General features: G+C 38.8%; 7 protein-coding genes, 3 long non-coding RNA genes and 4 pseudogenes across 22 annotated transcripts; 7 read left to right on the forward strand and 7 right to left on the reverse strand.

Moving 5' to 3' along the window:
• The first annotated feature begins 20,866 nt into the window (after window positions 1–20,866).
• On the forward strand, window positions 20,867–22,948 carry LOC147514950 (AAA-ATPase At3g50940-like). The gene is made up of 3 exons (XM_086585625.1): window positions 20,867–20,992; window positions 21,152–22,205; window positions 22,312–22,948. Exons 2-3 carry the CDS (start codon window positions 21,225–21,227, stop codon window positions 22,819–22,821), a joined length of 1,491 nt encoding a protein of 496 aa, XP_086441751.1. The 5' UTR covers window positions 20,867–20,992; window positions 21,152–21,224; the 3' UTR covers window positions 22,822–22,948.
• Window positions 22,949–32,916: 9,968 nt separating this feature from the next.
• On the reverse strand, window positions 32,917–48,345 carry LOC147514951 (DExH-box ATP-dependent RNA helicase DExH5, mitochondrial-like). Of its 5 annotated transcripts, none has more exons than XR_015209750.1 (4): window positions 47,302–48,336; window positions 41,143–41,202; window positions 40,645–40,797; window positions 32,917–33,349 (listed from the first exon to the last, which is right to left on the reverse strand). XR_015209750.1 is itself a non-coding variant. In XM_086585630.1 (4 exons), exons 1-4 carry the CDS (start codon window positions 47,835–47,837, stop codon window positions 33,272–33,274), a joined length of 342 nt encoding a protein of 113 aa, XP_086441756.1. In that variant the 5' UTR covers window positions 47,838–48,336; the 3' UTR covers window positions 32,917–33,271. The 5 variants fall into 5 exon arrangements, 2 of the variants coding, with proteins under 2 accessions (XP_086441756.1, XP_086441758.1); XM_086585630.1 differs by having other exon boundaries at window positions 47,787–48,336; XM_086585632.1 differs by lacking the exon at window positions 32,917–33,349 and adding an exon at window positions 36,235–36,328 and having other exon boundaries at window positions 47,787–48,345.
• On the forward strand, window positions 37,246–38,378 carry LOC147514952 (uncharacterized). Of its 2 annotated transcripts, none has more exons than XR_015213313.1 (3): window positions 37,246–37,348; window positions 37,441–37,603; window positions 38,297–38,378. It is a non-coding gene; the product is annotated as an uncharacterized LOC147514952 (long non-coding RNA). The 2 variants fall into 2 exon arrangements; XR_015213312.1 differs by having other exon boundaries at window positions 37,441–37,569.
• Window positions 47,992–66,357, forward strand: LOC147514953 (uncharacterized). Its single transcript, XM_086592752.1, has 2 exons — window positions 47,992–48,122; window positions 65,753–66,357. The coding sequence occupies exons 1-2, from the start codon at window positions 48,098–48,100 to the stop codon at window positions 66,355–66,357; spliced, it is 630 nt and encodes a 209-aa protein (XP_086448878.1). The 5' UTR covers window positions 47,992–48,097.
• LOC147514954 (importin subunit beta-1 pseudogene) lies at window positions 60,907–63,906 on the reverse strand (annotated as a pseudogene).
• Window positions 66,358–74,632: 8,275 nt separating the features above from the next.
• On the reverse strand, window positions 74,633–75,193 carry LOC147514955 (uncharacterized). Its single transcript, XM_086592753.1, has one exon. It carries the CDS (start codon window positions 75,191–75,193, stop codon window positions 74,633–74,635), a length of 561 nt encoding a protein of 186 aa, XP_086448879.1.
• Window positions 75,194–75,557: 364 nt separating this feature from the next.
• Window positions 75,558–76,348, reverse strand: LOC147514956 (14 kDa proline-rich protein DC2.15 pseudogene; annotated as a pseudogene). The gene has a single exon (XR_015209751.1). The product of XR_015209751.1 is annotated as a 14 kDa proline-rich protein DC2.15 pseudogene (transcript).
• A 7,855-nt stretch (window positions 76,349–84,203) lies between these two features.
• LOC147514957 (uncharacterized) lies at window positions 84,204–85,515 on the forward strand. The gene is made up of 3 exons (XR_015213314.1): window positions 84,204–84,455; window positions 84,581–84,618; window positions 84,717–85,515. It is a non-coding gene; the product is annotated as an uncharacterized LOC147514957 (long non-coding RNA).
• Window positions 85,516–85,647: 132 nt separating this feature from the next.
• LOC147514958 (serine carboxypeptidase-like 45) lies at window positions 85,648–87,406 on the forward strand (annotated as a pseudogene).
• Window positions 87,407–88,614: 1,208 nt separating this feature from the next.
• LOC147514959 (uncharacterized) lies at window positions 88,615–89,428 on the forward strand. Of its 2 annotated transcripts, none has more exons than XR_015213316.1 (3): window positions 88,615–88,681; window positions 88,767–88,933; window positions 89,025–89,428. It is a non-coding gene; the product is annotated as an uncharacterized LOC147514959 (long non-coding RNA). The 2 variants fall into 2 exon arrangements; XR_015213315.1 differs by having other exon boundaries at window positions 88,621–88,933; window positions 89,025–89,071; window positions 89,145–89,428.
• Window positions 89,429–99,518: 10,090 nt separating this feature from the next.
• LOC147514960 (uncharacterized) lies at window positions 99,519–100,073 on the reverse strand. Its single transcript, XM_086592754.1, has one exon. The coding sequence runs from the start codon at window positions 100,071–100,073 to the stop codon at window positions 99,519–99,521; it is 555 nt and encodes a 184-aa protein (XP_086448880.1).
• Window positions 100,074–104,381: 4,308 nt separating this feature from the next.
• LOC147514961 (AAA-ATPase At3g50940 pseudogene) lies at window positions 104,382–106,954 on the forward strand (annotated as a pseudogene). Its single transcript, XR_015212961.1, has 3 exons — window positions 104,382–105,663; window positions 106,044–106,072; window positions 106,162–106,954. The product of XR_015212961.1 is annotated as an AAA-ATPase At3g50940 pseudogene (transcript).
• LOC147514962 (bifunctional dihydrofolate reductase-thymidylate synthase-like) lies at window positions 105,794–111,815 on the reverse strand. 5 transcript variants are annotated; one of them, XM_086585665.1, is made up of 12 exons: window positions 111,424–111,815; window positions 111,327–111,342; window positions 110,834–111,241; window positions 110,350–110,749; window positions 110,157–110,201; window positions 109,821–109,886; window positions 108,915–108,976; window positions 108,745–108,819; window positions 108,490–108,655; window positions 108,287–108,410; window positions 107,399–107,505; window positions 105,794–107,259 (listed from the first exon to the last, which is right to left on the reverse strand). In XM_086585665.1, the coding sequence occupies exons 1-12, from the start codon at window positions 111,449–111,451 to the stop codon at window positions 107,149–107,151; spliced, it is 1,608 nt and encodes a 535-aa protein (XP_086441791.1). In that variant the 5' UTR covers window positions 111,452–111,815; the 3' UTR covers window positions 105,794–107,148. The 5 variants fall into 5 exon arrangements, with proteins under 5 accessions (XP_086441791.1, XP_086441786.1, XP_086441782.1 ...); XM_086585660.1 differs by having other exon boundaries at window positions 110,834–111,257; window positions 111,424–111,814; XM_086585656.1 differs by lacking the exon at window positions 111,327–111,342 and having other exon boundaries at window positions 110,834–111,326; window positions 111,424–111,813.
• Window positions 111,816–121,901: 10,086 nt separating this feature from the next.
• On the reverse strand, window positions 121,902–123,570 carry LOC147514963 (uncharacterized). Its single transcript, XM_086592756.1, has 5 exons — window positions 123,478–123,570; window positions 122,845–122,996; window positions 122,586–122,726; window positions 122,229–122,475; window positions 121,902–122,132 (listed from the first exon to the last, which is right to left on the reverse strand). The coding sequence occupies exons 1-5, from the start codon at window positions 123,568–123,570 to the stop codon at window positions 121,902–121,904; spliced, it is 864 nt and encodes a 287-aa protein (XP_086448882.1).
• Window positions 123,571–144,179: the final 20,609 nt, after the last annotated feature.

Raw genomic sequence — 144,179 nt, forward strand, 5'->3', positions numbered from 1 at the left:
AGCCATTTGCTCGAGCGCCATATCTAGTTAAAACCAACATAGAAAATATAAGATTTTAAGAAAATAAAACCAAAAAAAAAACACATGGAACTAAACTAAATATCAAATATTAAACTTACAATTCAAAATTTTTGGTTTGAATCACAATCTAAGAAACCCTAACATAACAAAAACCATAATGAAGTTGTACAGTTTAATTACAAAAAGAATATGAAAATAAGTTAGAAAGAAATGAAATTTACCCAATAAAAACAACTATGAGAATGATGAAATTGAAGTTCATTAGTTTTGAGATGAGTTGATTAATGATTAGCTTTGAGACAGTGTTAGTGGTGTTTGAGTTATAAGGTTTTTGAGAGCCGCCTCTAAGTTTTGGTGATTTGGAATGTGTTTTTAACTTTTGAAATCATGTGGCTATATTTTAGAGTTTTACCTTGTGGGTTAATATGTTTATGGGTCTGGGTATTTTTCTAGATCATATATGATATATAGAAAAGAAAATTATTTAATAAAATAACGAGTAGCTCGCTCGCTCGCGAGCTACTCTACTCGAACTCGAAACAAGCCTAAAACTAAGCTCATATTTGACTCATATGTTTTCATGAGCGAGCACGAGCCAAGCACCAAGTCTCATGACCGGTCCTAATCGATGATGCAATACCATGATATTTAGGAAATATCAACTTATCCCGACAATATCATGATATTTGGTGATATATCGAGGATATTTACAATTTTACACTTAAGAAATATTTCTTACATATCATTGCTATTTACATATCGATTGCTGAAAAATCGATATATATCATTAGGATATTTTGTACTATGGTTTCATCTACACCTAACGTCCTAACCAACCTGCTACTTTTAATTCCACACCCAACCCAGCCATGGATTGCTATCGTCCTGCCTTTTAAAAAGGTAGGACCATCCTACTCAATAAAAGACAAATAAAATTGACTAGTTACTTGGTAAATGAATTTAACTCAAATTGATTTTTGAGTCTCCAACAGTCCAACCACATCTTCAGTCAAGCACCGCCGCCAACCATCCAACACCACCACCATTGAAAACCACCGCCACCTACTACCGCCACCTCTCTCCTTTCTCATCTTCATTCTTTCTTTCACTTCTTTGTTCATTTTTTCAAACTCTTCTTCATTTGGTTTATCTTTTCCTATTTTCTTCTCTCTCTACCCCACCCACCACCACTACCAATGCTACTCACATGTTTATTTGTTCTGGAAATTTAAAAGTGAAGTTTTTTTTGTCCATGATTTAGATCTCAAATTGGTGGATCTTTGTTGATGTTGTTCTCAAAGAGATTTCAATCTCAAATTAGTTATATTGTATGGTGGAGGTGGGGAATTGGGGATTCATCTTTTGTTAAAAGACATAATATTAAAAAAATAATATAAATTATATGATTGACCGAATTCCGGTGGCTGAGCAGTGGGCTGTTGGATTTTCGATGTTTGTTTGGATAGGGAATAAAAGTGAGTCAACTCACTATTTTATGTTTTTTCAATAAGAGAAAGTCTTTTTTTTTTTTTTAGAGAGAGATAGGATGGCTGAAGCTTGTTGATGATTCTAGAAGTAATTCCAAGTTGGTGCACTTCCATATATGGACTGATTATATGTTTCCCTTATTGTAAAGATGTTTTCCTAGATTAGAGATACACTCTTCTGGCATAGAGAGATTCGGTCCTAAACTTTAGGATCTCAACTATGTGAATCGGCTATTTATGCCCATGATCTTGCAGAGAAATATAAGTGAGTGTTATATTGTTTTTTTTGTCATGGTATCAAAACCTCCAGTATTCACCATTAAAGAACAAACCTTCTGTATTGTTTGAACCACCATTGAAAAACTCAACCACCATCAAAGAACCCATATGGCTCCCGACAAATCTGAATCCTCTACTCTCGAATCATCCACCCCAATAATCCATATCCAATCCGAAAACTCTGGCTTCCATGCCGGTGTTGTCCTCACTAAAGGTAACTATGATGTATGGTCCCAAATTAATATTGGAGATGCAAATCTCAAGGCGTGAGAAGCTCGAATATATTATGGGCAAAACTGACCCACCGAAGGAAACCGACGCTACCTATGCAAAGTGGTTTGCTAAAAATCAAAAGGTCAAGGGCTGGTTGCTAACCTCCATGTCACTAGCAATAATGAAGCGTTATCTGTGACTGCGTACCGGACGAGAGATCTAGAATGCTCTTGCCAAAGCATTCTATGATGGATCGGATGAGACACAACATTTCGCACTAAATCAGCGTGCCTTCTCTACCAAACAAGTTGGTCGCCCTCTATCAACCTATTACGGTGAGCTTCTCGAAATTTTCCAAGAATTAGATTATCGTGATAAAGTTATCATGAAGGATCCCGATGATATGATGTTCTCACATATAAGAAATTGGTCGCATAGTTGCAAGTGCACATCTTTCTAAGGGGCCTGGATGCAGAGTTCGAACATATCAGAGGTGAAGTTCTTCGGAAAAACCTAAAGTTGGGTCTCGACGACACATATGCCTATGTTCATCGGGATGTTGTATGTCGAGCTACTTTGAATATTGAACTAGACAATCCTGAGTCTTCCGCTTTGATAGTTCCCCGCACCAAGCCCCAGTCTCGACAATATGTTCCAAATATTGATTCTGACCAAGCACGATCACAGAAGGGTAGCTATGAGATAGCTGCTGCCAAACTTGAACGTCTGTGCACTCACTACGGTGAGATAGGACATACAAAGGCACAGTGTTATGACTTGATTGGCTATCCATATTGGTGGGATACAGCGAAGGCACTACGCAAGCGCAATTCAAAGCTAGACCACGAAGCCTCTGTTGACATGGCCAAACCTCCTACTGATGTTGCAGAAGCTTCCTCTTTGATTGCTACTTCAGGTAACATTGGTAAGGTTCTCCATACTTCTGCATCTGATAGTAGTAGTAATACATGGATAATTGATTCCGGTGCTACGGATCACATGACCTTTGATAGTCAGCATGTTCAATCTATGAAGCAGTCCATAGAACATACAGTCTCTACCGCTAATGGCACTCCCTCACCTGTGATTGGAGAATGTTCAATTACTCTTTCACATAATTTGAATCTTGATTCTGTCTTAATTGTACCTTCCCTCAACCATAACTTATTATATGTTGCTTAAATAACCTGTGTGTTGCATTGTGTTATGATTTTCTGGCCTAACCTTTGTGTTTTTAAGGATGTTTCGACCAAATATGATCAAAACACTAAGTGTTGATGAAAAAGACGAAGAACGTAGAAAAGTAATTAGAAAAATGATGGTGATCGGGGGAATGATGAGACTGTACCTTGCGGTTGCCTACGTATCCAAATTATCAGTGGGATCAAGTCTCAAGAACGTAGTTCTGAATGAAAAATAGATTTGTATTTATATAGGTAGAGTAGAGAATCCTTGTAGTTCAAGTATTCTTGTAGCTTGAGTCATTGTGATAGAATATAACTCTCAACTGATAATTATCTCTTTGATAAGAAATGAATCTGGACATAAATCAATGTACATTAGTGGCAAGCCATGTGGCTAAGGTTCAGCCTTAGACACATGAGTTAATGGGCTTGTACATTGATCCATGGTATTGCAAATTGGGCTTTAGCCCTGTCGATTAAATGAATAAAATAGAGACTCATACCAATGGACGTTCGCCACGTAGGTGGGGGTCGAAACACCGCCCCCTCTTTGTCAGGCGAACAAAGTTCACATGGCAAAGAAGAGAAAATAAATCACGGAAAACGTGAAATAATAAAAGAGGAAACGGAGTGTATAACAAAATGTCGTGTGAACGTAAAACGATAAGAAAATATACAATCGGAAAAAATTCGAAATTAGCGGAAATGAAAAAATCAAATTAACGATATCACGGGACGAATGATGTAGTTAAATAAAAACGGCCGAAAACGATAGATAGAATAATAAAGATGCACATAAATACAATTGCAAAAGAAATTGATTGGCGAAAATGTAATCGACGCTGTCCACGGATAACGCCAAATTTGAATGCGATGAAGCATGCCAACGGAATAGCGATACTCGGATTATACCGTTGAAAATTAAATGTAGGAAAAATCCGCGAATTATCCGACGGAACGGACATAAATTGGCGAATTACTGTGAACGAAATAAGAGGAATTCGATATGTCCGAAATAACGAAAAGATGTCACGTGAAAAGACTACAGAAACTAGGACTTCTAAATTAAATCCGGATTGGATAAGGCTTATCATCAAGTCTTGCACATGAAGTCGGTTTGGCTAAACAGAATTACATACGGACGTAAACACTGACCAGCGTATATATTAAAAGATGAACACAGAGAAATACGTACTTAGCAGAAATCTTAGAGAAGAAAACACCACCGTGTTCTCCAAAGTATTAAACCATTGTGACAGGAAAAACCGTACGGTGTCGTCGCTCGTTTTGAAGACGAAAAAAGAAATGCATTGGTGGCATCTGAATGGCCTTTCAAGTTTATATAGGTTTAGTGGCGTGAGCACATGACCTGATGACATGATTCTCTAGCTTGAATTGTTGGTTGGACCTTGGTTGGGCCATTAAGCATTTGAATTGAAAAAAAATATATATATATAAATAGAAGGTGAGGGACGTGAGCAGCATGAAGTCGTTGTTATGCACATGCCTTACCGATTGAATTCCGAAATTGTAGGGGAAAGCTCACCGATTTAGAAACTCCCATTCATTGCAAACACCAAAGTGAATCTTATCAGTGATGTTTTACTCGAAATCTTATCAAGACTACCTCACGCTTATCAGCGAGTCTCCCATCTTAAGTCAGTTTGGATGGAAGACTTATACACCGACAGAAAGACCGGACCAGCGCAAGGAAAGTATAAATAAAAGATAACGGAGAGACTCATCCAAACCCGCAGGTTCGACGAAGAAAAGCTGCGGTCTTATATCTGATACTCAACCTCGTCTTCTGTCGCCTCTACATCCAGGTAACCCCTCGCCTCATCGTCTTCTTCTCCGTCTTTTGTTTCGACTAGCAGGTACGTCGCGCGGTATGCTGCTGTTGGTTTTTTTTTTTTTTTTTGTACGCATGGCCTGTTGAACTATGCTCCGGCTACTTGACTTCGCCCTTGAAGCAGATACCGACTTCTTACTTGCTGGCTAGCTCTTCGCTTCAGTAGAAACCGAATCGGTAAGGGCAGGAGTAGGTGCTTAGGCTCTTCAAGACCCCTATGTAAGGCAGTCACCAGGGGTTAAACTTCCTTGGACTAGGGATGGTGAAGGAAAGACTGAGCGTATTCGTAGAAAAGCTCTCGACCTTCAGCTGCTTCACCAGAAACCAATTCGTTTCTTACTGGCTTGATAGCACTTCGACCGGGCTTTGGGGGGTAGGCTACAGCTGCAACAGGATCTAAAGTGACGCTCGATACGTTCCGCTAACTTTAGCTCATCTTGTCTTGTCTTGCTTATGCTTTCAGTTTATGCTTGCAGTTTCGGTCGACTCCTTGTGGGAGCCCTTAAGGGAGGTTAGCAAGCTAGTGATTTCATAAGCAAGGGCTGCTAACGGCGAGCGAAAGTCGGCAACAGAGTTCCCTCCTCCGCTTGCTTGCCTTCGGTATTGCTAACGCTAGCTTGAGTTATCAGTGTAATCCTTGGTTTGTTGAGAGCGTGCCGTTTAGGCTTATGTGGAAGCTCTGGAAGTGAAAACAGACGAAGTGGAAGAAGAAGCGCTGGCGGTTTCAAAAAGGAAACTTTAAACACGATATGGTGCATCTCTAGTAAAGGGGGGCATCATAACCGCACTTAACACCCTTGTCCAGTGCATGCGGAAAAATGAAATAACCCACAAGATACGGTGCAACACCAGCAAAGGAGGGGCACCGTACCTGTGTTACATTAATCTGGCCCAGTGAACCCGGTTTTTGAGCTTTCTGACCCGATTTTTGACCTATCTGACTCGGTTTTTTGTTTGTTTTTTTGCAGATAGGACTAGTGTACTACACGGGCGAAAAATACTCGAGAAGAAAACTCGATAACGATCGCAGACTTGGTGAGGTGGAAAGAAGGTGACAGATACAGCGACTATCTAGAACCGCGTCGATGGTCGCTTAAGGAAATACAGAAAATACTAGGAGTCGAGAAATTTGAGATGGATGAAGTGTACGAATTTGAAACGAAAGTCGAAGAAGATGAAGTAGTAATGACTTACACACAATTAAATTGCGGGAGTGTAATTTAAGCAAAAAAATTGAGCAATTATTTAGTTATTTTGAGCTGCCGAAGAAGACGGAGAAAAGTTCGGAGAATATGACAAAGCGGTGTCGGAAACAGATATGTTAGTATTTTATTTTTTCCAGTTAGCTTCAAATTTTGGTTAAGTCTGAAAGACTAACGAAAAAATTTGTATTTAAACCGTGAGGTTGAAACGGCGAATTACTTAACAAAAGATATTGACGAAAAGTTTCGAACGGAAAGATCACAATGCCGTAGAAAAAATAATAATAAAGAAGCTGAATAAAGTTTTCACTTAGAAAGTTAACGTAATGCGAATTTTTGCCGCACGGAGAAACAATAGTTGTACGAGCCTCGGAAAGTTTCGCTCAGAAAGTTCGGCTTAATGCCTTAGAAAAAATAATGAAGTTGTCAAAAAAGTTCAGTCGGTAAATTTCTCGTAGAAAGATCAGCAGAATGCCTTCAAAAAAGTAATGAGGCTGACGGAAATTTTCACTCGGAAAATTTTTCGGAGAAAGATCGGCACAATGCCATAGAAAAAAATGATCAAGGAAAAATAGTTAACCGAAAGCTAAAGCCGGCGAATGCAATATATTTCGATAGTGGAAAATAGTTAACCGAAAGCGGAAAATAAAAGAACTGGATTGTAAAGGAAAGAATGATAGAGAATGTCGGGGTGACTATTCGAAAACCAATGGCTAAAGAAAAAGTGTCGTTCACCGTGGATGAACTCAAAAAATACTTTAAGCGGTGCCAATGATTATTGACAACATGAAACAGGTATGTTAGTATTTTTTTATAAGTTGTCGTAAAATTTTGGTTAAGTCTGAAAGACTGACGAAAAAATTTGTATTGTTGTCGCAGGTTGAAATGGCGGAATTACGAGCAAAATATAGTTACAAAGAGTCGACGGAGAAAAGTTTCGCGCAGAAAGATGTCAAGTAATGTCGTAAAAGAAATTAAATAATGAAGTTGTCGGAAAGTTTAACTCGGAAAGTTGTACTCAGAAAGTTCGGCACAAGGCCTTAGAAAAAATAAGGAAGATGAAGAAAGGTTTTGCTTAGGGTGATCGCGCCGCAATGCCGTAGAAGAAATAAAGAAGTCGGAGAAAAATTTTCGCTCAGAAAAATTGATGAAAAATGTGTCTCAGAAATATCGGCCCAATGCCTTAGAAGCCGACGGAAAGTTTCGTTGAGAAAGAGCGGCGCAATGCCTTAGAAAAAATAATAAATGCGGAAGATAATTAACCGAAAGTGCTAAGCGAAGCGAATGCAGATTTCGAAGAAGAAAATGAAGATTTAATTGAGCGACCGTAAGATAATTGACAGAGACAAGTGATTAGGTAATTGTGTGAATGTAATACCATAGAGCTAAAACTTCTTTTGATGAAAAATAAATAAAAATAAAGTATGTGTTTGCTATTGAATGTTGTTGTTGTGATAGATAACATACCTGTGGAAAACTGACAATGTGGTTGATTTATATAGTTGAAATGAAATAGAACGAGATGCCCCCATCGTGAAAAAAAACGCCCCCAATGCATACTTAACATTGCAAAATTAGGCTAAGCGAGCATAAAAGCGTTCAAATTTAGGCGGACAAAGCTAAACGTGGTAACCTCGTCAGATTTTGTCGGAACAATAGTAACGAACTAAGCAAGCGTAAAAGCGTTCAAACTTAGACTGGCGAAGTTAAAAGTAGTAACTTCGTCAGATTTTGTCGTAGCGATAGTAATGAGTAAGCGAGCGTAAAAGCGTTCAACTTAGACTGACGAAATTAAACGTGGGAATTTCGTCAGATTTTATCGTAGCGATAGTAACGACTAAGTGAGCGTAAAAGCGTTCAACTTAGACTGACGAAATTAAACGTGGTAATTTCATCAGATTTTGTCGTAGCGATAATAACGACTAAGCGAGCGTAAAAGCGTTCAACTTAGACTGACGAAATTAAACGTGGTAATTTCATCAGATTTTGTCGTAGCGATAATAACGACTAAGCGAGCGTAAAAGCGTTCAACTTAGACTGACGAAATTAAACGTGGCAATTTCGTCAGATGTTATCGTAGCGATAGTAACGACTAAGCGAGCGTAAAAGCGTTCAAACTTAGACTGACAAAGCTAAACGCGGTAACTTCGTCATATTTTGTCGTAGTAATAGTAATGAACTAAGCGAGCGTAAAAGCGTTCAACTTAGATTGACGAAATTTAAACATGGTAATTTCGCCATATTTTGTCGTAGTGATAGTAATGAACTAAGCGAGCGTAAAAGCGTTCAACTTAGACTGACGAAATTAAACGTGGTAATTTCGTCAGATTTTGTCGGAGCGATAGTAACGACTAAAGCGGCGTAAAGCCGTTCAACTTAGGACCGATCGAAATTAAACGTGGTAATTTCGTCCGATTTTGTTGTAGCGATAACGACTAAGCCGTAAAAAAAAAGCGTTCAACTTAGACCCATCGAAATTAAACGTGGTAATTTCGTCCGATTTTGTTGTAGCGATAGTAACGACTAAAAGGAAATGTAAAAGCGTTCAACTTAGGCCCGGCGAAATTAAACGCGGGTAATTTCGTCAGATTTTGTCGGAGCGATAGTAACGACTAAGCGAGTGTAAAAGCGTTCAACTTAGACTGACGAAATTAAATGTGGGAATTTCGTCAGATTTTATCGTAACGATAGTAACGACTAAGCGAGCGTAAAAGCGTTCAAACTTAGACTGATGAAGCTAAACGTGGTAACTTCGTCAGATTTTGTCGTAGCGATAATAATGTTGCGGTGGAAACAAAATGATACCATTAGAACTGAAGTGAAAGAAAGACTTTATTGAGCACCAAATCTTGAAAAGTGCAAAAATAATAACGGAAAAGAAACTATTGAACTAGAAACAGACGAACAAATTTTTTGTCCGGTTTTTCGTTCAACTTGTTTATTTTGTCCGCTCCCTTAGTAAAATAATTTGTTGCGACGAGCCAGAAACGAACACTGTCAGGGGCTGTCGGAAATAAACCAACAATGTCAAGGCCCCATTTCGCAAATGACCAAGGTTTATGGATTGGATGACGCTTCGTCACGGGAAGTTGACCCATATCATATATCATGTGTTTGACAAGGCACATACTTCTCGGACAAACGCTTAACATCCTTTGGCATGTATGGCCACCAATACCATTGGGTCATTGCTATGTGAGCGAGACTTCGCCCCCGGGAGTGGTGTTCACATAGTCCTGAATGAATTTCTTCGAGGCCTAGTAAATTGTTAGCTTACGCAAACAACGGGATAGGATTGAGACTTGTCTTTCTTGTGATAGAGTTTCTAGTCATCAGGAATTCCTGAGCATCGTCAGCTGCATGATCGTCGTCGGTAGATACCGAGACATTATCAGTGCTAAGCTCGTTGGAATCATCTTACAGCATAAGTGTTTAATCCAGTGTTGTCATAACAGTGACGACTTGATTTTCCACGGATAAATATGCGATAGAATCAGGATGCCTTATATCATAACGCGGATACTGTACAGTAATGATAGATGTAAAATTTCATGCAATTTGTTGAACGAAGTCTAAATAAACGTCCATTATATCATTGCGAGCCGCATATTATCATTCAAATTGGCTAACGACTAGCTTAAAATAATTAATCGTAACTTAGTCGCCCCCAGCTGAAGAGTTGTGCGTATACCACAAATGACAGTTTCGGACTCGGCCATATTATTTGACGCGTCAAATCCCCAATGTAGAGACCTCTCAATTATGTCTTCATTCAGCTTCAAGATGACACAAACAAAACCGGTGGCAGACTTATTATGCGAACTATCGGTGTAAATCTAGCAAGTAGCTGATATATCCGATAAATATTTCAAGTCATCGCCCCCGGGAGGTAATGACAATTAGAGATCGACGTTTTCCTCATCGAGTAATGCTGTCGACATAGGAATATCATCAATAAGAAAATCAGTCATTAGCGAAACCAAAGTCTGTCTCTGTTTAATTGTATGAGTGTCAGAGACAATGTTGTAAACGCTAAGGTAACTTTTTCATTCTGCGACTCGATCCGTGAGCGTTCTTGAAAAAAACTCTTGCTAATGGATATTTGACAAGTATAAACTTTGACTATTCCTTCTTTGAAATAAGCTTAAGATGTCTGACAACATGAAACAAGGCCAGTGTAATATTTTCAATACAAGAATGCCTCGAGACATATGAGGGACATTATCCGCGGAATGTGATGAAAGAATCGCCGAGGCAATAACCGTCTTTGAATAATTTGGCGCATCGGTGGAACGATAGTCGGGTCGTATGCAATCGGATGTTGAAAAGGAATAGGAGGGAGTAGTTCGATACCGCCAGGTTGACATGGAACCGCACATTCGCGATGATCGTCAGTAAGTGCATCGAGAACTTAGGCTCGTCGGAACGAGTATTCGTCATAACTTTTGTAGAACGTGATCGTCGGTTTTGCATAAGAACCCCAGACGGCGCCAATTATGTTTCGACCAAATATGATCAAAACACTAAGTGTTGATGAAAAAGACGAAGAACGTAGAAAAGTAATTAGAAAAATGATGGTGATCGGGGGAATGATGAGATCAGACCTTGCGGTTGCCTACGTACCCAAATTATCAGTGGGATCAAGTCTCAAGAACGTAGTTCTGAATGAAAAATAGATTTGTATTTATATAGGTAGAGTAGAGAATCCTTGTAGTTCAAGTATTCTTGTAGCTTGAGTCATTGTGATAGAATATAACTCTCAACTGATAATTATCTCTTTGATAAGAAATGAATCTGGACATAAATCAATGTACATTAGTGGCAAGCCATGTGGCTAAGGTTCAGCCTTAGACACATGAGTTAATGGGCCTGTACATTGATCCATGGTATTGCAAATTGGGCTTTAGCCCTGTCGATTAAATGAATAAAATAGAGACTCATACCAATGGACGTTCGCCACGTAGGTGGGGGTCGAAACAAAGGACATCCGAACTCGGAAGACAATTGGTTGTGGTACTAGAAGGGGGAAGTTGTACTACCTTGATCTGAAACCCACTAGCTCACATCAGTTGGCTCAAGCTCTCTCAGCAGATCAGACTAACAAGTCCTCCGAAATTTGGTTGTGGTATTGGTGCATGGGGAACGCTTCTTTTGGATACTTAAAAAAAAAAATCCCAAAGTTGTTTTCTCAGTCAAATACTTCATATTTCAAATGCGACATTTGTGAACTTGCAAAAAGTCACCATGTATCATTCCCATTAAGTATGAATAAAAGTCCCATACCTTTTATGTTGATTCACTCTGATATATGGGGGCCGACCAAAACCCCTTCCTTGAATGGTTTTCATTGGTTTGTTTCCTTTATTGATGATCACACTCGTATGACTTGGATTTTCTTGATGTAATCAAAGAATGAAGTTAGCTCATTGTTTCAGAAATTTCATAGGATGATCGCCACTCAATACCAATCTCACATACAGGTTCTTCGCACTGATAATGGTGGAGAATTTGTTAATCAAGACCTGAAGTAGTATCTACAGATACATGGTATCTCTCACCAGACAACTTGCCCTTATTCCCCACAACAAAATGGGGTTGTCGAACGTAAGAATCGACACTTACTTGAAGTTGTCCAAGCTTCTTTGTTTGGAGCTCACATGCCCACCAATTAATGGGGTGAATCACTTAGTGTCGCGGCTTACCTCATTAACCATGTACCCTCCAACTCTCTACAATTTCAGACTCCCTTTGATGTCCTTCATTCGGCTGTAAGTGCTCCTACTGTCCCGAATTTATCACCTAAATTTTTTGGGTGTGTAGCCTTTGTGCATCTTCCTAAACCCTTGCGAGACAAGCTGGAACCATGAGCTCTACGATGTGTCTTTGTTGGTTATGCCTCATTTCAGAAAGGCTACCGCTGCTATCATCCCCCGCCACAAAAAATGTATGTCACTCTTGACGTCGTCTTTCATGAAAACGACATGTACTATACTATTCCCGAGTCTTCAATTCCAGGCGGAATAGAAATGAATTACCGACTCTAAATCCTTCTTTGGACAGTTTGGATATTATAAGTGGTGATTGTTTGGATAAAAGTGGTGAGTGTCCAGAGGAGGCAACTAGGCTGAATGAGTAATTTTTAGATGGAGGAAATAGTTAGAATCAGATGGAAGTGACTCCACCAACTTCTCCACTTCACAAAATAACATCTAACTAATTGTTCTCTGAGGTCGATTCCTTTCCCAAATCCCAGGTACATTTTGAATCTCAATCGATCTCTTCCAAAAGTGCTACCTAATCGAGCCACTAGAGGTATACCTAGAGTTAACTATGAACCTGCCCTTAGTTCCAATCCTAAGTATCCCATGAGCAACTATGTATCCCACCATAAACTGTCAAACGAAAGTGAGTCATTTGTGAACCAATTATCTACTGTATCTATTCATACTAACATGCATGAAGCTTTGAGAAATCCTAGGTGGAAGGAAGCAATGAATGCAGAAATGAAGTCATTTCAAAAGAACTCAACTTGGGAAGTTGTTGAGCTGCCTGAAGGAAAGAAACCTGTTGGATGTAGGTGGGTCTTCATAGTTAAATACAAGACAGATGGAACCATTAAACGATTCAAAGCCAGACTAGTCATCAAGGGGTACACTCAAACTTATGGAATTTATTACATGGAGACATTCGCACCATTAGCAAAGATCAAGATTGTTCCTATTCTTATATCCCTGGCGGTGAATCTCGACTGGCCATTGCACCAGTTTGATGTGAAGAATGACCTTCAAGAAAAAGTATACATGAAGTTGCCCCCCCGAATGTAATATGCAGTCAGAAGACGGAAAACATGTTTGTATATTAAAAAAGGCTCTATACGGTCTGAAGCAAGCTCCTAGAGCGTGGTTTGGAAGGTTCATGAAGTCAATGAACACTTTTGGATACAAGCAGAGTAACTCAGATCATACTCTCTTCTTGAAGCATAATAAAAGAACGATTACATGTCTTATTGTGTAGGTTGATGATATGACAGTAACATGAAATGATCCAGAAGAAAGGAACGTATTGCATAATCACCTACCACAAGAATTTGAGATGAAAGATATGTTGGGGTTTATACCAATACCAATCGATTCCCCCACTACCCAGATAACTTGTATTTGAACTCAATTCAACTCCAAACAACAATCTCAATATCAACTACAACCTAGCTAACATGCCCAACTCGCTAAACAACTATTACAACAAATAATAATGTAAAGCAGTAAAAGCAAACTACAACACAAAGATATACCGTGGTTTGGCCAATGGTGCTTACTTCTACAAGAGTTAGTCCTTATATAAAGTGAGAAAGAAGATTACAATCTCTCCTTTCAGTCTCTCACCTTACTAGATCACTATTATCTTTTTACAGGGTTGTATCTCTGTAAAGGTTATCTCTGAATCTTGATAGCTTTCAAGATTGGGTTTTCTTTGACTTTTGTGCTGCCTCTCGTGTGTTTTGTTTTGCCAAAAACCAAAACATATAATGTAAAACTCACGGTTCCGCAAAAATAGAATCCTGCCAAAATAGGCATGGGCGCAGGGCGCGCTCTTGCCTTGGACGATGTCCAGGCACTTGAGCGCATAGCGTGCTTCATATTGGTTTCTGGAGGGCGTGGGGCGCACTTCAGAATGGCTAGTGGAGGGCACGGGGTGCACTCTCTCTTCTCCACACAAGCTGAACTGATTTCTCTCCTTCTCCTCATGTGAGGGATAATTCCAACAATCTCCCCCTCCCAAACAGTGAGGGGGGATACCTCCATGCAATTTCCAAATCAACAGGAGGAGTCTGCTACCATTCCGGTAGTAGCACAACAAACATTAAACTTACCTTTCGGTAAGATTTTGCTCATCATATCCGACCCGTTCTTGTCGGTATGGATTTTCTCGATACACAAATGCTTGTCTTCGAGTATTTCTCTAATCTAATGATAACGCACGTGTATGTGCTTGGATCTAGAATGAAAACTCAGATTCTTGCTCAAATGGATGGCGCTCTGACTGTCACATAGAACTACAAACTGTTTCTGCTTTAGCCCTAGTTCGTCGAAGAACCTCTTCATCTATATCATCTCTTTGCAACACTCAGTGGCTGCAATATACTCGGCTTCTGTAGTGGAGAGGGAAACACACTTTTACAACTTTGATTGCCAAGAAATTGCTCCCCCTGCAAAAGTAATTAGATAACCGGAGGTGGACTTCATCGAGTCAACATCACCTGCCATGTCTGCATCAGTGTAGCCTTTAAGTAAGGGCTTACTTCCACCAAAGCACAAACATGATTTGGAAGTGCCCTTGAGATATCTTAATATCCACTTAACACCTTCCTAATGCTCCTTACCCGGATTTGACAGAAATTGACTTACAACACCAACGGCGAAAGCAATATCGAGTCTTGTACACACCATTGCATACATCAAACTGCCCACTGTGGATGCATAAGGAATCTTTTCCATCTGACTCTACTCATGCTCACCCTTTGGACACATCTCTTTGGTCATGCGGAACTGGACACCAAGCGGACAACTGACTGCTTCGCTTGATCCATGTTGAATCTCTTCAACACTTTCTCAATGTAACTTTTTTGAGAAAGCCACAACTTCCCACTCTTTCTGTCTTGAGTGATCCGCATCCCAAGTATCTGCTTTGCTTGACCCAAATCCTTCATCTCAAAGGACTTACTCAAGTTTTTCTTCAGCTCAGATATCTTGTTGATGTTTGGGCCAACTATCAACATATCATCCACATACAGCAAGAGCACTATGAAATCCCCATCTGGAAATCTCTGAACAAACACACAATGATCGGAAGCAGACTTCTTGTATCCTTGCTTTGCCATAAAGGAATCAAACTTTATGTACCACTATCTCAGTGCTTGCTTCAACCCATACAAGCTCTTTATCAGCTTGCATACTAGGTGCTCCTTGCATTTGCCCTCAAACCCCTCTGGCTGGTCCATGTAGACATCTTCTTCAAAGTCTTTATGAAGAAAAGCTGTCTTAACACCTAGCTACTTAACCTCTAGGGTCATACTTGCGGTCATACCCAATACCACCCAGATAGAAGTCATCTTCACTACAGGAGAGAAAATCTTATCAAAATCAATCCCTTTTCTTTGACCGAATCCCTTCACAACAAGGCGAGCTTTGTGCCTTGGGTGAGGATTGTTCTCCTCATGCTTGACTTTGTATATCTACTTATTCTTGAGAATTTTTCGTCCTTGCGGTTTCTTAACTAACTCATAAGTATGATTCTTATGCAAAGAATCCATGTCATCATGCATGGCCTTCAACCACTTTTCTTTGTCTGTACTTTCAAGTGCCTTTTGATAGTACATAGGTTTTCCACCATCCGATAGTAGAACATACGTATGTGGTGGATACCTAGTTGAAGCTAGTCTCTCTCTGTTTGACCTCCTTGCCCCATCTACTGGTGCAACAGGATGATGCACTCCTGCTTGCTCTGGTGGTGGTTCATGCACTTCATCTGCATCTTCTATACCAATAGGTTCTATCCCATCATGAGCAATAGGATTCTCATCATGAGCTTCAAACTTATGGTTCTCTGCATTCTCAATGCCTTCTACACGTTCCACAGTAGGAACCTCTGGTTCTGAATCAACAAGATCGTTGATGAAAGCCTATAGCTTCTCACCCTCCTCAGAGTCTGCTATGGTTTGGTCTTCCAGGAACACAACATCTCGACTTCGGATTACCTTCTTGTTAATCGGATCATAGAGTTTGTAACCAAACTTTTCATCTCCATAACCCAGAAAAATGCACTGCTTGGCTTTGTCATCAAGCTTGGATCTCTCATCCTTCGGAATATGCATAAATGCCCTGCACCCAAATACCCTCAAGTATCCATAATCAACATCTTTGCCTGACCATACTCTCTCTGGATAATCACTATTCAGAGGCTTTGACGGCGATAGATTGATCACATGCATGACTATATGCATTGCTTCTACCCAGTAGGTTCTAGGTAGCTTAGAGTGAGATAGCATGCATCTCATCCTCTCTACAATGGTACGGTTCATTCTCTATGCTATTCCATTCTGTTGCAGTGTCTTGGGAACGGTCTGCTCATGACGAATCCCATGACTCTGACAATACTCTTCAAATGGCCTAATGTACTCACCCCCATTATTTGAGCGAATACACTTCAATAACTTCCCAGTCTCTCTTTCCACCATGTTGTGGAATTTCTCAAACACGCCAAGTACTTCATCCTTGGTCTTCAGACTATTGGCCCATATCTTTCTTGACGCATCATCAATGAAGGTCACAAAGTATGAAGCTCCCCCATGGGACTTCACTTTTATAGGACCACATAAGTCTGTGTGCACTAGTTCAAGGACATTATCCTTTCTGTGAGACGAGAATCTTCGGAAAGACACCCTGTGTTGCTTTCCTACCAAACAATGAGTACATGTATTTAAATGTGTACCTTTGATGTCTGGCAAAGCCTTTTGCTTAACAAGAACTTCTATCCCTTTTATGCCCATATGACACAGTCTCTTGTGCCACAGTTCGGAGGAACCTTCTTCTTCTGCCGCATTCACTTCTGCTTTACATAAACTAGCCTGTGTTTTGTAAAGAGAGCAAGTTTTCTTCTCTCTGGCTGCTACAATGGAACCTCTGCTCAGTTTTCATACCCCGTTACCAAACGAGTTTACAAAGCCATCATCATCTAATTTCCCAGCTGAAATTAGGCTTAGCCGAATGTCAGGGACATGTCTTACATCCTTGAGTGTCAAGGTGTAGCCGACATTAGTTTCTACATGAACATCTCCAATGCTTATAATCTTCAAGATGCCACTGTTACCCATCTTCACTTCACCATATTCACTATAGCTGTAGGTAGTGAAAAATTTCATGTGCGGTGTGATGTGATAGGATGTTCCTACATCTATCACCCACTCTGTATCCTGACATGAGGTACTAAGACAGCACTCACCACAATCTGACACAATTCCCACTAGGTCTTCGACTAGTGCGGTAGTATCTCTGCTTGTGTTTCTGTTCCTCTGCACCATGTCTTCATGTACACAGTTATTTTTCTCATCCCTCTTCAGTGTTTTGCACTCATATCTGAAGTGGCCCTTGGTGGCACAATAGTAACATTGCCTCTCTGCCTTAAAAGTTCTAGCTTCACCCCTAGATTTACTTCTGTCATCACCTTTAGAACGAGATGGTTTTTTGTATCTACCTCTCCCCCATTTCTCTGTGACAAGTATCTCTGAGCGAGAGGAGCTGCCTTTTGAACTCTTTCTAGTCTCCTATTTTAACAAAGACCCGGTAGCCATCTCTATGGTAACGATTCCATCCTTGGCTGCTCCGTGTAGAGAGACTGCTAATGTCTCCCAACTTTCGGGTAGAGAGCCTAATAGAAACAAAGTCTCAACTTCGTCTCACAAATTAATCTTTATTAAATGCATCTGATTGATGGTATTCTGTAATTCATTAAGATGCTCAGACATTGAAGAACCTTCTTGGTACTTCATGTCGGCAAACTTCTTAACGACCAGCACTTTGTTTCCGCCCGACTTCCTCTCATAAAGGTCTTCGAGTTTCTTCCACAAGCCAAAAGTTGTAGTCTCTTGGGATACATGGTGAAAGACACTGTCGTCAATCCACTGTCGAATGTACCCAATTGCTTTTCTGTCAAGCTTGCTCCACTCAGCCGCAGCAACCACTTCCGGTTTTTCTCCTCCATTCTCAATGGGTTATGCCAAGTCCATATAATAAAGCAAGTCTTCCATCTTGGCTTTCCAAATGGTGTAGTTATTCCTATTCAGACTCGTCATGCGAGTGTTCATGGAATGGTCCATTTCTACAAGTTATTTAAACTCAAATCTTCTCTCAGGAATTTTGTCAAACACCTTCCGACCAAGATTTGCATAACACCCTAGGCTAATCTAACCTGGCTCTGATACCACTTGTTGGGGTTTATACCAATACCAATCGATTCCCCCACTATACAGATAACTTATATTTGAACTCAATTCAACTCCAGACAACAATCTCAATATCAACTACAACCTAGCTAACATGCCCAACTCGCTAAACAACTATTAACAACAAATAATAATATAAAGCAGTAAAAGCAAACCACAACACAAAGATATACCGTGGTTCGGCCAATGGTGCCTACTTCCACAAGAGCTAGTCCTTATATAAAGTGGGAAGGAAGATTACAATCTTTCCTTTCAGTCTCTCACCTTACTAGATCACTCTTATCTCTTTACAGGGTTGTATCTCTGTAAAGGTTATCTCTCAATCTTGATAGCTTTCAAGATTGGGTTTTCTTTGATTTTTGTGTTGCTTCTCGTGTGTTTTGTTTTGCCAAAAACCAAAACAAATAATGCAAAACTCGTAGTTCTGCAAAAATAGAATCCTGCCAAAATAGGCATGGGCACGGGGCGCGCTCGGAATTATACTATCGAGGGCACGGGGTGCGCTCTTGCCTTGGACGATGTCTAGGCGCTTGAGTGCATGGTGCGCTTCATATTGGCTTGTGGAGGGCGCGGGGGCGCGCTCTTGCCTTAGACGATGTCCAAGCACTTTAGCACGGGGTGCGCTCTATCTTCTCCACACAAGCTGAACTGATTTCTCTCCTTCTCCTCATGTGAGGGATAACTCCAACAGGATCTTGGTCTATTAAAATATTTCCTTGGTATTGAAGTGTCAAGATCAAAGGAAGGTATTTTTTTTATCTCAACAAAAATATGCCTTAGACCTACTAAGTGAGACTGGTATGACAACATGTAGTCCAATTAGCACGCCTATGGAAGAAAATTTGAAGCTAGGCATATATCCGGATCAAGTTCCAACAAACAAGGTGCAATATCAGAGATTAGTTGGGAGATTGATGTATCTTGCACATACTCGGCCTGACTTGGCATATGCACTAAGTGTTGTAAGCTAATTCCTGCACTCTCCAAGCGAAGAACATATGACTGCAGTTACCCCTATTTTGCGCTATTTGAAATCATCTCCAGGAAAAGGGATTATGTTTAGAAAAGGCAATAATCTAGATGTCAAAAGATACACTGATGCAGATTGGGTTGGATCATTCACAGATAGGCGATCTACAGCAGGATACTTTACTTTTATAGGTGGAAATTTGGTCACTTGGCGAAGTAAGAAGCAAGTTGTAGTTGCTATATCTAGTGCTGAATTTGAGTTCAGGGGAATGGCTAAGGCAATATGCGAACTATTGTGGATCCAGAATTTATTGGATGACCTTAATATTAAGCACAACAGTCCAATGAAGCTATATTGTGATAACAAGGCAGCTTGTGATATTGCCCACAACCCAATTCAACATGATCGAACTAAACATGTAGAAGTTGATATACATTTCATCAAGGAGAAACTAGAAGCAAGGATTATTGAAACACCTCATGTTCCATCTCAAGAACAACTTGCTAGCCTACTCACCAAGGCCGTGTCAAGTCGAGCATTTAATGACGCTCTAAACAAGTTGTGAATGAGCGACATCTATGTACCAATTTGAGGGGGAGTGTTGACGATTCTAGAAGTAATTTCAAGTTGGTGTACTTTCATATATAGACTGATTATATGTTTCCCTTATTGTAAAGATGTTTTCCTAAATTAGAGATACGCTCTTATGGCATAGAGAGATTCGGTCCTAAACTTTAGGATCTCAACTATGTGAATCTGCTATTTATGCCCATGATCTTGCAGAGAAATATGAGTGAGTGTTATACTGTTTTTTTTTTCGTCAAAGCTATTATGGCTGAAGCAAGAGCATTACATTTCGGGTTGAAGATCTTAACTTATCTACAGTTGAATGATATTCGTGTTATAGTTGAGACTGATTTGAAATTCATTCATCATTGCATTAAGTAATCATTTGGAGATATTCCTTGGGAGGTGGCTTGTGTTATTTAAGACTGTTCACAATTGATAAATAACCTGGAATGGATTGATATGAAATGGAATTATTGTGAATCGAACTTTGTGGTGGATGCTTTTGCTTCTTTTGCCTCGGATTGTGCTGAAGATGCTTCTTAGTTATATAGTCCGGTTGGTTTGAAAGTTAATGTATCAAGAGAATTTATGTACTATTTAGATGCTTCTTTTTTATTTTGGTGGATGCCTATTTAATCGAACCACCAACGTTTGTATGTAATCTACTTTTGTATGATCTTACCGCTTGTACAGAACGATTATGCGATTACTAAAAAAAAAAAAAGATTGGATGGTCCTACCCTTTAAAGGGCAGGACGCTAGCAATCCTCCAACCCAGCCATAGTACTTTTGTGTTTCGGAAGATACGTATGCATCGGATTCCTCAATTTCTGATAATATGGGGACAATTAGAAATGTTTTACCGCCGAAAAAAATTAGTGTGGTTGACTATTAGGTCGTGGGATCAAGTCGTGGTAAAACACCAAAATTGTTTTTAGAAATGTCGAGAATATACAAAAAAACAATTCAGACACAGAAAAATTCGGTAATTATTGCCCAAAATTAGATGCTTGTTAACCAAGTAAAATACTTGTTAAGCAAGTAACTCACTCGTGTATAAATATTATTTATGAGTTTGCCTCTACAGAAACAAATCTTGCAGGAGAAGCTCATACCCCATTATATTTTCTCTACAAAATTCTTTACATCTTATCTGTCACTCTTGCAGGAGGCAATTTGACAAGAGCAGCAAAGGTCTCTCTTTCTCTAGTCTCCAGTAAGTAACCTCATCCTCTTTCATTTGGGTTTTTTTTTCAATTTTTCAACGTTCAGTGGTTGTTATTTTCTTCTTTTATAAAAAATAAAAATGTTTGTTCTTTTATAAACCCATTTATCTAGTTCCTGATTTGTTCTTGTTGGCGGTTTCTTTGGTCAGGTTTATTGATTTTTCTGGTCATTGGCACCAATTACACAGCCGAAGACCAAAAAACATCAAAGCAACTAGAAACATGTTTTCTACAACAAAGATGCCCTCAACATCATCACTATTTTCTGCCTACACCTCTGTTGCAACTTTCTTTATGCTCATTCGAGCCATAGCAACCGAAGCAAAGAGCATTTTGACCCAATTCATTCCAGAAGAACTCCAAAGAAAAATTCTCTCAATATTTGAACGTTTTTATAAAAAACCTCCTTCTGTTCTCACCCTTGTCATCAATGAATACAATGCCCACATGGGGAACGAATTGTACGAAGCTTCAGAAGTCTACTTGAGCACCAAAGCCGCGAGTCCCTCACTCGATAGGCTCATTGTTAGCAAACAACAAAGAGATAAGAAGGTAACTGTAACAGTTGAGAAAGACCAGGACATTGTTGATGTGTTTGAACACATTCAATTGACATGGAAACTGGTCAGCTTGGAGAAGGAATCAGGACATAGGGAAGTCAAGTTCTTTGAGCTTTGCTTCGACAAACAGTACAAGCAGATAGTGATGGACTCTTACTTGCCTTATGTGCTAAAGAGATTCAAATCAATCAAAGAAGATAACAGGGTATTGAAGCTCCATTCACTTGGATTTTACGGTGATGGCGATGGAGATGTTTGGGGGTCAATCAAGCTCGATCATCCATCCACTTTCGATACACTGGCAATGGATTCAAAGATGAAGAAGGAACTTCTAGAAGATTTAGATAGATTTGTGAAGAGGAGGGAATTTTATAGAAGAGTAGGGAAGCCTTGGAAGCGTGGATATCTACTATATGGCCCTCCTGGTACGGGTAAATCCAGCTTAATTGCAGCTATGGCCAATTATCTCAACTTCAATGTATATGATATGGAGCTTTCCAGTATCTACAGCAATTCAGAACTTCGGAGGTTGTTGATTGCTACTGCAAACAGATCGATACTTGTGATTGAGGACATTGATTGCAGTGTTGAGTTGCAAGACAGGACAACTTCAGAAGAAACCAGATATGAAGGAAACAATCAGGTGAGTTAATAAGGACTCTCTCACCCTAGTACTACACAGATTATACATCTCCAAAGTACATTATAGTTTGCTTAATTGTAAATGTCTTTTTTCCCTTAATTCGCAGAACTCGCAGCTGACCCTTTCTGGGTTACTCAACTTCATTGATGGCCTGTGGTCCAGTTGTGGAGACGAACGGATCATAATTTTCACTACCAATCACAAGGACAGGCTTGATCCCGCATTGCTACGGCCTGGTCGTATGGACATGCACATCCATATGTCCTACTGCACACCTTCTGGATTCAAGCTCCTTGCCTCCAACTACCTACAGATCAAGAACGACCCGCTCTTTGAAGAGATTGAACTCCTAATAAATTATGTAAATGTGACCCCTGCAGAAGTTGCTGAAGAATTGATGAAGAGTGATGACACCAAAGCTTCACTCAAAGGGCTAATTAACTTCCTTGAAAGAAAGAAAGCTGAATGTGACAAATCCAATGATAATAATGTGGAAGATCGTGGGAGGGCAGAAAGTCTAAAAGCTGAAAGTGAGCATGAGAACGAAGTAGAAAAGAATAGTACATGCGCAAAGGAGAGTGAAATTACCCTTAGTGCGGATTGTGAGAATGATTAGAGAAAAAAGGATGTGAAAGCTTGTATCAGTTTCTCACATACTTGAGTAGTAAAATCATGATATAGCATCTAAAACAATCATAACTCTCTTCTTCAAATATACAAGAAACATATCAGCTTTTATTCAACGCAATGCATCATAGAGTTCTTACCTCACCACTACTGGGTTATCAGCTTATCATACTCAAGCATTTTATATGAGCGTGCCTTAGAACTTGCCACTCGGAAAGAAAACAATGCATCACTCGGTTATTCCCAAATCGTATGTAAGATTTCTTGCGACTTTTTAATTTTGTGCACCAAAAGTACCAAGAAGGTGAGGGGTCAGGTCAGGCAGAGGCAGGAGAGGTTCGAGTAAAAAATCATGTTTTCTTTCCGAGTGATCCCTAAATGTTGAAAAATCACTCGATTATTCCCAAAAGTACCAAGAAAACAATGCATCACTCGGTTATTCCTAATTTTCGAGGTGTTGCATTTTCGTCATTCATTCAACACCTCCCTTATTTTGCTTTTTACTCATTTGGTAACTAAAAGATGATGTGGATGGAAACAACTCCACACGCTACGCGTGAGCCAACACACGTTGGGACAATACAGACGAGGCAATCATCAAGTTCTTCACAACATGGGTAACCGAGGATCCAAGCCGTGTGGAAAGATTCTTGGAAGGTGATGGAGATCGAGGGTCTAGATGTAAGTATGTAACAGGATCCAAGGGGGTGAAAATGTGCCTTTTGCATATGTCGAGCAATGATGACCCTTGAAAGTTTGCATGCTTACTTCTTGTTTTCTTTTTCCGATAGCTTTGCATGTTTCCTTGTTGCTAGCAAAGAGGATACAAGCTTTCGAGTGGGTGCCCATAAAGGATGTACCACCGGAGTACCAGACCCTACTGAGACTTTCGCTTTTAAGAGCTGTTATACTAAAGAGGCTTTTTTCCAGTACGCTTTCCTGCCTAGTTTGCGTGCGGAGTTTGGTGGATGATCTTGATTTCCATATTTCTATCTGTAGATTGTTCACCTCACTTTCATTTCTTTTTTTCTTTCTTTATATGCTTCTTAAAGCTTCTCAACCACGGTTCAAGACAAAGTTGATCGTGACACTGAATAACTTTTTTTATTGGGTTAACTAGAATTTACCCCCAAATTAGAGTCTTCCTCCCAAATATACACAAAAAATACACTGAGGAGTGTCCTAATTGGCTCATCTAGTCGGGGTAGTTAACCCTTTTTTATTTTGTCAAACGAGTTATTGACTTTGACATACTGCTTTTAATAGGTCAATGTCAAATCCAACCCCCATATTTTTGCTATATTAAACTAAATTGATTTTCAATTTTCATAATGCAAGAAAAAAATTAAAATATTGCACAATCTTAATTACTGCAAGCCAGGGGGCAGGGTCCGCTTGGCACCCTCACTTTCCACCCCAAAAAAAATACTATTTGTCCACATGTTATTTCGTCATAACCAAAACCTAAAACTCAAGGAGGCAAATAGAAAAGAAAAAAAACGAAAAAGGGAACCAAACCCAGCCCAAAAACAGTAACCCAGACTCCACAACTGCTGAAACGAAAATGGAGGCATCAACACAAATCATCAAGCATACCCAGTTCTCATATGCCATCAGATAACAGGAAACTTGAGCCTATAACATTTCATCTGGAATCAATGGTAACTAGTTGAAGCACCCATCTTGTTCAGAATACTGTTATAGCAGTACCATCCTTTCTATACAAACACACATCTTGTTTGAACGGCTGAAAGTGGGTTTGCAATTTCTGTGGTTTTTAGCTATTTGATTTTTCTTAATGAATTATGTGTGTGGGTTTTAGAGGACGAGGGGATGGAAGACAAAGTTCATCTTGGGTTTTCTTTATTAAAAGCCTTCGTGGGGTTTGTTGTGTTTCAATTAGAAAATAAAAAAAATAAAAACAAAACAAAAAAACGGAAGTTAACTAGCTGTTAACTCGGGACACGTGGTACAAAGTTTTATACAGTTACTGAGTTCCCAGCCCAGTAACCGGTTACTGCATAGCTGGACTCCCCAAAAATAATAATAAAAAATAGACTCCCCAAAAATTAACCTCACACACTCTCTCTTTTCTTAAAAAAAAAAGTAAATAAATAAAAACCAAAAACCACTCACTATTGACCTCGGTCTCTCACTCTCTTTTATACTTGAGAACGCCACTGTAAGTTTTAAGTAAATTTTCTAAACTATTTTTTTTTTGTAGGTTTAAACTTGATGGCTTTATTTTTTCATTGAAATTCAAAGTAAGAGATTTCATTAATTAATTGCTTCTTAGATACTGTTTAAACAACTATGTTAAAGTATTTGATCAAAGGAAAATCGTTGCCAACTCAACCACCGCTAAACATAGAAGATGTTGGTAATGCTGAAATAGAATCCTCCTCAAAGCGAAGTCACCAAAAAACTGAGAATGGTGGTTGAAATATTAGTTAAAAGAAAAAAACTAATGAATTTTTTTATTAGGTTTGAAATATTAGTTTAAAAAAATGATTTTTTTATTATTATTATGTCTTGGCTGTCTGGATGGCTCACCTTCACTTAATATCCTGGCTCCGCCACTGACTGCAAGAGTACAACAAATTTAACTTTTGTAAGTGATGAGGTGAAGCACATTTTACACAGTTTGAAAACATAGATGCCATCTGATCCAAAATGACAATCAAGATACAACTTGTGTGATGTGAGGGATTCTAAACCTTAGGCTTTTAGCCAACAAAAAGAGGTGGGAAAGGAAGTTTACAGGGCTACATTGAAATTAGATTGCACAGGAAAAGGCACGCTTTAATTCCCCATGTACACATAGATAATCCAAATGTCTAGATGTAACTGAGGGTTAATATAAACTAAAGTGTGAAAACTCAGTCAGGAAGAGTTGGTAATTATGGCTGAAGTAGATGGAGCAATTTGAAAGAGAAGCTTCCTTCGACTTGCTTTACAAAAATTAATATAGAGTCCTGGATTAGGCAGCCTCCAACCCAAACCTAAACAGCGAAGTCCAAAGCAAGCCTAATACACCCCCACCTAAATCACGCATGACTGAGAACAACCTTTTCAACCGATATCATCTCTCTCGCACACTCACCAAAAAAACCAAAAATCAAAAACCAAAAAAACAAACCAAAAACAAAACTTGATTTTGTGCATTCTAACCGCCAAACCGCCATTGTTAACACTCATGCATTATAGACATTGAGTTTGGGCGACATTGTGGAGTTGAGTTTGAGAGTTGGAGTTGGAGTTTGGAGATTTTGACTTTGTTGATTCAATTGGGTTGTTGTGGAAGGCAAACAAGGATAGTTTCGTTGGTGCAAACAAGGATTTCTTCAATTTCAAATATCAATTTTTGTGAGTGCATTTTGTTTAATTTTTTTTAATTCAACTCTAGTTTCTCAATTTGTGGTTTCTATTGTTGAATAATAAGTATGGTTGTTATTGTTGAATAATTTGTGGTTTCTATTGTTGATTATTATACAATGCAAGTTGTTTGGACTCTAAAACGAAGTATTGTTTGAAAAATATTGAAACGACCTAGTGAGGTCGTTTTGAAGATGCCCCAAACGACTCAGGGAGGTCGTTTTGGAAATAGCCCAAACGACCCAGTGAGGTCGTTTGAATGTTTCTATTATTATTATTATTATTTTAATATTCTTGAATATTCTTTGTATAAGTTAATACAAAATTTAGAGTTAGAAATAGAGTTGAGTGTTTGTAGTGTTTGAGTGTTAGTGTTTTTCAATTATCCGTATTAGAGTGTTTGTATTTTGTGGCACTTGTAATGTCGAAAGAATTGTAATTTAGCTCGAAAGGTAGAAAGAAAACATTGTAATTTAGATGGAAATGTAGAAAGAATTGTATCCTAGCCTATATACTTTCACCGTTTTACGGGCAATGTACCTTGTCGAATAAGCTGAAATGGTGAATATATGGAAAACTTAATTTGAGTAGTAATGCAATGTCTGGTTTAATACCAGAGTTTGTTGGTTAGTTTTAGAATCTTCGGTTACTTGATTTGTCGAGAAATGAGTTTTATGGAATTATACCTGGTGCATTGTTGAAGTATTATTTTAAGACTAGGTTCATTTGTATTGAACATAACAATTTATCTAGTTCGATTGCATTATCTACTGGAAATTGTTTGAATTTAATGGTATTTGATTTTTCTTTTAATAATCATAGTGGTATACCAATTATGGCATTTGTTTCGTTGTGAAGTAATTCTTGTTGGAATTTTTGGAAGTTTGGAAGTTTTGGAACTGTAATAGTAATGTTAAAAATCAGAATATGATTTAGATTTTATTTAGATTTGATTAAACTTATTATAGTTACTAATACTTGTTTTATTTTTCTTTGTAGCAATGGGTCATCGATCAAAGAATGTAAAGAATGTAGCGAAAACTACATTCAAGGGTGTGCAGAAGTTGTTTGGCGGCGGTTCCTCGAGTGGTGACGCGCCTGAAAGAAAGAGAAGAATGGGAGAGGGCATCATGGCATCAGTGTATAGAGGGGACCACAAAGAAAAAGAGGTTCCTGAGGTTCTTGAAATTCCTAAAATTCCAAGTGAAGATAGTGTAGATAGTGATAACAATGTAGGTTTAGATGTAAATATGGATCATGGAAAGAGTATAGTGGAAGAGGAGGGTGAGGAGGGGGAAGAGGAGAGTGGTGAGGAGGGGGAAGAGGAGAGTGGTGAGGAGGGTGAGGAGGGGGAAGAGGAGAGTAATAAGGAGGGTGATGAAGAGGATGACAATGGGGATGAGGAGGAAGAGGAGGAGCAAGATGATGATGTGGAAGAAAATATGGTAGAAGTCGTACCACCAGTGGAAGAATCACCTATAATATTGGATTTTGTGAGAAAATCCAATGATGATTTGGAGTTCAAAAGAGGTTAGTATAGGGGTGGCCCATATGAGTCACAGCTGTTATATGACTATGTGGTATCTGTCGCTCGCAATGTTTGGGAGAAGAGGGTAATATTTTGATTTTCTTTAGTACTTTGATTTTCTTTTACAAAATCTTTTGTTTCTACTCATTAAATCTAATGCGTGTTTGGTTGCTTCAGGAGGATCGTGGAGCGTTGAAGTGTGTTTCGCACTTAGCGAAGTTGTGCCAATGAAATTTCATGAACGAATTTAGAAAGTCTCCGAGATTTGAGCACGAGCTGAGAAGAACAGGGTTGTATGATCTCGTATTAAGTTATCACGAGCATATGGATCCACCATTGGTCTCTGCGTTTGTGGAGAGGTGACATCCGGAGACCAACACCTTTCATATGCCATTTGGGGAGATGATTGTGACTTTGGACGATGTTGTGCAAATCTGTGGAGTCACAGTTAGAGGAAGAGCGGTGCAAGGGGATAGTAAGTTGAACTTACAACAATCAGTAAATCTCCTACATCGTGCTCTGGGTCTCCCCATTTCTTTGATTAAGGCGGAGATGGAATCTAGCAAGTTCATTTCAAAAGTAAGGCTAGAATTCCTCCGAAAGCATTTTGCTAACAAGGTTCATGATAAACCTATATATAACGCTGTTGAGAAGGTGGTGGAGAAGGCCTCGAGTTTGCAGGAAGTCCAACAGGCTGTCAGAGCTTTTATCCTGTTTTTCTTTGGATGTGCCATTTTTACTGACAAGTCTGGGACTGGAGTGCCTCTATGTTATCTAAGGCCATTATTGAAATTCAGTGAGATAGGAGAGTATGCATGGGGTGCAGCAATTTTGGCGTTTTTGTATAGAGGTCTTGGGGCTGCCACATGTGCGAAGGTGAAGGGGTTACAGGCTATATAACTCTTCTACACGTAAAACTTTAGTATTTTAGAGATTATTTTTAATGTTAATTTTATTACTCTATCAATATATTAACTATTTGTGTATATATATATCTAGGCGTAGATCTATGAGTACTTCCTGGTATTCAGACCAATCCCAAACATGGACTATAGCTTGTCTGAGTCGTGTGCTCATAGACACAATAGTCGCTCTGCACTATGATGATACAAAGCATGCATTGCAGTATTATCGAGCGACACTTGATGATATGAATTATTTCAATGTAAGTATTTAAGTTTAAGTATTTAAGTTTGTTTATATATATATATAGTAATTGATCATTGGAGTTGTTAATGACACATTTGATTTTATTTTAGGTTGATTAGCATCCCTACAATAATGTCAGAGCTACAAGCCTGATCGATGACACTGCATTTAATTTTTTAAGGGATTGATTTGTTTTTTCAACATTGTCGAGCTTTACGCTGTCGCAAGGGTTGTGCGTCAGTTCGGTCACGTGCAGCTTATACCCGTAGCTCCTCCAACACCAAATTGGACGACAAGAACTGTAGCAGGACGCGAGCATGAGGTGAGATGGACCAATATTGGGCCAACTTACTGGGAGTCATACATGGCAGAATCACGTGATCCAACCATGCAATTGATGAGCTATCTCGTCTTATCCATGGGAGTGTCATCCAAACTACATGATTTGGTATACGAGGAATTCTCACATTCGATTGGTAAACCCTGAGCGTCCTCCTATTCATTTCTCCCTAGAGACACTTTCCAACTGTACACCGATTGTGAGTATTGTGATTTTAAATTGAGTTTCTCTAATTGTGATTTTTTGCATTCGATTGGTAACTTATCTTGATTTCTCTTTTTTCGACAGAACGACGTCATCGATGAAACTAGTCACATGCTAGAGAGAGGTCTGCAATTAGCTGGGAATAATATTCCAGAGAAAGCAAAGTCCTCCTTCGAACAAGCGTACAACTTGACTAGGTACAAGTACAGTGGTAGGTGTTATAGTTCATGATTTGTTTCAGTTTAGGGTTTGTAACTTTGGAAGGAATGGATAGATTAATGAATGAATTTTGATTGGAATGAATGAATTTTGATTTTGGAATGAATGGATGTTAAGTGGAATTTGTTGTTATTTGAGTTTACAAATAATGAATTTTGGAATGAATGGAGCCTTCTACTTTTAGGTGATCATGATTCGAGAACAATAAGCCTTTACCTGGTGTAAATTTCAAATATCTCAATATACACTCTACAGCATCCATGTGAGGTTTAGATGGGTCATGCATGAATTGACTCGCGACACTAACTACATACGCAATATTTGGCCTAGCATGAGATAAATAGATTAGTTTTCGTACAAGCCTCTGGTATCTCCGTTTATCGGTTGGAGTTGCATTCAAACATAGAAACAACTTGTGGTTCTGCTCAATGGGAGTATCAACTGGCTTACATCCGAGCATTCCTATTTTGGATAATAAATCAAGAATATATTTGCGCTGGGATAAGAAAATACCATGTTTTGATCGGGCTACCTCAATCCTAAGGAAATATTTAAGGTCTCCGAGTTGTTTCATTTCAAACTCAGAAGCCAAATACAGTTGTAAACTAGAAATCTCCTCATGATCATCGCCTGTCACCACCATATCATCAACATAGATAATCAAAGCAGTGATTTTACCTTTTCTGTGTTTTAAAAACAAAGTGTGATCTGAGTTGCTTTGTTTGTAGCCGAACTTTTTCATAGACTTGGTGAACCTGCCAACCAAGCTTTTGGGGACTATTTCAACCCATACAATGTCTTCTTTAGTTTACAAACCATTGTTGTATCCAAGTATTCTGGTATACCTGGGGGAGGATCCATATATACTTATTCAATAAGATCTTCATGCAAGAAAACATTTTTCACATCAAACTGAAGAAGAGGTCAATATTTATTAGCTGCTAGTGACAAAAGTACTCTCACAGTATTGAGTTTGGCAACCGGTGCAAAAGTTTCTTGATAATCTACACCATAAGATTATGTATACCCTTTTGCAACCAGTCGAGCTTTGTATCTCTCAATAGTCTCATCTGCTTTGAACTTGACTGTAAATACCCATCTGCACCCACGGTCTTCTTTCCCTTCAATAAGATTACAAGTTCCCAAGTGACATTCTTTTTCAGTGCTGCCATTTCTTCTGCCATAGCTTTGGTTTATCTAGAATCTGCTAAAGCTTCCTGCATTTTACTAGGAATAAAGACTGATGATAACTAGAATACATAAGATGCATATGACTTGGACAACTTGTGAGATGACACATGGTTGCTTATGGGATATTTCACTTTAGCTTTAGGATTAGGTTCATATTTAATTAGTGGTTGGCCACGGTTAGATCGAGGTGGAAGATGATATTGAACTAGTTTAGAATCAAAACTAGGTATATTAACAACATCATGAATATTATAATCAACAACATTATGAATATTGGAATCATCAATAATAGAGTTAGGCAATACCTCTAATGGGTCCTCTGGAGAAGGTTGGATCAGTGGATCCGTTGTAGGAGGTAATGTGCTATCATGGGCTTGATCTTCACATCCTTCACCTAAGCACTCAGTGGAGGTTGCATCGACTTCTTCTATTGAGTTTTTATCATTCGGTGATCGTAGTCTCGATAAATCAAAGACCATTATATCATCATGATGATTTTGCATTTCATTTCTATTCTCCCCCTGAAGTGAAGAGTCAATGATCTTTGTTGTATAAAAAAGTTCGTATTCATGGAAAATGACATCCATGGAAACATACAATTTTTTAGAAGATGGATGATAACACTTATAACCTTTCTGAGTTGAGCCATACCCAACAAATACACACTTCAATGCACGTGGGTCAAGTTTGGTGAGTTGTTGTGTATGTAAGTGAACACACACCACACACCCGAAGATATGAGGTGCTAAATGAATAATGGGAGGAAGCGTACAGTGGTTAAAAAGCACATCTAAGGGTCTCTGAAATTTTACAACACTATAAGGTGTACAATTAATCAAGTAAACAGCAAAGTTCAAAGCTTCACCCCATAAGTGAGATGGGACATGACCACCAATTAATAGAGACCGAGTAACCTCCAAAAGGTGTCTGTTTTTTTGTTGTGCAACCCCATTCTGTTGGGGTGAATAAAAGCAAGAGGTTTGATGTAGAATACCAACCAAATGCATAAATCCAGTCAATTCTTTCTTGAATGCCAAACTGTGTGAGCACCATCTTATGGAAAAAGGGAAAAACTGTACATACATCATTTTTATGCCTCAAAAAGTATACCCAGGTCATCCGGGTGTAATCATCGACAAATGTAATGAACCATTCATTCTGTTATGTGTAGGACGTGGGGCAGGATCCCAAACATCTGAATGAACTAAAGAAAAAGGAGCATCAGCTTTATTATCACTCGAATAGAAAACAGTACGATGCCTTTTCACCATTACACAAGTTTCACAAGCGAAATCAGAAAAACTACAACCATTCAATAATGATGGAAATAATCTCCTAAGATAACCAAATGAGGGATGTCCTAGTCGTCTATCCCATAGCCAAATATCTCTTTTATTATTCTTAACCTTGTCGTCGTCACTCATAACATGAACTAGTACTCCTCGATTGGACCGTTGAAAACCATCCTCCAGATAGAACAATCCTCCACTCTGTTACTGCCAATCCTCTCCATGGTATGGATGTTCTGAAAAATATAGTAAGTTGGAAAAAACAAGGCAACACAATTATTAGACTTGGTTAACTGGCTAACAGAGAGAAGCGCTACGCCAGAAATGCATGAAAACGATGATTTATTTCGTCCTAAATCGAGATTTGCAATGGGAGATAGTGTCCCAGACTCTGTCGTGAATAGCACTGTCATTAATATTTATGATGAGAAACAACATGGTAAGTTGAATTAGAATTGCGATGGACATGAGACAATTTATGTCGTCGTTAAATTTAGGACACAAAAAACCATCGTAAAGTTCTTTTACCCCAAAACAGCCTATTTTCAAAACTAGAACTCAACCAACCATCGTACTTTTGTGACCTAACTTTAGGACGTTTATTTCCATCGCATTTTGTTTTTGGGAAGTCAATTAACGACAATATTCTCCATCGTATTAGTTTAAAATATATTTTTTTTGGTAGAATCTATTTTTTCCTAGACACTCACCCTTGCTAATTGTTACCTGATTTGACGTTTCTCAAATCATAAAATCAACTACACAAAAGCTACATACTAAGGCAACACATTTAAAAAATTAATACATAATCCATTGATAATAATTTCCAAAATTTACAATGTTCTCAAGTTTTTGATTGCCAACAACTAAGTTTTCAAAGCATACAAGGCAAAATAAGAACATAATGAAAAACAATTTAAAATTTAAAATTCCTATCTTCATCACCTCTGCGCATATGAATCGCACAACCTTTCATGATGGTAAACAACCTTGAGAGTTTTCTAGAGATGGAACCAGCATAGACAAACAACACGGCAGGAGCATTATTAGTCCAACACCACTCCACACAAAGAAATGTAGCTAACTGCTTACTGCCTAAGCAAAGACATTGTCACTGAAGTAAGCAATGCTTCGCAACACTAAGCTAATACGAGTCTTTCGGCCTTATTAGCACTTGCAACATAGAGAGTAAGCTTTCAACCTTAAATATGAAAAAGAACTCCTGCCAAAAAGAATAAAAATTTATCCTTCAACACATGACAAGGCAAAAACTCTCTGCAAATGGAGTTATATACTAGTATCAAGTGCATGCAATCCAAAAATCATTATAAAACATGTAGTTTCAAGCCTCCATCATGCACCATACCACATAATCAGTAGACCACATTTCTACATTAGCAAGAAACATAGAGTATACCTATATATACCTCTAGCTAGTTAAATTTAAAGAATCGCTAGCCAGGCTACTTACTTGGAAATATAGTCTAAAATGGTGGAGTCCCATAAGGAATTCATAACAAAGAAAAACAAGGAAAATGTTCTCTACCATTTTTGGCGATAGATAATCCAGAGTTCCACACATGGTTTGTCTTTAGTGTGTTGAGTGGACTGACAATCCAGCAAAACACACTGACAACACTAATTTGACCATTGCTTGTTACAAGAACAAATACACAAGTATCTAATTATAGTACTTTAAAAGAAAGAGCTACGCATGTACCTTCTTTTATAATCAGGATTGCACATAGTAAACCAATATTAAATTAAGGAAAAAAGATGAAAACAATTGAGTTAAATATCATTAGATAGACATACCATACCATATGATGCTAAAAGGTTTACAAGCTTATTGAAGTACTAGCCATGCAGCCCGACCTGTGCCCGGGCCTGTTATTCTTAAACCACTACACCATAACAGCTTTTTTGTGACACTGGGTTTTTCTCGTTTGTGACGCCAAATTGGCGTCAGTATTTTTGTGACGGCATTTTGGCGTCACTAAACTGCTAAAGCCGTCACCAATAATTAGAGAATTATTTCAATTAAATGTTGTGAAATTTTACTAAATAAAGTGACGGCAAAAGAGCGTGAAGAAAGAAAATTACAATTAAGGGACCGTGTTTTCTCGGAAAAATTACGACCCAAACGCTACTCTCTCGCCCCAGTGCCTATCATCTATCTTATCTTCTTCACCACTCTCTCTCAACTTCCCACCACTACCTCTGAAAAAGATATATAAACCTAGAAATGGTGGTTGGTCGGTCACCGTGAAACGATTGAAGTATTTAGATCTAAAGCTTCGAAATTTCTTTACTGTCAAACCATTAAATGATTGAAGTATCCGAAGGCAAAGACGCTGAAGAAGGAGCTTGAAGATGTGATTGATTTAATGGAGAAAGGTACTGACGCCATGAAAGTTTGTGATTAATTTGAAATCAAGTTAGGGTATTCAAATTTCTAATTTACTTAGTTCATTATTCTAGTGTAATCTAGTTTGAATTCATTAACGTGTGGTGTGAAAAAATTGTAAATTTACTGTCGTGATTGATTGAATTCGGTCAATTTATGTTTACTTTCGTGTTATTGGATGGAGGATTTTTTTCATTTTGTGGGGAAAAGTTTGAACAAGTTTTGCAGTTGATTTACTTTTTTCTTATTTGCTTATAAAAATTGTTTCTTTTTTGTATGGTTGGGTATTCTGAGTGGTGTTTGTTTAGTTCTAAATGGATTTCGTTTTGGATTTTTTGGAGCATTTCAAAATAATCATTCTACGTTATTTTGGTTGCATTTCCGTTGGCTATCAAGAACAAGAAAGATGGGGAGTGGTCGTTAATTAAGTTGGAAGAAGAGTTTAGACTATGTAGAAGAGGACCAAGTGATGGACATAGTAGTGCCAGCATCACTGTTATCAATTCCTCTACCTCAAACACCAAAAGAACCTATGGAGTTCTTATCAAGATCATAGAGTATCTCTGTTGAAGAAATCTCAAAAGCTCTTGCTCGCAAATAGAAACCGTTTTTTGTGGACATGCCCCTCTTTGGAAATGAAGAGATGGTTGATGCACCACAATATGTAAGATCGATTTTTCCTTTGTCTAACTGTTTGTCTTATTGATCAGTGTCATTAATATCATGTATGACTTCTCCATTTTTTGTTATTTTCATTATATTAGATAAGAGAACCACAGCATTGCCGAATCATTTACTAGCAATGTATAACTAGTCTGTATTGCACTGACACTTTTAATTGTTCGAATTTATTATAACTTAGTCACCACTTCAAGTTTAGTGAAGATACCAGTTTTGGTTTCAAATAGTTGAGGGCTATGTCTGCTATGTTTCAATACTCTACGCTGCGGCGTTAACATTCGCCCAATACACAAATGCAATATGTATTAATTAAGAGCTAGTTATCCCAAAATCATCATGAAGTAGTTTGACAAAGTTTATGCAATGTTTCACTTCTATCGCTTTTGTAATTTCTATACTAGTCTTCTTGTAGTTGCTAATTCGAACTGGACTTATTATTTATTTATTTTTTCTTAAAAAATATCTTGAAGAAATCTGTCCAGTGTGCTCACATAATGTGAGATAACACGGTGCAATCACTCTGCTGCAGTTATGCAAACCGGTTAATATGGTTAACACCAGGAGAGCTAGTTCTGTTGGAAAATGGTTTCATAACAAAGAGTTTAGGAACAACAACAACAACAACAAAGTTAAAAAGAAAGAGAGAGCACGCGTTGATAATGCTTGAGTACATCTTTGCCTTTAAGCGCCGGGCCGGAGTTCTTCGCGGTGTTGGGTGATGTGGCTGCAATGAGAACTCCAATAACTCAAAATGGGAGCAGCTGTGGCATCAGCTACGGAGCTCTTAGCATCACATTGTCTTGAAATTGCAGAATCAGCCGGTCTGCGATCATGATCGGGTGGCTTCGCTTGTAAGGTCGGCTGTTGGTGTTAGAACCCTGGGATCTTATGACTCTATCTACTGCTGCAATTGGGTAACTCCGCTTAATTGCTTAGTCTTGCTTAGTCTCTTGTGGACTTTTCTGAACAATTATGGCATGTAAAACTTCTCATTTTATTGAAGAAAAGCACTGCCTTTGTGAATGCTTCACAGCTTCAGTAATGGATAATTAACTGGTAGTACAATTTTCTATTGCTAAAGCTTTACGAGGAGTTGCTGCGCTGAAAGCAAGACTGCCAAAAGAAGCAAGGAACAATGCAACCATTATTCCCTATGATAACTAGGAGTAATAACACTTAAAAGTCAAGCCCATTCTGTAGAGCTTTGGAATAATAGCTAGGAGCCTATTATTATTAATTTAAATACTCTTGGTAAATTTATTTTCATACAACGTCTAAATAAAGTTGGTTTTTGAGTAATTAAAGTTTTTTTTTCTTTAATATTATTTGTTGTTGTTTTTTTTTTATTATTTATTTACTTTGTTTGTTGTATTCCCTGGGTGATGGTTTCAACTTTACCGTTTTTTATTTGGGAATCGATTTTTTAGAAAGTCAAGAAAAATAGCTAGACGTAAGGGACAGGAATATATTTTCTGAATGAGATGGAAAAGCATAATTTTAAACTTGAATGTTGTAGTTAGCTATTCCATGATACAAACATTAATGCTAAAAACAAAAAAAATTGGTTACTTTGTGTTTGGGCCCGAGCAATGAACTGGATAAGGAATAGCAATAACTAGATTATTTTGTTTGGTTGGCTTAAAAGATTATGGGTTTCACTAATCACTACAAATTCTAGTTTTGGAGCTATTTCATCTCGGTATGAAAAAAAAAGTAACTGCTTCTGTTTTGGAATTATAAATTCTCATAGCCCATATGGAAACTCAATATACTATTGCATTGACATTGCTTCATGCATACATATTACGGATTTGCTGTTTTAACACGGTTTTGTGATATTTATTTCGTCAATCTATTATTATTTACAAAACCTCTTATTTACGTTGCAAGTGTAGAAATTCAGCAAACATTGCAGAAGTTATGATAAATGTGTGGATGGGTTTGATCACCACCATTGTCGGGTAATTTAATCAATGTGGATACGTGATAAATGTATATTATCTGAATAATTGATTGATCAGAATATATAAGTGATTAACTCTCCAAATTATTTGCATGCAGTGGCTTAACAATTGTGTTGGGAGAAAAAATTATGTGACCTTTATATCACTTATGGCTACAAGTCTCATTTGGGTATGCATCAAAGCTATGTCATCTTTCTGCGTGTTTAACTGAGGCCTTGCTTGACTTTTTATAATTGATGGCCCTCATGTTTTGCGTTTCAGCTTGTGATTGAAGCTGGTGTTGGTATTGCTGTTCTTGTGAATTGCTTCGTGCATAAGCATGATATGAATAGGCAAATAAAGGATAGGCTTGGAGATGGTTTCTCTCGTGCACCATTTGCAACTCTCGTGGTATATCTCCTATGTCAAACACCTTGAATTTAAGGTACCCTTTGTATAAACAAGAATAAAAACTATTTGATCGCCTATGGTATACACACGCCGCATGGGCCCTTCCCACGGAAAGAAAGGGGGGGGTGTTTGATAGTATAAAATGTAACTATTTAAGTATTTAGGATAGCTTAGCTACTGCAATCTATGGAATAAGAGGACCTGAATGGAGAAGGAAAACCACTATTTTTAACTGACTTAACCACAAACCTTGAAGCCTTGCAATAGCGTATTTGAGTTTCAATTTACTATACATATTTTGCAAAACTAGATCTTCTCCTGTAGCTATTAACCACATTGACACATATATAGGCCGCACATGGGAGATCCAAGTCAATTTACCAAAAGACAACTTCTTCATCGTCACGAGGCTTCGCTACTGCATTCTTATAGTCTCTCAAAAGTTCTTTCGAAGACGTAAACTAAATATTAAGATCTTGTTGGATTGTGTTTTATTTTCCAAGTTGGAATATGGGTTCAGTACAAGACTATAGATTGTTATTATCCTAGCCTGTCTATTCATATCCTTTTTACTCCATTTACATATGTATGAACCTGGAAGTTTACAACTTAGTGTTGTGTGTTCAAATTGATACGATCATGCTCATCCTTAAACATATAGTTTTTCAGTAGGGCGAGATCCAAACTTGATAGTTTAACCATTTAATTTACATTATGCCTTATGCAGGCTGTTTTTTCCGCGGTTTCGTTGTTGGCTTGTCTACCGTTGGGCAAACTTTTCTTTTTTCACATGATACTGATAAGAAAGGTTTGGGGCGTAGAACACCTGTGAATGGAAATTTATTGATGCAATGATAAGCCTACTTGGAGTCTAACTTTGTGGTTTGTTTTTTCCCTTGCTCTTCACCCACGGGTATAACAACCTCGAAAGTATGTTGTGGCAATGAGGGCCATGAGTGAGGCACACGGTGGAGCATCCGTAGATGAAATGCCAACTCTTCAAGATTCTCTCCCGTGGTCCGCTACAACCGGCTTAAGTGGAGGGAGGAAGTTCACTGGTCTGCAGTACAAGGGTGCACGGTGTACACCTACACCTTCAAGGGTTTTGTGGATTATCGGTATAATCCTCAAAATACACTATATATTTTCCTAAGAACCATTATGTTCAAAGATAGAAAATGTGACCACGTAATACAAGTGTCGGTGCATTAAGACTGAGTGGATTGCTGCTGCTAGTGGTGTCGTTGCTGGGTGCCTGCGTGCTGCTGCTAATGGTGTCGGTGCTGGGTGCCTGTGTTGCTGCTGGTGTCGTTCTTTGCCCTGCTTGCTGCCATCGGGTGTTGATCTTTGCCCGGGTGCCTGCTGCCGCCGCTCTTTGGTGTCTACTTGCTTCATAGACCTGCTAGTGCCTGCTGCTGCTGGTGTCGCTGCTAGTGCCCTTGGTGTTTAGTTCTTTTGTGAAGGGCTAAGTATCAAAAGCCGTTGGTACTTAAGTCAGGATGGCCTTACTGTTTCTGGCAACTGTTTCCGCAGAGTACGCGATGTGAATCCGAAACAGGCAAAGCATGTGGCATTGGTTTGTCTCGCCTTGAAGAATGGAGGTGGTCCATATTGCAACAACTTGGGCACTTTCTAATAAGACTTTCTTTCTAGGTAGCTAGTTGTAAACACAATGTAATATAGTGTAGTACTTTCGCTTGGGAAATATAAGTATTTAGTCTTGCAAGTGATTTCATAATTTGAAAGGGATGGAAATAATACTATATATTCTTGAATGGGATTAACGGTATAATTTTGTATTCTATAGAATGGATGGTGTTTTAAATGAGTTCTTTTATAGGGTGCAAGACTTTAAGGTGGATGTATAGCAACCAATTATTATTTTATTTTTTTCTAAAATATATTTTGTGACGCCAAAACGATGTCACAAAATTTGTGACGCCTAACACTTTGTGACGCCATTTGGACGTCACAAATATTTGTGACGCCATTTTGGCGTCACTAATTTGTGACGTCAAAATGTCGTCACTATATTTTGTGACGCTATTTTGGCGTCACAAATTAGTGACGCCAAAATGGCGTCACAAATATTTGTGACGCCAAAATAGCGTCACAAAAATAATTGACGCCAAATTGTGACACCATATTTGTGACGCCAAAATGGTGTCACTAAAATTATTTGTGACGCCATTTTGGCGTCACAAAACAGTTGTTTTGGTGTAGTGAACCCATCATGTCTGGGCCTATATTTAAGGGAAGCACTTGGAAGTTTAACATATCCATATCCAATAAGTAATACATATCATGATCCATTAACTAATCCATATCCATATCTATTAACTAATACATATCCATATCTATTAACTAATACATATCCATATCCATATCCAATAACTAATACATATCAATTAACTCTTATGCGTACATTTGAAATAATGAAATAATGTGTAGCTTTGTTTTTTGTTTTAGCATAACACATGAAAGGACAATTTTAATTTATATTAAATTAGAGAGCAGGCCAAATTCAGGGTTAGTTTGGTAAGAAGGTAAGTAATTATTTTTTAAATAGGGACTATTTTAAAAACTTTGCTGATGTGGCTCACTATGAGCATCTTGGGAGAAACGGATATTAATATAGGTAGGAAAAGGCCTTATGTCATCCGGCCCGACACTAGCAACTTTGGATCAGCTCAAGATAATCATGTGAATGGTTCTGGAACATACATACTACAAACACTAAACAAATGAATAACAAGATTGCTTAAAACATTATTGGTTAGATAATTGTGAAGCTAATGATAGATGGTTGGTTGTTGAATGAATCTAACAACAATCCAGTTGGTTTAACACATAAACCACAACCTGTTAAAGCAAGTCGAGCATTAAGACTAAAATGCGTCTTAGAACCATAAAGTACTTCAAAATAAAAATATAGATATCCACCCAACATTTTCTGGTGCCCATCCTATATAATTGTAAGGATTTCAGAAAAGAAATGATAAAAGAAGAACGAAGACAAACATGCACGATATATCACAGGACAGCAATAAAGAGTTCTTCTAGAAGTTAACTCACATTGTCTCCTCTGGAAAGTTTTCCTCCAAATAGTAGCAGCATAGAATCAGATATTGCAGTTGAATCCCGCAGGAAGACTGAGTTTACTTTCACCTTCTCATCAAATACTAGCCAGGGATATGGAATGTTCGACTCACGACCATTAACTGAGTTCTACTAAATACAAGAAGGCGTTCAAAATTAAGAACTTGAGAAAAAAAAGAACCCACTTTTGTGCAATTAAGTACCTTAGGCAAGAGAAGATGAGGAATATCTAAGAAATGCAGCAATGCACTTGAGATAAGCATGCAGAAATAAATAAATAAATAAACAATTGCAGCTCGACATAAAAAATAGACATACATAGGATTTCTTTCCATCGATTCTTAATCGTACTTATTTCTGAGTAACCACCAAAAAAAGAATGTCCCAAGTATCAAAGCACACAATGTGCCTTGGATAAACACGCAGGAAAAGAAAAACAGTACAGCTGGAAGAAAATATGGAAAATAAACGTACTGAATAGAGAAGCACACGCCCATCCTCCATTATCTTCAATGATACTGAAGTTTCCTTGTTCTGTAAAACATACCACATCAGAATTTTATTGCAGCAAATTTTCAATGAGTGTATAGAAAAAAAATATGCATTGGATGAGGAAATAGAAAATTAATTTAGATGCAGCAAATTCCGTTTTCTTTTCTTTTTTTTAACAAGGCATGCAAGAAACTGAGAGATATAATTCACCAAGTTTGTTGTTTATCTATGAATTGAACTAGTAAATTGACGTACTGACTTATTTTATTACTTTTTGAATGGTCTATTTGTTGGGGATTATACCAATACCAATCGGTTCCCCCACTACACAGATAACTTGTATGAACACACTTCAACTCCAGATAAATCTCAAATATCAACTACAACCTATACTAACATGCCCAACTCGCTAAACAACTATTAACAACAGATAATAATGTAAAGCAGTAAAAGCAAATAAAACCACAACACAAAGATTTACCGTGGTTCGGCCAATGATGCCTACTTCCACAAGAGCCAGTTCTTAATAAAATGGGAAGGAAGATTACAATCTCTCCTTACAGTCTCTCACCTTACTAGATCACTCTTATCTCTTTACAGGGTTGTCTCTCTGTAAAGGTTCTCTTTGTTTTAGTCTGGATTCCAATCCTTCTGACTTGTTTGGTTCTGTTAGGTTAGGTTTTCCAAAACCTTGATTTTTGGTTTTATCTCCAAAAACCAAATTCGCGGATACTGTAGCAAGCCCACGAAAAAAAGACTGGCCTTGCGCTGCTCACTCTGAAGCGCCGAGTCGCTACCAAGACTGGAAGCCGAGCGCTGGCGGCTTCTTTGCTTTGAGCGGTCGCCTTGTTATTGAACTCGAAGCGAAAGTCGCTTTCTATCGAGGCGCTGGGCGCCGCCTTTCGATGCCGAATTGTCCCGTTTCCTGTCGACTCGGTTTCTCTCCTCATGTGAGGGATAACTCCAACAATCTCCCCCCGAGCGGTGGGGGGCTACCTCCATGCAATTGCCAAATCAACAGGAGGAGTGTGCTGCCATTCCGGCAATAGCACAACAAACATCAAACTTACCTTTCGGTAAGACTTTGGTCATCATATCCGACCCGTTCTTGTCGGTATGGATCTTCTCGATACACAAATGCTTGTCTTCGAGTACTTCTCTAATCCAATGATAACGCACGTGTATGTGCTTGGATCTAGAATGAAAACTTCGGATTCTTGCTCAAGTGGATGGCGCCTCGACCGTCACATAAACTACAAACCTGTTTTACGCTTTAGCCCTAGTTCGTCGAAGAACCTCTTCATCCATAGCAACTCTTTGCAACACTCAGTGGCTGCAATATACTCGGCTTCTGTAGTGGAGAGGGCAACACACTTTTGCAACTTAGATTGCCAAGAAACTGCTCCCCCTGCAAAAGTAACCAGATAACCGGAGGTGGACTTCATCGAGTCAACATCACCGCCATGTCTCGCATCGATGTAGCCTTCAAGTAAAGGCTTACTTCCACCAAAGCACAAACATGATTTGGAAGTGCCTTTGAGATATCTCAATATCCACTTAACACCTTCCCAATGCTTTTACCCGGTTTGGATGAAATCGCTTTTACCACCCCAACGGCGAAAAGCAATGTCCGGTCTAGTACACACCATGGCATACATCAAATCGCCCAATCATCGGATGCATAAGGAATCTTTTCCATCCGACTCTGCTCATGCTCACCCTTAGGACACATCTCTTTGGTCATGCGGGCCGCCACCAAGCGGACAACCGACCGGGTTTCGCTTGATCCATGTTGAATCTCTTCAACACCTTCTCAATGTAGCTTTCTTGAAAAGCCACAACTTTCCACTCTTTCATCACGGTGATCCGCGATCCCAAGTATCTGCTTTGCTTGACCCAAATCCTTCATCTCAAAGGACTTACTTAAGTCTTTCTTCAGCTTGGATATCTTGTTGATGTTTGGGCCAACTATCAACATATCATCCACATACACAGGCAATAGCCTGAAATGAAATCTCCATCCGAAATCTCTCAACAAACGCGACAATGATCTAAGCGGACTTCTTGTATCCTTGCTTCACCATAAAGGAGTCAAACTTTATGTACCCGCAATCTCGGTGCTTGCTTCAACCCATACAAGCTCTTTGTCGGCTTGCATACTAGGTGCTCCTTGCCTTTGACCTCAAACCCTCCGGGTCCATGTAGACATCTTCTTCAAGGTCTCCATGAAGAAAAGCTATCTTAACATCTAGCTGCTCAACCTCTAGGTTCATACTTGCGGCCATACCCAATACCACCCGGATAGAAGTCATCTTCACTACAGGAGAGAAAATCTCATCAAAGTCAATTCCTTTCCTTTGACCGAATCCCTTCACAACAAGGCGAGCTTTGTGCCTTGGGTGAGGATTGTTCTCCTCATGCTTGACTTTGTATATCCACTTATTCTTGAGAACTTTTCTCCCTGTGGGTTTCTCAACTAACTCATAAGTGTGATTCTTATGCAAAGAATCAATCTCGTCATGCATGGCCTTCAACCACTTTTCTTTGTCTGTACCTTCAAGTGCCTCTTGATAGTACATAGGTTCTCCACCATCCGATAGTAGCACGTACGTATGTGGTGGATACCTGGTTGAAGCTAGTCTCTCTCTGTCAGACCTCCTTGCCCCATCTGCTGGTGCGCCTCGGGAGGATGCACTTCGCTTGCTCGGTGGTGGTTCATGCATCTCATCTGCATCTTCTATACCAATAGGTTCTATCCCATCATGAGCAATAGGATTCTCATCATGAGCTTCAAACTCATGGTTCTCTGCATTCTCAATGCCTTCTGGCCCGTTCCACGGTAGGAACTCTGGTTCTCAATCAACAAGATCATTGGTGAAAGCTTGTAGCTTCTCACCTCCTCAAAGTCTGCTATGGTTTGGTCTTCTAAGAACACAACATCTCGACTTCGATTACTTTCTTGTTAATCGGATCATAGAGTTTGTAACCAAACTTTTCATCTCCATAACCCGAAAAAATGCACCGCTTGGCTTTGTCATCAAGCTTGGATCTCTCATCCTTCCGGAATATGCACAAATGCCCCGCACCCAAATACCCTCAAGTATCCATAATCAACATCTCTGCTGACCATACTCTCTGCGGATAATCACTATTCGAGGCTTTCTTTGGTGACGGGTTGATCACATGCACCAGACAGACGCATTGCTTCTACCCAAAGAGCTTCTAGGTAGCTTAGAGTGAGATAGCATGCATCTTATCCTCTCTACAATGGTGCGGTTCATTCTCTCTGCTATTCCATTCTCATTTGCGGTGTCTTGGGAACGGTGCGCTCATGACGAATCCCATGACTCGGCAATACTCTTCAAATGGCCCAATGTACTCACCCCCATTATCCGAGCGAATACATACACTTCAACAACTTCCCAAATCTCTTTCCACCATCTTTGTGGAATTTCTCAAACACGCCAAGTACTTCATCCTTGGTCTTCGACTATAGGCCCATATCTTTCTTGACGATCATCAATGAATGTCAGAAGTCACGAAACTCCCCGGTGGGACTTCACTCTCATAGGACCACATAAGTGCGTATGCACTAGTTCAAGGCGGTGTCCTTTCGTGAGACGGGAATCTTTGGAAAGACACCGTGTTGCTTTCCTACCAAACAATGAGTACACGTTTTAAATGTGTACCTTTAATGTCCGGCATGGCCTTTTGCTTAGCAAGAACTTCCATCCCTTTTATGCCCATGTGACCGCGGTCTCTTGTGCCATAGTTCGGATGAAGCTTCTTCTTACGCGCGTTAAACTTCGCTTTACACAAAACTAGCCCTGTTTTGTAAAGAGAGCAAGTTTTCTTTCCTCCGGCTCGCTACAATGGAACCTCTCGGTTAGTTTCCATACCCGTTACCAAACGAGTTTACAAAGCCATCATCATCTAATTTCCCGGCCCGAAATTAGGCTTAGCCGTATGTCGGGGACATGTCTTACATCCTTGAGTGTCAAGGTGTAGCCGACATTTGTTTCTACATGAACATCTCCAATGCCTATAATCTTGAGACTCCATCATTACCCATCCTTACTTCACCATATTCACCACGGTAGGTAGTGAAGAATCCCCTCTTGTCGCGGTGTGACGTGATAGGATGCTCTCAGTATCTATCACCCACTCGTATCGACATGAGGTACTAAGACAAAGACACACCACACCGACCTGAATTCCACTGGGTCGCCGACTAGTGCGGTAGTATCTCTGCTTTGTGTTTCCGTTCCTCGCACCATGTCTTCATGTACCGCGGTTATTCTTCTCATCCCTCTTCGTTCTTTCTCGCACTCATATCCGAAGTGGCCTTTGGTGGCACAATAGTAACATTGCCTCTCTGCCTTAGGAGTTCTAGCTTCACCCCTAGATTTATTACGTCATCACCTCTAGAGCGAGATGGTTTTCTCTTCACCTCTCCCCGTTTCTCGTGAAAAGATCTCGAGTGAGAAGAGAGTGCTTCTTTGCACTCCTTCTAGTCTCCTCATTCAACAAAGATGTGGTAGCCATCTCCATGGTAACAATTCCATCCTTGGTCGCTCCATGTAGAAATTGCTAATGTCTCCCAACTTTCGGGTAGAGCCTAATAGAAACAAAGCCTCAACTTCGTCTCCCAAATTGATCTTCATCAAATGCATCGATTGATGATATTACGTACTTCATTAAGATGCTTTCGGACATTGAAGAACCTTCTTGGTACTTCGTTAATGCGCAAACTTCTTAACGACTAGCACTTTGTTTCCACCGACTTCCTCTCATAAAGGTCTTCGAAGTTTCTTCCATAGGTCAAGGTCGTAGTCTCTTGGGCCACATGGTGAAAGACAATCGCCGTCTATCCATTGTCGAATGTACCCAATAGCTTTTACGTCAAGCTTTTTCCATTCAAATCATCGGTCTTTTTCGGTTTTACTCCCTCATTCTCAATGGGAAGTGCCAAGTCCTTGCAGTATAGCAAGTCTTCCATCTTGGCTTTCCAGATGGTGTAGTTCTTCCTATTCAGACTCATCATACGAGTGTTCACGGAATGGTCCATCTCTACAAGTTATTTAACCTCAAATCTTCTCTTAGGAATTTCGTCAAACACCTTCCGACCAAGATTCGGATAACACCCTAGGCTATTCTAACCAAGGCTCTGATACCACTTGTTGGGGATTATACCAATACCAATCGGTTCCCCACTACACAGATAACTTGTATGAACACACTTCAACTCCGGACAAATCTCAAATATCAACTACAACCTATACTAACATGCCCAACTTGAACTCGCTAAACAACTATTAACAAATGATAATAATGTAAAAGCAAGTAAAAAGCAAATAAAACCACAACACAAAGATTTACCGTGGTTCGCCATGATGCCTACTTCTTCCACAGAGCGGTTCTTAATAAAATGGGAAGGAAGATTACAATCTCTCCTTACAGTCTCTCACCTTACTAGATCACTCTTATCTCTTTCTGAGGGTTGTCTCTCAGTAAAGGTTCTCTTTGTTTTAGTCCGGATTCCAATCCTTCCGACTTGTTTGGTTCTCATTAGGTTAGGTTTTCCAAAACCTTGATTTTTGGTTTTATCTCCAAAACCAAATTCGCGGATACTTTGTAGCAAGCCCACGAAAAATAGACTGGCGCTGGCGCTTCACTCTGGCCTTAGTCGCTGAAGACTGGAAGCGAAGGCGGCGCTTTCACTTTGAGCTGGTCAGCCTATGTTCTTGAACTCGAAGCGAAGTCGCTATCGAGCGGGCGCTATCTGCCTTTGTCGCGATGCCGAATTGTCCCGTTTCTGTCCAGCTCCAGTTTCTCTCCTCATGTGAGGGATAACTCCAACACTATTATGAGTCTCTTCAAATGAACCCAACATTTCTTAGCGCGTGTTTGAATCAGGGAGTTCAACTTTCAGAAAGTGTCTCCATATACTTTTTGTATACTCCCAAAATATATGAGACTTTCAAGTTGATAGGACTGGTTTCGTACTCCAACTCCCTAATCTTGAGCAGTTCCGGCTCATCAGTAGAAATATGATAAGTTTCAAATCCTAAGAGTAGGGAGTAGAGGTAGAGTTAGGATGTAACTTGAACTTGAGCAAGTTAAAAAGAGCTAAAAATGTACCTAAAAATCCCAACTCCAGAAGTTGGTTTCAAACACAATCCTTAACTACAATGCTTAGAAAAGTCAAAGATCATGAACAAGACATTTGCACATGGAACTTCAGTTTTAAGAGAAATAAACCACCCATCATTCATTACTTCCACTCTTCCAGTTTGGAGCACAAGTCAAAATGCTATTGCTGGAATATAACAGGTACTTCTCCATCAAATGAAATCCAAATTCCTAATTCCATATAGTAGTCTAATGATGTGCAAGAATAAGAACCCAAGTCAGTTGAATACATTTCTTTGATGTTACACTCACTAAAAATTTGTGGAAGATGAAACCACAGAAAATTATTAAAAAAGTACCCATCATGTAACTTAAGAAAACGTAATAAAGCATCTAAAAGCTCATTAAAGTAAATGCATTGCCATTTGCCACAGTTAGTAAACAGTATCGACACACAGCAGACAAGAACAAACAGACAAAAAGTAAAAACTTACAGGGAGAGACCCACCACAACTGAGCATATTCCTAGAAAAAGACCAGCACATATAACAGCACGGATGAGAGACCCATCATTGCTCCACAAATTGCAGATGTGAAGATCGTCGTCTACCACGCCAGTATCCTTGAGGATACAAATGAATTCTTTCCTAAGGGAATCAATAGCTTTTAAAGTTAGAGAGGATAGGAAGTTCTTCCAACAATAATCAGGTCCAGAATACTCTCTTTCAGCATTTTTCCAACCTTTATAGGCACGAATTAGTGCAAGGTGATCATTGTAGTCCCTTGCAGCGAACCGGGCCTTCGCATGTTCAGCAAGCTAAAGAGAAAAGGTAACAACTTGTTTATTGTACCATTAACATAAGGAATCTTTATTGCTCAAGCATAAAATTTTAGTGGATTGCTTTTTAAGAGAGCACCATTGCATAACTCAAATTTAAAGCAAACAACCATCCCAAAGACACAATCATTACAAACTCACCATCAATATTTCTTTTTGTAGCAATCGAAAACCCAACTCAAACTATCCTATTATAGAAGATAATGTAATATAATAGACCACAAGTCAGCACAATAGACCACAAAAAAGAAAGACAAACAAAACTAAGTTATCCTATTTGTCATAATTTCGAACTCTACAAACCCAAGTTTCTAAGTTTTAGAAACATATCAAGCCCAAATCAATTTTAGCAGAGAAAACATGAGAATCAACTCACCTGAATCAAGTCTGGTCGAAATCAAGGCATGGCAATCAAGGCAAGGCAAGTCTAAGTTATCCTATTTGGTATACAGGTGTTCATGCCTATAGCAAGGCAATCAAGTCTTTATAAGATATTATGAATTATCAAATCTAAGGTAGACAACAACTTCAACAATGATTATTATGAGGCCTATCAAGATAAAAAATGTAGCATCGATTAAAAAGAACAAAAATTGGTACTCTATAGTCTATATTGAAACTTAAAGTACCAATGCAAATGTATCGTCGGATAAAATGAGAACTGCAATTCCAGAATTTGAACATAAGACCAGAATAGACATTAAGGCACAGTTAAACAAGCCTCATGAAAGATAACTAAATACATATGGTATTGCTTACATAATGGTCGTAGAAGCGGGAACGATGCCTCTGACTACTGCCATAAGCAAACAAATACACAAAATATATTAACTACATGAACACGATGAGAAAATGAGTATATATTTAACCATCAAAACACTACTGTGTGTGCATATTTTAGCAAATAGATATGTAACACGTGGTAGCATCTTCGTAAGGCTCGGATATGGTCTTGGTGTGGGTAGAAAGTACCATAACACACTTCAAGTCTAAATCCTCTTACTTCCTAGGTTCGGAAGTGAGACAAGAAGAAGAGGTTCGTGGACTTTGGAACTAGATAGAGTTGTAGGTTCGTATAACCAACTCCTAACTATGAACTCTAAATCCGGAACTCAACTAATAGGTTCGGAGCAGGTTCGTGGGCTTTGGAACTAGTTGGAGTTGTAGGTTAGATAACCAACTCCTAACTATGAACTCCAAATCGAGCTCAACTACTAGGCTCGAGCTCTAACTACGACTCCGAACCTAAACATGTTTTTATGTTGTTTAAGTCAATAAAGGAGACCTATTTGACTTGGGAAACATGGGGCTTCTAGAAGAGTCAAGATGAGACTTAACAAGATCACGGTCTCCTAGTTAAACACTAATTGGGAAACCTCATCTATTCATCAAGGTGATACTTAACAAGAGACAGTTTCCTAGTTAAACACTAATTGGGAAATCTCATCTATTCTTATAAATAGAATAGTTGAACTACGCTTTGAGTTTGATTCCTATACACGGATAATCGTGGCGACTATTAAAAGAACGTGGTTCAACTCATCATCTTCTAAATCTCTTCTTCTTATTGATTCAATACTTCTAGTTGTTCTTTGATCATCAACAAAATATTTGTGTTTCTTGATTAGGAAAAATCATCACACAATTGGCCCCGTGGGAAACTATCTGAAATTGATTTGATTTCTTGGTCGAAATTTTTTCAGTTCTAAGTTCTCCTACCCACCGATTTTTTTTTTGGGTTGGTTGTTCTTTAAAAAATATATATATATTTTCTTCACTTTGATTCAAAATCATGGTTACTACAAGAGCCAATGTGAATCAAAGTAACGAGGGGAATAACGAGATCAATAACCCACATGTTACTTCTCAAAGACAATCTGAACGTAGAGGAGATCGTCGTTTTGGACAGGGTCGTGAAGAAAATGAGCCTAACAACGATACTCCCCAATCTGCCATAACCAACCAAGCCATCATGGATGCTGTGATGGCCGAACGTGGTCGACAGGAGGCTCGTTTGCGTTTCTTACAAGACTACTACCGCACGCAGGAGGGTCGTTCACCTCCAAGAGTGTTGCCTACTGATGGAAACGCGAGGGGGCAGTTCCGTCCACCGAGTCTCGACCCTGGTGGGTATCATAGCGACCAACCAGATTCGGATTATAATCCAGAATTGGATCCCACCCAACACTCGAGCTCACACGGAACTGACTTCTCTTCGTATTCAAGTTCTCAAGGTACGAGGGATGGACGTCCGAATGTGTTTGCCCAGAATCCACAACTATTAAGGTCAACCTCGGCACAAAGAAGACTTTCAGTTTCAAGGGAACCTTCATTGCCTCGGAATCCCTCAGTTCCCCGATCCAGTTTTGCAAACTCCTCCACTCGATCTCGAGAACCGGAACCACGTTATCATCAAGATGAGAACTATGAGAGTCTAGGTCTGAGGTACAACAATGAGAGAACTCAAATTCATGAACCGACTACTCTTGCACAACTCAAGGTGCAAATACTAGAGGAACTACGAGATTCGAAACCAACCAAGATGGATGAGTCAGTTGTTCGGTCAGCAATCGAGGGTGACATTGGAACCCCTTTTTCACGACATGTTATGAGTGGATACATCCCCCATGATTATAAACCACCGAAGTTCTCTAAATTTAATGGCAAAGGAGATCCAGTCTCTCATGTGCTCGGTTATCGTCAAGTAATGGTGGGTCTTTCTCACGAAAAGATCATTATTTGTCTTGTATTTTGCTTCAAGTTTGACGGACTTCGACACTCATCGGTACACGGCTACCCAGGGGCAGCATTCACGAGTTTAAGGTGCTATCCATCAATTTCATTGCAAAATTCAGTTGCAACCGACCTTACATTAAAACCGCTGATGCACTGTTTGATATGAAAATCCGAAAGGACGAGCGTATCAGGGATTTCACCAAAAGATTTAACGAGGTTCAATTGCATGTTGACAACGTTGATGAGACCCTCGCCATTGTGGCCTTTAGAAAAGGATTAGATCCCGCTTCTGGTCTATACACGTCTTTGAAGAAAAAGAAGCCTACAAACATGACAGAGTTGCAGGCTCGGATTGATAAGTATGCGGAACTAGAAGAAGACCTATTGGACAGGGACTCTTCTCATAAAAGAGTGATAACCAGTGTCACCTCCGCTCCTGTTGGTAGGAGTTCTGATAGTCATTATGATGATAGGAAGTCCGAGGAACCACAGTCGGACCACAAGTCAGTCGACAGGAATTCCTATCCAGATAAGTCCAAGAGGCAAAAGGTTAGTGACACGTCAGGAAGTGAGCAACTACCCCCGCTGGATAGGGACTTTACCACTTTAACTCATCTTTACGAGGACATCTTCGATGCCATCAAGAACAAGAACATGTTAAAGAACCCTCCAAAGATGAAACCCGGTGCTATTGGAGCTAGGAATACAAACGTATACTGTAAGTTCCATAAATAGGCCGGTCATGGAACTAAGAATTGTAGGTCTCTTAAACATGGAATTCAGGATCTCGTAGACCGAGGGTTACTAAATGAATATAAGGGTACTCCGATTCAGAATACTACCGCAATTCCTGACACCAATGTACACAATGTAGAGACAGGAACGGATAAGGTAGTGATTCACACGATCGCTGGGGGCAATTCTAAACGCCCATTTGAAGAGTTGAGTAGAGGGCAAAGGTACCAGGAAAGACAGGCGAAGCATTTGCGAAGCATTAACAATGTCACTTCCAAACCGACCAAGGAATCTAACTCCGCGGTTGTTTTCACTGATGACGACGCAAAAGGGGTTTTCTTTCCACACTCGGATGCGTTGGTTCTGTCCTTAAAAGTTGCTGGGTGTGATATGCATAGGATCCTCATCGACCACAGGAGTTCTCAAGCAGATATACTTTACTATCATGCTTTCAAACAAATGCCGATTCTAGAAACGGAACTTCATCCCGTGAAATCTTCTTTGTATGGATTTAATGGTGACATGGCCGATGCAGTAGGAGAGATTGAATTGACAGTCAAAGCTGCTGACGTCGCTCTAAATGTCAACTTCACGATTGTCAGGGGAGTTACGCAATATAATGCTATTCTTGGTAGGAGTTGGCTTCATCGCTTGAAAGCGGTTCCAAGTACTTACCACCAAACCTTGAAGTTCCCTCACCAAGGCAATATCGTGGTGATCAAAGGAGATCAACAAGCTTCCAAGCGATGCTATGCAGCTCTTCTAAAAATGGTTCAGGAACTGCTCCAATAACACTGGGGGCAGGTTCGGTACCTGCCAAATAGCAATTACAGAACGAGTCTCCCTCTCAAGACATAGTGTTGGCACCTTTGGATATAATTCCATTAGATTCTATAGGGCGAGATGAGAGGAGGACTCCCCCAACATTAGAACCAGTTGACGAAGTCGACATAGGAGATGGTTCCAAACCTCGACGAGTCTCAATTGGCACCATGTTAGACCCGAAGACTAGAGAATAGTTGATAAATTTCTTACAAGAATTCTGAGATGTATTTGCTTGGAGTTATGAGGATATGTCTGGAATTGATCCCTCCGTCGCCTGCCATAAGCTCAATTTGGATCCGAACGTCGTGCCAGTTAAGCAGAAACTTAGAAAGATGGGTCTCGAACGTACTGAGGCTATCGACAAAGAGGTGGATAAATTGCTTAAGGCTAAGTACATACGAAAGATCACATACCCTACTTGGATCTCTAATGTTGTAGCTGTTAAGAAAAAGAATGGGAACTGGCGAACGTGTGTCGATTATAATGGATGTGAACAAGCACCGTGTAAAAGGATTGTTTTCCTCTTTCTCGTATTGACACATTGGTCGATGCCACCTGCGGGACATGAGATCTTCTCTTTTACGTGGACGGCTTTTTCGGTTACAACCGGATACTCATGTACCCTCCCTCGATCAAGAGCATACTACTTTCATCACGGCATAGGGAACATATTGTTATCGGGTTATGCCTTTTGGTTTAAAAAATGCAGGGGCAACGTACCAACGCTTGGTCACAACGATGTTCAAAGATCATATCGGTGATTTTGTCGAAGTCTATGTTGACGACCTCCTGATCAAAAGTAAACAGAAGTCTGATCATCTTATACACCTTCGTGCGTCTTTCCAGATCCTGAGGAAGTATCGGATGAAACTTAACCCAGCTAAATGTACCTTCGGTGTTACCTTCGGGAAATTCTTAGGACATCTGGTTACTAAACGTGGAATTGAAGCTAACCCAGACCAAATCAAAGCTATTCTTGATATGCCTTCTCCAAGGTCTCCGAAAGAGGTACAGCGGTTGGCTGGGCGTCTTGCCGCACTTAACAGGTTCATTAGTAGAAGTTCGGATAAGTGTCAGGTTCTGTACAAGTTACTAAGGAAGAATATACGCTTTGATTGGACCGACGAATGTGAGATGGCTTTTAGGGACTTAAAAAATTATTTGTCCTCCCCTCCCGTGCTCACTACCCCGAAGCAAGGAGACGTTTTAGGGTTATACTTAGCCTCTTCCGAGCATGGCATCAGCGCTGTATTAGTACGAATTGATGAGAGGAATATCGAAAAGCCTGTCTACTTTGTTAGTAGAGCCCTCCTGGATGCCGAAACACGATATCCGAAGATTGAGAGAATAGCTCTAGCTCTAATCTTTGCTTTTTGAAGCTACGACCATACTTCCAAGCACACACCATCGAGTCATCATCCGAGTATCCTTTGAAGTCGGTCTTGGCAAGACCAGATAGGGCGGATGTCTCTTGAAATGGTCCATTCAATTAAGGGGAATTTGACATTATTTATGTCCGAGAATTTTACGAGAAGGGGGCAAGCTTTGGCTGAGTTCTTGATCGATTTTCCTCTAGATACCTCAAACCGACAGCGGTAGCAGATTCGAAAAGTCACCTCCTCGCTTTTATGGAGTTAGATCTAACCTAACTCACTTCCTCATAGTCGTTCGACCTTGGAGTCATATCCCAGTTGGAAGTTGTTAAGTAGATGGATCTTCCAATGACCAAGGAGCGGTATTGGTGCGGTACTCTTGACTCCAGATAACACTAAGTTAGAAAAATCAGTGCATTTGGGGTTCAAGGCATCTAACAACGAAACTGAGTACGAAGCTATGCTAGCGGGCTTGTCTATGACATTAAACTTAGGAGTACGACATCTCCACAAGATTCAATGACTCTCAATTAGTTGTTACCTGTGAATGAGGGTGGTTATGAAGCTCGAGACCCTCGTATGGCTCAATACTTGGAGTTGGTTAGATCTCTTACTTCTCATTTTGAAGATCTAAATTTCATTAATTTGCCTAGACTGGACAACAGGCATGCCGATTCACTTGCCTACTTAGCTTCTTTGCTTGGGGATATTAAAGCTCGTTCCATTCCCGTCGAATATCAGTCAGCACCTAGTATTGAAAAAGAATTAGTTTGTCTTGTGGCTCCAATTTTGCAAGCTCCAGTGAGGACCTGGATGGATCCGTATCGTTCTTATCTTTTAGATGGCACTCTTCCGTAGAAGAGACAGAAACCTGAAAGTTGTTAGCCAAAATGGGACGTTATTTACTTGTTGGTGAGAACTTGTATAAGAAGTCTTACTTAGGACCTCACCTGCGATGTGTTATCATGCCGAGGCTCATACTTTACTTGATGATACACTTTCGGCTTAATGTGGAAAATCATCTTTGGGGCAGATCTTTGGTACTCAAGATACTCCGGCAGGGGTACTTTTGGCCTTATATGCTTAAAGATGCGGACGCTTATGTCCGGAAGTGTGATGCTTGCCAAAGACATGCTAACTACATCCATGTTCCAGCCGAAGAACTCCATCCTCTGGCATCTCCGTGGCTATTCGCTCAATGGGGAATGGACATTGTTGGTCCTCTACCTATAGCTCCTGGTAACATGAAGTTCCTTTTAGTTGCAACAGATTATTTTACTAAATGGATAGAGGCAGTCCCTTTAGCGAATATCAGGGAGGTTGATGTCACGAAGTTCATCTGGAACAATATCATTTGCAGGTTCGGATTACCTAAAGTCATTCTTTCTGATAATGGGACACAATTTCGGGGCACCAAAACACACGCTTTTTGCCGAGATTGGGGCATTGTGCAACTTTTCTCTTCTCCTGGATATCCTCAAGGTAACGGTCAGGCAGAAGCCTCTAACAGCGTTATTTTAGATAATTTAAAACGGAAACTCATGGAGAGAAGCAGATTGTGGGTTAAGGAGTTGCCTAAAGTACTTTGGGCCTACCGAACAACTCCTCGACGTTCGACTGGAGAATCACCTTAATTTCACTCTCACTTATGGTACCGAAGCTGTCCTTCCTACTGAGATGAGGGTCACTACCCAGAATTCAGATTTAGTACTCACCCTCGACAATGAGGAAATTCTTTGTCGGGAATTAGACTTGTTGGATGAAAAAAGAGAATCTGCTGCAGCCCTTCACGATCGGCATCTTATCGGCACCGGTGAAAAAGGTCTTTGATAAAAGAGTCACGACCTCGATCTTTCAAGGAAGGGGATTTGGTCCTCCGTATGGACCCCGTGCCTAAGAAATTAGGAGCTAATTGGGAAGGTCCGTATGTCGTTGATAGGATAGTTGGCAATGGTAGTTACTATCTTAAATCCATGGATGGTGAAGTTTTTGTTAAACCTTGGAATACTGCAAACTTGCGCAAGTATTTTCAATAGTAGTTATCTTTCTCTTTGTTAGAGTGTTACCCATGGAACACTGCGAATTTCCGCAAGTATTTTTAATAAAAGTTATCTTTCTCTTTTCAGAGTGTTGTTTCTTTTAATTTATTATTTTTATGTTGGGATACTTTTTGGATGTTGGGTGCGAGATCCCATATGTTGGCCACACTTGTATCAGAACCTTAAGAAAGCTTTCTTTGGATAATGAGTGAAAGATCTCATATGTTATTCCATGTGTGTGCTTAAGAAAGTTTACACTTAGCTTGGATTTTATCTAGCTAAAGCGCCAATTCTAATGCCTTATGCTTATAAGTGTCGCTTTTATGCATTAGATATCGATCATTTAAGGACTCTACAGAAATAATCTGAGGGGCACACCCTACGTTCCTACAAAGTCTTATTTCTTAACAAAACTAAAGGTATTTACAGGAATTGACACAGGGACAAACCCTATTTTCCTACAAAACCTTGTTTTTCTAAGATGCGGAATATGAATTTGTATAAAATATAATTCAACACTTTTGTCATTTTCCCTCAATGGTCGAATGTGCAACCATCGTATGACAGAAAAGTAGGGCATCTGTGTATACATATTTATGCAAATAAGGAGAAAAGAACACCACTTCCTAGCTAGCCTGGAACTTCAGGTTTGGAACTTGTCCAAGTTCCAAACTCCACTTCCTAGCTAATTAGGAACTCCACGTTTGAAACTCTACTTCCTAACTAGTCTGGAACTCCACGTTTGGAACTTGTCCAAGTTCGGAATTTCATTTCCTAGCTAGTCAGGAACTCCACGTTTGATAGCACGCATACTTAATTATTTTGAATCAAATTTAGCAAAGTTTCACTCAAAATAAATACTCAAGTATAGCTAATCAAAAGTCAATTACTAATAGATAAGTAAATTGCAACTTAATAGCATTTTAAGGATTTACTTATCGGACGAGAATCGAGGTTTCTTCAGGGCTACAGGAAGTTATCGATCAATTCCTCGCCTCATGCACATCTCAAGATCATGGTCTTCTTCAAACCTACTTCCAAACCTTCCCCTCGAACCTTGTTGATACTTTTGTGAGGCCAAATCATCCTCTAGCTTCTCTTGAAGTTTGTCAACATCAATCTCAAGATCGGGATACTGAGGCGTCATCATCATGAGGGAGGGTTCCGGATGCCCAAGCTTGATCGAAGTTTCTCACCATATCGCTTTGTCGTACTCTGGTTCAAGAATGTCAAGCACGCGACAAGCGGTGGAGATACCATTCTTGTATGCTTCATAACTGACCACATCAACTAGCTCGGTGTAGAATTCGTTCACCTCCTTTACGCTCCTTTCAAGAACTTCGAGAATCAGAACTGGGGCAAGCAAGGAATTGGAAGGAGATGCAAGTTGATCTCTCAGTAGCTCAAGCTCTGCGTTAGCTTTGCTTAGTGATTCTCCCAATTTCCTATTTATCAACTGAGAGCCTATCAACTCTAGTTCTGTCAACGCGGCACTTTTGTTAACTTCGGATAGCTCGGATTTTAAAGGGTCCAGTTCTTTTTGTAAAGCCGTGGCTTTATCCTCATAATACATCTTCTGATTCTTCAACGTTGCAAACTCGCCATTCAAACGGTTTCGATCAGCTTGCCATGCCTCACGACAGCCGTCATAGTGGGAAGCTCGTTCGGCTAAGTTGTTTTTTACTTTAAGAACTTCTTGATGCTCAAGTTTGGTGAATTCAAGGTCTCTTTCAAGATTCTTGTTCTTCTCTCTAGTCTTTCTAAGATCTCTCTGAACGGCTCTGACCTACTCAATCTCATCGGCTAGGCTTTCATTCTTCCTCTTGCTTATATCATAATCACCTTCTAATCTTTTAATCTTTTGGTTGGATATGAGGAGTTGCTTCGTCAAGTCATCTTTCTCTCTTGTGAATTTATCCACTTCATCCTGATTCTTACGCAATAGAGCATAAGTCGTGGATGCATCCATGCTAACTGCAGAGTGCGGAAAAATTACAATTTATGTATCGAGAGCTAGTGTATATAAACAAAAAGACAACCGAAACGATGTCGAAATTGAAGTACAAAATGGTTACCTTCAACATATGTCGACACATTAGTTCGGGCTGCCGTTCGCCAAATACTCTTTTATGTTTTGCTTTCTATTTGGGAAGCCTCATAGATTCAACCAATCCCAAAGCAACTCCGGGTCCTTAAAAGCGTATCTTGGTCAATAATCAAGGGATTCTCTCGGTAATCCAAGCACTCGAACTGGAACAAATGGGTTTGGAGTAAGTTTAGAGTTCAAAGATGTCGATTTAGTCTTTTTCCTTAAAAGCGAATGTCCTCATCTTGGGAAATGGAGAAGGAGATTTCCTTTTATTCGACTCAATGGATGGAACACGGTTATTGTCGGATACAATCTTGGTAGAGTAGGTTTGTTCCACATTTTCGAGGTTCGTTATCAATTCGGATCGGATTGCATGAAGTCCACATTTTCAATATCGACCAAAGGGAACTTCGACATTACTATCTACCCCATAGTGTCACCACCCACTTCAACATTTGACTTATTTGTATCATAAACGAAAAGTTGAAGGTTCGTGTTTCCACCGTACTCTTTATTCCCGAGGATTGAACGCGACTCTAGACTTTCGGTTCTAATGGGATTTTCATCTTCATCGAGAATGATAGCGTTGGAAGCTTGCCCAATTCCTCGTTCGATGCGTTTTTTTTTATAGCCTTACTCACGCCCATGAAACGACAACCTCGGGAGGAGGTTTATTTGATTTGCTCGGAGCTCCCTTTTTTATGATAGAATTTGACTTGGAAATAAGACCAAGGACCTTCTTTGCCATAAAGGCCTCCCTTGGGTACGAAGTTGTAGCAGTTTCGGGGTTCCCACCCATATACCCAACTCCGGGCTCCAAAGCTTGCAACTCCATTGGTGACATAGTCAGATACTCTGAGATTAATAATGGGTCTGGAACTATGGACGCAGGGCGTTTCTCGGAGTTTGGGAGTGCAATAAGGGCTATCACAAAGATCTCGTTCCACGGAGTTAGAGACGGAGTCCCACGCTCACTCTCTCCTTTGACAAAGAAAAGCGGACCCGGATCCTCTTTCGATTATTATCAAAGGTGACATCACCCCATTCACCACCAGCTTACACGATAGCATATTTACGCGGTAGTCATCGTTGTTTTACCTTCAGATAATATGACGCGTTCAACTCCTGGTTTAGCGAGAAAAGAGTGCGATCTCCATTATTTAGGATCATCGGTTTATAGAAGTATGATATCACTCCATGAAGTCACCAATATATTGTGCTTTCGTCCCAATATGTGCATGTATGTGACATTGCGAACAAACCAAAGCATTACTCGTTGATGATCGAGACTTGGAAGTACTCAAGGGCATCCGCCATAAAAAGCGAAGGCAAGGGGAGTTGGAGTCCGACTTTTCGATAGTCCAAGGAATATCAAGGGATTTTCATCGGTTCCAAGGTCGGCAGTCCATGGATATTCAATTTTGATTTCTTTTGGAATTGCAAATGTGTTACGGATCTTTTCCAAATCCGAAATATCACCGAATGGGATAATATTCCAGTCAAAAGTGGGGATTTTAGTTTTCGGCGCGGTCGAAAGAGAAACATCGGTAATTGCTTTATAACCTGGAACTGCTATAGCAATTGAACCTGAAACGGCATTGCCCAGTACTGAATCCGAAACGGCATTGCTATTTAAAGGACCCGAAGCTGATGGGTGAGACATTGAAAGTAAGACTTTAGACAGAAAAACGTGGTTGTTGACACCTTGACACCCAAAGCTTCAAGTTCTTCTACACAAACCTTAGCACACTTTGAACTCAATCTCTCAATCAATCAAAGAAAGTATAGGTTCAACACCTTGTGTCCGGCGATCCGCTAATGGAGAAATTATCACGAAAAAAGTCTAACTATAAATTTGAGGTGGTAATGGAGGCTCACAGGAGGTTTATATAGTGTTTAGAACTCTAAAAGGGGTTATACAAATAGAAAGAGAAAAGGAGTTCAGCAGGGAAACGAATTCAAGGAAGGCTTCAACAAGTATAAAGATTCTCTTTATTCTCTCTTCCGGATGACTCAATTCCGGATAAGTAGTGGGTTTCACATCTCCTGATGACTCAATTCCGGATGACTCAATTCCGGATAAGTAGTGGGCTTCACATCTCCTGATGACTCAATTCCGGATGAGTAGTTTGCAACAAGCTATTAGAATACTGATGACTCAATTCTGGATGAGTAGTTTGCAACAAGCTATTAGAGTACTGATGATGGGGCGTTTGAGACTACTACGGTTGAGACTACGAATCTGGCGGATTTGTTGGATTGGGCAGATAAGGATATGTTGGATGCTAAGTATTAGGAGATTAGTATGTATAAGACTGCTTTAGAAGGGAGGAAAGGGGAGTTGGCGGATGGAGAGACGGATAGAGATGATGATTTGAAAATTCAGATTGGGAATAAACTGAGGAGGGATGCGTTCTTGGCGTTTAGAGCTCTTTGTAAGTCTATGAAGAAGCCTCCGAAAAGAGGCGTTGGTGATCCTACGTTGATGCGTGGGAAGATTGTTGGAGCTTTTGAAGATTTTATTAGAGAATCTTTGGAGCTATCTTTAGGACTAGTGACAGTTTTTTGGGTCTTTGTTAAAGCGGTACTTATGTCTATCCTTGTTGAAGAACGATTTCTACCCCTTATGATCGTTTTTCAGCTTTAAATGTTCCATATTTATTAGCTTGGTATCAAGATTTAGAGCTGGATTGAAGGCAGAAATTGGTGTATTCTTTCCTATGATAGTTCTCGAGTCTTAGAAAATGTTGCTCTACCAAATTTTCAGCGAAGATGATAGTACTCAAGTTTTTGGAAAAGCTTTGTGTTGATTCACGATCTTGGTGGATATTTTCATAAATTATGATTGTGATGTCAATTCATCTAACATATTTGAGAGGATGGTCAACGGACTCTGAAAACTGCTCAAGGTGTTCTGGCTGGAGTTGCTACTAGCTTGTTCTTTGCTACTGCCTATGTTCTTGCATATTCGTGATATTGTTAAACACGGATGAGTAGTTTGCAACAAGATCTTCGAGTTTCATGAACTAACGACGGATGCATGTACTTGAACGCGTTGCGGGTGCATATGGCATCGAATCGTGTCTTTGGAGAATTCTTGAAACCCCGGAAGATCCCCGAGGATACGTCACCAAAGCATGAAAAGATCGGAGGCTTTACGGTCGATGCAATCGGTTGTTGGACAAGTCCTTAAGAAGTTGTGTCATGATACCATCACAAGAAGGTAAAATTTTATCCTCCGTGGCCCTCGCATATATCGCCAACAACACCAACCGTGATGGCACAAACCCGATACTCTTCAAAATTCTGAAGGCCCATCTCAAGATATTTATAAAACTTCGGGCATGTATTTTGCAAAAGCCGGGCCCGCAGTGTAAGCAAGAGCTCCAATGGCAAGCATGGCTTCTTCATGCACCGTGGCACTTCGCAATCAAAGACCCTAAGGAATAGGGTCATCATCCGGGTCACGTCTTCGCATAAATAGATATTTTGTTGCATCGGATGCTCTTAATTTCTGTATGAACACCTGCAAACAGACCCCTACGAGAGAAGACCTTGCAACTCTGCTGTCTCTCTCTTCTCATTAGATGCCGATTTCGCGCCTCGAACGTTTTGTGAAGCTCCATCATTATGAGAGGAACAAGTTGCAAAACCATGGGAGCAGATCTCATCGATGCTTGACCCTCACAACTTCATTTAATGCCTCATAAGCAGCCGGGTTCGAGGCGTGACTCTCCGGCATCTTCTCGTGGGACACATCGAGAAGTGCTTGGACAATGTCCCGGAAAAAGGAGTCAAGGGGAGGACAACGAGCCTGAATCCTCATAACCTTGGGCAAGAAAATAAAGAGCACCGCAGGCTTTCTCAAAGAACATTTGGAGCATCTTTCATACTCGGACAAGAATCGTGACAATTTGTCGACAGCGGTTTTGCGGGGTAACTATGGCACTTTCCATCGTTGGGCCATGAAGGAATTCAAATATCCTTCCAAGTGTCCAGGCAGTAGTGTCCTTCTCATGGTTATTAAGATCTTTCATCAAAGCGCTAAGCATGAAACTTAGAGCGACATTCATAATAGAAGTGAGCTTGTCAGGAGATGGTCCCTCCATGATCGAACCAAATGCATATGTAGTTGCTTCCCTTTGCCTCCAATCTGCTTTTGTTATGTTCTCCTCAATAAATGGCATGACAAGTGGGACAATATCGTCTCCCACAGTCCGTGCAACCAAACCCAAGCAAGTTCCTCCAGCCATTGCAAGGTTCCAAGCCCCTTCATCCCCGATCCCGAGCCATTGCAAATCAGCAAAGATCTAAGACAGAAATCGAGTAGGATCTTTATGAATGAGTTCGCTCATGACAGTTGCTGCAAGTGAGAATACCCTACCACCATAATCTTTTGCTCTTTTGAAGATAATACAAAGGCAATGAGTGTGGTTTTTGTTTTGACACTTTGACTTTTGTTGTCAATTCGGATTTGTGAGCTGCGATTTGATTTCCACCTCCAAAACCAAGTGAAGAAAGAACATAAACAAGTTACGGTTCGGTTATGGGCTTATGGGATGTGAGCCCAAGTTCAAGGGTCCATGTCCGGACCTACAAAAAAAAAAAAAAGTTACACTTACGGGTTATATAATATGAACGCGTGCGAACCTAAATGAGTTTCTGCTCAACAATTAACGCTTTATGAGGCTCGGTTCCAGTTGCACTTGCAGGAGTTCAAGTCCGGTCATCACAAGGCATTGTATGTCCGGATTTCACCAGGTTCCTAATGTTCAAGTCCGGATCATCACAAGGCATGGTAGGACCGGTTTTCACCAGGTTCGGCCTAATATACAAGGTTCGGGGCATGGTCATGGCAGGTCCGAATTTACAGTTCCTTGCACTAAAGTAATGCGAAATTTTGCCGATATATTCCACAAAGAAAATTGAGGCATAAGATGTCGCGTACATTTTTACCCGGCCTTTTTCCTTAAGGGTTTGATTCACAACCCATGAATAAAAAAGGGGGGCATCTGTGTGTGCATATTTTAGCAAATAGATATGTAACACATGGTAGCATCTTCGTAAGGCTCGGATATGGTCTTGGTGTGGGTAGAAAGTACCATAACACACTTCAAGTCCAAATCCTCTTACTTCCTAGGTTCGGAAGTGAGACAAGAAGAAGAGGTTCGTGGACTTTGGAACTAGTTAGAGTTGTAGGTTCGTATAACCAACTCCTAACTATGAACTCTAAATCCGGAACTCAACTAATAGGTTCGGAGCAGGTTCGTGGGCTTCGGAACTAGTTGGAGTTGTAGGTTCGTATAACCAACTCCTAACTATGAACTCCAAATCCGGAGCTCAACTACTAGGCTCGGAGCTCTAACTACGACTCCGAACCTAAACATATTTTTCTGTTGTTTAAGTCAATAAAGGAGACCTATTTGACTTGGGAAACATGGGGCTTCTAGAAGAGTCAAGATGAGACTTAACAAGATACGGTTTCCTAGTTAAACACTAATTGGGAAACCTCATCTATTCATCAAGGTGATACTTAACAAGAGACAGTTTCCTAGTTAAACACTAATTGGGAAATCTCATCTATTCTTATAAATAGAATAGTTGAACTACGCTTTGAGTTTGATTCCTATACACAGGATACGTAGGCAGCCATTAAAGAACGTGGTTCAACTCATCATCTTCTAAATCTCTTCTTCTTATTGATTCAATACTTCTAGTTGTTCTTTGATCATCAACAAAATATTTGTGTTTCTTGATTAGGAAAAATCATCACACAACTACCAACCTGCGATGACCAAAGCTCCCCTTAGAGGGCATACATGAACTGAAAAACTCAACATCATTGTCATCAACTCTATACTCCGCAATATCTACAAATGTCATAGAACCCTCATCAGAATTTGAAGGATCATGATGAAGTATGAACAAGATGGAATCAATTGAGCAGTTGGGCTGCGAAAAGATCATGTGTGACACCATCCCTGCGAGTATCACATTTTTACAGTTTATCACTTACCCACTACAAGTTCACACATAAATCAAACATCCAAATGTCTTAAAGCTTTACAACATCTGCCCTACCTTCCTTTGTTTCAATATCAAGGATTAACATCTAATCAAACCAGTGGTTTCCCAATAAAATAACTAGCTTACAATAGGTGATGTTGAAATCCCTAATTTTAAAAACCTAGAAAATTGAAAACCCCCACTTCAATTAAACCAAAAAACGAAATTGAATTAACATAAAAAGGCATGTGTAGATGTTGGTTATTTTGGCACTACGACCTGATTGATTTGTTGGATAGGGAATGGCTGCCCACTCTTCTTGGGATAAGAGTTGCCTACGTATCAAGTTTCTCGGGGTCAACTTGAATCAAGCCTTACGTAATTCATCTCTCTATTTATAGATGTGTGCTTGAACCGTTATGGATTGCAGATCCACCTTGTGTGCTATCTTGATAATTCGTCATTAGTGTGCTGTTACAAGGTTAATATTTCCTTGATTGTGGCGTTGATTGAGCTCCAAGATTGTACTAGTTGATATCATTCCACGAATGGCTATAACTGCTGCTGGTGACGACCTGGGTGCTGGGTCGTTAGTACGATCTGATATTGTGGGACGAGCTGAAGTAAGATGTCCTGCCATACAGACACATGCTCTATAGTATAGAACGGAGGGTACGTACACAGCCCCCTTTATTTTTTTATTCGTTCTGTGGACATCTATTGCTTGGAAGAAGAAACGGTTTAAAAAGTAAAGTTTTGAAAGCACATGTCTGACAGCTGTTCTGTTTTGAAAGGTTTTGGGGAATGTGCGGGAACAGTTTGGGCTGGATTTGTGGGCCCAAAGTTACGGTGATTTATGGGCGTGTAATGATTTAGGTTTTGGGAACACGAAACGTTTTGATTGTCTCGAGGTGTTTGGGCAATTGAGGGGTTTTTAACTTGTAAAAGCTTTTTGTTTGTTCACTTTTCAACCAAAGGGAAAAAAAAGGAAATATCCAAAGCGAAAGGAAAGGAAAGAAAACAAAGAAAAAACTTCTCATCCCTTGCCATCAGGTTCGTGTTTTCAACTTAAAAATTTGAGCTTTCCTTCTTTCTTTGATTGTGTAATGTCTATGACTAGTGATAGTTTGAGTGGTGAGCTTGAAGTTGGTAAATTTAGAGAGAGAACGGTAAGTGACAAAGAAGTTGAGGAGAGGGTTCGTAGTGGTGATGAGGCTTCATCGTTGGAGACGGTGGATGTGAGGAAGCCTAAGTCGGAGGATTGCTATGCAGCTTTGAGGGAGGAGTTTGGCTTGGTGGAGTCTGACCTGGTCATGTACGACCTAAGGGGAGAGAGGAATTTGTTTCATAGCGACTACATTCCTTGGGGTGGAGGAGTAGTTATTTTCTATAGGCAGTTGAAGGCTGGGATGAGGTTGCCTTTTTCCTGTCTTACTGTAGAGGTGTTGAACTTTTTGGGGAAAGCCCCTTGTCAATTTGTGACGAACAGCTGGAGGATTCTCCATATGTTGGACTTGTTTAATGACAACGGCTATAACATTTGCTTATCGGATGTGATGGAGCACTTTGTTGTGAGGAGGTCGGGTGCTATGAATTTCAGTTTTCATGTTTATAAGGGGAAGTCTCCTGTTATCGTGGGGGTGAGTAAGGAGGACTGGAGTTGTAGGCCGTTGTTGACTGCGGGTAGATATTGTCCTCCTGGTTTGGAGATTGAAAATCGGGCTATAAAGTTGCCTGGTAGGTCGTTGGTTTTAGGTCGTAATGTGTGTATGATATATCATAATTTGGACGTTCTGATTTATTTCGTTTGTTTTTGCAGAGATCACTATTTGTTTTCGTACTAAGGCCGGTGTTATTGAAAGGTTCGCTTGTTTGAGTTTAGAGGATAAACATGCTTTGTTGGGGGAGGTTGCACATTTTTTAAGAGGCGCGGAGAAGGTCAACCGTAAGAGGCTGGAGCAAAAGGCGAGGGCTTGCAAAGCTGCGGTTGTTATCTCTGATTCTAGTTTGGAATTTGCCATGGTGAGGGAGAATCAAAAGAAGGCACCTGTTTCTAGAATGAAAAGGAGTGAAGGTGCTGGTGACAGCCATTCTGGTAGAGCTAGGACGTCTGCTAGGGTCGCTGAACACCATTCTGGCGCAGTGAGGACGGCTGGAGGGGTGATGCCTTCCAGACGTCCTGAGTTGGGTGAAGCAAATCGTTTGTTATCCCAACGTTCTGAGTTGGGTGATGCAAATAGTTTGGCATCCCAACGTTCCGAGCTGGGGGATGGACGGCGCTCTGCGTCCAACCGCTTCTCCTCTGGTGATGCAAATCATTCTGCATCCAACTGCTTCTCCTCTGGAGATGTGGGTGTGGGAAGTGTTGGTGGTACTGCAGGTGGCAGTGTTGGTAGGGAGGGTGATGCTCCCACTTTGTTCTGAAAGCCTAATCTGAAAAGGCGTTCTGAAGTGGTTGAGTCGAAGGGGGCTAAAAAGGCCCGAACTGAGTCTGAAAACCAACCTGGTGCTGTTGAAGGTCGTTCGTCTTCAGGTCGAGTTCATCTGAAAAGGATGAACCTGATTGATTCGGCTGCTGAGGATGGGGTGGCTGAGGCCCGTGGAAAGAAGAAAGTTGATGAGGTTGAGCCTGTTGCTGAGCAGGGCAAGGGGTCAGGAAGTACGGACCCAAGTAAAAATAGTGACAGTGCTGTCCTTGATAAGATGGTTATGTATGAGGACCCTTATAGTGGGCTGAAGAAGTTTGTTGAAAATGGTGACTGTAGCTTCAAGTCCAAGTTGGTTGGTGGGGAGTTGTTGGAGAGTATTGTGTTTGACGGGGATAGGCGCAAACTGGATAATAAGGGTCTGGAAATGAATTTGGTGGAGATGGAACGGTCGTTGTGCTATGTGAGTATTCTTCCGTTCTGAGTTTGCTTCTTTTGGGCCTTGTTGATTTTGATCCACTCTAATATCTATATTTGTTATCTTGTTTCTTAGGTTATGGCAATGTATAGGAAGCTAAAGGATATGGCGTTTATCTCTGATCATTACAAAAAGGAGCTGGATGTCAGCAAGCAAACTTGTAGCAGGCTGGTGGATGAACAACAAGTGGACAGAACTGAGGTTGCAGGGCTGAGGGATCAAGTGCAACAGTTGGGTGGTAAAGTGGCTCTATTGCAACCCGCTCTGGACTCTGCAAAGCTGGAGGTTCAGCAATGGGTCGCTGAGTGCAAAAGGTTGCGTTCCGTTGCTGAATGAGCTGAGATTGCATATAACGGCTTGGTAGAAGTATGATCGCCTTAAGATGTCTGTTGAAAGTGGGATACATAAACCCTAAACCCATATATATATATATATATATATATATATATATATATATATATATTGAGGTCGTTTTCCCGGGATAACCTGGGGGCCTCGGTATCTAACCGATTTTGTATTGAAGTAGAAATATTTAAACTACTTACTTGTTGAAGTTGGTTTGAAGTATGCATGTGATTGCCTTTGTTGCTACTGATTTGTTGTTTGACGACCTGTGCTGCATAATACTAGTCCTAATGAACTGCTTGACTTTTCTAGGTTGTCTTTTATATCAGGTGGTAGAGCGTTTGAGTACGACCTGATGTATTTGCGTAGTTAGCACCTAGGTTTCGTCTTGTCCCCAGGTGTACGCCCTGATTTGTTCCTTTTGGGGGAACTTCTGATTGATATAATTAGCCTTTAAGTGGCCATTATATTTGAGTCTGTCTTAAACCTTTTGTGAGGTTGTAAGTTGACTTGGGGTCCTTTTGGAGGTCCCCTAGATTGAATTTTTTCTGATAATTGGCCTTTGAGTAGCAATTACAGTTGAACCATACTTAATCCTGGAGTTAGTATTAAGTTGGTTTAGGGTCATTTTGGGGGACCTTGGTTTGAATTGATTGAAAATTAACCACTACGTGGCTGTTGTTATTGAGTCATTTTGGACTCCGTCTTTGACATCCGACCTGACACTGTGATGTCTTAAGTCGGGCTGTGTAGTGTGAAATGCAAGGTGCTCATGTAATGCAAAAATGATAGTTGCATTCAAAGTATTAATGAAATTTCATTCATATTGACTTATGTAGTTGGAGAAAAACTTATTGATAAAAGTGCTTAAGGAGAGCTGTATTCCAAGGTCGGGGAAGCCTATCACCGAGCTGGGTTTTGATCCAGTATGCGTCATTTCTAATGACTTTGTCAACAATGTAAGGGCCTTCCCATGTTGGGTCGAGCTTGGCTAGTGCTAAAGTCTTTTTGAGGACTAGGTCGCCAACTTGGAAAGATCTTGGGACAACCTTCTTGTTGTAAGATCGTTGGATTGTTTGGTGATACCGAGCTAGGGATATTGCAGCTAAAATTCTCTTCTTTCTTCGAGGAGATCAACTTCTTTTGCCAAAATGCTGTAATTGTCTCCTGACTCGACTATGTCAGAACGTGTGGTTGTGAGTGTGAATTCTAATGGTATTACCGCTTCCGTTCCAAAGCAAAGTGTTAAAGGAGACTCATTTGTTCTGGCTCTGCCTGTTGTTCTGTATGCCCATAGAATGCTCTCGAGCTGCTCTGGTCATTGGCTTTTCTTGCTCTCCAACTTCTTTTGGAGGTTTTCTTTGATTGCCTTGTTGGTGGCCTCCGTTTGTCTATTGATTTGTGCATATATAGGTGTAGAAAATGCTTGAGTGATGCGCCATTTTTGTAGAAAAACCTTGACTTGTGTGCCGGCAAATTGGGTTCCGTTGTCCATGACAAGGGTGTTTGATAGACCAAATCTAGTGATGATATTGGTCCAGATGAAGTTGATTACATTGACTTCCTTGACTTGGACTAGTGGGATTGCTTCAACCCACTTGGTGAAGTAATCTGTGGCTGCTAGGATGTATCTGAGTCCTGATTTCTTTTGTGGGATGAATGGTCCCATGATGTCTAGCCTCCACATGTGGAAAAGCCATGGGCTGGCTATGTTGATCAATTCCTTTGCTGAACTTAGATGATTGTGGCCAAAAGTTTGACATTGGAGGCATTTAAGAACGTACATTTTTGCCTCAATATGCATGCCTGGCCAATAATACCCTTGGGCTATTGCTTTATGTGCCAGTGATCTTGCTCCTGCGTGGTTGCTACATTCACCTTTGTGGATCTCGTCGAAAATGAGTTGTCCCTCCCTTGGAGTTATGCACCTTAGGAGGGGTCCTCCTGCTGATTTGCGGAATAGTCTTCCGTTGATCACTGTGTATCTTGGGGCTCGGAATCGTATTGCATGAGCATTTTTTGTTTCTGATGGGATCTCACCATTTAAGATGAACTTGAGGAATGGGCCCATCCAAGATTGATTGATCTCTTCTTCGGATGAGGGCTGGAAATCTGTGAGGCTGTTGATACTTTCTTTCTGGTAAGCAGGTCGTTCCAAAATGTCAATGTAGACTGTGGTCGGACATGCCTCTTGTGTTTTGGAGGCTAGGAAAGCCAAGCTGTCTGCATGTTTGTTGTCCTCTCAAGGAATATGTTCTAAGGAGAATGTTTTGAATGAGCTGATTATGTCATAGATGACTTGAGCATACTTTGCCAAGTTTGCTCCGTTCGTGACATATTCCTTGGTGATCTGCTTAACGATTAGCTGGGAGTCGCTATAAGCTTTAAGCTTTGAGACTTGTAGTTGTTGTGCCATGCGGAGGCCTGTGATCAATGCTTCGTATTCTGCTTCGTTGTTGGACGTTGCGAAATCGATTTTGATTGATTTCTGTAGCTGGGCTCCCTCTGGTGAAGTTAATACAACCCCCAGTCCACTACCACTATTATTGCATGCGCCATCTATGTGGAGGTGTCATGTGTTTGGGGTGGCTTGTTAATAGAGTGAAGTGATTGGCTCAGGTTCCCAGTTGATGCCTTCGATGGGGAAATCTGCCAAAAAATCAGCAATGACTGCCTTTTCGAGGCGACGCTTAAGGGAACGAACTTCGATGTGATGTTCTCTCGAGTTCTTCACCCCATTTGGCCATCGCGGGCGCTTTTTGTTGTTAGAACTCAATATCTCGTTTGATGGGTACATCAGTGATGACCTTGATGCTGTGAGATTGGAAGTAAGGTCGGAACTTCTGAGCTGAGTAGAGTAAAGAAAGCATTGTTTTCTCCAACGGAGAGTAGTGCTTTTCTGCATCTGCCAATGTCTTGCTAGTGAAGTAGACTGGCTTTTTGACTCCATCATGCTCGCAAAAGGTACAACCCTAGTGTTTTTCCTTCTTCTGGTTTGGGCAGGACGGGTGGAATTGATAAATAAGCTTTCAGGTCGGTGAAGGCTTTGTGGCACTCATCTGTCCAAGTGAATGTTGCTCCCTTTTTGAGTATTTACAGGAATGGTCTGCATTTGTCAAATGCTCTTGAGATGAACCTGTTGAGGGTTGAAACCATGCCAAATAACTTGTGGATTTGTTGCTTTGTCATTGGTTATGGCATTTCAAGGAGAGCTCGTATCTGTTCTGGGTTTGCCTCAATGTGTATTTGTGAAACGAGGTAACCTAAGAATTTCCATGAGGCTACTCTAAATACGCATTTGGCTGGGTTGAGCTTTATCTTGTTTTGTCAAAGTCGTTCAAAGGCTTTTTGTAGGTGGGAGATGTGGTCGCCTGCCTTTTCGCTTTTGACCACCATGTCGTCTATGTAGACCTTCATAGTGTCTCCTAGCAAGTCTTTGACCATTTTGGTGAACAATCTTTGGTAGGTCGCTCCTGCGTTTTTCAAGCCGAATGGTAGGACGTTGTAGCAGAACGTACCTTGATCGGTTATGAAAGACGTCTTTTCCTGGTCTTCTTCTGCAAGTGGTATTTGGTTGTATCCACTGTATGCGTCCATAAACGATAAGAACTCATGACCGCAAGTTTGATCTACCAGTATGTCGATTCTTGGTAGGGGGAAGCTGTCTTTTGGGCAGTTCTTGTTGATGTTGGTGAAATCTATGCAGAGTTGTATCTGACCATTCTTCTTTGGAACGGCTACTATGTTGGCAAGCCAGGTCGGGTACTCGACATCTTCTCTGATGAATCCAACATTTTTGAGCTTTTCTATCTCTTCGTTGATGGCTTTTTGAAACTTGAGTGCTAGTTTCCAAGGTCATTGTTTGATAGGCTTGACGGTTGGATCTACATTTAACTTGTGGCAAGCGACCTGAGAGTCGATTCCTAGCATATCGATATACGACCAAGCAAAAACATCTTTATTGAGAGAAAGAAATTTGACAAGCTGCTCCTTGAGCTTGGGGTCTAAGTCAGCCTCTACATAAACAAATTTTGGGTCATCAGTTGTGCCCAAATTGACTTTTTCTCCTGGTTCTATTTGAGTTTGTTTTCCTTTGAGTTGTTCTGACGCCGTTGCTGGAGGGCTGGATGTTTGAGGATCCTGCCTTTTTGGGACGTCCTTAGCTTCGACGACCTTAGGCTTGGGTGAGGTCGTAGTGCTGACCTGATTGCATCAGTGAGCTTCTAGTTGGTTGCTTCTGAGCTCCATGATGCCTCTGAGACCAGGAAATCGTAGGACCTGGTGTAGGTTTGATGCAATTGCTTGGATTTTGTGAATCCAACGACATCCTAGAATAGCAGTGTAGGACGACCTGATATCTATCACACTAAAGCGTGTTGAAGTTTTGACCATGTCCTCTTTTTTGCCAATGGAGACTGGTAGGATTACGTCTCCGATGGCATCTGTACGGTCTCCGTTGAACCCATAGAGCGGTGCATTGGACTCTATCATAACCGAGTCCGGCAGGTGCATGTCCTTGTATGTTTGATAGAAAAGTATGTCGCATGAGCTCCCTGGATCGATGAGGACTCTTTTGACTGTCCAACCATTGATTTTGACATGCACTACCAGGGCATCATTGTGAGGTAGGCACACCTTGTCTAGATCCTTTTCTGTGAATGAAATTGTTATTGTCGTCTTAGGGTCGGTAGGGTTGATTATCTCGACTTTGTGTGAGAGGTGGTAGATTTCTTGGATTGCTCCCACTCTTCTGCGCTTCTCCCGACCTGAGGTTTCGTCTTTTGAGGTGTATGTAATCATGTTGATTACTTTGTCCTCATCTTAGTCGGAGGAGTGTTGTCTCCTATTGTGCCTTGACCGACTTGGAGATTTAGATCGTCGGGTTGATCTGCTCCTGCTTCTATTCCTGTTGTTCGCAGGTCGTTCATTGCTACGGCTCCTGCTTCTGTGGCGTTTGGCATCCAGTTTGTGCCTCAGGTCGCTTTCTGGCAGGAACTCTTTTAATTTGCCTTCCTCCACTAGGTCTTGGAGGTAGTGCTTGAGGCTCCAACAATCATTGGTGTCGTGGTGGTGGAGTTTGTGGAAATGGCAGTATGGATGTTCTGGTATGGCGATCACTTTGTTGATGTTCGGTTTGAAGTATAGAGCTGTATATATCTTCTTTAGGATCTGGCTTGGCATTTTGGAGAAGTTAGAGAATTCCCTCTTTGTGTATGAGGGTTTGCTGGCGTTGGATCTCTTGTTGTTGTTGTTGTTTGAATATTGTTTGCTTTCCTTAGGGTATGGCTCGTTGCTAACTGTGAGGACCTCTTTGCCTTTGCGCTTGGCCATCCACTCTTCGTACTTAATGTACTTGTCGACTCTGTGATACGGGTCGGCTGAGGTGTCTGGCTTGTTGCACATGAGGGACCCTGCTAGGTCGGAGTCGTCCAAGAGGGCGTTTGTGAACGCAAAAATTGCAAAACCGTCACTGAGTCCTGATTCCAGCGAGAGGAGGTCTTTCTTAAAACGGCCTAGGAAGGCTCGGATCATTTCGCCATGAGCTTGCTTGAGCTGAAACAAAGAGTCCAGGTCGGCGCGCTTCTTTCTATTGTGGACGAACTCTGCAACGAACGTCTCAGCAAGGCTGTCGAAGTTGTTGATCGAATCGGGAGGGAGTGTGTAAAACCAGTCTAGTGCTCCATCCTTTAAACTAGCTGGAAAAAGCTTGCACTTCAGGTAGTCATAGTTAGGATGGCTGTAGAGTGCTAGGATTTGGCTGAAGCGAGCTACGTGCTCGCCTGGGCAGGAGGTACCATCGTACAATGGGAACTTTGGTTGGATGAACTCTGAAGGAGGCTGTTTGTCTTTGATATCTTGGATTAATGGTGATGCTTTGTACGTTTCTAACATCTTCTGAGCGATCTGGATCGCGTTGGCTCTTTCGTTTGACTTCTCTAATTTTTGTGCGAAGTCTTCTAAACGTTGATTGGTGGTGTTGGTTAGGGCTGTAACGGTGTTGTGCTCCCCGGCTTCTGTGGTGCCATTGTTGGCGTTGGAGTTAGCCTGCTCTCGCATTGTCTGGTTTTCTTGTTGCAAAGTGATGAAGGCTTCTTGGAGTGTCTTCATCTGATCTGCCAACGCTTGTAGGTTGGGATCCATTGTGGTTTTTCTGACCAGCTTCGTGGGCTTGAGAAAAGAGTGGTTGTTCTTTTCTTAAGAAAACGAACTAGCAGACGGCGCCAATGTAGATATTGGTTGTTTTGGGACTACGACCTGATTGATTTGTTGGATAAGGAATGGCTACACTCTTCTTGGGATAAGAGTTGCCTACGTATCAAGTTTCTCGGGGTCAACTTGGATCAAGCCTTACGTAGTTCATCTCTTTGTATTTATAGATGTGTGCTTGAACCGTTATGGATTGCAGATTCACCTTGTGTGCATCTTGATGATTCGCCATTAGTGTGTTGTTACAAAGTTAAAGTTTCCTTGATTGTGGCGTTGATTGAGCTCCATGATTATACTAGTTGATATCTTTCTATGAATGGTCAGAATCGCTCTGGGTGACGACACGGGTCTTTGGGTCGTTGGTACGATCTGATGTTGTGGGACGAGCTGAAGTAAGACGTCCTGCCATGCGGACACATGCTCTGTAGTATGGAACAGAGGGTACTTACAGCATGCTTAAGCAAAGAGAAAAAAGGGTGATGGACAGAAACCTGACAACCTTCGATCTCTTTAATCCAAAGTAAGTGAAAGATGCCTTAACGAAGCCGTGCAAACAAGAAGGAAAAAAAATTGTATCTAACAGTAGGAAGTGAAGAGAATAAAAGAAAAAGTGGAGTGAGTTCGAGGAAGAAGAAGCGCAAGACAAGGGTTTCTGGAGCTGGACGAATTGAATAAGGCAAAATGTTAATTGAATGGCGACGACATTGAAGAAGATTAGAGATACTTTTGCCCGTCCTAAATTTAGGACAAAAGAATAAGTCGTCTATTATTTGAGCTAAAGCCTTGCGACGGGTTTTTTCATTTTTGGGACTCAAAAGGCCGTCCTAAATTTAAGACGAGGAATAATGTCTCAACAGGTCGTCCTATTTAAGCAAATCTGGTGTAGTGAAGGTTACAGTTTAGTGATGGGACAAATAAAACATCATGGATAGATAAAGTAGGGGACAAAAGTACAATGCCAACACCAATAACTGGAGATGACACACCATTAACATTAGTAATGATTGATTTTGAGCAACTAGAGGAAAAATGGCTAAATTTATAGCGATCACAAGTCATGATCAGTAGCACCCGTGTCAATTATCCAATCACTATTTCTAGTAAAAGCAGTAAGACTAAGAGCAGAGTTAGACATACTTGACTGGGCAACAAATTCGGTAGCAGTGACTAAATGACTCTTCAAACTTACACCTTCTGCCTTAGAGTTAGAAAACATTGGAGACGCCATCTTACCCTTTGGATGTCAATCTGGATAGCCATGGAACTTAAAGCAGGTATCAACTACATGGTTATCACCATTACAATGGGTACACTTATGAACACCTTTCTTTGACTCAGGACGAGCAAAAGGTTTTCGAGCCGCCATAGCAGTCCCTTCATTAAATGTCCCACCAAGCATAGCATCCTGACGATTTGCCTCAGCACAAACCATGGCATAAACAGATTGTATGTCTGGAAGTGGTTTAATAGCAAGAACACGACCACGAACCCCATCCAAATGAGGATCAAGACCGGCCAAGAAAACATACACACGCTGAGAATTAACCTTTGTGGTATATTTCTTAATGTCATTGGCACACTCCATAGTGCAATCTTCAATAGCGTCAAATTCCTGCCATAATTTTTGTAGTTTTCCAAAATAAAGAATAATAGAACCTCCATTTTGGCCGACAGAAATTACTTCACAATATAACTGATAATCCTTTGATGCATCTTGGCTGACAGAGTAAGTTTGTTTGGCAGTTTCCCAGATTTCCTTGGCCGTAGACAAGCGGAGGAAAATTGACCTGATGTCCTTGGTCATTGCATCAAGAAGCCAAGACTTGACCAGACATTTCTCGTCCTCCCAAGCTTCATATTCCTCAGAATTGATGTCTGTTGGAGGGACTCAAGGATGCTTCTTAGTTGGGCAGCCAAACAGGGTTGAAAACCTACGTTTGTAGAGTTAAATGTGGGCCAGGGATCCATAAGAACCTGGATTTAGAGTTTAGAAATTAAATGTTACTTTAATTGGCTGGCTAGTTACGAATCACAAGGTCTTTAATAATTGCAAATTGTAAATGCAATTATTTCTTCGTAAATATCAGAGAGCTGAACAGAAAATTGTCATATCGGTCACAATTGGAAGCAGCTGATCATTTTTGGATATTATGAAGGCAGACTGGAAGTTGCGAGGCAATCAAAATCCATAACTATTAATGAAAATGATTTACATATCAGCTTCAACCTTTCTCAATGTATCAAAGGAGAAATTATTGAGTTATTGATAAGAAAAACAACAGGATATTCAATGCCAATACTTGGCTAAAAGAAGTCCCACTAATGGAACAAAATTATATATAGACGCAATACAAGTAAAAAAGGAGTCATAATTGCTTAGGCACATTGGAAACCAGATGGGAGCTTCTTTCCGCAGGTGTTGAGAATCAAGCTGAGGGATATTGGGACATTTAGATTGATACCCAGTATGTTTGCTTTGATAGCAGTGCATAAGCACAAAGCTGCTTCAAGGTCAGCAAGCCCTTGGATGAGGGTGCAGCAAGGGCTGTTCGCAGGAGTACCTACCTCAACACCGATCAATCCACCAAGCAAGTTGGCGCAAACACCTAGCTTTAGCGCATCCCTTGGGCATGTACCCGTGGTAGGTGTAGGTGGAGTTCTAGGAGTCGGAGTAGGAGTTGAAGGCGTTGGCATTGGCGTTGGCTTAGGTGTAGGTGGAGTTCTAGGAGTCGGAGTATGCTTTGGAGGATATGGAGGTGGCTTTGGCTTAGGAGAAGGAGGCTTAGTGCAAGGGCAGCTTGTTGCAGTGATTAGGGAAAAGAAGAGGAGGTTGAGTGCGAGGAAAAGAGCTGCTGCTGCATGGCTTTTGGAACCCATCGATCTCCTATTAACTGTTTGTAGTATACTTTTAGTAGGACTCGGGATGAGAGGTGCTTGAGTGATATAATGAGTAATGAGTGAGGGTGCCTATTTATAGGGATTTAAGGAGATCGAGTGACTTGTTTGAATTTGATATAAGATTAGCAGTAAAATCATGGGTGAATAGAATTTCTCTAATGTCAAGCTAAGTGGCCATGGATTTAGCTGGACAAGATATGATGCTCCTATATTTGGATATATGTGGGGTGGGGATCATGTATCGACAATCTGCAATCTTCCCATCACAAGGATTTTCGTATATTATAGCTTAAAAGTCTTTAATTAAGCCTTTTTTTTTTTTGATAAGCAAGTAGGCCGGGTTGGAGCGGTCCCTTACCTCCTGGCATAGTGTCATTAATAGTAAAGAGCTGGAGCTGGTTAATTAAACTTGTGTGGTCTTCTTATTGATAGAACCAAGTTCCAACTTGTTCAGTCAAATACTCAAATCTACTCACTTGGTTTTACTTTGCATATGAAGTACAAACTGATGAGTGGGTAAGTAAAATTGGAAGGAAGTTAATGGACTGAAATACGATGGGCTGATCAGTTAACTCTAACTTTAGCTGTTTTCAGTTGATAATTGAGGAAGGAAGTTAATGGAGTTAACCCTATTATATTTAGTTGATAACCAACATAAGCTATATGTTGTTAAGTATACTGCTTTGTAGTTTTAATTCTTCACCCCAACTTGCTCAAATCAATTCAGTGGTTTTATTACCTGTTCATTTAGCCGGATATCATTTTATGCATTAGACCACTGCAGTATCCCAATATTAGCTATTAGACTTGCGCAATCTATGGTTGATCGAGAGGACAACTTTAATTTCTTGTTAGAGCATTCCCAATGCAAGTGAAAAAGAGGGGGATGTGAAAATTTTCACTTCCTTTCGGATCAAAACCAGTGCCCAATGCAGAGGTGAAAAAGATGGTGACTATTTTTCCAAGTCATTTCTAGGGTGAAACTTTCAACTGAGATAGTAGCTAACTTGTGAACTTCGGACGGGATGTTGGATTCCGTCTCGTGTGTTTTTTTAAAAAAAAATCGGTTTTTTTTTCGGATGGAATGTTTCATTCCATCTCGCGTGTTTTTTCGATTTTTTTCGGTTTTTTTTTAACTTCTGACAAAATACCAGACAGGATGTTACATTCCGTCTCGATCAAAAAACCTCCAGACGGAATCCAACATCCCGTCCGAGATTATTTTTCACATTTGCATTGGGCATCTTCACCTTGTTTTTTACTAAAATAGTGATAAGAAGAAAAAATATTGCCTGCGTGAAGGTGATAAGAGGAGGAAAATATTGACTTGCATAGGAAATGCTATTAGGGAAAAATTAAACAGTAGACTTCATATGCCACTCAGCCAATGTAACCCCCACTCTTACGTGTTCAACTGACTTTTTCATTTTCCTGTTCTTTATTTTGTTTGATATATAAAAGATATTTTGTCCTCAATGAAGAATTTCATAATACGTGCTATGACAGCCAGAATGTTGATAATTTCATGTGGAATTCCATATTGTCTTGCTTCCTTGCTTGAGCGCAAATTTTCCACCTTACCCGGCACTATTCAGTCTCACACTCTCACTACAATGCTAGTCAGTCGACACCATATATTTCCCAACTTTCACGCGTTTACCATTACGGATTTGTGGAGATGTAATTAGAAGTAATTAAATCAATTTTTAACTCTGAAGACCTGTTTAACTAATTTAATTTGTGCAACTTTGCAGTATGTAGACATGTAGTAATAAGGCTAAGGTTAGCCTCTTGGAATTTTCATTGTCCTAGTAATATGGTTGTGATTTGGGTCTGGGGTGGAAGGCTCGGTACGAAATAAGTACTTTTCCAATTATATAAGGGTCCTATTACTTCCGGACCCCAATTTGCGTTGGGCGGACTCCCACAAAAAAAAACAATTATTACAAGTGTGTCATTGGTTTCAAAAAATCTAAAAAAAAAAAACAATTATTACTAGTATGTCATTGGTATCTAAAAAATTGAATTCGAAATCCCAAACTTAAACGACCCGGCTAGGTCGTTTGGACTAAGTCCCAAACGACTTGGCCACACCGTTTGGGACTTAGTCCAAACGGCCCGGCCACACCGGTCAATAGCCCAAAAAACAGAACTTTGAATTTTTTTTCAAAGTTCAAATCCCAAACGACATGGCCACATCGTTTTGGACTAAGTCCAAACGGTGTGGCCATATTGTTGGAGACTTAGTCCAAACAGTGTGGCCATATCGTTGGGGATTTTTCTAAATCCAAACGGTGTGACGATTTTTTTATAAGTCCAAATCCCAAAAAACATGGCCACATCGTTTTGGACTCAGTCCAGACGGTGTGGTCATGTCGTTTGGGATTTGAACTTTGAAAAAAAATTCAAAGATCTGTTTTTTGGGCTCTTGACCGGTGTGGCCGGGTCGTTTGGACTAAGTCCCAAACGGTGTGGCCAAATCGTTTGGGACTTAGTCCAAACGACCTAGCCGGGTCGTTTAAGTTTGGGATTTCGAATTCAATTTTTTGGGAATCAATAGCATACTTGTAATAATTGTTTTTTTTTTTGGATTTTTTGATACCAATAACACACTTGTAATAATTGTTTTTTTTTTGGAGTCTGCCGAACACAAATTAGGGTCCGTTAGTAACAAATACCATATATAATGCGTGCCCACATAACTCCATAAGCAATGGATTGCTTGATTAAGTTACATTTAATTGAGATGTGATTATTTTCTTAAGCTCTATGAAAAGTAAATTAACGACAACAATGCATGCTGACAACACGGACTAAGGTTTGGTGGCATGGCAAACCACACTTCCTGATGCGAATAGAAGATGTAAGCAGCAACCTACTACAGACAAGTTTAGTAGCTCCTAGAAATCCATTTTAAAGACCTAATATATAAAGTGTATTATTTTCTTTTTGTTTCTCCCTCTATGTTTTTCCAGTTTTAATCAAAATTATCCATTAACAAAACAATGGGTGATGCATGCCTACAGTTGGATGAATAGTTTTATTATGTAGTCCCTCACATCGTAATGCTAATCCTAATTTTTTGTGTTATTAGTAAAAATGACAACAATTTTTCTCTTAGGATTGTGTATATGTTATCATTAACTCACTCAAATCAATCCACTCGTGCACAAATCTATTACTTTCAATGTAATTTACCCAGCTTTAAACATGGCTAACACTTTAATCGAACTTATTTGGTAGATCTAGAAAAGATTAACTGAGATATACTTTATCATGAACTTCATGAGTTCTCTGTTTGAGTTATGGACAACTCAGCTAGTACTCGTTAAAAGGACTCCTTTTATTTCTACAGGTGGGATCATGGCCAGCGAAATTGTCAAAAATTAACACCGTACATACATCCAAATCATTTTAATTTCAGCTTACATCTTTGTCTCCTAAAGCCGCCAAATGTACATCGATAGCATGTCTTGCTGTTTGGTCCGATCCATTTAGTGAATAGAGGCCACAACTAATGAGTAACCGGAACTGGGTAAATTATCAAACCAGAAAACACCACAAAACCGTGTATAGTTATTAGAAGTTGTTTCTGTATGTCAGAGTGTAGAGCGTGCACGCGCTCTATTGAAGCACAATTAGAGCACGTCCAGTCTTGCATCCTGTTTAGCTATACTCGCACCATTTGTGTTTGTACATATCTTAGATTTTTATTACTTTAGTTTCTATTTAGGAACTTGTAATATCTATATAAACCATTGTATGAGACCTAGAAATCAATCAAGTAAATATTCTCAAATCTCTCTCTCTAATTTATCATGATATCAACCTAATTTCGATCCTAACCCTAACCCTAACCCTAACCCTAACCGCTCTAAGCTTCCGCCTCTTCTCAATTCTCAATGGCTGACGCCTCAAACACCAATAATGACTCTCCTCCAGGTTCCGATGATCCTTTCTTTGTACACCACTCAAATAGTCCCACGGCTATTCTCGTCTCTCCTCTATTGTCCGGTGACAATTATCCGACTTGGTTATGGTCTATCTCTAGAGCCCTTTGAGCAAAGAATAAGTTTGGTTTTGTCGATGGCTCTGTCACACCTCCCACTACTCCCAAAGAAAAATCCAAGTGGTCGCGATGTGATGACCTCGTTGTTTCATGGATTCTCAATTCTATTATTTCATATATCCGTGGAAGCATCTTCTATGCCGACTCTGTATCCGAAATCTAGAAAGATCTAGGTGACCATTTTTTCACAAACTAATGCACCCAAGGTTTTTCAACTGAAGGATTCCGTCACTCTTCTAAAACAAGACAATCATCCGGTATCTGTTTACTTCACTTTGAGTAAGTCTTTACAGGATGAATTAAGTTCTTTGTCTACTATGCCTGCTTGTACTTGTGGTCATGCATCTATTTTTGCCAAAAAGATTGAAGATGGTCGTTCTATAAAATTCATGCAAGGCCTAGATGCTCGTTTTAAATCCATTCGCAGTCAAATTCTCTTAATGGATCCTTTTCCTCATATGTCCAAGATTTATTTTTTAATCCGACAGGAAGAGAAGCAATAAGAGATTCATGCACTCTCTCTTCCTTCTGCTCTAGACGCTGCTGCCCTGAGTACCCACTTTCAAAAGACCAACTGGGCTTCTTCTTTGAAATCTGGCCCGCCTAAACCTCCGCAGCACAACACTAGTTCTCAATAAATTCAAGCGGCGCCCTCGGATACGGACAACCCGAAGGCGCGACGCTGCCCATCCATTCTTCAATCATCAGAACCGAAGTTGGACATCATATTGGTACATGTTACAAACTGCAAGGTTATCCCCCAAGGCCTGCTCAAGCCAATTCAGTTGCTACGGACTCCAATTCTCCTGCTTTCTCCATAGAACAATACAACCAACTTCTCAGTTTGCTCGATTCAGGTAGCACCAGTTCACAAGCAAACCTGACAAGTATTTTTCTCTCGTGTTTTTCTAAATCCATATGGATCATTGACTCTGGTGCTACCAATCATGTCTGTTCATCGTTACATCTGTTTTCTCATTATCATACTTGTTTAACAAATTCTACTCTTAAACTTTCGGATGGAACCAACCATTTAATCACTCATGTTAGTACTGTTATTTTCTTTCCTTTATTACGTCTTGACAACGTTCTGTTTGTTCCCTCCTTTCATTTTAACTTACTTTCAATTAGTGAACTAGTCAAGTCTCACCCTATCTCTGTCACATTCACTAATGATTCTTGCCTTTTTCAGGACCAGTTATCAAAGAAGAAGATTGGATTAGGACGGCTTAATGGGGGAGTCTACCATCTTCAACTTGCTTCTGTTTGCTCATCCCACAACTCCATCACCAATAATTTATGGCATTATCGCTTAGGACGTCTCTCTTCCACTCCTTTAGAAATTTTAGCTAAGCAATTTCATTTTATTTCTAGTTCCAATAATGTTATTTGCCATGTATGTCCGCAAGCTAAGCAAACACATTTACCTTTTTCTCATAGTTCAATAAAAACAATTAGACCTTTTCAAATGATCCATTGTGATATTTGGGGTCCTTTTCATTTACCATCCTATTCCAATGCTCGTTTTTTCTTAAATATTGTTGATGACTTTAGTCGTGCTACATGGATTTATCTTATGACTGTCAAATCTAAAACTGTCATGCATTTACAATCTTTTTTTGCCATGATTCATACTCAATTTCATTCTACAATAGATTCGCTCATATCTGGCCATGGCAACATTGAAGACCATTTTCATAAAATCCAAGTCCTTCGATCCGACAATGGATCCGAATTTATATCCCATAACGTGCAACAATTTTTTTCCAAACATAGGTTGCGTACTCCCCAACAAAACACTGTTGTTGAAAGAAAACATCGTCACTTACTCAACGTTGCACGAGCATTACATTTTCAAGCTCATCTCCCGTTATCTTTATGAGGTGAATGCATTCTCACCGCAGGATATCTCATTAACAAAATTCCTAGCCCTTTGTTAAATGTCAAATCACCTCATGAGCTTTTGTTTACAACACCTCCCTCTATTGCCCATCTTCGTGTTTTTGGTTGTTTATGTTTTGTTCATAACACTTCCATTAAAAATAAGTTTGATCACCGAGGTAAACCTGACATCTTCATTGGTTATCATTATGCTCAGAAAGGATATCGTATTTATGATCTATCTTCCAAAAAAATGTATACAACCCGTGACGTGATGTTCCATGAGCATGCATTCCCCTAAACATTTATCTTCCCCACCATCACATCTGCCTGTTTATCCCTTACCCATCCCAGACAATGAAACTTTCAACATTCAATCCTCTCCTGTAGCTCCAGAAGTAAGAGCGTGCACACCCTCTGATCCAGCGCAAATCGAGTGCCGCCCACACCCTCCCTCCTGTAACTCTAGTAGTCAGAGCGTGCACGCCTTCTGATCTAGTACAAACCAAGCGCATACGCGCCCTCCCTCCTGACAATCTTCCATCTGTTACTCCGTCACCTGCAATTTTGGAACTCCCTCAACCACCACAACTCAACCCTCCTACCTCACCTCCATCTACTAGAGTGTGGAACCCCCCACCACTTCTCATCAAAGATTATCAATGCCCTACTCTTACCAAAGCACCTACAGTCCCTCGTTCGGCCAACCTCATCCAATCGGACTCTAAGGTAACACGGTATTCCACTCCATATCCTATGGCTTTCTATGTTTCTGACACTAATTTTTCTACTTGTCATAAAGTTTTTTTGTCTAAAGTGTCTTCTTCAGTTATTCCTACATCTTTTTTTCAAACTGTCAAAATTCCAGAATGGAGAGCTGTTATGGCTGCTGAAATTGCAACTTTGGCACAGAATAACACATGGACTCTTGTTCCGTTATCCTCTCATCATAAGCTTATTGGTTGTAAATGGGTTTTCAAGATTAAATATAATTCAGATGGTTTTATTGAACGTTACAAAGCTCGTCTTGTTGTCAAGGGTTATAATCAGATTGAAGGCCAAGACTATCATGACACTTTTGCACCCGTTGCTAAATTAGTCATTGTTCGATTACTTCTCTCCATTGCTGCTATCAGACATTGGTCCCTTCATCAGTTGGATGTCCACAATGCCTTTCTCCAAGGCGATTTGGATGAAACTGTCTATATGACCTTACCTCTTGGCTTCGCCAAACAGGGGGAGCACAGGATCTGTTGCCTCAATAAGTCCTTACATGGACTCAAGCAGGCTTCTCGGCAATGGTTTGCCAAACTATCTACCACTCATATCACTGCCAGCTTCACTCAATCTAAGTCTGATTATTCTCTATTCACTAATATTTGTGGTTCTAATTCTACAATTGTCCTTGTTTATGTGGATGACATTCTGATCACAGACAACAATCCATCTCTCATTCAGAACTTGAAGCAATTTTTAGAGGCAAAGTTCTATATCAAGGACTTGGGATGTCTTAAATATTTCTTGGGTATTGAGGTGGCTCGTTCCAAAGAAGGATTATTTCTTACACAACGCAAATGTCTTTTGGACATTCTGTCTGATTGTGGTACCACTGGTCGTATTTCTGAGTTCCCTATGGAACAAAACATCAACCTCCATACCGATGATGGCACGTTACTTCAGGATCCTACTGTCTATCGTCACTTGATTCACTACCAAAAAATGAGTTTACCCAACAAACCCATAGAGATTACCCGACTCATTTCTTTCCGACAGACACCATAAATATGCCGACTGTTGATTAAATTTTTGTTGTACTTATTAACCGTCCGATTTGTTATTGCGAGTTTCAGCCGTTGGCATATCTATTCCAATTAGAGATCGAGATCTCTACAACCGGGTACAGAGATCATCTCTGTAACCGTGTTATATCGTCGTTGATCCGAATCCGAGATGGGTGTGTGTGCCTCGATACCTGTGTGTGTGCTCCGAGATGTGTGTGTGTGCGCTGAGATACGAGATGTGTGTGTGTGTTATAGAGATCAATCTCTGTACCTGGTTATAGAGGAACCGGTCTCTTCCAATTATCAGGGCGCCAAACCAATTTCAGTTCCCACCCTAAATTTTCTGAAAAAATCAAAAAATAAATAAAACCCTAACTATTATCCCTCTCACTCAAGCTTGCTGTCGGTTGCCTTCCTCTCAGTCACGCTTCAAGAAGGTAACACCTCCTCAAATCCCTCACTCCCTCTCACTCACTCTCTCTCTCACTCACATTCAATTCAATGTAAAATCAAGTTTTAATTGCATCAATACGAATAATCTCTTGTTTTGACGATTTTGTAGGTTGTTTTGTAACACTTCATCAGGTTGAAGCCATCAAGGTAAATAATTGGTTAAAATTTATAAGCCATCAAGGTAATAAATTTGATTATTTTGATTAAAATTTGATTTTTTCCTTTTGCATTTGTTTTTTTTGTAGTACTTGTGTTGTACAACTTCACCTCTGCAAGTAAGCGTTCCTCTTCTGTTAAACAAATACTTCATCAACGTTTTAGTTCTTGAAATTGGATTGAACCTATTTTTTTTATTTCATTACATGTTTTCCAGTTTTCTAGTAAACTTTCTGTATCTTGATTAAGCCTCATGAAAGTACTACTATTGATGGTACTACTGTTGTTGTTCCTCATTAAAGTACTACTGTCATGTTTGTTTTGCGTTTTTAGTGTTTTATAAGTAGGATTTTAAGTAATACCAACTGTGGGTTTAGTTTCTTTTTTGGATTACTATGTGTTAAATGGTTTAGATTTGTTGAAACTTGTTGTGTTTTGATGCTCATAAACCAACTTGAGGTTTTGTTTATTACTTGTTAACTTCTTGGTAGACTAATTAGCTTTTTATACATGTATAGAGGTTATAACTTATAAGATGACTTTATATTTAGCTTGGTTGTATCTAATATAATTGCGAAAAATATAAGCTGTTCATTGCATTGATTTATTCCAAAACATGAGTATGTGGTTTTTTGGGAAATTATTTAAGATGTGTTTTCCTTTTAAAAGATGTATTAATATATGTGTTTGACTCTAGTTTCATCTAATTTTGTACTCCATTTTGGTACTGAATATTAGGTTAGTGTATGCGTAGAGTTAGCTTGAAGTCAATGTATGCCTAGAGTTAGCATTGTAAGTCCCTCCACAGTTCACGCTTCACACTGGGAACCATCTCAAATCTTTATTTACCTCTACACTTCCCTCTTCCTACTACATTCTTTCTACCTGAAATAATGCAGTAATCTTTGAATGGAAAACCATGGTTGTAGTACTAGCACTTTGCTTTTAGCCAATGCTTTTTATGAAGGTAGAGTCATTTCCAAATCTATCGGACAAAATAAGCGTGCTACAGGGTAACCCCATGTTAGCTTCCAACAGTATTTAGGCTATGTTACTATAGATGTGAAGAAAAAATATCTCTATTTTACTACTTTGTTGAAGCGAGATGGATCCGACTTCAAAGCCTCTTTGCTCTCTCTCGGTTGAGCGGAGGTCAAGACTTCCGCCTCACTTAATTATAAGACGTTTATGTGTAGGGGAAAAAAGGAGCAAACTCTTTTTCTTTTTCTATGTTCCTATGAGAAGATTCAAATATCTTTTTATTTTCTTTGTAGGTCCTGGTTGTTCTTCTTTGGGTGTTGGAGCATTTTCTGAAAATGGGCCTTTTAGACCAAGTGGAAAGGTTTTGGTGAGAAATGAGCATAGCTGGAATAAAGGTATCCATCTAATTTCTCTTGAATGTACTTTCTCTTTACATTTATGTACAATGAGTGGTTTAAGATCAGCTTTGCAAATTGATACTTGATTCACATTTGTTCTGCGAGAAAACAAATATGTTATACTTGGAGACTCCAGTGGGTGTTGGATTCTCTTTCTCCATTCAAACCTCTTTTGAGACTGTAGATGACAAGATAACAGGCATGTCTCGTCACTTTGAACAATTACTTATTGACATTACTTGAAATCAAGTTAGTTTGTGATACATTTTAAGTGCTACTACTTGGATTCAAATTAAAGTCCATTTGTATTTAGATTACCAAAAATCTCTTTGAGGAAACTGCTTGCTTGAATTTGGATGCTTAAGCCGGGGATAATCTTTTGTTTTGCTACATTGGTTTGATAAGTTTCCTTGATCTGACAAATGGAACTATTTATTACCGGGAAAGCTATGCACGTAAACTAGAATGTTTGTCAATCTCATCGTCATTTGTTCATCGTAGAACATAAGAGCAAGGCCCGATTCGAGTATGTTGCAATTACGGGGCATTATATCCCACAACTTGCGAGTGATGATTCAATTCAACAAAAAGAAAATGTTGTTTAATTTGAAAGGAATTGCTGTAAGTAGCTAAAAGAATTCAACTTAAGGAGTTTATTTGAAATGATAATAAATTAAACATAAATCTTGTTGGATGATTTTGTTTGAGCTGATGTCTTAATTTTCCATTCCAATTGGGCAATCACGTCTTTGGAATTTGAGACAGATTTCAATTCAAGAGCTGAGTACTTCTGGTCTCATGGATTGATATCATATGCTACATACAAAATTTTCACATCAACTTGTAATTATTGTCGATATGTGAGCGAATACTACAGGGAATCAGTTTCCCCTATATGCTCAATGGTAATGTCCCAAGTGGGTAAAGAAACAAGTAGATTTGTAGATAAGTACGATGTCACCCTAGATGTTTGCACATCATCGGTCTTCTCACAATCCAAGATTATCAGTCCCCAAGTGAGTTGATCCATAGTATTTCTACTCTTCTCTAATGAACTGATTTAGTTTACCCCTCTTTCTTTCTAGTCCCTCAATATATCTTACAATGTCAATTTCGGCTTCATTCTAATCCACGACAAGTCACTTTCGAGTGTTGATGTTCCGCATTGAAGATGAAACCGTAAATTATTTGAACCCGAAATGATGTCTGTAAAGCTCTCTATGGCCGTCTCTCGTGGGAGTAAACAGTGGGCCGGTTTGCGGCCAAAAATCTCTAACCTTAGTCTAGCAAATTATACAGTTAGAGCATTTGTGAAGAGTGTACTCTTGACATTAACCTTAAAACAGGTAAGCACCATTGTGCCACTAGTTCAGAATGTTGACTTGATGAGTACCTCATGAAAGGAGATTATATAACTAATCAACTCTAACATTAGAATCATAAAGTTAACGAATAACGGACGAACCAAACTCCTATGAACATTAGGAGTCTATTTCATGAGGATCCTTTTTTAGAATCCTTGTGGCGATTACTCTCCACCAAGTATACTGTAAGTGTATATTAACACTACAAAGCTCTTACGAAGAAAAGCTATTATCATGTTAAGCTTTATGTTCTCTCTAAATAAGCTATTAATTGGCTTTTTTTTTTATTGGTACCCTTTTTCTTTTGTAGTGCTGGGATTTCTTGGATCCATATCTTCTCAAGTGAAGTGAATAATTGTTTAATTCTTTCTTAACATGTATGCAGCATCCTGGATTATGATGTACTTAACGAAGAGATACCCACGATCAACGTCGTAGGCTGAATTGTCAAAGTCGGAATCCCAGTCCTAGTTTACGGTGAAGTATCAATGATAGCGACAATAAAGAGTAGGCTAAGTACCTTCCCCGCCTACAACGTGGGGCAAAACTCTTGGCTCGGCCTTTACAACTCTTGGGCTAGGCATTTTTTCGAGGTTTCCCTTGGGGTCTCACTCTCATGCTTTCAAGGAGTGAACTCAACAGAGGACTTCACGAGATCTAGTTAGGGGAAACTTTGCTATATGGAGAGTGAGATGCTTCTTCGCATTAAGTAGCAAGGACTGGATATTGTACCACTGAATACTCATTGTAATATTTCGGACACTTATCCGGATATAATGCTAATTAGTACCTTTTTGTTCTTTTTATTCTCATTTGTGCATTTGAATCCGGTGAAGCGTCTTCTACGATCAAGAGGGGACGACTTGCACTTTCAGTCTTGAGAAAGTTTACGATACAACAGCATTCACATATTCTCCGAGTTCCTTTCAGGCCGAAAAGGAATTCTCCGCAAAATGGATTTCAAGGATTGAAGTATGGCCATACTTGGAGACATTTACTGAGGTTAGACTTTCTTTTATGCTCATCTCATCTAGTCACACAGTAACTGGAGAAGAATTATTGGTAGCTCAAAGCCATTTTCTCATTGCCGTTTCATGCACTCTAAGAAACTAATTTTTCTTTGTATGTATTTTTTTCTGCAAAGCACCATTGCCCATGCTCTTGAGAAAACAAAGTATCTTGATTCTGACATATACTAGAAAAACTTTGAAGAGAAGTACCACTTCTCATGCCTGCTTCTGGGCCTGATTTATATGCCATGAACCATACAGATTTCATCATCACTAGTACATTCCAGGAGATTGTTGGAAGGTATGTTCACTAGATGCGTACTAACTTTATGGTCTTTTAATTTTCAGACCTAATATTTGACCTTTTTTCTTCTAAATTCTTACAGCAAGGACACTGTTGGACAGTATGGACAATGTGCGGTCTCTTCTCATTTCCTCTCTATTTGTGCTTCCTCGTTGGCATCATATACATGCGGTGCACGTTCATCTTTGTCTGTTCTGCACCATTTCTTTAGGGGTCTATGTATGCATCTCCACTTTTTTATTCTTTATGGTAATGAACGTGTACATAGTCCAATTTTCCGTTATGTGACTCACTATGTTTTCTTTGTTCAATATCATCTCATTATCTTCAACTTTGACAGCTGGGATTCAAGCATCTTGCAGTGGCTCGTTTTGTTGAGGAGAAAAGGTGTGCATCCTTTTTATTCATTATTCTTGCTTGCAAAGAAAGATGGGTGTTGATAATTTGGAGGATTTGATAGCAACAAATGATACTTCAATCCACGAAGAAAGAAAGCTAAAAAATAAGAAGAAGAAGAAGAGAGCTGTGGAAAACGCGGATGTCTTGCTGTTGAAGATGATTTGAATGAACCTACCATTGGTGAGAAACTTGCAAGTTTAGAGTTACTTGAAGATAATAAAGTCAAAACTCCCGAAATAGAGATGACTTCTCCCAACACTAAGCCACCAAGTGCAGATTTAGTTCATGTGTTGCTTAAGTAGGCACTACGTCTTTGATGACCGTGTATTATTGTTGGATTGCTTGCACACGGCGGACGAAAAAGGTTTGTCACTCTTATGTCTTATCCTAACAAAATAGGGTTAAAGTAAAGTTTTACTAAAATTTTAATTAATTTCGAGGGCGGGGCATGTATTCTTTGTCTTTAGATGTTAATATGCCTATGTTGTGTATCCGTTAACTTGAAAGATATTATCGCCATTTGTTGCCAATGCCATTATGCATCTTTGTCTTGATCGACCACATTGGATTCTCTCGAGTTATTGCAAATTCAATCTCCCTTTTGACTCCATCGACGCGTTCTCAAGCTCTTGGATTTCTTGATTTCTATAGTTGATCAAAGGTAAATTGTGCGTGATATTCATGGGTTGTTGGATTACACACATCGATATTTATAAATGTTTTAACCGGGTTACCTCGTACCATACAAATCATGTGTCACGAACCTTGAATTCACAAAGTACTGAAACGAAACATTTTTGTTCTCCCCTTTTCATCCGAGTAAAATTTGATTGGAGTCAAAACAAAATTAGCACTTCTATTTATGGTTGTTATTTTTGTATCCAAATTGTTTTAGTGATCTTGATGTGAGTGATGGCATGAGTGAGTGACATTATTGTTAGTAATGGATGCGGTATTTGGAAGAAAGGGTGTAGAACTCCACCATACGGATGTATCGGGTCCCATTTCTGCAGACGCTTACGGGCATCCATCGCTTCTTTGCTTGTGGTGTTGTATTAAAGCCTCGGGGTTTTATGCAAAGTTTTGACCGTAGGTGATTGTATACCTTTTCAATGCGTTTATATGAATTATTATTTTATGCTAAATTGTATCCATCGGTTCTTTGCTTTTGGTGTTTGTATTGTTGCGTTTAGCATCGATTTTACTAAAGTTTAGACCTTTACGTGATTGTATACTATTCTAATGCGTTTATATGAATTACAGTTTTGGGTTGAGTATCAAGAACATGTTTGGAGTAAAAATCCCGGCCTATAGTGCCATGCATCACGTTCTAATGACACGAAACCCCCACGACCCTCCTTGATGTCCGTATGAGCTTTACATGTAGCAAGTATGAGAATGAACTAGAAGTAGACAACTTGTAACTATTCTCGGCTCGATAATCAGATTGTTCCCATGAACACCTGGCGGTTTCATGTGTTTGTCACTATTCAAAAATGGATAATTAGATATAGATGATCTTAAAAACCTTTTCTTACTCATCTTTGCAGATAATTAGAAGCATTTGTCTTTGTCTCTGCTGGTCTAGAACTGGGAAAAGAAGGGCCACTAGTGCACATCGGTTCCTGCATTGCTTCCTTGCTAGGCCAAGGTAGACTAGACAAACACTGCTTGAAATGGCGTTGGTTACGTTACTTCAATAACGGCGGGGGACAATATGGATCCGATTATATGTGGAGCGACTTCGGGTTGTTGTTTTTAAACTTTAGTCAGGGGGGGCCTCGTTTGCCCTAGAAAAGGTAGCAACATGGTGGAGGAGGCCTGCTATGTGATATAGGGTGAGTGTTGTCTTAGATTTAATTTCATACTTTGTAAATGTTAGTTTTAGTAAAACCATTTCCTTGTAAGTTATTTGGAATAGCTTTAGCAATACACTAAGGGCTGTTTGTTCAATCTTAAATTTAAATTTTGCCCTGATATTGTTCCTATCTTAGCTTGAAGTCCTGTTTCTCCTTTGATCACTCATGTGAGGCAAGATTATTGTAGTCATGCAAGTCGCAAACTATTCAATGTTTTTTAGCAGAGTATTTTAATTTTAGCATTTTGTTGTTTTAATTGTTTCTTTATGAATACATTGGCGCTTGTAGCATTTGAGTGGGAACCTGCAAGATGTAATTGGAGGGTAAAGAATGTAGTGTTGGGATTGGGATACCAAAGAATTATTACAACCAATATTTTTTTTTAAAACAAAAAACTAATACCCGACGAATACCAATTGTCTAGTAGTAAACTACCCCGACGGACCTATCCGACGGCCTATAGCACTACTCCTATCCGACGGATAGTGACAGCTGGTATATTCGACGGCCTATAACAGTTGTCCTATCCGACGGCTAGTGACAGCAGGCCTACCCGACTGTTAACAACAGCAGTCCATATCCGACGGTTCTTGGCAGCAGTAATACCCGACGGTCCAAAGCAGTGGGAATATCCGTCGGCAAAGATCATCAACCCCGACGACCTGTTCTGACTGTTCATAACTGTCGGAAAGCTATGCCGACCGAGCATTTTCCGACGGTCATGCGGCAGTTTTGGTCTGTCGGGTAATACCTTTGGCGGTAGTCACTGTCAGTCGGGTAAAGTGACTTCTTTTGTAGTGATTGGGCGTCTCTTATATCTCACAGTTACACGTCCAAATATCACTTATTCTGTTAATTATCTCAGTCATTTCATGCAGTCCCCACGGACTCCACATCTAGATGCTGCTCATCGTATACTCCGCTACCTTAAAGGTTCGATTAACAAAGGGATTCTTTTATCCGCTAATAGTTTTTTACACATCTCTAGTTTCTGTGACTTTGATTGGGCTGGCTGCCCTGTCACTCATCGTTCTACTAGTGGTTATTGCACTTTTCTTGGTTCTAGCCATATATCCTGGAAAACAAAGAAACAGAGCACTGTATCCCGTTCTTCTGCTGAAGCCAAATATCGTTCCATGGCTACCCTTGCGTGTGAACTTCAATGGTTGAAGTATCTTCTGCATGACATAGGCATCTCTCACCTTTCTCCGATGAACATGTTCTGCAACAATCAGGTCATCCTCAATCTCTCTCAAAATCTAGTTTTTCATGAACGAATGAAGCACATCAAATTGGACTGTCATTTCTTACGCAACAAGATACAGGCCAAGTAATTATCTCCTACGTTCGTTCCATCCTCAGATCAGGTGGCTGACGCTTTCACTAAACCTCTCAGCAAGGACACTTTTCTAAGAATAATTCGCAAGTTGGGAGTTCTTGACATTCACTCTCCAACTTGAGGGGGAGTATTAGAAGTTGTTTCTGTATGTCAGAGTGCAGAGCGCGCCCGCACTCTATTCAAGCACAATTAGAGCGCGCCTGCGCCTCGCATCCTGTTTAGTTATACTCGCACCGTTTGTGTTTGTACATATCTTAGATCTTTGTTATTTTAGTTTCTATTTAAGAACTTGTAATCTCTATATAAACTATTGTATGAGACCTAGAAATCAATCAAGTAAATATTCTCAAATCTCTCTCTCTAATTTATCAATAGTGGTATCTTTTGGTTTAGGAGAGATAACGATATACATGACAGATCAAAAGGAGATAGAAAAAAAAAAAAAACTGAAAAAAGACTTTCTTTGTTTCTCTCTTTCCTCTCCTCTTTCTAGATTCAAGCCTCTTCATCATTTGACTTGTGTTTGAATGGTTGAACTCCATGGAAACTTCCTACTTCTTCTCTCTCTCTCTCCCCACACACCCCACCTTATCCACTTTCTTCTACTTGTGTATTGGAATCTATTCGATGGATGCACAAGTTATTTTGTTGGATTTCTCCAAACACATCAAATTGTTAAAATTAGTTATTCATCGATAAGACTTTGTATTGTTGGCAATCTTTTTTCTTTGCTTTTTGAATTCTTTATTTTTTTTTATTTTTTTAACTTTTTTGGCCTATTGGAATATCAAATTCTAAAGATAACAATTTTCGTCAATGGATATTACTAATTTCTTAGTAAAAATTTTGTTTATTTTTTTTTTTATTTTTTGTTTTTTTTTTTTTTTTTTTTTTTTGCAATATTTGAGATTTGTATTTAAAATGTTTTGTATGGTATAGACCTTATTCGTAAATGAATTGTAAGAGATTTTGTCTTTTTTTTTTTTTTTTTTTTACAGTCTAACCTAAAAATGAAAAAACTACAACCAAACATCCTTCCTCACCATTCATATTTGGGTTATTCACCTACAGGTGAGACTCACTTTAGACTATGTTGGATCACTTAAGCTAGGTTGGCTACTACGGATTTTTCTACTACCAAATAGAGCCTAAACCGTCGTTTCATTCCATCCTATACACATGGGTTTGTGGCGTTTTCTGGTTTGGCAATTTACCCGGTTCACAGTTCACCTGTTACTCATTAGTTGTGACCCCTATTCATTTAATGGACTGGACCAAACAGCAAGACATGTTATCATGGGCCTTATTCCTTATATAGGTTGGCTAATCCATGCTACTAAACAAAGTGCCTAATTAAACTACCTTAATGAGTCATGTATTGGGCGCCACATGAATTGGATTGGGCAGCCTCCAGCCCAAGCCCAAAAACGAAGCCCAACATCAAAAACCCAATACACCCCCTCACCTCAACGCATACCGACTATAAACTACTCTAACCAGTCATCTCTCTTGCGATTTCTCACCAAAAAACCCAAAAAACACCCAAAACAAAACCCAAAACAAAATTTGAGTTTGAGTTTAAATTGATTGTGGACATTGTTGTTAACACTCATTGTGGACATTGTGTTTGGGCGCATTGTGGAGATTGAGAGTTTGGCGTTTGGAGTTTGGTGCAAACAATCATTTCTCCAGTTTCGAATAACAATTTTGGTGAGTGCACAATTTAATTTATTTCCTTTTTTATTAAGCTCTAGTTTCTAAAAAATTTGTGTATAATGTTGAATAATGAGTATGGTTGTTATTGTTATTTTGATTACTCGTAATGTTGGTTGTTATTGTTATTTTGATTACTCGTAATGTTTTGTTGTTATTTTGGTAAGTGCAAGGTTGTTTGGAAGTACCAAAACGAATTATTGTTTTTGTTTGAAAAAACCCCAAGAGGTCGTTTGAAGATGCCCCAAACGACCCAACGAGGTCGTTTTGTATATGGCCCAAACGACCCAACGAGGTCGTTTGAATGTGTTTGTAAGGAGTTGAGTGTTTGTAGTGATTGTAGGGTTCGAGTGTTTGTGTTATTCAACTATCCGTCTTAGTGATTGTAGTGATCGTAATGTCGAAAAAAATTTAATTTAGCTCGAAATATAGAAAACATTGTAATTTAGCTGGAAATGTAGAAAAATTATATGGAAACTTAATTTGGGTAGTAATGCAATGTCTGGTTTAATACCAGAGTTTGTTGGTTAGTTTTAGTTCGATTCCATTATCTATTGGAAATTGTTTGAATTTAATGGTGTTTGATTTTTCTTTTAATAATCTTAGTGGAAGTTTGTTTCGTTGTAGCAATGGGTTCGATTCCATTACCAATTATGACATTTGTTCGATTAGTTTTATTGGTTAGTTTTAGTTCGATTCCATTACCAATTATAGCATTTGTTTCATTGCGAAGTAATTCTTGTTGGAATTTTTTGAAGTTTTGGAAGTTTGGAGGTTTTGGAACTGTAATAGTAGCTAATACTTGTTTTATTTTTCTTTGTAGCAATGGGTCCTTGATCAAAGAATGTCAAGAATGTAGCTAAATCTACATTCAAGGGTGTAAAGAAGTTGTTTGGTGGCAGCGGTTCCTCTTCGGGCCGCGGTGTCGCGCCTGAGCCTGAGAAGAAGAGAGATAAGGGGTCGAAAACAACGGCTTCAATCCGTAGAGGCGATAGAAAAGCAGATGATGATCCTACTAATGTAGGTGATGTAGAAAGAGAGAAGAAGAGAAAAAGGGGAGCGGGCACCTCGGCCTCAGTGCGTAGAGGGGACCACAATGAGGTTATTCCAAGTAATGTAGATACTGAGGTGATAGTGAAACTAAGAGTGAGGGTGATATTAATGTAGATAAAGATTTAAATGATGTAGATAAAGATTTAGATGTAGATATAAATGTAGCAATGGATCGTGGGAAGAGTATAGTTGAAAATGATAGGGATGATGATGGGGATGACTCAAGTGAGGATGGAGATGATGGGGAAGAGTTTGGTGATGAGGAGGGTGATGAAGAGGATGACAATGATGTGGAGGATGATGATTTGGAAGAATTGATGGAAGTTGAAGCACCGATCGAAATTGAAGCACCTCTAGTGCTAAACCATGTGAGAAAATCTAAGGATGATTTGGAGTACACACGAGGTGTATACGGTGGTGGCCCTACTGAGTCAGAGCTTCTGTATGACTATTCGGTGCATGTGGCTCGTGATGTTTGGGAAAATAAGGTATTATCATAGACTTAGTATCTTGATTTTCCTTTGTCTTTACAAAACCTTTTGATTCTCCTCATTGAGTCTTTGTTGTTTCAGGCGGAGCGCAAAGTGTTGAAGTGTGTTCCACATCTATCCAAGTTAAGCTAATGGGATCTCAAGAATGAGTTCAAAAGATCTCCCAGATTTTAAAATGAGCTTAAGAGGACTGGGTTTTATGATATGGTATTTGGGTGTTACAAACATCAAGATCCGGCGTTGGTATCTGCGTTTGTGGAGAGGTGAAATCTAGAGACCAACACTTTCCATATGCCATTTGGGGAGATGACTGTGACTTTGGATGATATCTCCCAAATCCTAGGCGTCGCGATTAGAGGCAGACCGTGCTCTGGGTATCTCGCTGCCTGTGATTAAAGCAGAGATGGACGTGAGTCGGTTCATTTCAAAGGTAAGACTAGAATTCCTGTGGAGCCATTATGCTGGGAAGGCCCGCGATAAGGATAAAGATGGGAATGTAAAGGGAAAGATGTCAACTTTGGTGGAGGTACAACGAGCTGTAAGAGCTTATCTACTGTTTTTTTTTTTGGATGTACCATCTTCACCGACAAGTCTAGGACTGGAGTGCATGTTTATTATTTGAGGCTGCTGATGAAATTCAGTGAGATCGGCGAGTATGCGTGGGGTGCAGCAATTTTGGCCTTTCTGTATAGAGGACTTGGGACTGCCACGTATGCGAAGGTGAAAGGTGTTTCAGGCTTCCTGACTCTTCTACAGGTAAAACTTAAATATTTTGCAGATTCTTTTTAATGTTAATTATATTATTCTATTAGTATGTTTAGGCCGGGGTGCCAACGGGTCAGTTTTGGGTCGGGCTTTAGCTATTTCGGTTTGGATTTTACTATTTGCAGTTCTATCGGTTTCGATTCTCAACGGTTTTAGTATAAGAATTATAGAACCCAACCCAAAACCATCAAAACCCACGGTTTTTTATCGGTTTCGGTTCTAATTCGGGTCTTTATTATTTATTATGATTAATAAACAATTTCAATCATTTAAACACTAAAACTTGTTTTTATTTTTATTTTTTTCTTTTCCTACATGATAATATTTTATGTATAATTAGTGATGTATCAACAATCATATTTACATCAATCTATGAACATATATCAATCATACACATTAAAACATTTACCATTCATGTGATAATTTCAAGCTTTGATATAGAAATTAAAATAATCAAATATCTAACCCCAAAAATTTGATTTTTTTTTTTATGTGCATACACATATATTTGTTTCCTTGTATTAACTCGATCATGCATGTACACGTGCAATCACATATATTTGCTACCTTGACATATTTTACGTGCATACACATATATTTGTACACGTGTATTAACTCACATTTTAAATCAAACATGCGAGTACATGCGTCTTAGAATTACATCTCACCACTAATTTTTAACATGAACATTATATATTGGTTTATAATAAGTGTGTGTATCACAATATATCAAGCATGTGTATCTTATTTAAATATGCACTTGCATAAGTTAATAAATCTAAAATGTATTAGTTAATTCATATTATACGCGTTGACATTATTATTAACATCTATGATACACTTGCTTAACGTATTGTTATAAAATATACATTAAACAACACACATTCACTATTATGCTATATTTAATAGACTTGTACACGTAAAAAACATATTTTATATTATAATGTATGAGTTTGATTATTTTAAATGTAATATAATACTAAATTTTATATATCGAAATCATAATAATCGGTTTCGATTTTGGTTCGGGTACCCACGGGTTTTTTACTATTCGGTTATACAATTTCGGTTCTTTATCGGTTCGGTTCTTAATGACCCATTTTAAATAGGTCTAACTTTTTAAGACCTAGAACCGAAATATTCAGTTTCGGTTTCGGTTCGGTTTCGGGTAATCGAGTACCCATTGGCACCCCTAAGTATGTTAACTGTGTATGTATATATCTAGACGTGGATCTATGAGTACTTCCCGTTATTCAGGCCAATCCCAAACTTAGAGTATAAGTTGGTTGGGTCGCGTGTTCTTAGACACATAGTTAGCGTTGTGCACTATGAGAACCCATGTCATGCATTGCAGTATTATCAAGTGATAATTGATGATATGACGGTGTTCAATGTAAGTATTTCAATTTTTTTCAATTTTTTTTTTTAGTAATTGATTATTTGAGTATGTGATTAATGACACATTTTATTTTGTTTAAGGTTAATTGGCGTCCATACGATAATATCAGAGCTATATGCCCAATCGATGACATTGCCTTTTTTGAGGGAGTGGTATGTGTTTTTTACAATGTGGAGATTTACGTCGTTGCAAGGGTCATGCGTCAGTTGGATCAGGTGTAGTTTATACCCGCAACTCATCCAACACCAAATTACACGACCAGGTCTGTAGTCGAACGCGGATATGAAGTGAAATGGACATTGACAACTGTTGAGCCTAAATATTGGGAGTCGTGGCAAAATCACGTAATCCAACCCAACAGTCGATGACCCATCTGTACTTATCCATAGGAGTGTCATCCAAACTACATGGAGTGGTATGTAAAGCATTCCCACATTCGATTGATAAATCCCGAGCGGCTTCATATCCATTTCTCCCTGCAGACACTTCCCACTTATGTACTAATTGTGAGTATTGTGATTTTCTAATTGTGTTTTGGTTACAGTCTTTTAAAACAGTAATTAATAATTGTTTTGCATTTTTATTTTTGACAGAACAACGTCATCGATGAAACAAGTCAATTGCTAGAGAAAGGTCTCAGTCAATTGTAATTGGGTGGAATAATATTCCCGAAGAAGAAAGGTCCTCGTTCGAGGAGGCATACAACTTGATTAGGTGCAAGTACAGTGGTGGGCAGTACAATTATCATAATTGATTTTTGAATGCGACTTCTGATTTTGATGTAATTTATGTATTTTTGAATTTGATGTATTTTGAAATGGAATTTGATGTAGAAATGAATTTGATGTGTTGGAATCCAATTTGATGGTTTGAAGTGGAATTTGATGTATTCGAATTGAATTTGATGGTTTGAAGTGGAATTTGATGTTTTGAAATGAATTTGAAAGTATATATGAATTTGATGTTTGGTATATGAATTTGTTTGTTTTTTGGATATGAAAATGTTGTAAAAACAAAATGAAATTCTAAATTTTTTTTTTTGTCCAAACGACTCAGCCATGTCGTCCCCTTGAATGCTCAAACGACCCAACCACATCGTTCCTTTGAATTCCCAAACGACCAGCTCAGATCGTTCCATGAAAAAACAGAGAACTCTGTCTCAAACGACCAACTCAGACCGTTTGGTTCAATGGTCAAACGACCAGTTCAGATCGTTTGGTTCAAAAACAGAGAACTCTGTCTCAAACGACCAACTCAAACCGTTTGGTTCAAAAGTCAAACGACCAGTTCAGATCATTTGGTTCAAAGGTCAAACGACTTCACCATGTCGTTTGGGGTAAAATCAAATCAAATCAAACTTATTCCAAATTACATCAAAATATCATATTGACAACATTGTACAACTTAGTCGATCACTCAATTGCCGTCCGAATCAACTTAGTCGATCACTTGATTGCCGTCCAAATCAACTTATTCGATCACTCAATTGCCGTCCGAATCAATTTATTCAATTACTTGATTTCCAAATCAAATCAAATAAAAGCCCAAACATTATTTCTAAATAATATAAAAATAAAATAAAATTACACTTGTTCCAATTTACATCAAAATAACATGTCAAAATGAATTTATAAAGTATATCAAAATATCATATCGACAACATACGAACAACTTAGTCGATAACATGTATTGTTGGGTCTTTAACAGGCTCGTCTTCCCATATTAGATTAGAAATATTCAATGACAGAAATTGCAATTGCCTTACTGTAAATGCCAAATTCCAATTTTCAGCAATATCATATCGAGCTCTAAGCTATTAGCGCATTACTAGAGGAACCGGACAATCTTCAACAAGTTCAACATTGACAAAATAATTTCCACTAACATGTGCGATACCCAACACTTTTTTCACTCTCTCAGGATTTGCTTGGGTTCTCAACGGTATGATAAGGAAGCATTGACGACTTTCTAAATGCAGGAGGACAACATTAAATCTTGAAGTAAATAGGCATCCAACAAAGAGCATACTCATCCACTTATTTAAGGGTGCATAACCTTCTTCATGTGAGATTGTTTTCTTTACATAAACAACCTCATTTTGAGTATACAAAATACAATAAAAGGGGAGGTGGTCAATAAGTTCTTGGTACAAGTCCTTTCTCATCTGCGGCCAATCTTCTTGACTTCTTCCTAATGCAATGCACAAAGCACTATAACCGCAGTTGTCATCACCAACAGGGTTATTAACTCTAACAATGTATTTGTGCATTTCTTCAGAAATATCCAACCCGTAATTCTTAAGACCCCTCGTCTTTCCAAAGTCTACCCTATCTTTCACATTTCGTGGTGTGGTTGTTTTTTGAGAAGCCATATTTCTTGGTGTGATTGTTTTTTGTGTTTTTGGAAAAGCCTTCTTTCTTGGTGTGGTATGGGTGTTTTGAGTGGTTGTTTTTGGAGAAGGTTTCTTTCTTTGTGTGGTGTAGGTGTTTTGGGTTAGTGTTTTTGGAGAAAGCTTATTTCTTGATGTGGTATGGGTGTTTTGGGTGGGCGTAGTGTTTTGTTATAACAAGACCCACTCCTCATGGTCACGTTGAGAATGTTCAAAATGAGATGGATCTCGCTTTAAAGAGTTCTCATCTCCAGTTGGAAGCTTTCTCTTAGCTTACCTTTTCAAATTTAATTTGGTTTTGCTTCCTCACAAGGCGGTACTAGCCATGTACTTTATGGTACGACAATCTCCATAAACTTCCTAATCATAACCCTCTGCTCTTCTTCAGAAACCATTGCAAACCTTTTCATGAATAAGTCAATCGAAGGTCTAACATCGGGACCAACACCCACTGACACATTGGGAGAAGTAGACAATGTTTTCCAAAAGGGGTCGATAGCAGTCAAAGGGATGGATCGCTCTTGCTCTTCAAACTCAATTAATTCATGAGCACATGGCAGGATCCATCCCTTTGACTGCTCCCCCCATGGCTCGTGCGCAAATAGCACCAACACCTGATCTCTCCATCTTTAACACGTTTTACGCGGGTATCTATTTCTTCAAATAGCAAGTCCAAACATTTGCGTGAGACAATACCTCTGAGTTCACGAAACAAAGGAATCTAGTGGTGGTGCTGAGTTACAATCATACTCTTCTCGAAGATAGCTCTAATATCGGGCATCTTGATCTCTAGAATCGGGTGGATTAAGCTAAACATACTCAAAAAATCATGACAGTTTGCATTTCCTAGTACACGCTTCACCTGAGCATGAGACCCTTCAACTCTATTAGTCGTTGTACTCCCAAAGTGAATGTGTTGGTCAGTCTAACAACATACGAATCGATCCCTGTGAGAAAACCAAGTTTCTCACAAATAACTAACAAAATTAGAGTATTGAACCCTATAATATTTTTCCAAAGCATCCCATCTATGCTGAAAAATCCTCTGTCTTCAATTTGACTACAGTGTTCCACGAGAACTAGGCCTTCTCTACAAGTTCTGTGGCTGAAAAAATATCGTAACAGTTTGAAAAAACGCACATAGCGATATGCTATCTACATAAATGCTTGTGTGCGTTAGGGAAAACTTTATCAGCGACACTCATCAGGGCTAAGTCCCTGTCAGACACGATCACGGATAGGCTTCTATCACCAAACAAGCCACAAAACTGACGTAGGGCCCACTTATAATCGACTGTTGTTTCAGATTGAAATAGCACCTGACACACGGTGAAAGACTTCCACGTTGAACTCACCCCAACAAACTATACGAAAGACCACCAATACCTGTTAGTTTTGTAGATAACGTCTAGCATGAAAACTATTGAAAAAGTCCAAGCCAACTTAACATCTTCTGGATGGGCCCATAACAATCTCGTTATCTCCTCGATATTCTCATCCTCTATCAACTCTTCAAAATAATATTCTTTTGCTAACAACTCACACAATTTCTACAATTGTATGAGACCGTTCATATCTAATCTCCTCACCTTCTGCTTTGCAGTGTAGACTTAGGATATACTAGATATGTTTTCATGATACCTATTCTTAATGAAATCCAAAATTTGTTTAGGCTTTATTCCACACTTACTCATCTCTGACAAGTATTCGAACTCTAGAACGGTCAGACGAATAGCAAATGCATGTCCTTCAAGGGTCTGCACCAATACATAGTTGTGAATACCATTTCTAACTTCTATTTTCCAACTATCGACAGTGCCGCGTTGGAAAACACCTTTTAACTTAAATGGACATCCCGATTTCTTGGTTTCCGACTTTCTCTTATTAGCCCTCCCTTCGCCTTCTTTTTTTTGTGACCGATATACACCCGAGCACTCGCAAGCCAAATTCAATCTTACTACTCGATTTCCCTTAACATACTCCGACTTTTCAATTACCACAACCACATTAACTTATTTTTCTCTAGCGGTTGCCCAACCAATTGCCTCGCTACGTGTATGAAAGACCTAAACACATAAAAAACAATTATTATTAATACACTAATAAAATTACATTTATAAAATTTAAAAAAAAAAATGAAATCAATTCCTACTCCATCATACCTCTTCCGTAGTAAATATTTCCGTTGTATCACTTAAAATTGATTGACAATCCACATCATTCGAGTTTACAGAGGATCGGTTCTCGAATAGCGGCAAAGGATCTTATATATATAATAAAACAAGAGTCTAAAATAATTTGTGTAATGCGGGATTTCAAAGTCACCAAAAAAAAATGAACTTCTCACTAAATTTAGTCCAAACGACCCAGCCACATCGGCCAATAGGGTTCCTAAATGACCCAGTCATGTAGTTCCATAGAGGGTCCAAGTTCCATAGAAGGTCCAAACAACCCAGCCATGTTGGTTGTTATAGTCCCCAAACGACCTAGGCTTGGGTTCTAAATGTTGTTGATTCATTCATTCAAGTGTTTTGCATTCATTCATCCATTTAATCAATCGTGTTTTGCATTCATTCTAATCAATGCTCTCTTGTAAATTCATTCATTCATTCAATCAATCAAGTATTTTGCATTCATTCTAATCAATATTCTCTTGTAGATTAATTCATTCATTCTATCAATTAAGTGTTTTGTATTCATTCTAATCAAGTGTTACCTCATTATTTAGGTTTGTTTGTCTTTGTCGTCGACGATTTTTCAGGATCTCATTTGCTCGACTAGTCGCATCTTCTATTTCTTCACCTTCTTCACCTTCACCTTTAATATTTTTTGCCACTTTTTCACTTTCTATTGGTTGTTCTTCATCTTCAACATTTATTCTATTTTCTCCTTCTTTAATTTGTTATTGCACCTTAAGCATTACCTCAAATGCTTCTTCTTCATTTTCGTGTTCCATTTAGAATTTTAATTGGGTTTTGATTGAGTATGAAAAAATAAATAAGGAGTAAATGAGAAATATTTCAAATAATTGAGTGAAATATGTTTGTATACCCTAAACCCTAAACTAGTTTATTATTTACAATTGAAAAAAAAAATAGAAGATAATAAGTTTAGATATAAAACAAATTATTATTTTAAATTTAGATAATTGAGTGAAATATGTTTGAAATTAAAAAAAAAAATTATGTCAGTACGAAATTTGTAAACCCTAAATCCTAAACCCCAAACCCCAAACTAATTTATAATTCACAATTTGAAAAAGAAAATGAAAAATAAAAAGTTTGGATATAAAATAAATTATTATTTCGAATAATTAAGTGAAATATGTTGGTACGAAAATTTTAAACCCTGGACCATAAATCCCAAACCCCAAACTAATTTATGATTCACAATTTGAAAAAGAAAATAACAAATAACAAATATAAATATAAAACAAATTATTATTTCAAATAATTGAGTGAAATATGTTAGTACAAAATTTGTAAACTCTGAACCCTAAACCCCAAACCCCAAATCCCAAACTAGTTTATGATTCACAATTGAAAAAAAAATAAATAAATAAATAAAATAAATAAATAACAAGCTTAGATATAAAACAAATTTAGATTTTGACATGTTTGATTACATTATTTTAGATTTTGACATGTTTGATTACATGTTTTAACTTGATTATATATACTATGTCATAACAGATAAAGAGTGCAGAGTGCATGTAATTGTATTAGTGCAACTAATTGTGTCATTTCTAACCCAATTTTTTAAATCAAATTTCAATTTTGCTAATTCAATTGGAATGTGTTGATCAAATTTCAATCATTACTAATTCAATTTTGCAGGTCATTGTTTAAATAAATTATTGTATAATTATGATCGATTAATGATTTTGTATTATAAGAAAAGTGTTTGGTGTTTATGTATAAAAAAAATGTAATTAGTGTTTATGTAATCAATTTTTATTGGTTAATCGGGCTAATAATTGGTTAATCAGGAATTTCCTTGGTTTAGAACTTCTCAATTATTTTAGTCCAAACGACTCCCCCAGGTTGCCTCATACAAACCCCAAACGACCCAACCATACTACTTGCATGTAATACCAAACGACATAATCAGACTGTTCCATGGAAAAAACAGAGAGCTCTGTCTCAAACGATATGGCCAAACCGCTTGAGTGTACACTCAAACGGTACCACCATATCGTTTGAATGATGGTGGTACCGTTTGAGTATACACTCAAACGACACGATCAGACCGTTCTATAGAGATTCCATAAGTCAATTCTCAAACGACAAGCTCAGACTGCGTGGATGTACACTAGAACGACATGGTAATATCGTTTGAGTGTATACTCAAATGACATGGTGAGACCGTTTGAGTGTACACTCAAACGACCCAAAAGTTTCGTTATGGCGAGACCGGTTGAATTGGTTGTTGGGCCTGAACTTTGCTGTCAAACTTGTAAAATTTCTTTTTTTTTTTTGGGTTGCCCAATCCAATTTGATGAGTGCCCAATTAAACTACCTTATATAACAGCAGTGTTTCAAAGCCAAAACTAAGAAAGAACATCAAAACTCTGTTCAACTTTACTCTTCAAACTAAAACCAGTTTATTCCCGTGAATTCTGTCCAATTCTTCCACCATAAAAATGTTTTCTTTAACAAATATGCCTTCAACAACAACAGTATTTTTTGCCTACACCTCACTTCCAGCTTTCGTTATGCTCATCCGAACCATAGCAAATGAAGCTAAAAGCATTTTGACACAATTCATGCCAGAAGTACTCCAAAGAAAATTCCTCAGTATTTTTAGAGGTCTTTTTGGCAGCCCATCTTCTCTGCTCACCCTTGTCAACAACGAATACAACAGGTATATCTTGAACGAAATGTACAAGGCTTCAAAAATCTACCTGCACACCAAAATTGCCAGTCCCTCTCTCGATAGGCTTACCCGTAAACAAACACCAAAGAGATAAGAACATAACTGTCACAGTTGAAAAAGACCAAGACATTATCGAGGTCTTTGAAGGCATTCAAGTTACATGGAAATTGATCTGCAACGAGACAGACTCAACCTCTGGTAGACGCAAGGAAAATAAGTTCCTCGAGCTTAGCTTCCACAAGCAATACAAGAATATAATGTTGGACTCTTACATGCCTAATGTGCTAAAGAAATCAAAAGCCATCAGAGAAGAAAACAGGGCTTTGAAGCTCTATTCACTTGGCTTTTATGGAGATGGCAATGGGGATGTTTGGGGGTCAATCAACCTCGATCATCCAGCAACTTTTGACACACTGGCAATGGATACAAAGATCAAGAAGGAACTGTAACAAGATTTAGATAGATTCATGAAGAGGATCTGGCAAATCCAGCTTAATAGCAGCCATGGCCAATTATCGGAATTTCAATATATACGATCTGGAGCTTGCGAATCTCTACAGCAACTCAGAACTTCAAAGGTTGCTGGTTGCTACAGCAAACAGATCAATAGTAGTGATTGAGGATATTGATTGCAGTGTTGAGTTGCAAGACAGGACAGCAACAGCAGGAACCAGTGAGGGTAGAGAAAGCCATGTGAGTCCATATACGATACTATCATACTGCTTATCTACATGATTTTAAGTTGAACAGGACTCGTGATGTTTTTATTTTGCAAAAGAGGGAAAACATTTCATTCCAATACAAACAGACCATAGATCTTGTCCATAGACTTCTAAGGGGATCCCAAGTTTGTACACAAGCCTTCCTTCCAAAATGGATGTTCATGTGGGACCATATTTACATACCTAAACACATACTTGACGAAACAAAACACCTATTTACAGATCTTTCATTTCAGCAACTACCTTTGGCACCATATTTAACATTTTCTACAAATAGAATAGTTTGTTACCTATAAAAGAAATAGGGAGGCCAGATCATTCAGATCATCCTCATAATATTATCATTGGTTTCCAGGTGTTGAAACAAGTAGGCTGTCCAATTGGGTAGTTCTTCCACCACTAGACCAACTTTACACGTCCTAAATACATTACGGTTTGCTTGTTTGTTAATCTTCTCTTTTCTATAATTGCAGTTGACCCTCTCTCAGTTACTCAACTTCATCGATGGCCTCTGGTCCAGTTGTGGAGATGAACGTATCATAGTTTTTACAACCAATCACAAGGACAGACTTGATCCCGCACTGCTATGACCTGATCGTATGGATATGCACATCCACATGTCCTACGGCACACCTTGTGGGTTCAAGCTTCTTGCCTCCAACTACCTACAGATTCAGGATGACATACTTTTTGAAGAGATTGAACTCCTGATAAGGGATGTAAATGTAACCCCAGCAGAAGTTGCAGAAGAGTTGATGAAGAGTGATGACCCCAAAAGTTCCCTCGAAGGGCTAACTAACTTCCTTCAAAGAAAGAAGGCTGAAAATGACAAGTCCATTGTTCAAGGTGAGAAACATGGTGCAGGACTAGAATGCCAACAAAATGAAAATGACAATGACAAAGAGGCCAAAAACAACACTACGAGGAGTACGAGCACAAAAGAGACTAAAGTCATCAGTAATGAGGATTGAAAGAACGATAGGAGAAAAGGATGTGAAAGTTCTCACACATTTGTGTTGTGTTATACCTTGATACTTGCAGCAGAAACAGTCACATATTCTAATAACCGAACTGTATGTCCCATATATCACATCAAAGCAATTTAAAATTTTGAACCTTTAATCATCACTGGATTTACTACACTTTAGAATATGCCATGTATCTAAAAAGGCTCCCGTAAGTTTATATGCTGTCTTTTACTATCTACTCTTTTCTACTCTTAAAAGCATAACACTGTCAATTACATAAGTGTACATTTTCATCCTCAAACATCACAACAGAAGAACAAAACTATAACTATGGAATTGAACTAAATAGAGATACTAAACGATTATTCGCTGAAAGATTATATATATTATTTGCGAATTAGAGCACTTTCCTGAATATCGAGATCAGCAGTTCATCTGTTGAAAAGAGAGAGCCTCCTCAGTTTCTTTTTGAACCTCTGAAATAGTGGAACTTTATACTGCCATTTTCATTTCTATTTTCTGGTGAGGGTTATAACCCATGAGCTCAAAATCAGAGATCACAAAGGAATCGATATCCTTCTTTAGACGGTTAATCTTCAACATCTGTGTTAAAATAGAAGACTAAACAAGCATATACAAACTAAAATATAAAATGAAGGAATTCAAGTCACCTAAACCTTAAGACAACTTACATCAAAAGTATCCTTCTAGTTAAAATTCGGTACAATTTTATTTTACTTACAGGGAAAGGTTTGGGGTGTTTCTGAAGTTGCTCTGACAAAGGCCTTGTATGATTCTTATATACATGAGCATCACCAACAACATGGACAAAATCACCAGGAACAAGGTCTGCGGATGAAAAAGAACAAGACCAGAGCCTTATGTTTAATACGGAAATCTAAAAATTCCTAAATGCCCCGTTTCTTCCTTATATCTCTTTCCTATAGTAGTAGTCAAAAAATTCGAGTAACTGCAGAAATTATTAGAAAACACAGTCGGCTTACAATAGTAGTCTTTCATTACCATAACCACTAGGTGGAAATGCTTCTTAGACATTTTACCATTTTTCGAAAATATGGTGGACATTAAATAAAAGAGTTAATAACTTATTAGAACCCTGAACTTACCAAAACTTTACTAAATGGTACCCAACTTTTTTTTTGGCCTAATTATACCATGAACTTCCAATTTCTTACACTTTGGAACCTTATACATTTGCCTGACTAAAATGACCCCATCTCTTTAATTTCTAAATTGCCACTTAGCTATAATCCATTACTTAAGTTAGTCGAGTCATCTCACTCGTCCCAATAGAGAATACGATGTTCTTCATCCACCACCCCACCATCTTTTAGATTAAAAAAAAAAGCTTTGGTTGATAGTGGCGGGGGTTGAGGTGGTGGTGGATGAAGAAAATACACTTAGTTGTAAATTATAAATTACATAGGTAGGGGCATTTTGGTCAAATAAATGTCTAAAGGTACCAAATTGTAATAATTTAGAAGTTCATGGTACAATTAGGCCAAAAAAAAGGTCCGGGAACCATTTAGTAAAGTTTTGGTAAGTTCAGGGTATGGAAGCAAACGGATATGTGAAAAGTTGGAATCATGTTATAGGGATGAATGCATACCGCAAACATGAGCAATCATGCAAGTCAAGAGAGAATAAGATGCAATGTTAAATGGCACACCGAGGCCCATGTCAGCAGATCGCTGATACATTTGGCAGGATAGCTCCCCATTTGCTACATAAAACTGCATAAATAACACACATCACGATGATATGCAATTACATAATCCAAAAAATTGGGGAAAGAAAGACAGTGTTGCTAACCTGTGCAAACATGTGACAGGGTGGAAGAGCCATCAATTTGAGATCAGAAGGATTCCATGCTGAAAGAACAATACGTCGGTCATCAGGTGTATTCCTTATCTTGTTAACAACATCTAACAGCTGATCAAATCCTTGCCCATTGTAGTTAGCATGCATATTTGTATAGCTGCAGACACCATCCTTTTGAATATCCATCCAAATAAGACCGTAACAGACAACAAAAACCTTCCCTGCAAATAAATAATATTTACCCACCTGGCACCGAAGTGTCTCCACTGGAAGCCGTATACAGGTCCTAAATCGCCTTCTTCCCTATCCACCAGACCAATGCTAATAAAGGGGAAGAAAAAGAAAGTTACATATTTTAATTTTGACCAAGTGCCATTTATTATGCCTAAACTGGCTTAAATGGGTCAAATACTTGCCTGTCAAGGTATTCTCTGGACGAATTGCCATCCCAAATGTGAATTCCTTTTTCTTGTAAAACCTGTTAATAATGATATTCAGAGAATTCTGTATGTCAAGAGGTATACTTCAGGATCTCAATTGATGCATTCCAGTACGAATGACTAGCCATGGCTAAGAATGGAACCAAAATTTGACAACAATCCTCTAGTTCCAACCCTATAGAGTTCAATTAGTTCATCAAGCAGACTTGTGGAATCCACCACGCTCATATATAGGTCCAGTCGTTAAAAAGAAGTTTTAAAGTGCTTTTATGCTTTAGTTTTTCTGAGTAAAATCTAATAGATGGACTTCATGTTTAGAATCATCTCCAAAATGCAAATGATTAGAACTATCAACTTTTATGTTTGTCCAGTGATAATTACAAGTGAAACTTGATCATAACCACTAGTTACCAAGTTTAAACAAAATTAAATTATTAAATATATGGCAATCATCTATCGAAACAGAGAAGACAAACTGGTCCAGTTTTAAACGAAGGCAAAACACAAAAATCATAGATCTTGTAGTTGTACAGTTGAGAACTATGACAAAATGATACAGGATGTGGCGATGATTTGATCATAACCACTAGTTGCAAAGTTTAAACAAATTAAATTATTAAATATATGGCAATCATTTATCGAATCAGAGAAGGCAAACTGGCTCAGTTTTAAATGAAGGCAAAACACAAAAATCATAGATCTTGTAGTTGTCTCAGTTGAGAACTATGACAAAATGATACAGGATGTGGCGAAGATAAATAGATAGTTCAAAATGTGTGATGTATCAGCATCAGACAATTTTAACAAGTACAAATGTCAAACACATACAACTCCTGCAAATTTCCATGTCTGGGTAAGATGAGAAGCAATTAAATTTAATACCTTTGAGTTTGTAGAACCACTGATGAACCACAATAGCTCTTCGACGACACCACGCCAAAATACTCTCTACACAACCGAAAAATATAATTGGATTGAAGCACAGATATGCGTTGAATTTGTTATTGATGTACTGAACACATGAAAGAGTAGAAATACGTTTAAGAAATATCATTTTAGACATACAAAAAGTTTAACTCCGGTCGTTAATCAATTATAAGGGGTCAAACCCAACGAGCAAGGAAATCACAGACATTTACTTGACTAAAGTTTTACTTAAGTATGTGTAACACTTCCTAATTGGAGCATTGGACAGAAAGCGTCAGAAGACATTCATACCTTAGTTGTAAGAAGTGGAAAATATTTGCGTAGATTAAACCGCATCTGCAAACAAAGAAGTAAGAAACAAAAGTTAGTGTGTTACTTAGCCGCTTCACAATCAGAACACACACACAAGCAATGTGAATTTGATCAACGTTGTACGTCCATATGGTAAATTAAGCAGAAATCCCTAATATCTCTTCGAAAATACCTGACAACCAAATTTTGATAGTGTTCCAGTCTCTGTCCTGTCAGCTTTTTGGGTTCCATTCAAGATGATGTCCTGAACCAATTTAAGATATGTATACTCCTCATGTCTCTCAAAAATAAGCTTAGGCAGAAAGGAGAAATTCTCAATCTCAAATTTACTTGACTCTGAACTATTATCAAATGTCAATCCATTCTCCAGGGAAATAGACTCCGCAGCAGAGCTCCTCAAACGGATATATGTCGCAAAAGAATGTCGAATGTTGTCTTGAACCAACGGAAAGGATGAGTACCATAAACGAAAGTGCTTAGAATCAATTGAAGGCATGAATGTATCACACTCAATATTTGTCTCAATCTCTGTGATGTGGATTGCCTCGCATTCAGGTGCATTTAGAGCTTCACTGTTGTAAAATAATATTAGGATCTCTTTCAGCACAAAATAAAACAGCACCTAAAATGAAGCTTTTAAACAAAATAAAACTCACCTAAATATTTGGCCGCCTCCGATCACAAAAACTTTCTCTATAGAAAGACAATAAGGTGGTCCTGCTAAAATCTCCAATGCAGAAGCCAAACCTCCACACACTACAACATTCTCAGCACTAGCAATGTTAGAACTCCCAAAACGAGTCAGTACAACATTAAGGCGTCCAGGTAAAGGTCGATACTTTTGCGGAATGCTCTCCCATGTTTTCCTACCCATTATCACTGCATTTGTTTTCCCTAACTCCGACGTAGTCATAGTTACCTCCTTAAAAAAATTCAAGTCAGATGGCAACCTCCAAGGCAACTTCCCATCTTTCCCTATTCCCATACTCGGAGTTGCAGCCACAATAACTTGATAAGTCCTCCAAGTTCGAGGCCCCATATGAGAATCACCCTTTACAACATTACTACCACCAGACATAACTGAAAATCTTTGAGAACACTTATTCGCCGCAAATCTTTGCAAATAGAATATGTTACTACTTGTTATACCTGTTGGTGAAAAAACCTGATATAGGTAAAAACAAACTCTGCATTCAGTCGTATATATATGATGATACTACAAAAGTAAATAATATCCAAAAAAAACCTTGGAAAAAGAAATGGTCCTTGAGCATAACAATCCAAATTTGAGCATCTGGAAAATGTGGCCGAGATTAATAAGCAGAGTCACTCATCCTGCTATTGCCACAAGAATCAATTTGTTTTCATTTATAAAATGTGTATTGAATACGCAGCAAAAAAAATAAAACTATAATGATACTGAGCTGGATTTGAAGAGAAACAAAAGTAGATGAACTCTACGCGTCGAGTTAAAAGGATACAAAATTATGGGAAAGAGGAATTTAAGTTTGAACTCCCACTACTATCATTTTATCAACACCCCATTGCCGCCAACATAAAACCCTATACTTTAAAGAGGTTGAACGTGTGCAACATTTATAAAGGTAACGCCAACTAGGTTGCACGTATAGCGAAGTTTTCAGGTATGAATACTGGCTCGGTTTTGCATTCGACTCGGGTGATAAAAGGGTCGGGCCGAGCTAGCCCGCCCCTCAAACCATGAAAGCCTTGTGATTCAGGGTCAAGTCAGCCCGCCCCTATTTTGTATTGAGAGCCGGGTCGAGTAGAGTCATGAAAACTCAAGCCTTTAACCCGCCCTTCGATTCTCATTTTTGAGGGCCAAATGAGGGCCGGGTCGGGCCCAATCTAATTATACTTGACTAGTTTTTTTTTTTTTTTTTTTTTTTTTTTTTTTTTTTTATCATACTTTGATTATGTATATCAATTTTAATTAAGCATACAAAACTAATTGTTATATCTTTAGAAAAAAATAATAATAGATAGAGATGGTGGAAGAGATGATATTCTTAAAACATCTACATTTTTCATACTTAACTATGTTGTTACTTATTAGGTTGGATTTGTTTTTATGTATGACTTATATACATATCATTAAATCAATTACAAAAAACGCATATATTATGTTATATTCTAATGTATCCCCTATTGAAAACTAATTTAGTGATTTTTTTTATACAACTTAGATAATTAGAGTATAATACATAAATATAATGTAAAATAACAAGAAAATGTATGAGGGCCAAGTGAGAACTGGTGCGGGTTTAATGAGGGCCAGGCTCATATTTCAGAACTTAGGCCCTAGCCCGCCCCTTATAAGCATGAGGGTCGAGCCGGCCTGCCCCTTAAATTTGTGAGGGCCAACTTTTGAGGGCTTGAACATACCATTTTGAGGGGTGGGTCGGGGTGGGTTGAGGGCCTGAGGGCCAAATTATCACCCCTTAATTTGACACTTCAAGGTTATAACTTATAAAAATATGTGGTTGAGTCATACTAGTGTTATTAAGTACCTGGATATCCCGCAGCACTGTTTCAAATTAGCCCAACAAAACCCAACCAACCGAATGATAAAAGTCCAGCCCACAAAGCAGCCATTGTTTGACCAAATCAACAAGATTTAGTACTCTTTCAAATTAACATTTTAAATTGCACATATCTTATATGACTTTGGATATGCCATGTCATAACTTGTGAGAAACATTTGTAACCGCCGGATGGGGTTTTGTGGGCCCCACACCAAGTCTTTTTATTAGATAGATTAGAACATTTCCAATGCAAGTAACAACTTGCAACCTCCACATAGGCACCACACAGGACTATTTTTCCTCATTGCTACCTTCTTGGTGATAAGCTACTAAGGGTTGCCAAATGCAAAAGCGACTTTAAAATTCTTACGGAATGTTTTATTCCGTCTGAATGTAAAAAATGAAAAAATATAAAAAAAAAAAACGTTGGACAAAATGAAACATCCCGTCCGAAAAAAAAAGGCTCATGTCAATTTTCTCACTAATTCGAATGAGGAAAGATCGACACTTCGGCCTGCGGATGTATTGATCTACAATTGGTCTGAAAGGAAACATGTATGTGTTGATGTAACTGAAGTCTCTACGTTGGTAGGGCTTGGGAATGGAGTCTTCGAGGTGGGAGAAGCAGCTAATAGAGTAGCGGCAGGAAAGATTGAGAAATACGAGAATGTTTGTAAGGCTAACCAATATTGTTTCATTCTGTTTAGTTTCGACACTTTTGGTTTCTTGGCACAACATGTAGTCTGTTGAGATCCTTAAGAGGTTGCAGAAAATTATGGATAGTAACGTAATGACAGTTGGTTCTAACAAGTTTGTATTTAGGAAAATAGAATTTGCCATTCATAAAGAACTTGCAGCGCAACTTGTTGCACGCTTGTCCTAATCATTTGTAAAACTCGTTATCATTATTAATAAAATTTCCACTTCAAAAAAAAAAAAAAAAAAAAAAAAAAAAAAAAAAAAAAAAAAAAAAAAAAAAAAAGAAAAGAGTCGTGGGACGGAATGAAACATCCGGTCCGAAAAAAAAATTGAAAATAGACACGAGAGGGAATAAAAGGTTCCGTCCAAAAATCATAACTCATAAGTCAGCATCTATCTCAGTAGTGAGTGCTACCCTCATTGTAACCTAGTGAAAAGCTACTCTCATTGTCACCCTTACATTTGGCCATTATTTTTTGGCTCATAAGAGTGATAAGTTGTTATTTTCCCTTAAAGTTGTTTGCATTGGGAATGCTTTTAAGGTCGTGGTCTCTTCTGATTGGGGGTGTTAATGGAGACTTTAGAAAGGGTTATTAAGTTTACAACTTAAAGAAGGGGAGTCTATCACTATTTAGAGTCCGTTTGTTTCATGAGAAAATATACAATCAGTTTTTTATACTTGAGGAGCATTTTAAAAATATTGTTTTGTTTATTTTGTTTATTTTTGTTAATGTTAATAATTGTGGTCAAATTGTCAACGGTTAGCGTTGCAACGTGGCACAATATTAGCACTGGTAGGATCTACCAGCAATAACCGCTGGTGAACAAATTCGAACTCAATTTTACATTTCCACGTATGCTCCACATAGGTGCCACTAGGATTTACCCCCATTACACTCATATTTAAACAAAATATACACACCGGATGGTTTTCAATGGGAAAAATTAGAATAGTGTGTATTCTAAACACGGACGTCGGTTAAAGTTACATTTGTGGGAAAAATGTGTTGAAATGAGGCTAAAACTGATGTCCTGCACTTTATACGATTGTTTGAGTAGATAAACGACTTCAAACAAAATATGCAAAGGCAAAATACCTTGCCTTCTTGATAAATTAAACTAGCATAGAGGCTGTACATTATAAGAGTTGTACCAAACATACTTTTTCCTTTCCTTCTTCATCCATAAACTATTACATTAAGGCTAGTTGTACATAAGGTTTCAAAACTTTTGACTACACCATTTGGCCCTCTTAATCTTGAGAACGGTCTTTTAAGAAATTGAAATCTCCATCTTCGATGATATACGGCCTAAAAATTTTTGTTATACTTTTCTAAAGCTTTTGTATGCATACCAAATCCCACGACCTCGCAATCCCAAGGCATATCTATATATTCAGTGCAAAGTTGTCAGCAGATCAACATATAATAATGCACAAAGAAAGATATATGGTATGCGTATAGATTTTCTCATCATTAAAGTGAAGTCGTTACATACAAAGCAAGGCGAAGGCAGGAAATCCATTAATAGAAAACGAGACTAAATCTGACATCCTGACCAAAAAACCATTAAAGCCATTAATACTAAGATGAATTTTAATATAAGGAGAGTTGTAAAGATAACAAAACTAACAATAAGAATTAAACTTGTAACAAGTTATTAAACCTGTTCAATGATTCCATTGATGAGTTCAGCAAGCTTAGAGAAGAAATTGAATTGGAGTATAAAGAAAGAGTGAAACAACAATACTTAACTAGTTAACTGCCAATGGAGAAACGATGATCAAACAATTTGTTGAATATAGAATATACTTAATATAGGATTCTCTAAATATAGGATATACTAAACACTCATTATAGTATATCCTATATATATGTAATTTCTTACTTGGCGTCTAAGTAATTGTAAGTTTGTAACTATATAAGGAGAAGGTCTTCTTCCATTATAATCATCGAAATATAATAAAATTAGTCATTCTCGAATCTCTTATTCTTTGTATTAGTTTCTACATGGTATCAGAGCGGGTTCGATAATTGAACCTGGTTCTTTTGAATTGAATTGAATTGAATTCCGTTGCGAATTTCAAATTGAAAGCTCAATGGGTTCCAATGATGATACAACAATGGTATCATCAAACTCAAACCATAATCCTCACATTTTTCATAACCACATCGATACACCCTTCCCAACTAGCAATACCTTGAATGACAATAATTACACCCTTTGGTTAAAGGTCAGGAAGATGCATATTAATGGTCGGAAGATGTGGGGGTACATCAGTGGTACTAAAACGAAGCTGATAAGAGCCCAAAACTGTAGTTTTAACCCCTTAACAATAATACTTTTAGACCAATTATGCGAGTAATAAATCAGAGTTAATGCTGATTACGTGCTTTTATGTATTTCGGACATTGAAGTCAATTATGTGCAGAAATGTGCCACTTTGGCGAGATAAAGGAGCAAGGGTTGGTTGCTAAGAAGTTCTGTGATTAAATGCCAAGATTCAAGGAGAAAAAGCCTTTGTAAAGCCCGGTCAAAAGCTGAAAAGTCAAAGTCAATGCGGGCAGAAACAACACACAAAAGTCAGTAGAACTTCCGAAGACCGTATCTTTGGACTTAGGCCTCAGAATTGGGCCTACCTTATGTCAAAACGACCGACTCAGAAAAAGCTTTCCAATGGTCTAAACCTTGACCCAATCAAAAGAGCAGAAGTAGACGAAAAGCCTACTGAAGTCAGATATAGCTGAAAAGGGCCTTGTGGACGGAAGAGATTGGGTTTTGGACTCAATTTTCCGGCCCAAAATATGGCTCCTCAGCCCATGCACGAAAATGTGGTTCTAGTCTCCTCCATTTCAAGACACAAGACTTAACTCTGAAGATATAATTAGGGTAGGTAGCAAGTAGCCATGGGAGCATTTTTTAGATCTAGTTTTGAGTTTTATTCCATTAATTAGTTTTCAATTATTGTTTTAGATCTAGTTTTACCTTTTAATTAATTAGTGTTAGAACAAGTAGATTGTTATTTTAGAATCAAATATTAGTTTATAATAAAGTATTCATTTTCATCTCAATTTAATTTATTAATTAAATTCTCATTAAGTTTTAGTTGTTTCAAATTCATAAATTAGTTATCTTTATTTTATAATTAGTTAATCATAACCTAGTTTAATTATTAAATTCATTAGAATTAATTTCGATCTTACTTGTTAATCATTTCATGGTTATTAGTTTAGTTTTGAATTCTTGATTAGATAAAGATCGTAAATTTATCATCTTTATATTATGTCTTGTTTAAATTCAATTGAAAATGATAGTTTGATGAATCAAGGCTAAACCTCTATTAGAGGGGTTTGATGAAGCCTTGATGAAAACTTGATTGTGTAGTGTAGAATCGTTGTAAGAGTCTATTCCACTCTAGAAGGTTGTTGATTCGCCATGAGAATGGGTAGAACTTCCTCACATGCTAATTATTAGTTGGTAAAGATTGCCATGAATGATTAGGGATTAGAACAACCAATTCTTATCATAAGAATTTGATTACAACAATCTATGCTAGTTTATTAAGTTGGATTCAAGGTGGATTCAATCCCCCCTAATTCTTTATCTAGATTCAAACCTTAGTATTTCGTAGTTGAGTTATTCATATCTTATTAGTTAAATTTGCATCGTAGTATAAAATTCCCATAATTACTCTCACTAACTTTGGCTAGGACTGATAATATTAGAAAACATTGAATGCTAAAGAACTAGAAGTGGAACGAATCTTTTACTCCACTCCATTTCGATAGATTCGAGAGTAGAACAATCTTTGATAAATATAGTCTTCGTATAGTTTTAGTTTTACTTTCGTTGGAATTTTATCATTCTATTCGTGAGTAGAATTATCAATTTTACGTTTATCAAAAGCCTGCAGAAAGGAGTGAAGAGTATGAAAATTGGTGCTCGGAGAACAAAAGGTGAAGGGATGGTTGTGTGATTTAATGTCCACAACACTAATGAACAGGTATGTTTGTTTGGGAACTACGAAGGAAGTTTAGGACTCTCTTGAAGCTATGTACACCGACACATCTAATGAAACTCAAATCTTTGAGTTACAAAGGAAATGTTTCTCAACAAAACAAACTGGTCGATCTCTTGCGACTTATTATGATGAATTAGTAGCAATTTTTCAAGAGATTGACCAACGCAACACGGTGAAAGGAGGAAGTGTTGAGTCTATCACCCTCCCAAAAAAATATGTAGGACGTCTGAGGGTTCACATGTTCCTCTATGGATTGGATAGTATGTATGATAAAGTGCATGGTGAAATTCTTCGAAAAGACCCACCACTTACTTTGGAACAGCCTTATCAGACAGTACGAAGGGTGTCAGTTCACAAACAGGTGATTAGAACTCAAGCACCTTTAACTGAGTCTTCAGTTATGGCACTCAACTATAAAAAGGGGCAACCTCAAGGTTCATGGAATTCTCATAGAGAGACTCAACCTCTCCGCCTTGATCTTGAGTGAGAGAAGGGGCACACAAAACAGAAGTGTTATGAAGTCATTGGGTATCCGGAATGGTGGGATTTTACAAAGCGACCAAAAAGGAACATAGTTGCGACGAAGGATGCTGCTAAAAGTCATCCTTCAGTGAATGTTGCCCAGTCAGGTATGAAAACTAAAGGTAGTGTTTTATTTGTAAATTCTTTGAATAGTACTTGGTTAATTGATACTGGTGCATCAGATCACATGGTAAACGACTCTAGCATATTATCATCCATTACACCTTCAACCCAAACCTCTATATACACAGCAGATGGTGGTTCCTCTCTTGTAATTGGAGAAGCTTCTACTGACATATCTGAATCCCTAACATTAAACTCTATCCTTATTGTTCCTGCTCTAGAGTATAATATTTTGTCTGTTAGTAGGATCATTGTTGCACTTACATGTACCATGACATTTTGGACTCAATTTTGTATTTTTCAGGACATAGTGACTCAACAGGTTCTTGGTTGTGGTGTTAGAAAGGCAATCTCTACTATTTGGACCTGACTAATAGTAGAGAGCAGAGAATTCATCAGGTGAATAAAGTCGGAGGAATTGAAGAAGCAAAAGCTAATATGTGGTTATGGCATCGGCGACTGGGTCATATCTCCTTTGGGTATCTGATAAGAGCCCAAAAACTGTAGTTTTAACCCATTAATAACATTACATATAGACCAATTATACTTATAATAAATAAGCATTAGTACTATTTACGTACTTTTGGGTATTTCAGGTCTTAGAATCAATTATGTACAGAAATATGGCACGTTTGCAAGAGAAAAGTGCAAAGGTTGGTTGCTAAGAAGTTCTATGGTTAAAGCCCAAGTTTCAAGGAGAAAAGGCCTTCTTAAAGCCCAGTCAAAGCTGAAAAGTCAAAGTCAATGCGGGAAGAAATAAAGCATAAAAGTCAACAGAACTTCCGCAAGCCGTATCTTTAGACTCAGACCTCGAAAAATTGGGCCTATTATATGTCAAAACAACCAGCTCGGAAAGAGATTTCTAATGATCCAGGCCTTGATCTAATTAGAGGAGTAAAAGTGGACGTAACATCTGTTGTAGTAATTTCCAGTAGAGAAACCCTTTTTGGACTTAAGTTGATTTAGTGGCCCAAAACATAGCTCCAAAGCCCATGCACGAAATTGTAAACCTAGCCCTCTCCTATATAAAGAGGACTAAGGCAAAACTCCAACTTTCTCTCTCCCACTTTTTTTTTGAAGTAACTAGGGGTTAAGGATACCCCAACCTTTTATTAAGCCAAAAAACGCAAGTACATTTTTCCGTCCTTATCCCCTTTAATCAACTCATAGAGTTTTTTATCCATGGGGGGTATAAAGAACATAGAAACATTACATAAAGACCTTGTAACTTTAGCTAGGTAATCTACCACTTGATTACCTTCCCGAAATACATGCTTAAACTCAATAACTTCAAACTGTGTAGCCAATCTTTTGATATGGGAGACTAGGTTCCTGCAGTACCACTGCGGTTGCTTTCTATTGCTCATGATTTGGACCACTCTTAGAGAATCTGACTGAACTTGTAACTTCCGTATACTCATAGCTATGCCACCTTCCAGCCCTTTCTCTACCCCTAGCAGTTCCTGTTGCAGCACCGATCGTCTAGAGGAAGTTCCATTGTACCCTAGCATTACCTCTCCTCTACTGTCCCTTAGTACGCCTCCAAATCCAGCACTGTCCGCTTGCATCGACCTATCAACATTTAGGGTAACAGTGTCAGAAGGAGCTACCTGCCACCGAACCCATTGTTCCATTTTTTGTTTGAACCTTACTCCTATTCCCAACTTCGACAGGAGCAAACGCAACACCGCATCTTCCTTTACTGATTCCAGCATTTTCCCCAAATAAAGTTTCATTCTATTGAGGGCTCGTTGGCTTACCACTTCAGCAGATGTAAATCTTTTCTTCTTAATCCTCCAATTTCGTTCATTCCAGATGGCTTGAACTGCCGTACTGATTAGGGCCCTCATTACTTCAGACGCCATGGTGTTTGCTCTACACATGCGCATGAGTCGATACCATTCGACATGGGATTCACGAATCTGTTCTGATAAGCCCATAGCCTTTTTTACACCTTGCCACACAATTTTTGAATAAGAATAGTCAAAAAATAAATGTGCCGAACTTTCCTCAGAGGAATCACATAGACAACATCAAGATTAACTGAGCACCTTTTTTGCCATTAACTGATTCTGCATAGGCAGAGCTCCTGAGAATAACTACCACATAGTGAAGGAGTGCTTTGGAACCAAAAGCTTACCCCAAACAAGTTTGAACCACTTTACCTTACTTCGCACATTCTTTCTAGCAGTATAAGCAGATGAAATGGATAACTCCCCTGTGCTTGTCGGTCCAAATAACTCTATCTTCATCCAGATAATAGTTTATTTTAGTACCCAGAATCCACTTCTTAACATCAGACTCAGGTAAGTCAGAGATGATTCTTGACCCGCAGCCATTAGTTATCACTCCGACCACTTTTGCTTCCTGAGGTACAAGGTGGGCTAGCAGAGTTTTGGCTTGATTTTTAAGGAGAGAGGTCTCGAGCACTAGGGATCATTCCAAAAGCTCGTTTCATTACCAGTTGCTATATTATACCTCACAAACTTCCATGAAAGTTCCCGATGTTTCAATATCCCTCTCCAAACCCAGGAACAGTCCTGTGGAATTGTCATAGTCCAGAACTTGTTATGCTTAATATTATGTTCCCATGACCACTTTGCCCACAAGTTGTTAGATCTCTGTGCCAATTTGAACACTAAACCATAGTACGCTGCTTGATTCCAACACTTTGGATCGATCAGACCAAGTCCTCCTTGTTCTTTCTCCATTCTAAGGGTAGCATGACTCGAGTGGTGCATCTTCCTTTCCATCTTTGGTCCTGACCAGATAAATCTATTACAAATCTTCCCCACCTTTTCCAAAACTGCTTTTGGCAACACAAAAGTCTTAGCCCAATAAGTTTGAAATGATGACAAAACTGATTGGACTAATTGTACTATTCCCGCTCTATTCAAGTCTTTATTTTTCCAGTTGGAGATACGACTAGTGATTTTCTATATGAGAGGCAGACAGTCTCTTATTCCCAATCTTCATGCTATAAGAGGAAGCCCAAGGTAGGCTACTGGTGGTGACACCATCGAGATGTTCATGACTTCTGCTAGCTCTCGGCCTTCCTCTTCAGACATACTTCCAGTTAGGAGAGTAGTCTTTTCATTGCTCAGGCTCAGCCCCGTAGCTTGAGAGAATGATGCTAAGATATCCTTGATTGCCAGGATAGAATTCATGTTTCCATTACAAAGCAGCAGGACATTATCTACAAAACAAAGGTGGGATATCTCCATCTTTTTACACTTTGAGTGGGCTTGTATCGTATTCATATGGAGCCCTTGTTGAAGAAGAGCACTCAACACTTCCATAACAAGAACAAATAGATACGGGGATACTAGGTCACCTTGTTGCAGCCCTCGTTTTCCTCTAAAATGCCCTTCCGGTGTGCCATTAACCATCATAGAATACGAAGGAGAAGCATAACACATCATATAGAGCCAATCTATGAAAAGCGGCAGGAACTTGAACTTCTGCAGAATGGCTGTTAAAGCTGGCCAAGATACTGAGTCATATGCCTTATTTATGTCCAACTTTATAGCACATCTTTTCTGCCCTTTTTTCCTTGAATACCCTCCGAGCAATTCATGGGCAAGGAGAAGGTTATCCTGAATAGACCTCCTGGGAACAAAAGCAGATTGGGATGCATAAATCAACGATGCTATACAATTCTTCATCCTATTTGTTAGCGCTTTAGAAATACATTTATATATGATATTACAACAGGTAATAGGTCTAAAGGCGCTAACATTTGAAGCATTCTTCATTTTTGGAATAAGACATAGCATCGTAGCATTTATCCATCCTAGCAATTTCTTGTGTGTAAAACTATACTTTGATAGCTCGTATGAAATCCTCCCCAATAATTGACCAGCAATTTTTGAAAAAGCAAGCATTAGACCCATTAGGACCCAGTGACTTATTATCCTCCATGCCAAACAACGTCTCTTTTATTTCGGAATCAGATATTTGGGCTTCTAAAAACTTACTAGTAGCAGTGCTTATTTCCGCTACCCTGAGATTATTAAGGAACTCAGTATCACATGATGCACTAGACGTCTTCCCAAGCAAATCTTTATAGTAGTTCAAGAATGCTTCCGCTACTAGTTCCCTTACTTCCTTGCATATTCCTCGATCATCTATAACACTTCATACATAATTTCTCCTCTTTTTCTCCTTTAAATAATTAAAGAAGAACTTGCTGCATTTATCCCCAAAAGCCATCCAATCTATATCTGTTCTTTGATAGATATCCGCTTCCTCAAGTTTGATGAAGTCACACAATTTCCCTCGAACGAGGAACTCTTGTGCACTAAGAGAAGAATCTAATGGATTCTGTTGGAGTCTTTCTTGAATAGCATCCAACTCCTCTCTTGTATCTTTGACAAGCCTCTGATTATTACTGCAAACAAACCGTGCCTACCCTTTCAAAACATCTTTTAGGCTCTTCAATTTCTTTGTTAACATAAACATAGGGCATCCAAGATCTGCTAATGTCCAGGATTCTTTTACCATATCAGCAAAGTCTTGATGAAGCATCCAGAAATTACAAAACCTAAACGGGGGATAACTTCGGAAGGTAGAGAGAAAAGACAACACAAAAGGGCTATGATCAGAGCAGCCTTGACTGAGGAACTCCACCTTTGTAGCCATCTGTATAGAAAACCAGGTAGAGTTTACTAGACATCTGTCTATTTTTTACCGCTTTCTAACACTGTCCCCTCCACAATTCCAGGTAAAGAAGCATCCTGATGTCGAGTGATCAACTAACCCAGCTACATTCAAACTATTAGCAAAAGAGATGGTTTCCTTCGTGTGCACAGCTCTATCACCTATTCTTTCATGAGAGAATATCACATTATTAAAGTCCCCCATTACACACCAAGGTCCATGCAAACTAGCACTGATAATCTTCAACTCTTCCTACAAAATCAATCTTTCATGTTTTTTATTGCTAGCATATATAATAGTAACAAAAAAGGAAAACCCATATTGGAGGAGGGTGACCCTACAGTGGATAAACTGACTGCCCTCCACTTCCTTTTACACATTCAAAAAATTTCGATCCCAAGCAAGCCATATTCTACCATACTCATGACTTGAGTAATTATGTTCCACTTCCCACACTGGGCAAACCATCACTGTTATACTTCTGAATCTATCCATTCTAACCTTCATTTCTAGAAACCCCATACATATTATCTTTTGCTCAGTAATAAATTTATTCATTTGTTTTGCTTTTGTAGTCTCGTTCAGTCCCCTAACATTTCAGCTACATAGCTTAATCATTTTATTTAAGTTAATGGTTCCTCCTATTTCCCCTTCCTCTTTGTCTGCCCCTACTTCGTTTCCCCGATGTTGTTGATTGATTTTCACTTAGCTTGCTTTGGGCCCTAGTTTGTACAGAGGAATGCACTGGGGTATCCCTCACAGGAGCAGGATTTGAGCTGTTATCTCTAAATAACTCCGGTTCTGCATCAGATAAGTCATTCTCCATGTCAACTAATGCCTCAAATAAATTTCTCTCTACCTGAAATAGTTCTGCATCTGGATGGGTCAGCCTTATTTGTTAGAGAGGAGTCAATGAGGAATTCTCTGCCAATCCTTAGCCATCTACATCATACATACACTCCACTCTTCCAGGAGATACCATGTTAACTTGCCTGGTCTCAGGCTCTTCACTTTCTGTCGTTTCTTGCCATATACCTTGCTGGTTAGTACTACCCACTGTAGCAACTATAGCAAGGTTTTCTTGGTTCTCTTCAGGCCTCGTGATCATCTCTTGGTTATTATTTAAGGCAACCACTACTGCTAGGGGTTCCATTTTACCCCCATCTACTTGTTCTGTCAAGCTGACCTCCTCCTGTTGGCTTTTTGTGTGGCCCTCAGTTGCATTTGGATTTATCTGCACGTCCTCATTTTGTGGTGTTGTTCTTCTTACCCACAACAGAGTAGTCCTTCCTGCGCATTTGTCATCAGTATGCTCAAACCGGTTACACTTACTATAGGACACAGGCTTCCATGGGTATTCAAGTGGTATTACCACCTCACGATTCCTAGCTTTCACTTTGATAGATTCCTTATACACATGATTCACAGGAAATTCTATGCAAAATCTCGCAGAAGATAATCTTCTCCGTTTAGTAGTCGCATCATCCATAAACATAGGTGTTCCTCCAACTAAATTAGCAAGGTAAGACAAACCATCAAATGTCCACATCTCCTTTGGAACATCCATCAACTTTACCCAGATTGGAGCTGAGGCCACCTTATTCCTGTAATTATCTACCTCAACCGTCCATGGTTTCACAACAAACACTCTACCCACAATGAATACAGGCCCCTCTTCGAGTACCATTTGGCGATCCTCAGGGCTCGTGAAGTTCATGTAGGATAGCTCCTTGTCAGTAGTGATATCAAACGATCCTTTAAGCTTCAGTTTTTTCTTTAGGAAATCCTTTACCATTGGATACGAGAGCCTCGAGTCCAGAAAATAACCCACCAGGTACTCATCCCATTGTTGAATTCCTTGCTTAAGCAGTTCTTGTGGAAACTGAGCTACTTCTCCTACATAGATTGGAGTGTATTCTTTGAAAGCCACAGTTGCTTCATGTGCCCCATTCCGACTGAACAATGCACTCCAAGTGTTAGTTCGTGCGTTAGTTCATACACCAGCAACATTATTCTGTGTAGATTACATCGGAGGAGGGTGGGGGTTACTAGTTGAAGCCATTTGGAATAGCAGACTAAATACCTTTCCCCTATTGAACTCTCACTATAAATCAATAGAGGATTTTACCAATAGAGGAAAGAAGAAAATGTTTGGTTTGGATAGTTCTCTGTAAGAAGATAGGAATTTGCTAAAAGAGGTAATTAAAAGGAGCACTGGATCAAGAAGTAACTTAAGTTACATCACAACAAGTCGCACATAAAACAAGCCCCATTAATTACACAGTCGCACATAATTAGGGTTTAATATTAGAACTCTCCTACCTCTTGTCTCTTAGCTTTTTTCTTTAGTTTAAAACCTAGTTTTATGTTTTATTAGCCTAGCCACCATTAATACAATTCAAGTTATTTTTAATAAAGTAGTTCTTCCATTATGTCTTCTTTTTCTTATTATTTATTCCATGATAGTCTAATAATCCATAACTAAACCTCCATTAGAGAGGTTTGATTGAAGCTTTGATGAAGACTTGATGTGTTAGTATAAAATAGTTATATTTAAGAGTATCAATTCAAGAGGGTAGTTCATTCACCATAAGAATGGGTTTCAACTTCCTCTCATGCTATTTATTAGTTGGTTAAAGATGCCATGAATAATTAGGGATAAAAATACCTAACCCTTATGTTGAACCTTGTGTGAAAACATAAAGATTAGGGTTGCAACAAATCTATACTAGCATGTTAGGGATTAATCAAGGTGGATTTCAAATCTCCCTAATTCCTCCTTCATATTCACATCTTTATTTAATTGTCATAGTTCAATTTAGAATACATCAAATCATAGTTTTCATCATATTAGTTATATTTAGAATAATTACTCTTGTATTGTTTAATTATTAATCATTAAGTGAATTAGTTATTTTCTAAACAACTAGGAGTGGAACGAATTCTTACTCTAGTTTTATTGCATGATAATTGAGAGTAGAAACTTTGATCAAAATGAGTACAAATTATAGCTTTACTTCTTCCTAGCATAAATAAGTTAAGATAGGGTAAACGACTGTTATTTTACTTTTATCAAATGGCGCCGCTGCCATCTTAGTTGTGTTTAGAAGTAAATTATGATAGTTTTCAATTCTACAATAGCCCAATTCACCCATGCACCCTTCAGTTCGAATCTAATTGTGTGTTTTGTTTCTTGAAAAAAAAAAAAAAAAAAAAAAAAAAAAAACAGGATTTTTGCTCCTGGAAGTCTACTGGAAATTTTTCGAACTTGTACTCGGAGAGCGCATGAGCCCTTCCTTCCAGTAAGCTAATTTTGTGTTTCTTTCTAATTTTTAGGTCCAGCTCATTAAGAAACCACGTGCAGGCCTGTTTCTAAAAAAAATTGACAAAGCGCGCACGTGCCCTTGTTGCCTTATAATTGAGCGCGCCCGCACCTATCTGAAGAAAGCTCGATATACATAGGTTATTTACAGGTTACCTTTTCGTTGGAAATTATTGTTTATTCAGTATTCCAAGCTTCCACAGGACGTATAGGTTGGTATTAAAGACGTTATTCATAAGCGTAGCAAGGAGGCATTCAGGTTCTCCCCCTTTCACTCATCATTTTTTCTATCAGAGGAGTTTTAATTATAGTATATCAGGTTGTTGTTTGACTATTGTTCGCGTTTCTTTCATATTGGACTTAGCCTTGCATGAGATTAAGGTCCAATAAGAGAAAACCATCTAACGTTCTCTATCGTAAACGTCAACGCACACGCCTATCTAGAATATCACACACTACACCTGCATCAATGGCTGAAGAAGCAGAGACTCATCTCTCTGATTTTTACAAAGCCTTAAATGATGGCCCTAAGTCATGCATCGTTCTTGCAGACCCAGTAGGGGATTTTCGAATTCCCCTGAATATTTTTAATTTGTTACCCGTTTTTCATGGTTTAGACCACGAAAAGCCTTATCAGCATATGCGTAGGAAAGAACAAGTTCTCACTACATTACATCATCCTAACGTAGGTTCTGAACAAATTAAACCGAGGGTGTTTCCTTTCACCCTGGCCGATAAGGCGGCATCTTGGTTAACTACCCAAACGCCTAATTTCGTGGACTCATGGGCCAAACTTGTTCAATTGTTCATGGAACAATTTTACTCATCACTGAAGACAGATGAGATGATTCAAAAGATTCATTTCTTCTACCAAAACCCTCATGAATCCTTTTCAGAGGCCTGGAACCGGTACACTGATCTTCTTATAGAGTGTCCACATCATAACCTTGCAAAAGACACGCTTGTTCGTGCCTTTTTCAAGGGGCTTTCACATCATCATAAGGAGGTTCTTGATATAATGAATGGGGGTAGTTTCCTTAGTCAAGAAGCCTCAGAGGCTTATAGGTGTTTAGAAGATCAATCCAAGCATAATAATAACTAGGGGGGGGGGGGGTAACAACATCCCCCGCTCTGCTACTTCTCCTTCTTCCATACCCAAGGCTGCCAATATATTTGAGGTTAAATCTGATCCCGAGCTTAAAATTCTAATCGAATTCCTCACAAAAAAGGTAAAATCCATTTCTGTTCAAAATAAGCCTACTCCTGTCATGAATCAATTCTCTTCAATGTAATTTCTATTTTAGTCTTGAGCATACCGACTCCTATTGTCCTCTCGTCTATGAAAAACCACCCACACAACTGGATAATGTTTTCTCGTTAAATAGCCTTCCTATTCCTAACGCACCTTGGAGACAAAACCCCAACTTCAGCTGGCGAAATAATCAACCAGTTACACCTCTGTGGTTTAATAATCAAAATGTTAGGCCAGCAAACAACTATAACCCAGCTCCACCACGACAAGGACAAGGACAAGGACCAAGTAATTATAATAATAATAATAATAATAATAATAATAATAGAGGTATTGTCCTAGTTAATAACAACTATCACAACCCACCCATTAATAATCAACGTGAGATAGTTCCTGTCACACCACCTCTGGCCACTACACTTTCACAATCGGATCGTTTCGATGCCTACATGCAAGCTCAACAACAAATTCTACAATCCATTTTACAATCCATACATCAGTTAACCCAAGAGAAAGCTCAACCAAAAAGTGTGTTTCCAGGTCAAGCTATAACTAATCCTAAAATGCCAAACACAGCCTTTGAAGTAATCGGTAATACTAGTAACGGAAATTTAAACGTAGGTGAGTTAAATGCCATCACCACTCTCCGTTCTGGCAAAGTGGTTAATAACGCCGTCATTATGCCCGTTGATACACCACCAGTGGTCATTGAAAATAAAAATTTACTAGATACCGATATAGAAACTGAAGATCCTACCTTTGTAGAAGTACTATTTAAACCACAACCCAAGAAAAAAAATGGCCAAGGTTAAAAATTCTATTGACATATATGCTAAATATAGAGAGAAATCACCATTTCCCCAGAGACTAGCCATGTTAAACAAGGATACAAATTTTGACGAGATTGGGGAAGTTTTTAAAAATCTAACGATAAACCTACCTTTTCTTGAAGCTATTAAAAAATTACCACAACATACTAAGTTTCTAAAAGAGTTGTGCACTACTAGGCGGAAAACAAACATTCCAAAAGACGCCTTTTTAACTGAACAGTTTCCTACTCTATCTGAACATAATGGAATCGTTAAGTATAAGGACCATGGTCGTCCTACTGTACAATGCACCTTAGGGGATACCCACACGACAACTGCTCTATTAGACCTGGGGAGCGAGTGTTAACTTACTCCTTTATTATCTATATAAACAAATAGGGTTAAAAGAGATGCAACCAACTAAAATGACATTGCAATTGGCTGACCATTCTATTAAGTATCCTTAGGGTGTTGTTGAAAACGTGCTGGTTAAAGTTCAAGATTTTTACTACCCAGCCGATTTCATTATCCTCAACACAGAAGTCGCTAACGACTCTGTTCCTAACATCTTAGGGCGTCCTTTCTTGGCAACTGCCAACGCGCTCATAAACTGCCACGATGGTTCTATGTCCATGTCCTTTGGACACCTTTATATTGAGGTGAATGTTTTCAAAATGATGCAACAGTTACCTGATACGACTATCGATTGAGAAGTTAGCATGATCGAGAGCTTAGCTCAAGATTATTTCAACAACACGTTTCCAGAGAATCAGATGTATTAATTCCTTTTCTTCAAAAGTTCCGACTTTGACAATGACTCCTACGTAGAGGAAGTCAATGCCCTTTTCTAGTCTACTCCTATCTTAGATCCTTCTGTAGCTCCATCTTCCGAGTTTGAATACCTCTTACCTAAAAAAGTCTTTACTACTTAAGACGAACTTCGGAAGCCTTTCTACCTATTCCTCCCGCCCCTGTGCTTAAACATCTTCCTGCTGAGTTGAAATATATCCAACTTGATCCAGATAGTAGTCATCCAGTGATCATATCTTCTCAGTTGTCTACTGATGAAGAGGCACGTTTAATTAGAGTCATTAGGGAACATCGTTCCTCGATCGGTTAGTCCCTAGACGATATTAAGGGGATTGACCCTAGTGTACGCACACATCGCATATATTTGGAGGATAATGCAAAGACTTCACGCGAACCTCAGCGTCACTTGAACCCTGTCATGAAAAATGTGGTTAGGAAAGAAGTTTTACGGTTACTCAATGCGGTTATCATATATCCCATCTCCGATAGCGAATGGGTAAGCCTTATTCACGTAGTTCCTAAGAAATTATGGGTTATCATTGTGCGTAATGTTGCTGCTGAATATGTTTCCACACGAGTTCCTATGAAATGGAGGATCTGTATTGACTATAGACGCTTAAATGCTATGACATGAAAGGACCACTTTCCTTTACCTTTTATAGATCAAATGCACGAATGTCTAGCTGGTCATGCTTATTACTGCTTTTTAGATGGCTACTCTGGCTATTTTCAGATCATTATCGATCCTAATGACCAAGACAAGACTACCTGTACATGTCCTTTTGGAACATATGCCTATAAACGAATGTTTTTCGGCCTTTATAATGCTCTTGGTACCTTCCAGCGGTGTATGCTTCATATCTTTAGTGACATGGTGGAGCGCTTTATAGAAGTTTTTATGGATGATTTTTTCTATTTATGTTAACTCTTTCAGTGACTGCATGTCTAACCTTTCTAAGGTATTGAAAAGGTGTGAGGAAAAGAATCTGGTTTTAAATTGGGAAAAATGTCATTTTATGGTTAAAAGAGGAATAGTTCTATGTAATATTGTATCTAGTGACGGCATAGAAGTCGATAAGGTCAAATTAGATAAAATAGCGTCTCTACCTATACCACGAACTATCCGTGACCTTAGAGCCGTTTTAGGCCATGCAAGTTTCTATAGGTGTTTTATCAAGGATTTTTCAAAATTAGCTAGACTTTTAACTAATCTGCTTTTAAAAGATGTCATATTTGATTTCAATTATGACTGCAAACAGGCTTTTGAAATATTAAAAGCTGCTTTAACATCTGCATCGATTATACAGCCTCCCGATTGGCCTAAACCTTTCAAACTGTGTTAGGCCAGAAACTAGATGATAAGTCCACCATTATTTATTATGCTAGTAAGACTTTAAATGATGCTCAAAGAAATTATACTATTATGGAAAATGAATTTTTAGCTGTGGTTTATGCTTTAGATAAGTTTCGTCCTTATTTGGTTGGTAGAAAGACCTTAGTGTATACTGACTATGCAGCTCTTAGGTACCTTCTCGCCAAGAAAGATGTTAAACAGAGATTGATCTGATGGAACCTTCTCCTGCAAGAGTTTACCTTAGAAATTAAGGATAAATGAGGGGTAGAAAATGTAGTTGCCGATCACTTATCTAGACTAACCAATGACAGTGATAGTGATTCTGAGTCCATATCTAATTCTTTTCTTGATGAGCACCTTTATTCTATTTTTTCTGCACCTTGGTATGCCGACATTGTTAATTTTTTAGCTTCTGATATTATTCCTGATGTTTGATCAAAAAACGAACGTAAAAAAGTTTTGGCCAAAGTTAAGCTATACTACTGGGATGAGCCCTATCTTTTTAGGTATTGTGTGGATCACATTATTCGTCGTTGTATTCTCCAGTAGGAATATAATAAGGTTTTATCCTTCTACCATGGCAAAAAGTGTGGTGGCCATTTTAGTGGTATGAAAAAGGCAGCTAAAGTTCTTTAATGTGGTTTTTATTGGCCTACCCTTTTTAAAGATGCCTAAGTACACTGCAGGACGTGTGTTCGTTGCCAACAACTTGGGCGTATCACTAAACGTATTATGATGTCTTTAAATCCCATTATGGTCGTGGAAATTTTTGATGTATGGGGCATTAATTTCATGGGTCCTTTTTCCTGTTTCCCACGGTTTTATTTATATTCTTTTTGTTGTAGATTACGTTTCCAAATGGATAGAGGCCATGGCTTGCCGTAGTAATGACCATACGACAATTGTGTTTTTTGTTAAAGAATACATTTTCTTTCATTTTGGCATCCCTAAAGCCATCATTAGTGATGGCGGAACACATTTTTGCAATAGAGTTGTTACTTCTTTAGTTAAGAAACACGGAGTTACCCATAAGGTGGCAACTTCTTATCATCTGCAAACTAGTGGCCAAGTAGAAGTCTCTAACAGAAAAATTAAAAAAATATTAGAAATGACAGTCAATCCTGATCGGAAAGATTGGTCTAAGCGTCTAACATATGTCTTATGGGCGTATCAGATAGCTTTTAAAACTCGTATAGGAATGTCTCCATTTAGACTTGTGCTTGGAAAACCTTGTCACTTGCTCGTTGAATTAGAGCACCGTGATATGTGGGCTATAAAAAGCCTGAACTTCAATATTGATGAGATGGGTGTCAAGCGCAAATTGCAATTAAATGAGCTTGAAGAAATCCGTAGGGATTCTTATAATCTCGCAAAGGATTATAAAGCTAACATGAAACGTGTTCATGATAAACAGATTTTGGGTAAAGTTTGTAGTTGGTCAAAAGGTTTTGCTTTACAACTCACGTTTGCATATTTTCCTAGGAAAATTAAAAACCCGTTGGTCTGGTCCTTTTATGGTTACTGAAGTCACCCCTCACTGGGCAACCACCTTGGTAAATCCCAAAGACAATCGTATCTTCCAAGTCAATGGCCAACGTTTAAAACATTTTCACGAGTTAATATCCCCATATGTGGAGAATGTCCTTTTGCAAGACCCTGTCTATGAGGATTGACCTTTGATGTTTGGTGTACTTCCTTTCATTTCCATATATATTGGTTGTGCACCATTAAGGTAACCGGGCCCTCTCTTTGGAGTGTGTGGCTGTAAGTTTTAGATCCTAAGTTCACATGTAACGTAATTCACACTTTCCACTTTTGCATGTTTTCTCGTTTTTGAGTCGTGTTTCTCTATGGAGTGATTTACGTCCTTATTGCTTTATTGTTTCTTTTATATAAAACCTTAATCATAAAAAGTATAAAATTTTAAAACCTTATAAACATTAGTCTAGTAAGTCTCCGGAATCTGACTTTAAAAGACCCACGTTTTAAAACAAATTTTCTAAACCTTGCTTTCAAAAATTTGTTTGGGGGTGGGGTGTTTGGTCTTTCCATTCTTGAACGCTCAACTTCTTATTCCTATTGTTTATGTCATTAGTCGTACTTTGATTTGGGTTGATACTATCTATAAATTTAGATTTCTTTCGATCACATAACTTATGCCATTCACGCATTTCGAGGAGTTTTCTATCTCCTTATGTGTCAACCACGGTTAGATTTGAGTTTTTTTTTTTTTTTTTTATATATATATATATATATATATATATATATATATATCATTGAATTACATTTTCTCTGCTGATCATTTTCATAGCTCATTCGCCAAAATCGGACCGTTAACGAATCGAGAATTTTAGTTTTAAGTTATACGAGGCATATGACAGGATGGGTATTACAGATTTGTTTTGGGCTTGGGCCCAAAAACTTAAACCCTACCAAATCACGTGCCACGCACATGACTCCCTACTTTAGAAACCCACGCGTTTTTCCTCTTCTCTTCCTCACCTCCATTACAGAGCATCTACTGACCTTGAAAAACATAGAGCGCGCACGCCCTCGTGTCCAGACCAATTTGAGCGCACCCGTGCCCTTACCTCCACACACCACTAGTTCCAATTTCAGCCGAGTTAGTTTTTACTCTTCCACACCTTAACCTTCACCACAAATTTCGTTTCCAAAGCTCCATGGCCCCTAAATCCCCAAAAATTATTCCCGAACAAGTTTTCTCCAGTGCACAGTTTGCACCCTTCTTCGATACCAAGATGCGTATTAGGAAGTGGGAAGGGTTGTGGTATTCTACTGAGGATTTTTATCACACTAATTTGGTGCTGGCATTTTACAAGAAGAGGGAGATTAATGGTCGGAGGATTTTTCTGGATGTGAATGGTAGTCGTAAGGAGTTGACTACAGCAGTGTTGGCTGAGGTTACTTGCATTGAGGAACGAAACATCATAATCACCATGCAGGAATCTCAGCTCGGGGGTATAGGTCCGCTGATGACGGAGACAGTGTTGGAAGGACGTTACAATTCTGGATAACATTGTGTTCGTCAGACGTCTCTGAGAAGAAACCAATTGGTAGTGGCTCAGTGGGTTGGCATGAATGTTATTGCCACCACGAAGGCCAGTGACATCAATTTGAGTTGTCTGGACATTCTCTGGACCCTTCATAACAGAAGGTATGGGTTTTGCATCCTCAAATTTTTATTGAATGAGATTATAGCAGTTGGTCAACTTACTGCAGCTTTCCTTGCATTGATTACGAAGATTATGTTATTTTGGGGTTGTGTGCCGGAGTCTATTAGGGTTAAGTTAAAGTTACATGAGAATGCACGTATTTATCAGGAGTGTATTTAGAAGGAGTGGAATATGCTTGAAGTTTTGGCTACTGAGATGGAATCAGAGGAAGATGCAGCCTGTTTTGATGTAGGAGCTTTGGAAAGGGCTACTACGAAGTTTGCCCGTTCCTCATTACTTCATCGTGGCCTGCAAACTCTCCATAACCAGTATGAGATGATTCATACAGGCCAACGTTCTCTTAGTGACCTCTGTGAGGCTATCCAAACTAGGCAAGGTACCATCATCCGTAACCAAGACAAGCTTCAGTCTAATATTCAGTTGCTCAATGATAATCACCAGGACCTCCAGGCTAACATGGAGACTCTTGTTCATACAAATGCTGAGCATTGGGAAGCCATGGATGTTTTAATGGAATAGTAGCGCACGTTTCAAGAAGATGTTCTACGACGCCTGCCATCTCATGATGGTTCTTCCTCTACTGACTCCGGAAGGCGTGAGCGTCATCGACATAGGACGGATGGCTCTGGCCCTTCCTCATCACATGGCTAGTTCTTTTGTATTATTTTTAAGAATTTTCCCCTATTTTAGTAGAATTTTTATTTCGAGTTGTTTAGCTATGTAGTTAATATTATATTATGTAAGTTGGTTGTTATTTGAATTTTAAGTTGGTTTAATTTTTGTCCACGCATGCTATCTAATTTTCATAAATCCCACCCTTCCGACTTGTTTGGGGGTGCTATTATTTGTTTAGCATTGTATTTTACCATATCCACATGTTTTTGAATTAATATTACAATGTTTAAGGAATATAGTTTATATATGAGCATGTTACTAATGTGGTGTAGCTAGAATTAGCTACTATTGTTTGGTGCAACCTCAAAGGTTAAAGGCATTGAGATTGCTATTTGATAGGCTATTTAAAACCATATAGAATTGTTGCTGTGAGCCTGCTCTCGACTGTTTCTATTTTAGTTTTAGCAACCCTTTTCTTATTCCATCTCTTTCCTTATCAATTTGGGAACCTTGGGGACCTTTGTTTAAGGAACTAGTGCTCTATAAACACATGGCACACCATATACTTCACACTGCACCTCTCATATTCATACCACAGGTCTTGCTCCAACCGCGCACGCTCTTATTTTGCATTAACACAGAGCGCGCCCGCGCCCAAATTCCAGTATCGCAGATTTTTCTTTTGTCAGAACAGAGCGCGCCCTGACCTCAACATACCTCCTATTCTTTTTTCTAGGGTTTTCTGTAGTCACTTCCAGGAGTTCAGTAGTGTGTTTGTTTGCTATGAAATTTTCTCAAATCGTACCGGAGCAGTCCTTTGAAGAATTGCTCGAAAGTAACACTTATGGGTTCTGGTTCCACAACTTGATTGTGCAATCAGGATGGCAGCCTCTAATGGTAAGTGCTGATGAAACTTACTCTCCTGCACTTACTACTTATTTCTATGATAATTGTAAGTTCTTTTATCCACCGGATGGGGAACAAGTGTTCTCTGTCACCATTAATGATGTAACAATGGATTTAAGCAAGATTTTGTTAGCCTATGTTATTGGACTGTCTATGCCTGCTGCCCAAAACTCATGGGGTTATATGGCTAATAATATGTACATCTACAACTATGAGTATTTCCATGAAACCTATGGGGTTGGGATTTTTCGTGTAGAGGACCAGGGGCAATATAACGTAGCCTTTGGTAGCCTGTCCCTTAATTTAGGCACTATTATGTTCTTTATCATGCTGAATATTTTAGGGGAATGACAGTTTTCTTCTATGAATAATGCCACTTGTGACGTCTTCCTTGCTCTAGCTGAGGGACGTATGTTATATGACATTCCCCAGACCTTTGTGCCTAGTTTAGCACGAGCCCATAGTATGAAGCATAAGTACCTTCTTATGCCTGTCTTGGTTTGCAGCATAATGCTATTTTTCTTTCCTAAGTTCTGTAACCATTTCACGGATTGGATTGGGGTTGACATTATGCGACCCACCAATGGCATTGTACACTCTTTTCGTGTTATGATTTGGCCAGGGTGGAGACTACAACCTAATTGGGTTGCCCCTTACACCCCATCCGACTAGGTGGCGCTTAACATGTTAGAAAAGGTAGATGATAAATGGCGTGAGGCCTGGCAAATTATCATGGCTTGGCAGGACGCAAAGGAACCTCACTTCTTTATAGAAGGGGAGGACAACACATAGTGTGGGATATAAGGTAAGTTTTACTTTCAGTTAGTGTCTGCTTGTGTCCCAAGCAATTTAATTCTTGTTATTCCTATAACGGGTGGAACTCATATAGGAGTTGTATCTGTTTTTCTTTACCTATATTAGTATGTTCTAAATTTGTTTTGCAGGTGCTCTAAAATTTTCACGAGTTTCCATGGTATTTTCTATCATTCTTATTTTTATATTTTGAGGACAAAACATGTTTTGTTTGGAGGTGGCATAGAAACTCGGGTAATTTAAGGCAACTATTAGGATATATATGCGTATAACATGCACTTGCTTTCTAGAAAAAAAATTAAAAAATATAAATATAAATAAAAAGTATTTATACTGTGCACTTAAAAATATTGGTATTGTTTCTTTTTCGGTGATGATAGTAGTCTAGAAGTTTCAAGTTAGCTCGTAAATTAAAATAGTTTTTAGAAACTTAAGCTAATATGTAGGTAATTGTCAATGCATCTTTCCATAAATATATTGCATGAGCATCTATGTTCGTATTGGCAGTAAGTTTTTGAAACCTAGGCTAGAATTCTTATTCTACAAATCCTATGAGAATATAGCCTAAAAGCATTATATGAGTGAAATATTTGAGTAATGACACAAGAGAGAAGTAAATTTCGAATAGAGAAATCACACGTCCACAAATTCTTTACCCTTTTATAAAAACAAAATAAAATTAGCCTACCCATTTTTGAATGAGTCTGAGAAGTAGGATGAAATGGAAAGAAAAGAGAAAGACCTGTGGAAAACCAAGAATTTGTTAGTTGCTTCAAATAAGAAAAGAAAGTTTCCATCCAAGGAAAAGAAAAGAATAAATAAATAAATAAAATAAAAAATTAGAACTCCAAAAAACAGAATCAAAGGAGTCAAAAGCCAAAAGAAAAAGAAAACAAAATGGCTAAGGATGGAAACAAAGTGTAGAAGCAAAGTAAGAACAAGGTTTTCTCTAGTTACATAATATGAAGCCCCTATTTTCTCAGACTTGTCCTTTGGAATATCCATTTCCTTTCTTATTAAACCATCACCTAATTCCCACAACACTTAATAAAGACCTCTAACTCAATTAGGAATAGGTTGGTATGATAGTAAGCCGCAGATGTGTTTGATCGACCTCGGCTCCCTTGTACGTCATTGAGATTGTGAGGAAAAATGGGTCCATTGCACACTGGAGTGAGCGAACCTTAAGTGAAAAAATCAGAGTATTTTTGTCTTAACATATTTGTGAGGACCTACTTAAGGTCGCTATTCCAAAAGTTTCAGAAATTGATCTGTTATTACAATTTATAGCATAGTTCATTATATATATGTTTATCCGTAGATAATTGATTATTATGCATGTATTAGCTTAGGTTTCGAATTGATTAGATGTATAGATATCTGATAATAAGTAACAAAACTTTAATTTTATTTCTTACTCGTTGTAGTATAAATGAAGTTTGTGAGTATTTTCTCTGTAAAACTCTAGTGAGGATATAACTCGTCCACTAGGGAATTCCTAGTGGTTTAAAGCCTTATTGTATATGGTCAATGTAATCACACTCGGCGAAACGAGATTAGTTAGAACTCTATTTTTTGGTCACTTATTTTAATTTCTCATCTTTGCTAGAGGACAAACAAAATGATGTTTGGGGGTGGTTTGATAAAAGCCCAAAACTGTAGTTTTAACCCCTTAATAACATTACATATAGACCAATTATGTTTATAATACATAAAAGTTGGTATTGTTTATGTATTTTTGTGTATTTCAGGTCTTGGAATCAATTATGTGAAGAAATATAACACTTTTTCAAGAGAAAGGAGCAAAGGTTGGTTGCTAAGAAGTTATATGGTTAAAGCTCAAGTTTCAAGGAGAAAAAACATTTTTAAAGCCCAGTCAAAGCTGAAAAGTCAAAGTCAACGCGGGCAGAAATAAAGCATAAAAATCAACAGAACTTCTGTAGGCTGTATTTTTAGACTCAGACCTCGGAATTGGGTCTATTATATGTTAAAACGACCAGCTCGAAAAGTGCTTTCCAATAGTCTAGGTTTTGATCCAATCATAGGAGTAAAAGTAGACGAAATTTCTGTTTTAGTAATTTCCAACTGAGAAACCCTTTTTGGACTTAAGTAATTAGGTTTTGGGCTTAATTTAGTTGCCTTAAACGTAGCTCCAAAGCCCATACACGAAATTGTAAACCTAGCCCTCTCCTATATAAAGAGGACTATGACAAAACTCTAACTCTCTCTCTCTCCCACTTAGTTTAGTTTAATTAAGGTTTAATATTATAACTCTCCTACCTCTTGTCTCTTAGCTTTTCTCTTTAGTTTAAAACCTAGTTTTATGTTTTATTAGCCTAGCCACCATTAATACAATTCAAGTTATTTTTAATAAAGTAGTTCTTCCATTATGTCTTCTTCTTCTTATTATTTATTCCATGATAGTCTAATGATCCATAGCTAAACCTCCATTAGAGGGGTTTGATTGAAGTTTTGATGAAGACTTGATGTGTTAGTATAAAATAGTTGTATTTAAGAGTTTCAATTCTAGAGGGTAGTTCATTCACCATGAGGATGGGTTTCAACTTCCTCTCATGTTAATTATTAGTTGGTTAGAGATACCATGAATAATTAGGGATAAAAATACATAACATTTATGTTGAACCTTGAGTGAAAACATAAAGATTAAGGTTGCAACAAATCTATACTAGCATGTTAGGGATTAATCAAGGTGGATTTCAAATCTCCCTAATTACTCCTTCATATTCACATCTTTATTTAATTGTCATAGTTTAATTTAGAATACATCAAATCATAGTTTTCATCATATTAGTTATATTTAGAATAATTACTCTCATATTGTTTATTGTTAATCATTAGGTGAATTAGTTATTTTCTAAGCAACTATGAGTGGAACGAATTCTTACTCTAGTTTTATTGCATGATAATTGAGAGTAGAAACTTTGATCAAAATGAGTACAAATTATAGCTTTACTTCTTCCTAGCATAAATCAGTTAAGATAGGGTAAACGACTATTATTTTACTTTTATCAGTATCTTCAGAAGTTAAATTCGTCGTTATTTTTGAATTATAGTATTTTAGTTTAAGTGTGATATTTGTGAACTCACTAAAAGTCATCGTATTACATACTCTCCAAGTTTTAATAAAAGTTCAGAACCTTTTAGTATTATTCACTCTGATATATGGTGTACTCGAATGATGTGGGTATCCCTAATTTCCCATAAAAGTTAAGTCTTTGAAGTATTTTAAAAAATTTATTAGATGTTTTTTACCCAATTCCAAAGGAGGATACAAGTGAATCAATCTGATAATGGAGAAGAATTTACTAGTAATGACATGTCAGAGTTCTTGACAAATAACGACATTCGACATCAAACTTAACCTCTAATGTTTCTACCCCACAGCAAAATGGGTTAGCTGAACGCATGAATATACAACTGTTAGAAGTTGTTCGTGCATCTCTTTTTGGAATGATTATGCCATTGAATTATTGGGGAAAAACGTTAAAATATTCTGCTTACTTGATAAACCACACACCATCTAGGGTCATTAAATTTCAAACCCCCTTCCAAAAACTTCATGATCTTATCACCATCCCTGCAATACCAAACCTAGAACCACGTGTTTTTGGATGTGTTGTCTTTGTTCATATATCTAAACATCAGCGAGGAAAATTGGATCATTGTGCTCGAAATTAATTTTTTTAGTATCGAACAACTTTTAATTTATGTGAAGACTATTATCTTCACCCTAAATCAACCCCCACTTAAGTTCATACTTCATACTATAAATCCAATTCATTTCGCAGATAATTGAACAAGTCATATATGTTAGAGTTTGGGTGCCTAAGTTGCACCGAAGCAACTCTGGCCACAACTCAAAAGAAACTGTCCACGCACTAAGCTAGCACTCCCAAATTTCCAACTCTACACGCCTGCACCTGGTCTTCTCTCTCTTATCCCTCTGTAAGTTATTTTTTTTATTCAAATCCACCAAATCGATACTAGGAAAAAAGTGGATTACAAACGGTGTTCCGATCTCGGTTACGAAGTAGTTGAGAAGATGATAAAGATGGAGGACAAGAAAGGGATAAGAGAAGTATCTGATTTGAAAGTGAAACCTTTACAACGTTTGATAAGCACCCAAAACTGTAATATTAAACCCCGAGAGACATAGCATTTTGGTCGATTATATGTTTAATAATAATGTAATGATTATATTTTCGTACTTTTGCAGGTTTTCGCATTTAACATGAATATAATGATAAAACATGCATCGAAGTAATACTGGAATATCTGAAGTCTTCCCACTTAGCCCAGTGAAGCCCAACAAAGCCTGACTAGAGCCGAAGTTTCCAAAATAACAAAACCAGTGCAGAACGGGTCCACATATAAAGAAGCATCAAACTTTCGAAGCTCACATCTTATAAATCTGGATGCCGACGTTGGCTAGTGAACTGCCAGAGTGACCAGGGCGGCAAACTCTACGCAAGGACAAAAAGTTGTAAAAATGCCAAAATTGGCGCCGCCAATGGACACACCACGTGGACCCACTCTGCGAGCCCAAAAGGCATGACGAGTCAGCATAGGCTGGTGGCAAGTGATGGTCACAATTATGTGCCACTTCGCAATATGGAAGATACGTAGCAATTCAAAGTAGGTGGTTTGAATTGAATTTGGCTAAAGACAAAACCTTAATAAGGAAAAGACAAGGCAAATTAAACTAGGTAAAGACAAAACTTTGCTATTCAAAGTTTTGAACGTCTCAATTCAATAAAAGACAAAACCTAATTAATCCTTCACAAGGGTCTCCAGCCTATATATATGAGGGGTTTCATTATTCGCCTTCAAAGATTTTATGCTTTAGCCTATACATTAGCTAGTTAATTATCGTATGTAGTTTTCATTTTAGCACTTACTTTCTGTCCTTTTCATTCCAGCAGCTTAAATACTGTAAGTCATTTCTTTTCAAGTTTAATTATTGTCTTGCATTTATTTATTTAATGTATACATCAAGTTTAATTATTCCTTCAATGACCATGAGCTAATCCCCCCCCCCCCCCTCAGGGGGAGGGTTATGCTGCTCGTGTGAGAATCCTACTCACTAAAAGTTGTAATTCCAGTTGTGAATCTTGCCGAGACCTAAGGTTTGGATGATCCCTTACTCGACCTATCCTACCAAACCCACGTGAGTAAGGTAACTTGACTAAACAGACGACTATACGGACTTTGGACTTTTGACTTCGGTCTTCAGACTTCAGACTGTGAACCTCGGACTTAAGTATAAAACAAAAACGTACAATTTAACGTTTTATCAAATGGCACCGCTACACGCCGAAGGACTTTGGACATTTAACGTAGTAACTGGAATACATCAAACATAAACCCCCTCTCCTACCCCCTCATCTTTTTTATTTCTATTTCTTTTGCAATACTAACGTATTACGTACATGTTTGCCCCAACTTTTTCTACTAACAGATGCCTGTGAACCAGATCTTGTTTATTTCTATTAGCACAGTCTAAGTATTCTGTAGGAACTTGAAGTACTAAACTAACAAAAGAGTCTCGGACGAGACTATATTAGTAGCGCGCGAGACTAACCTGGAGTATCAACACTCCGATTTTCAGGTACAAGCCACTTTCTTTCTCAGTACTATTTTGGACTTTCTAGTCCTGTTTATCCACCATCTAGTAAGTTCACGAGCTCGGGAGTTAATTCGATCGATGTACGAGGAATCGCGGGACGCCAGGTTTCAAATTCTTAAACTCCTCAAACTTTGTCGAGGATATTAATTGGTTGTTTGCTATAACCTGTTTTACCTTGCATGTTTGTGTGTTGGCATGAGAACTCTTTACATATAAATGTGGTTCATCATTACATCTTCACGTTAACACGATTAATATGATTCGAATATATTTGGATGTATGCGTAGTTTCAAACCACCTGCTTAGAATATTTTTGTATTTGTATGTTACATCAATTCACGTATGTAGTATTCATTTGCATGAGTTCGTTCTCAACATTCCCTTAGCTCACATATAGTCGCACTTATCGATAGCTATAGATTATTGCATGCGTAGGACATATTTATATTCACGTATAAGTAATATAGAATTGTATGTGTAGACTTCATGTGTAACACTAGCATATGTTAATTGTATGTTTAGTTTTCTATTTTGGCATCTATCGTTTTTAATTGCATGTTTCATAATCACGTCTCCATAATACATTAATTACATAAACTAAAAAAATATAAAATATAAAATATAAAATATAAAATAAATAAATAAAAATAAAATAAAAATAAAAAGATAATAAAAAATAAAAATAAAAATAAAACCTAATAATTAAAATTTCATCTTAATCATCTTAATAACACCCCGCATAATACACCATCATAAATCATCATCCTATTCCATCAGTGCCTAGGAAACATAAAAAAATTAAGGTTGCCTAATTAAGGAACAACCTCCCTCAATTCTATCAGGTGACCTGGCTGCTAGAATATTCACACGTTGTCCTAGCTTACCTGCTCAAGTTAGCAACAGCTCAGGAAGACATGTTTCACCTCTCTCCTTCCTTAATTCTAAAACCTCTAGTCATAATTCATTCCTTATGAGCCTTGAATTAAAATTTGTATTTGTATGAGACTACAATCTAGTAAACATAAGGAATTAGAACTTACATATCGTCGTCGAAAATACAATAAACAACTGCTTATGCTATCTCCTAGACATAGTTCCTCCTCTGTAAACCAACCTCGTCAAACATCTCCGTTGCCATTATCTCCCTTAATTATGGCCCAGGAAAATCCTACAGTCGAGAAACCCCTTTCGGATTTCTATACTGCCTTACAAGAAGGACCTGCTTCCTGCATTAAACTCGATTCGATTGTAGGTGATTTTTGCATTCCGCCAAACATATTCGGTTTGTTACCTATTTACCATGGTTTAGACCATGAAAAACTGTACAATCATCTTCTTCGGATGCAGCAAGTAGTCACCACTTTCCGCCATCCGACCGTTACTAACGAACAAGTCTTGCTTAGGTTGTTCCCCTTCACCTTAGCTAATAAAGCTTCAGTTTGGCTCGTCGGACAAGCGCCGCAATCCATTGACACATGGGCCAAACTCGTACAAGCATTCATGATAAAGTTCTATACTCAGAAGAAAACTATAGAATTGCTTCAGAAGATTCAATTATTTTGCCAACACCCCCAGGAATCCTTTTCGGAAGCATGGAGCAGATTTACTGATCTGCTTCTCGAATGTCCCCATCATCAACTCGACACCGCTGTATTAGTCCATTCATTCTTTAATGGTCTCTCTGACCATCAAAAGAAAACATTAGATATTATGAACGATGGTTGTTTCATGGACAAAGACGCTACTGAAGCATACACTTTCCTTGAGAAACAGGCTTCACGAAGCACCCATTGGGGAAACAATGATTCTTCCAGATCTTCTAAAGACACTCCTACCAAAGTTACGTCTATGTTCGAGGTCAAACCTGATCCGGAATTAAAAACTCTGATCGAGTCCCTAAACAAAAAGGTCGATGCTCTTTCGGTTCAAGTAAATGATCAGAAACCCAAACAGGTTATGGCTGCTAACGCTTCCCCATGTCCTCTTTGCTTAAGTTCTGAGCACGCCGATTCTTATTGTCCTTTGGTAAACGAGTGCTCTCCCTAATCTTCTGAAGAGGCTTGTGCTTTTAACATCCCTAATGCACCTTGGCGACAACATCCGAATTTGGCTTGGGCACCCCCTGCCCAACAACAAGCTCTTCTGGGTGTCAACAACGCTCCTGTACGACCACCCACGAACTACAATTCCTATTGTCAAGGAAATCCTCCGCAATTCCAGCAAGGGCAAAGTAATTTTCCCAACAATGCAAATATAGAGTACCAAAACAACCGCAACCTTGTTCCCGCTAATCAAGGATATGGCTACCAAAATCAACCCGTAAATAATAACTGTGAACTTGTTCATATTGCTCCACTGGTACAATCCACTGCCGATAAAACAGCTGAAACTTTTCTGACTTACATGAATCAACAAAATCAAATCTTAGCATCTATCCAACAGTCTCTTCAGCTATCAGCACAGGATAAAAGTCAAAAGGATGTGGTCCCTGGCCAAGCAGTTCCAAACCCTAAGCCTACAAACACTACCTTTGAGCTCAACAATGCACCAGGATCTAGTAATCCAAGCCATGGTGAGGTAAATGCCATTACCACTCTTCATTCTGGTCGAACCATCAACAATCACATACGTATGCCAGACGTCGAATCGACGGAAGCCACGGCTGACGTCCTTCCAACTCCTACCTCGCAACCTATAGCGGACGAAGTTGTTC

The sequence above is a fragment of the Coptis chinensis genome, chromosome 2 (assembly GCF_015680905.1).
Source record: "Coptis chinensis isolate HL-2020 chromosome 2, ASM1568090v1, whole genome shotgun sequence".
Lineage (NCBI taxonomy): Eukaryota > Viridiplantae > Streptophyta > Magnoliopsida > Ranunculales > Ranunculaceae > Coptis > Coptis chinensis.

Bases quoted from the DNA above. Each gene is read 5' to 3' on its own strand.
- LOC147514953 (XM_086592752.1), top strand. From the start codon at position 48,098: ATGTTCAGCAAGCTAAAGAGAAAAG. The intron at 48,123-65,752 runs GTAACAACTTGT...TTGTTTTTGCAG, and splicing joins CAGCAAGCTAAAGAGAAAAG to AGATCACTATTTGTTTTCGT.
- LOC147514955 (XM_086592753.1), bottom strand. From the start codon at position 75,193: ATGACCAAGGACATCAGGTCAATTTTCCTCCGCTTGTCTACGGCCAAG.
- LOC147514950 (XM_086585625.1), top strand. From the start codon at position 21,225: ATGTTTTCTACAACAAAGATGCCCTCAACATCATCACTATTTTCTGCC. The intron at 22,206-22,311 runs GTGAGTTAATAA...CTTAATTCGCAG, and splicing joins GATATGAAGGAAACAATCAG to AACTCGCAGCTGACCCTTTC.
- LOC147514960 (XM_086592754.1), bottom strand. From the start codon at position 100,073: ATGGCTTCTCAAAAAACAACCACACCACGAAATGTGAAAGATAGGGTA.
- LOC147514951 (XM_086585630.1), bottom strand. From the start codon at position 47,837: ATGTGCTGGTCTTTTTCTAGGAATATGCTCAGTTGTGGTGGGTCTCTC. The intron at 41,203-47,786 runs GTAAGTTTTTAC...TATGTTTTACAG, and splicing joins GTTGTGGTGGGTCTCTCCCT to AACAAGGAAACTTCAGTATC. The intron at 40,798-41,142 runs GTACGTTTATTT...TGTATTTAGTAG, and splicing joins GGCGTGTGCTTCTCTATTCA to AACTCAGTTAATGGTCGTGA.
- LOC147514963 (XM_086592756.1), bottom strand. From the start codon at position 123,570: ATGGAGAATGACTTATCTGATGCAGAACCGGAGTTATTTAGAGATAAC. The intron at 122,997-123,477 runs GTACAAACTAGG...TTGATTTTGTAG, and splicing joins ATACCCCAGTGCATTCCTCT to GAAGAGTTGAAGATTATCAG. The intron at 122,727-122,844 runs GTTAGTTGATCA...TTTTCTATACAG, and splicing joins AATAGTTTGAATGTAGCTGG to ATGGCTACAAAGGTGGAGTT.
- LOC147514962 (XM_086585653.1), bottom strand. From the start codon at position 111,471: ATGCTCAAATTTGGATTGTTATGCTCAAGGACCATTTCTTTTTCCAAG. The intron at 111,343-111,423 runs GTTTTTTTTGGA...TACCTATATCAG, and splicing joins GGACCATTTCTTTTTCCAAG to GTTTTTTCACCAACAGGTAT. The intron at 108,820-108,914 runs GCAAGTATTTGA...CCCCTTTATTAG, and splicing joins TCCAGAGAATACCTTGACAG to CATTGGTCTGGTGGATAGGG.